We start from the raw sequence: 144,179 nt of genomic DNA, 5'->3' as shown, positions 1-144,179 counted from the left end.
GGTCACTTAATTGACCTTCAATTTGGACCATAAAATAGTAGATTTCTTTGAAAATCGATGCCGCGCTTCCAGATAATATTGCCTAAGGGAAGGATTTATAGGGTGAAAAAGATTGGTCTAAGGACAGAACCTTGTGGAACTCTATGATTAACGAAAGAGCCTGAGGTAGAGTCATTGTTAACAGCAGCAAAGTGGTATCTGTCTGATAAGTATGATTTGAACCATTATTTGTTCCCAATTTCACGGCTTAAACCTTATAAAAGAATATTTTGATCAGTGGTGTCAAAAGTGGCACTAAGATCCAACAGAACAAGTATTTGGGTTGGGGTTAGCCATTAGAATGTGGTTGGTAACTTTTACCAGTGCTGCTTCTGTACTATGATGTACTCTAAAATCTGACTGAAACACTTCAACTAGTCATTCCTATACAGATGTTCACATAATTGGCTTGCAACTACTTTTTCAAGAATTTTGTAAATGAAACGGAGGTTAGATATTGTATGGGTCTATAATTAGCCACAACATCTGGATCAAGATTAGTCTTTTGAGGAGAGGTTTAATAACAGCAATCTTGAAAGGCTGTGGTACATAACCTGGAGATAAATTCATACTGATCAGATCGCGAATGTAGATATTAATTAATGGAAAAACATCTTTTAATAGCCTGGTAGGTATTGGGTTGAAAAGACAAGTTGATGGTTTAGATGATGAGACTGTTCATCTAGTATTTTTTAATAATACTTTGCAATGTAGCCACTGGAACTTGAAAACATTTAGCTATGGCCTTATAGCTCTTTCCTGACTTGTGAGTAGCCTCAATGCATAGCCGCAGGTCCTCAGTGAGTTCATTTGTATTGGTCAGTTTATTAAGGCAGTTGTTCCCAATGAATCAGGGTGATTAGGATGCTTTAGAATAGCTTGGGCTCTTTGGAATGGTAGAAAACCTTAGATTTTCCCATAGACGGTAGCAGTGTGATGGTTATGACTTTTCTACTTTTTGTTGAAATAAAAATAAAGGCTGACAATTTTTTTTTTCCACAATGATGCCTCTCATACATTGTTTTATTATCTTTTGGGGTTAGCCTGTTTCTTTTCTAATCAGAAAAAAACCTTTCAAAACTTTAGGTTTACAACAGCATAGATTTCAACATGGTCCAGGTGGAGACTGATATCAGACAACACAGGCCACATAGAGGCAGAACAGTGGCATGGTGGTTAGAACAAAATAAGAAGGTTGTGGGTTCAGTTCCCGGCCTGGGGTCTTTCTGTGTGGAGTTTGCATGTTCTCCCTGTGCCTGTGTGGGTTTCCTCTGGGTACTCCAGTTTCCTCCCACTGTCCAAAGACATCATGTTTGGGTTAATTGGTGACTCAAAATTGTCCATAGGTCTGAGTGTGAGTGTGAGTGGTTGTTGGTCTCTGTCTGTCTCTGTGTGTTGGCGCTGTGATGGACTGGCTACCTGTTCAGGATGTACCCTGCCATCGCCCAGTGTGAGCTGGGATTGGCTTGTAAACGGATTAAGTGGTAGAAGATGAGTGAGACCACACTCATCTTCCTCATGAGATGAGCTTGAAAAGCCCACTGGCACTATCAGAGAAGAGGGAGAGTTCTGTATCCAAAGAGCACGGGGTGGAGACGGACCTGCACATGAACAGCAGCTGTCCAAAGAAGGACAGAGTCTGACCTATGCCAAATCTTAGTATAAATGACCAATATCAGCTACAGACTTTGGAGACATGTTGATGATAGGTTTAATATTTATCTGGGAATTATGGCCATAATAATGTTTAAAAATTAAATGAAATTAATATTGGTCTTTGAATGATTCTTACTTTTGCGTGTAGTATGTTTTGCCCCCAAAGAACCGGGGTTGTAATTTTGGCTCTGCTCAAATATGTGAAGGCTGCTGTGGATGAAGTGGACAGACAGAGAGGAAGCTGCGTTGTTGCCATCTGCTGATGGATAGTGACATTACCACAGTTACACATTGTTGATACCTTTGGCTCCTTCCTCCAGGACATGGACAAAATCCACCACATCAACCTGACAAAGCAAGAAAAGAGAAAAGATGCGCTGAAGATTCAGTCAGTACTTTTCCATACAACAGCCCTGATATGTGCTAAATAATCTCCTCAATCCCCTCACAGTACATACGAAGCCACGGAGCTCCTTAGGGGTCAAGTGGAGAATTTTTTTTTTTTAGCAATCTTTGCGTTCCCTGGCAATATTTCTTTCCGTTACCTCGCAATATGATTTTCCCTGGTATATCTCTCTATACTGCGTAACCATGCCGGATCATGCACGTCGCTAGACTTTTCTTACCCGGGCACATGCCCCGGTAAACATGTGCTGTGCACCGCTGTAAAATTCTCAATGAAATTTAATGAATGATTCTGTTTTTACCACTGAATAATATCCGTACCCCCGCGCTATGACTCGTCTATGCTGCATAATCACTGAATGGTGCGGACACCCATTACTGGAATATCTTATACCATACCAGGTATTTTTGCGATTACTTGTCTTTGTGTCCAATAAAATGTGCAGTGAGACGTGACGATAAAATTGGTGTCTAAGTAAGGAGGACTACACTTGGGGAGCCAAAAGGGATGATTTTCAGCACTGTATTATTGTGTGCAGACCCTGAATGTGTTATGTGTTCATATTAGAAAAACACAGGGGACTTTATTTCTGTCCTTAATTAGCAGCAGTTTTGTCTAGTCTATGTCTATGGATTTTTGAATCATTTTAGTCCAAAAAAGGTTTTGTCATGTTAGGGTTAGCACATAATATTGAACTGGGACAGATTTAAAATCGTTGTAAATGGCCATATGTTGGTGTTGTCATTTTCTCATATGCACAGAAAACCACAGTCACCCCTTTGGCTCATGACCTCCAACATACAACTGTCATCTGACAAATTGTTTTGGTTTGGAGAAATATGCATATGTTGTGTATGTACACAAATACAAAAGAAATACACAACTAAAATAAAACCAACATAACAATCATTTTGATAATAGTATACAGAAATTTGACTGTGCATTTTATATATGGTAAACTTACTTAGGGTATATATTAGTATATTCCATAATATATGCATATTCAATACAAATTTGATGATATATTTCTTGTTAGATAACATGGAAATACATTCACGTCATAAATTTTGATTAAGAGTGAAGGCTTGATTATAGTTTTAGTGTTAATTTCTTGTTTACAACTTTTCTGGTGGCTGTAATTCTCCCACTCTGTAATTTTAAGAACAAAGTATAGCTTTGGACACAAACCTTTGTTTGAAAATAAAAATTTGTGTGAAATACCGAGCTTACTGAGCTTTTGTACTTGATTTTTTTTTTTTTTTTACTCCAGAGGATTATTTTATTGCCTGCTGTATTTGGTATCTTTGGAATTTCTAGATGCATAAAATTTAAAAAATGAAATACTCTTCCCACAAAAGATATTCAGACCTACATCTGAGGTAAGCATGTGATTAACTTGTTCAAAGACAGCCATACACATTATATAAATGCATTTATAAAATTTATTTTTTATAGATATATTCATCTATACAGTTGTGTATGTATGATAGTATGTATATATTTATATAGAAATCTATGCATACTGCAATCCTTTCACAAAGGAAAACAGAACCACATTTTAGCAATGTTAACACAAGGACAGAAGCTCTGGATATTAGAGGCCAAACATTCTGGATTCAACATTAGAAGAAGAAAAGATGGCATCACAAAAATATCTGAACACCAGCAACTCAGCTGTCACCTGGACTCAGCTTATTTCTTTGAACTACAATCACATAAGTGATATTACAGTCATATTTTATGAGGAATAGTCTTACCTATACAAATTTAACTACACTCAGCCAAAGTCTGTACAGTTTTGTCGAACACAGAAAGTATATTCAAGCAGACAGGAGCTGCTGGTGACAGCAAGACAGTTTTTTTCTGCCATCCAGTGTCCAACAGCAACATCAAGAGTCTGATTTCGAAACGCTCCCCAGGACAAGTAGGGCAGCAAACAGTCATACTTCAGAAATATGTTGTTTTTTTTTTTCTTAAAGGAAAAAACAGATAAGAAAAAAAGATGTATCTTCATAGTCCAGAATCTGATTTAATTGATTCAGTGTTTTTCTATTTTTACTGATCCATGTCTAGAAACTGTGTTGCAAAGTGACAGTGACACTGATAAATTTGATTTGTCAAAATGCCCAAGTAGTTCAGAAAAATAACCTGCAACTGACAAACACAGCTTAGTCTAACTATGAACTACATGAAAAAGGTTTAAGGTAAAATACCATCTTCTTTTGCTTCCCAAAAATCTGTCAAATTAAACATTCTTTGATTTCTCTGGTCGTACAACTGGAAAGCTGAGACCTTCAGCAGCTTCATATCAACATCCCTCTCATTGTCATTAGCTGAAAGAGGACTTTACCTCAATTGTTCAGTGTCAGGTTTTTTTGTTTTTTTCCTAGGTTTATAACTACCCCACCTCTATAATAATGGCAGCACCTATCCAAATCAGTGTGTCACTGAATAATGTACACGTTACTTGACTCCTCACAATACAGGTCAAATCAAAAAAAGCAGTCACATATTGCACTATGAATGCAAAAATACCAGGCTACACTATACAGAAAAGTGCTTCTAACGTTTGTACACTTGCAAACGTACAGTATGCTACACACAAACACAGGAAACATGTACATCAATCAATGTGTCTGTATGTATGCATTACCATCACACAGGCAGTTACACCCTACAGTACAGTACAATAACATTTTGTGGTCATCCTCCCTCTTTAAATGTCAGGTTTGAGCTTTAGTTCAATTTATATTATAGACAGAACCAACAGAACCAAAAGGCCTAAGGGAGAATCATGGAGGTGTGGTTGGGTAGGAGGTGTGGTCTTGGGCTGGTAGCCCCAGGGTTTCAGTCACAGGCCTTTCCAATTTGTGTAATGGAGTCAAGTACTTGAGGAAACTTCAGGAATGGACCTTGAAAGCCAGAAGCTGCTCAGAGTGCATATTGTTGAGCGAGCGCAGGTCAGGCAGTTTGAGCAGCAGCTTGGTAAAGATGGCTGACTCATTTGGGTGGTTTTTGGTGATGAGGCTTCGCAGCGCACGGATCAGTGTTTCCTGCAGGGCCTCCACCGAGTTCACGTTCTCAATTCCAGAACGATCTGGAAGAATGGTTTTCAAAGATTAGCGTAAGACTTGTGGTGAGAATGTGGTATTTGGAGAAGAATGAAATAATAAAAAAAAAAAAAACAACAAAACAAACAAATGCTCGGTCAAAGCCGATTAAATCTTATAATAAAACATTGCAAATGTGGGATTTTTAACTCCATGGACCAACAACAAAGATAGTTAAACCCACCTGCTGAGACTAAAACCACAGCAGTGAAGAGGCTCATCTCTTCCTCACTGAGGCCCAAGTTGATGAGTTTCTCGCTGAAATCAAACATTGAATTCAGGAGGTCACTGGCTCCCATGGCCCTCAGAGCATCCACACTGTACTTCTTCCCCCCCAGAAAGGTCACAGTGCGGTCCTTAACATCAAAGAGAGAAGCAAAACGAACCACCAGCACCTACGGAGCACAAACACAGCTCTATCAGACTGTGCACATCCCCTGCTCTTTAATTCTGAGCCTTATTATCGAAACTGAGAAACCTGCATGGCACTTGGCCAGGACAATCGCAGCTTACCTCAAAGGTGCCAGCCTTCAGCAGGCTGACTTGGTCGTGCTGGGACAGATCTCGGAAGCCTGGGATCTTCTTGGCAAACTCCACCACCTCCCTGACAGCGGGGGTGAAGCTGTGCGAGAACTCCTCCCACACCTCATGACCAGATTTCTGAAGGTCCACATGAGGAGAAGTGTTCATTGGACAAACCTGAGGATGGGACAGAGGACTTTATACTGTCAGCTTAGAAGCCAAAAAAAAAAAACAAAACTCAGGGCTAGGTACATTATAGTGAATTTAGGACAAGGATGATAGCTTTCAACTGATAATATCTGAAATCATTGCTTATTATAAAGTGGCATAATTTGCTGCAATTTTTATATAAATAATGGATTAAATGACACGTGTTTTATCACCTGTAGCTAAAATTGTCTACATGTGCGATCCTACTCTGTTTTAGAGAGCTTCAGAATCTTTTTTGGTTTATTGTTTTGGTGGCTCATCAACCCTTTTACAGCCAGAGATGACAGAGCCCTGATAATGCCTCTATTCACTGAGCAATCAGCACTGAACGGCAGAAAGATTAAGCTAGAGACCAGCTTGTGAATGTTGGAGGGTTGAGCAGACGTGTTTCCATTATTACACTCAACTGCAAGTATATTCTGTTTCTGAATGAAAAAACCCAGACCGATTCCCAAAAACAGTGGCCAAACATAGGAGGGAAAGAAAAAAGAAAAAGAAATGCAGATTAAGTATTTATGACCCACGATCTAGAAATATATTTTTCTTTGAGAGACTGCTGAGCTGTAATGGTGTCTTAAAGCATTTAAAGCTTTTTTAAAAATGCATAATGCATTCATCAAAAATTAATGAAAAGCTACTATTATGTTTTCTGGGGAAATACTTCCTGAGCTACAGCGCTAACTTCATTTTAATGAACATAACTGGGTGTTAAGGGTCCCACATTTTACCCTTCTCTAGTGTTTTATCTTAGACTGATCTTGTTTAGTAACTGAAAACTATCTCAGTGTCGTTTTACTTCTCCTCTCTCAGTCTTCACTCTGGAACTCCCGTAACAACGGGTTAGTCAGCCAGTCAGATTGTTACTTTATTGTTACTTTAGATCTTTATTTTAAAGCATTTAAATTCTTAAAGTTGACTTTTATTCTCTCACCAGGTGCATCCTTTTGCCTTCTCTCCATTGGTGCCCAAAGTACACTCCGTTGGTGGGGTCCTCTGTGGCTGCAGCTCTGAAAGTGTCCGTTGTGAATCCTGGACAGTGATTTTCAGTGCCCCTGGACAGTCTGAAAGGGCAGTGGTTAGTGGTGTTCTCCTCAGGACCCTGAGGGCCCATGCTGGAGGGGGGGTCTTGTGCTGCCATGGTGACCATGTTGTTGTGGTGGTTCCAGGCATCCTGCTGCTCTTCTTTCCAATAGTTAGTGGTGTTTTGGTCAGCGCCACTTTTCAGAGGCCCATTGGTGGTGGCTGGGGCCTCACTTGTTAGGCTGCTCTGCTCCTGGTTGTACATGAAGGTCTCCTGGTGGGCCCTGGTCACAGAGCCAATTACCTCCTCTTCACCACTGTCAGATGCACTTGGTGAGGCCGAGCTGGGGCTGGTGTCCATTGTCACAGTGGGCTCAGGATCTGAGCTGGAGTCTGATTGGCTGGAGCACGGTGAAGAGGAGGGAGAGCAGGAGGGGGCGGAGCCGACATCCTCAGAGGTAGGTTCTGTGGCGCTGCCTGGCAGTGGTTTGGCAATAGGCAGCGTCTGGCTGCTGTGCAGCTGGCTGTGCAGCTGGCTGTTGTTCATCATGTTGTTCATAGCACTCTGCATCTCCAACAGCATGCGCTGTTTCTCCCTCTTAGGGATTCGGCCAAATCGCACAGCTGAAAAGTGGAGAGAGGATTCACTCATATAATCGTACAGTGATGCAGTACACAGTCACAGATAATGAAGTGAGACCAATTCCGCAGTCAGAAATCCCACCCATTAATTTACTGACCCTGTCACACTTAGGTTAGTTTGTGATACAAAAAGTATCATGTACACAACAAGGGAGGCAGCAAAGCGGCATAGTGGTTAGTCCCACAGCAAGAAGGTCGCAGAGGGTTTCCCGGGCCTGGGGCCTTTCTGTGCGAGGTTTGCATGTTCTTGTGTGGGTTTCCTTCCACTGTCCAAAGATATGTTTGTTTAGGTTAACTGGCAACTCTAAACTGTCCATAGTTCTGAGTGTGAGTGTTTGTTTGTAACTGTCTGTCTCTTTGTGTTGGTCCTGCGATGGGCTGGCAACCTGTCCAGGGTGTACCCCACCCTCACCCAATGAGATCTGGGGATTCAGTGGAATTCAGTCTTTGGAAATACTTTTGAATTATATCATTGTGATATGATACCCTGCTTTTCTCATCTTGGAGATTTGGAGTCACTTGAGTGTGTATCTGTGAATCTGTGCTTGTGAATTCATACACTGACCATCTCTGCTGTTACTTCTCTCCATTACTCTCAAAACTAGTCAGAGTTCCACATTAAATAAACACAACATAAAAAAATTATCAATCAGTACACTATCCATTAAACCTGACAAATTGAGCATAAAACAAACATTTTATGAAATAATCCTATATTGCAACAGTCGTGATAAAATGCCAAAAATACCTATTTGAAATCACAAATCATCTAAGTGACTGCAACACTAAGTCACTATCCAAGTCACTATCTAAGTCACAGATCCAGATTGACGTCTGTGTAATGGGGAGAGCCAGCTTGGTGGGAGAAAATGCCAGCGTTCTCCTCTGTTAAGACCTCATGCCTCTGACTCTGAAATGCTGTCTTGCTTTCCAACATCACACACAGTGTTAGCATATTTGGGTCAGATTAGGAAAAAAAAAAAAGGCATTTTCTAAAAGACCATATAACAGAATTCCTGTATAGAGAAAATCAATTATAGCAGATACTTACAATCTCTGGACATCCCAACCATCAGGCATTTCTTGAAGCGGCACTGCTGGCAGCGGTTCCTGTTGATCCTCATGATGGGGCAGCTCTCGTTTTTAAGGCACTTCTTGTACTGGATGTTCTGTTGGATGCTCCTCCTGAAGAAGCCCTGTGTGTTCAGAGAATAACCGTGTAGTGTGAACAAAGACATTATAGAGACAGAAGGGAGATGACAATTAGCCTATTCCTCATCTTTCAATTGTGCTAATTTTTTATGTCCAGTATCGGCTGAAATATTTGTGCTCTTACAATTTTTGGGTACTGGCAAATCTGAATAATATTTGCTAATCAACATATGAGGCTAAATTATGTCTGTGTGATGCCTGCTGCGGTGTGTTTATCACTGTACACTGATCCCCACAGTTAACTAGGCCACACAGCAACATGAAGCGTGAGGGGCCACTGATATAAATATGGGGAAAGTATACTAGTTTCAGAGTCTCTGGCTGTAGCCATGCAGATGGCTGTGCCTGCAGTGACCCACTTCAACTCCAGTCCAAAGTTACATTTTGGTGTCGCAGTGACAATCATTCTGATTGAGTATCTGCAGCATGTTTGTTGTGTGTGTGTGTGTTCGTGTGCGTCGTGTGTGTGTGTATCTGATGGTTCATAAAGCTGTCCTTACCTTGCAGCCCTCACAAGCGTGAACACCATAGTGGAAACCAGAGGCCACGTCACCACAGACCTTACACAGCAGCACCAGGCCGTTGATTTCTGATTGATGCAGAAACACGTTCTCATAGTTAGCATCATCAACTAAACATGTGCTACCACAAGTGCACTGCTGTTGAGAATGACTTAAGAAAATTTGTTCATATTAAATATAAATTCATGTTAATTAACCTACAAAACCAAGTTGGGACATGTTAATACAATCTGACCCCCCTCCCCCAATCAGTGCAGTTGCCCCCTGACGGTCATTAGATAGAATGCAGGTTTAAGGCTCTTCAGCATTGGCCTCACCTATGAGCCACAGGAGTCCACATCCAGATTTACAGAAAATCTATGGAACTGGCAAGATACAAATAACAACTGACTTCAATTTCAAATGAGAAAGCAACAATACAAAGGTGATTTGAAGGCTTTGGCTACTAACATGACAATACAGGAAGGGGCTCAGTGAGTCATGACGTCGGGTTAACAGTTCAGTTTATGCATTCAGGATAAATTTTTATTGCACACTGAAATAAACTCCGGCAGCAACAGACTCTTGGTTTGCTTAAATAATGGACCATTTGAATTCACTTTAAATTAATTTGTATAATGCCATACCATAACATACATTATCTCAAGGTCTTTAGCAGGGAAAGTACAATACTTAAAAATATTATAGAAAGAAACACAACAGTTGCCACAATGAGAAAGCAGTTGGCAACAGTGGGTAGGAAAAACTCTCTAAATTATATGGAAGTCTTTTTTCAGTAATTTCGAGTTCGCAATTTAGTTTTTTCCAGTACAGTATTTTTCCTTTGTGACCTTTTCCAGATGATGCTGCACCAGTCTTTACCGGAAAATTCCTAAAATTAGCATCCTCACAAGAGCCAACTGGTTCAAATCAATAATTTTTGAGTCAACACCAAGGTCTGATACAATTTCCAATTAAAAACACATAACAAAAAAAAAAAAAAAGAAAAAGAAAAAAAGAAAAAAATAGTGTCCTTCTTACTTGTAATGCCGCACTTTGCAGAGGAAGAGGAGCGGCCAGTCTTCTGAGTCCCTAGGAGGTTTTGGCCACCAGAAAGGAGTGCTGGTTCAGCCGTCTGGCCCGGCTGGCGGTGGCTGGGCGAGGAGCCGTGAGGTGGGGAGGATGACTGGTAGCTACCATTGGAGGAGTCGCTGTGGCAAGACTCTGGGCTGGAGGCAGAGCTGGAGGAGCTGATATAGGCTATTACACCTCCTGGCATAAAATGGATTAAAAAAAAACAACAAAACAGCCCATGATGATGGGGATTGCAGCAACACGCTTAGTTCTGAAAAAGATTGCACTGCATTTATATCATAATGGATATAATTTCAGTTTACTGTTTTGCATAAAGACATGATATTCTACACTTCCACAGCTGGATGTATCATATTCTGTGTTGTATTGCTATACTATTGTCAAATACTCACTGGAGGATCAAATGTGGTTTCAGCATTGCCTGAAAATAGTTGCACATAAATGCACAATTTCCCTCCACTAAAAACTATGACACCCAGCTATTTCAGAGGATTTAGCCATTTAAAAGCAAAAGAACACATTTCAGCTGAAATCATTTTATTTGAGGCTGATGGCTCCAAATAGGTTGCGTAAGTCATAAAGTGGAGACATGCTAACTAGATGCTGTATTTTTGGGTGTTTTAGTAAAAGAAGAAAGATAAAAGCACACCACCCTATTTATTTCCACTAAATGCTCAGCGCTTAGACAACTTCATCCTTTGACAGTTCAGTCATGCTCATGCCCACTCTTTTCCTTTCCTTGAAATTAAATGTAACTTTAACTGCAGGCAAGCTTGACATAAAGAGGGCAGCTCATTATACGACAGCAGTCCCTCAGCCAGTAGGAGCCGAGCAGACAGACTGTTGCTGCTCAGCCCCCCCCCCCCCCCCCCCCCACACACACACACACACACACACACACCCAACAGGCTGACCTGATGTCTTCTCCTGCCATTCTCAGTGATTAGGTAACAAGCATTACATAATGTCAGCTTCACAAGGGTGTGTAGTAGGTAGTCTGGCCTGTCCCTGCAGCCATTCACATACAGACAGCACAACAGATGAACCTGGGCACAAATTAGATGCAAAGATTGATTTCCTTCAATCTGACAGCCCAGGTACTGATAAAATATATGCTCTTCACATCTAGCCAGACACTGCACTTATATTTTATTATTTTGTTTTCCTAACATGTACACTACTACAAGCTCCTGATGTATCAAAGGACTTAACATATTAGTCTCTGGAACCCATGGTAATTTTTCACAGAAAATAAGGCATATCAACAAATTTTAGCCATCAGCTCTGACCTAGTTGAAGCCCTCCTGAAGCAACTATTTTATTATTTCAGTGAATAAACTAGATCTCCAACGTTCACACATGCTAAATACAAGTTCAACAAAACCCAGCAAATGATACTGCATGATATTCAAAAAACATTCTGTGTTCCAATCGCTTTCAATGCACTAGAACTTTAGGCGTAATTCTTCTACTTCTTTAAAACACGCCCCCACGTGGAGCCAAGCACGTTCTTTTCCCGGGAAAACTGGGTCACCGCGAGCTGCCTCACGTGTATTCGTGGCTGGACCCCACACCAGCTTGCCGGGGGAAATTATGCAACACCAACGTCATGGCCCCGCTTGGCCAATGAGCGACGACGCACGAGGAGCGTAAACACAGGTGCACATGGCTAGGCTGACGGGTCCATGTGAGGAAAGACGACTGCAATGCCGCTGGAACGCCAACTGCTTGGGTAATAACAGCGCACTGGCACTCCTAACCCAGTTTAATTTTAACACGCCAGCACAAACCGCGACCCTCGGACGCGTTAAAAAAATAAAATGAAAATCGTTAACATAATCAAACATGGACGTTCTCCTGATGTGTTGGTCTCTGTAGTTTGACTAAAGCTAATTTCACAAACCTCAACGCGAGATGTGGTCACAATCTCATTCGAACAAACTGGAGCCATTTTTTTCCATTCTCACGATGTTTAAAAAAACAAAAAACAAAAAAACACACACACTTACCAGCTTTGGTCGACTCCATGTCCGTAGAGTTTTGGGGGTTTTCCTCCTCCTATGCTACCTTGGTGCAGAAGCCGTTTTTCTGTTTTGAGTGTACAGCAACCGAAAAGTCGCTGAATGACTCCGGTCGAGAAACTGGGCTGAGAAGCTACAACATTTAAACGGAACGTCACGTTAAAGTCAAACTTGTTTAAGACCGTACGAAAAAAGAAAAGCTGCAGTCGTTGTGTGTCAGACGAGCTAAGATACGATGTCACCAGAGAAAAAAGAAAAAAAAATCTCTCATAAAACCAACAAGTTTTCAGGGAGCGGTTTTAAACGACAACGAAAGGAAGCAGTTTTCTGTCCTAATGGCGTTCGCTTGTTTTCACTACCGTGGCTGTGATACACCTACAAATACACCGTGCTCCATTCAAAGATAACGCGATCGGGTCGCAGCGCCAGTGATAGGGAGGACTGTCTCTTTTTTTCGCACTGACTGTTTCCAGTAGCGATCAGTGTGCAACCATGTGACCCAGTTCATGGGCTCCTCCTCCTCTCCACTGGAGTCAATGTAACCCACTGACATACTTTCACCAGTCAAAGTGAACAAAGACAGTTAGCCAGGACATACAACAACATGCAACAGTTTTATTAAAATAATCCTGTTTATCATAGTTAGCCATTAATTTCCCCCCCTTGTCCTTTTTATTTTAAGCAAGGTCAAGGTAACTCTAAAAGGACTGTTTAGAGCAGGAAATAAGGGGCTTCTTTTATTTTTGTAGTGTTTCATTGCTACCTTCCATCCATTCATCATATAAAAAATACAATTACATCAACAAGCTGCATTCACAAATGCAATCAATCTTATTAGTAATAATAAGGGCCTCATTGTCCTCAACAAAGAGTGCTTCATTCTCTTGTCATCCTAAGTGGTTGCTCATGTATTTCTAATTGTAACACAAAGCAGAACTGCTGTTAAAACTGCATTTGATTTAAACCTAATGGTTAAATAAATTTGTTAAATAAATTGTGATCTGTAACATTGAAAAGTTCAATCCATAGAATGTCTTAGTACTTGGTTTGTCCCTCACTTGCTTTAATGACAACCTGCAGTTTAGTGGCATTCGTGCCACAACTTTGCTTGAGTACTTGGCTTCTTCAGGCTTCATGTGCCCCCATAAAAGTTAAGTAGGTTTGAGGTCAGGTGACTGTGGAGGAAAGGTCTTGGTCCTCTTTGGACTTCACTTGGTTTTCACAAAGTTTTGACAAGTGTTTGGGGTCATGATCCAGCAGCAATGTGAATCCTTCACAACAATACAAACCAGAGGGCATAGTGAAGTGTGGGTTGAGTGGGAACTTCTTGGTCAGGGTGGCTTGACTTGAATATTTCCACCACAGGCTTCATTCTGAATTTGATAGACAGCATTTTTCTTTCTCCTGTTAATTTTCTTATAATTGCCCTGACCATGAGGCAGTTACTATTGCCCTCTTGCCGTGAATCTTAATTCTTGGATTCATCGGTAAATAGTAGTAGTTATATCCACAGTACCCAGCACTTAACATTGTTTTCACTGTGTTCTCTTGAAAGACCACTTCAAAAAAACCTTCTTTTGAATGGAGGGGGTCAGAACCTCCAAATTAAAGTCTTCAGCAAATTCTATGCCTGTGACGAAATCGCTCTCTTGGAACTAAGCTTGACATATCAGTTTTGAGCATTGTATACAATGATCCAGTTTCTGCAAAGTCACTTAAAGTTCCATGCATCTTTAAGTCTAGCCATGATTTTCCCAGAGAAAGCCCTCGTTTGCATAGAATAATAATATGACTTCTGACACCTTCAGCTTTATCGGATGCTATTTTTTCCACTTTCACAATGCTACTTAGAGAATAACAATCGGCTGGCAACTTGAGGCCCAGCCTTAAACACTGGCTCAAAGTAGAGTTACCGCTGATCCACCCATGTGTCATCTAAACACACGTTTCAATGGAAGGCATACAACTCAAGCAAATCCAAGCCTTTAATAGAACCTGGAAAAAGAGCAGAATTTTGTTAATTTCCTCTTCGTTTAACATGGCTTAGCTTCATCATGTATTTCTGAAGCGTCACAAATATTTTCAGATTTCTATGGAAATATTAGCAAGTTCAAATTCAGGGATTTGGTGGGTCCCTTTAAAAACTCCATAAAGAGGTGCTTTACACCTTGATGTAACTCTTTTATGACTTGGCAGTTTATGAATAAATTTGATTATATTTGATTCAATGTGGAACTTTAGGTTCCAATATGGGACTTAGATTCCCTAAGTGTAGTGCTCAAGAAAATGTAGCCCATTGAATTGCTAAAATTGCTCAACAGTACATTTTGGACCACAATGGACACAACACACAGTGGACCAGTCATCGTTACGAGGAGAATAACATAAGATGTCACCATGGATGAGCTAGCACTCTGTCCTCACAGCAAGTGGGTATGAACTGTGTGGAGTTTGCATGTTGCATGTGAGGTCCCTCTGGGTTCTCAAGTGTCCTCCTGCAGTTCAGAGCATGGGGGTTTAGCTTCATTGGTAGCTCTGACATTGTCCCTGAGTCTGGCTGGTTGTTTGTCGGCCCAATCAAAGCTGTAATTGAGTCAACTGAAATTTGAATAAGTAGCATAGATAAATATTGGACAAAGATAATAAATTGGATCAAGTGTGTCAGCTTACTTACTGAATACCAAAGATAAGCTATGTAACGTTGTTAATGTTCATTCTTTAACTGTTTAACTGTAGTATCGTTTAGGATAGAAACGGGCAGCAGGAAGACAAGGATGTCAAAGATGAGAAGTGAGGTGAGCAAATAGAGATAGAGCCCTCTGAGTTGCCATTACAGATAGGAGTTGGTGGGTGGTTTGGTGGTGGTGCTGTAATGATTCTAGATAAAGGACCCAATTTGGAATAACCCCTGCAATAGACAGACTGTACCCACGAGTCAGCCAGCAAGACTCCTGAACTAAATCCCTGGGGAGTTCAGAATGCTTAATTAAAAAATCAAGGACTCACAGCTGTCGAATTCCAAGTGAACTGGTTCAAGCTGAGGATCATCTTCACAAAACTGCAATCTTTAGCTCCTACCCATCATTTTGTGGCTCACATGACATAGTTTTAAGATCAGTGATTGGATGTTCCTAGCCAAAAATGCGTAGGTGTCATAGTTAACCTCTGCCCTGACAATGCCATGTACACAGGCTTTTTATTCCCCATTGCTGTAGATTTAGTCGAAATGCTCCAAATGTAGACCGTGTCTCTCATTCTTTACCACACTCAGCGTTTTATGACCATATTTACTTTCATTTCCATTTGAAAAACATACCAGTGTTATTTTGGAAAATACATCGAGCACACACTAAATACTAACCAATACAGGCTATACAATTGTGGATAGTTTCATTTAGTTTGAAGCCCACACTGTGTTCTTTGCAGCTCTGCCAAAAACTCTGAGCTGCACTGGAAACAATGTAAACACTTCTCCTGGTACAATTTTAAGTGTAACTAGTTTGTGAAAACATGGCTTGCTGTTTGTTCCCAGGGGAGGAACACACAAAACAAGTGGTCTTCTTTTCCCTGTGGCCTAAATTTGAAGCACAGCGCATTAAGGCAAACTAGAGATGAATATCCCCAAAAAGCTGTCTTCACTTTTATCACTTGCAGATACACAACAAAAACACAACAGGGTTAATGCATTTTTGTTATTTTGGATGAAAACAGCAATCATTACTGTACTTATGGCCTCAGTAACTGCTACTGCTGGTTTATAGTCATTTAAGTCATTGGTGCCTTCTTATATTACATACTTACTGTAATGCCTTGATATGCTTTAATATGCCTTTTAGCAGCCATATGGAGACATGCAAAAGCTGCAGCATGAACTGCATAGATGTTCCCCAATGTTAGCAGTGAGCAAATTCCGCTTTTGACTCGTGTCGTCTTGTTATGTCCTTTTATCCAGCAAATGATGAGTGCAAGATATCTATGTCAGTCCAATATTAGTAAAATTGTTGGGTAAAGATTGTATCTACCTGCTTCATACACAGTTCTGCAGTAGATCTTTTACTCGTGCTTCGACATTCTTCGGCCCATGCAACTCATTCACATTAACACAGTATCTCAGTAACACCTTTATGGAATTGAGGCAGTAAAGTAACACAGTAAAATGAGGACTTTGGGCACTCATTGGATAATTTTTCTATGAGCACAATCCATGTCCATCTTGCTTGTTCAGTGATCATCAGTTTTACCCTATTTTCCAGAGGGAGTCAAACCACCCTCAGAAACCATCAGACCACTAATTCAACCTTATTTGTTGATACAACAGGTTGCAGGGAGTGATGCAGTCAATCCCAGCTCACACTGGGTGAGGGCAGAGAACATCCTAGACAGGTCACCAGTCCATCACAGGGTCAAAACACAGAGACAGACAGAGAAGAGCAACCACTCACACTCACACTCAGACCTATGGACAATTTAGAGTCACCAATTAACCCAAACATGATGTCTTTGGACGGTGGGAGGAAAGCAGGCATGGGGAGAAGATGCAAACTCCACACAGAAAGGCCCCAGGCCCGGGAACCAAACACGTGACCTTCTTATTGTGGGGCAACAGGACAAACCACTATGTGCTGCCTGATCAGTTGTATGTGTTGGATAAACTTCACTATGACAATGTTCTGAAAAAACAGGAAGGGTAGATTTCGAACATAATTCGTCCAACTTGGGTAGCTGGAGGAAACACACAACCATGAGGCAGTTACTATAGTTTACCTCAACTCAGTCTGTGTAATCAACACTTGTTTGCAAAGATATTGGTTATAGATTAACATCAGTGATAATCAACTTGAATAGACCAACCTTGCCATCAACAAAAGGAAAACAAAATAAGTTTAGCCAGTAATATACCAGTGTTATATACCAATATACCAGTACCATGACCATGTATCACTGAAATGATCGAATTTGTTTTAGTAGTAGTAAATGCAGTAACAGGGTCAGTCAATAGGATTCACTGGCTTTTTCTTGGCCCTGTGTATTGTAGCACTATATATATATATATATATATATATATATATATATATATATATATATATATATATATATATATATATATATATTGGGTCGAGTAGGGAGAGAATGAGAGCAGGAGGAGGTTATTCCCCTACTCCCCCATTCTCTACTGTCCAAGCTACAGTAATGAAGGTCACAAAAAAATTACTCAAAAAACCCAAAACAAAACAGAAGTTTGTCTGTGTAAATTATAAAAGGAACAAGTTATGGAGGGGAAACCCCACACCTACGGCTTATCTAGTTAGTTTTGAGTCAGGAAGCAGACAAAGCCTACCGCTTACAACAAAGTGCCCTCCCCCATGTATAAGACCAAAAATAAAAGAGAAAAAAATTACAAAGTGGCCAGCTGATTATGGATGCTCTCAAAACAAACTCAGTCACTAAATAACTACCGTGTCAAAAGCACAACTAAACAAACATCAACAGCCACAAATCTAACAAAAGAGATGACCATTAGACTATAGTGTGTGTAACTAATACACAAAACATACTCCTGTTGCTTCACCTCATTGACATTAAATCCCAGGTGAGCTCCGACTCATAATGTCCCACCCTTGGGTGACCTGTAGGCCACCCCCTGAAACCTCTGTGGAGTTGAAGAAAACTGATAACATTCAGGCCAAGTGAGTCGTACAAAAACATGAGGTGGTGCAACTTTGAAATATTTATTGTTTGCATATTGTACTTAGATTTACAAATTATTTGGAACATGGTGTAGCGTGACATCCAGACATGTAACCTTTTTAGAGCCACATCAATGCTTTTCTTTGTTCGTTCATGCATTTGTATTTTTCCTTATAACTTTGTTTTTTGGGGGGCTTTTCATGCCGTCATTGAGATGGTGAGTGACAGAGATTCCAACAGGGAGCAGGGAGAGAGAGAGGGGGGAAAGGCATGCAGCATAGGTCCACATGTCAGAGTTGAACCCGAGACGCTGCATTGGCTGCACACCAACCATTCGACCATCTGTGATGCTATGACCAAGTTAACTCATTGACAATCACCACAACTTCAGCTAATTTTGTATGTCACTCGGCTCACTGTAATAGAGATAACAAAAAACACTGACATTTTCCTTATTTTATTTTTATAATTAAAACATTTACATTCAGCAGGCAGTGTACAGTTATTCATTTTGCAGTTGTTTGTTATATGAAGAATCATAGAAGATAACCAAATACACCTGCATGTGAGAGTGGCCTCGCAAACTAGTAAAGCCAGTCCAAAGGCCTAATGTCATGAGGCTTTGGAGGCATTCTTCTGCAGACTGAATTCTTCCCGGGTTAATATGACATAGAGGTCCTTCCCTCCTCTCTATTACCAAACAGCAGGCAGGAGTTGGCCAAAGGCTCACACAAAGACCCAGCACCAGACATTTCCCACAGCACTCTCAATTCCAGCTTATGTTTCCTTACAGCACTGAAACCTTGTAGGAGTAAGTGATCCCATGTGCTGTCGTCCTGTTCTCAACTTTACTTCTTTGGGATTTTAAGAGACCAGGTCAGGAGCTACTGCTGCCCCATAGACTTGTGTATGGAAATACAATAGACAGGGAGTAATGTGAGAGATGTCCGTTGTTTTCACTCCACCCTTCCGTGTTCTCAGTTGACCTGCTCAGGGAAATGTTTTAGCTAAGGACTGGAAAATGTTGTCACTATGACCCAGTTAATTAATACAACAGCAGTTAGCATGAGATAAAATTCTTTATAATGACACAAAACAACTAAAAATAGTGGCACCAAAGGCACATGCAATGAAGAAGGAGATCCAAATATATCTTTTTGGTTTTTATAACTTGTCCATTCATAGCTTTCTTTGGTTGCAGTCCTCCTGTGGGGAACTGAATTGATTGGATATTTTTCAGGAGGCCAAATGTGTGCATAGGCTCCCACAATTCACGCTGCATACCAAGATCCAAGGAGCGCAATGTTGACCTCTCTGATGAATTTGTGGCTCACATCAGACCAGTGGTATGAGGCTGATTCTAAAGCTCTGAGTGTACACAGGAGAACTGGGGGCCTTATCAACTGGGAAATGGAAGTTTGGAAAAGCCAGGATTTCTTAGCCAAACAGGGTCAGAAAGTCACTGTAACAAGAGTTAAGATGTCCTCTGCAGAAATGGTAGAACCTGTTGAATGGACAACTTGAAGTACCCTATTAATTAGGCCTTTAGTGAATGTCATAGAACAACCCCAATCAAGTGCTCTAGACAGTAATTAAAGGGCTCAGAAAAAAATTTCTTTGGTCTAAGGAGGAAAATTTAACTGTTTGGGGCAGAACTGAGAGGAAGATAGCTTCAACCAAATACAGAGGGGTGTTTCAAAACCTGAAATCAGCAACCTGTCAATACAACAATGACCTAAAGTGTACCAAAGTAATGCTGGAGTAACTCCAGACCCAAAGACACAAAATATCAGCATCCTGATGCTGTGTTGCAGGATCATTTTCAAAATAAACCTTGTGGGAATTATCATTGTCCCTATTTTGGTCAGAAATGTTCAAGCAACTCTTTTCCCGAAAAATAAAAAAGCAGATTTGAGGTAAAACTCTAAAAAACCAAAACCTGCAATAAACAATGGTGGATCAAGGTGGGCTGGGCTGGGGGTGTGGCTGAGGGCTAACAGCTTGTTTCACGCTTCTGTCCAGACTGTTTGCATTTCTTTGTCACCTGGTAGATTGTTTCTACTGGAAAATACTGTCAAAATAGTTGTCATAGGTTTGAAAGGCTACACAATGGAAATATTCATAAAGCTGAACCTTGATCCTGCTCTGGTTTGGTTGGTAAAAAATATTTGTTATTAGTTGTTAGTTATGATACACCATTATGTTATGTTACAGAGACTTTTTTTAACTGTGTAGTGCACATATGCCATCAGTAGAATGGAAGAAAGTGTTCTACAGCTGCGTAAAACATACACTTACATTTAGAAGTCATACTTATATATCATTTATGACTTCTCTCAATTCTTTCCACGGGCTTTTGAATTCAGATTTTACAGTCAACAAGCACAACCCCACTCAAGTAGATTGCTTGCTGATCCAGCCTGAAAGCAGGTTGAACTCACCATTATGAAAGGTGTTCCTTTCCTCTGCACACCGCTCTGTTCTAGCCAGCATCCCCACTGTTTTCAAAAAGGTGCACTGATTCTCCAGTCAATCACGTGCCCCAGAGTTCCCTCACTCATGAACAAGACCTGAGATACTTTAACTCCTTCACTTTTGGGCAAGGACTGCCCACTTTGCCTGGATTAGGCAATCCATTGATTTCCCACTGAGAACCATGGCCTCAAATTTAGAGATCTAAGGCTGATTTTGCCAAAAGGACTACATCATCCAAAAAAAGCTATGATGCAATCCACCAGCTACCAACCTGCAACCCCTCCTCACCACAGCTGCACCTGGAAATCCTTTCAGGTTCATTGGCCACACAAACCTCTCCACCATGACGAAGTCCATCCATCCAATCATTTAAATGTGTCTAAATATCTAAATATGTCTGTTCAAGATCGAAGGAAAAACAATTGATATTTTGATAAAAAGTTTGAATGAACTGAGTGAAAAAAAATGAAATGGAAGAAGAAACTCTGTGCATATTTCTTAAAATTAAGAAACACCAAAATTATCATGTAATTAATTTTATTTCATTACTTTTAAGTGACCATACAGTGTTGTATCCTGTGCAACTCCCACCAAAATTGTACAACTTAATTTTGGACAATGAAGAACAATAAAAATGAATATACTTGGCTAACCTTTGTGGGATTTTCTGACAATGAAAAGTGACCATCTTTGCTTTGCAGTTTAGAGAGCTGGTAAGCACCTAATTGACAATGTCGTCTGGTAAAAACCTCACACCCAACCACTTCTAAGATTACACCTTTCATTGAAGGAAGATGCTCTCACATCCCCCCTCCCATGCAGCTGAGATCACTGTTACCAGGATCAATACCACAGCACCAGGTCATGTTTTGTTTTCTGCTAAAAACTCTGAGGCAGTAGTCAGTTTCATGTTTCAGGGTACATCACTGTGATTGACATATGGCAGTCATCACTGTGTGCAATGTAGAGTTGATGGTATATTTGAACTGAAGTTTGCTAGTGGGCGGTAAATCAGTTGTGGTGGGTTTCAGTCCAAATAAGACAGGGATGTATTCGTGTGAGGAAGGTTGTTTTCTGGTGGGTGGAATTAAGTCAGTTGGACAAGTCACACACTGGTTGCACAGATTTGGCATCCCTCTATTTATGACAATTGAGGTGATTAAAATCCCTTTTATATACAACAATCACCCAATGTCAGCTGAGAGTGGCTCCAGCCTCCTGTAACCCTCGAAAGATGGTAGTGGGGCAGTTTACGCAGTTTATCACAACAATTCATTTTGCGATAAAAGGACAAAATTGGGTAGATGTGTTGGTGGATATATTTCAAACAAATCAGGATATTGGGCCATCACAAAATCGCCCCCGAGTGGCTATAGCAGACATTTGATTTATTAAAATTAATACAAAATTTCAAATGATTTATTAAAATGTGTAAATACATTAATTTATAGTTGCTACATGAATGGTTCCCTGCTCTGACCGAGCTCATAATCTGGTTCTGTCATCTGGACCGCTCTAACTATGCTTGTTGGAGCCCAGTTAATCTGTGATGTGTCTGAACTACCAGCAAGACGCCCAGATATTGCCAGAGAATTTAATGCTGGTAATTTAATCACTCAGAAGACCAACCATGCCATCTCAATAATCCCTATCAAGTTCTGGAGGGGCGATAGGTCTTACAGACAACCCTAGTGCCCTTCCGTGGTAGATGGTAGCTGGCCCTGAGATTCCAACATTGATTGAGGACTTTGAAGATGCTCACCAGCTCATTTGGAAGAGGACATAATCCTCTAATCTAATCAAATCTGGTTGTGGCTCTCCACCATGAAAAGACAGCAAGTGCACAGAAAGCATTTAAGAAAGATGTGTCCTCACTTGTCAATGTAATTGAAGAAATGGGCAAACCATTGGAAGAGGAGATTGACCTGATTGTTCTTTACAGCAAAGAGATTGCTGATCCACTGGCAGTGGAACCAATCTTCCAACACTGATACAACTACAAAAAAAACAAACAAAAAAAGAAACAATTGTTGATTATGACATCACACATGTGACTGTCTACCTTTGACAAAGTTCTATAACTGTCCAGGAGATGCTCCTTTTTCACCACAGATATTTTGACCGTTACGACAGGAAAAGCACAGCTTAATCAGGGCTTTAAGTATTCATTTCAGTTTAAACTGTTGCATGAAGTGAACTGAATTGTGATCGTCTCAGGCAGTTTTTTGCTTTACAGATTAGGTGAATTCTCTGACTTGAGAAAACCAACATCTAATCTAGACAGATGCATTGACAAGATGAGACGTAAAAATACAGCCTGTGGAAAAGTGGACTACAATCTTGGGTGGTTTTAAGGATGTTTGAAGATTTTAACCACTAAACAGCCTACATTTTAAGTTATTAACACATCAAGCATAATTCCTTGTGCAAATATACATTAATATTATCTTAGCACATGTAAATCATCTCAGATTCAGTATAGAGGGCAGCATTAGCTGCATTGTTCTTGCAATTTCTGTCTCCATAATGGCCAGACAGCAAGTGCGCAGAAAGCATTTAGGAAAGATGTGTCCTCACTTGTCAATGTAATTGAAGAAATGGGCAACCCATTTGAAGACGAGAGTGACCTGATTGCTCTTCGCAGCAAGGAGATTGCTGATCCACTGGCAGTGGAGACTGTTAAGAAAGCACAGAAGACTGGACAGTAACAGTTTGAAGCATTCACAAAGGAGTGCCTTGTGGAAAGAACAAAGGCCATTGATGACACAATCCACCGTAACTGGGTGAAATTGTTTGTTGGCTCAGCCAAAAAAATGGCAAGAAAGCAGAAGCAACAGCTAGCATTGATGAAAAGTGTTGTCGAAATGTTTGCACAACTCTACATCAGCTGTCAAACAACAGATGGAAACCTGGAGGACTTCTTTCAGCATGAGAACCAAGCATTGCCACCAGCACTCTCTGAAGGAGGAAGATTACGATTTGGGACTAAGAGCAGCCTTCTGACGTGCCTTTAAGACTTGTCTCCAGCTCAGACCAAAGCCTGTGTAGTTCTTGATGGATGATGGAGCATTGTTCAGATGATAAGACCAGGAGATGCCAAGACTTTTGATTAATATGCACAATAGGTATCCATCCCAAAAATCTCTTTGCAGCTGTGCAGTGTGTCACATGTGGACATCATTTGGCATACTTACAAAAATGATTCCCTTAAAGGCACAGCAGAAGCCAAGCGTGAAAAGTTTATTAGAAGATAATTTCTAACAATTATTAAATACTGTTTAAGCTTCCTGAGGCAATTGGGAGCTCGTCAATACCAGAAAATGGGAGGCCATTAGAGTCCACCCCACTAATGAACATCCTCAGATGAACCCACCAGGGCACTGACAAAGGGACAGGGAGAGGATCCAGCTGCTGGCAGGAGCTGTAACCAGCTGAGTGAAATTACCTGTAAAGCTGTAACTTTAAAACATGCGGCAGTAACAGTAGCAACCTATTGCTTTTCAAACAATGTTTTATTCAAATCAAATCAGATTTATTTGTATAGCACAAAGTAATAACAGTTACATCAAGGCGCTTCATATATAGAGCAGGTCTAGACCAAACTCTTTATAAAATGATTTAAAGAGACCCAACAGATCCTCGATGAGCAAGCACTTGGCAACAGTGGCATGGAAAAACCTTTAAGAGGCAGAAACCTCGAGCAGAACCAGGCTCAGAGGGGGGGCAGCCATCTGCCTCGACCGATTGGGTTGAGAGAGGGAGAGAGATGCTCAGTCCTTCCCCCAGCAGCCTAGGCCTATAACAGCATAGCTTAAGAGTAGATGGACTTTAACTTTTTTTTACTACAAGCTCTGCCTGGTTTTAAGCCTGGTCTTGAAAATTGCTAAGGAGTCCGACCCCTGGACCGATACTGGAAGTTGCTTCCATAGAAGAGAAGCATGATAACTGAAAGATCTGCCCCTAGATTTACTTGTGGAGACTCCAGCAACCCCAAGGAGACCTCCATCTAGAGTAGAGTGGCCTACTAGGACAGTAAGGAACTGAGCTCTCTGAGATATGATGGAGCTTGGCCACTAAGAGCTTTATATTGTTAACAGGATTTTAAATTCTACTCCACATTTTACCAGCAGCCAATGAAGAGCAGCGAACACGGGAGAGATGTGATCTGTTCCTAGTTCGTTAATATACATGCAGCAGTGTTGTGAATCATCTGAAGGCCTTTCAGAGATTTGTTTGGACATCCAGATAATGAGTTACAGTAGTCCAGCCTAGAAGTAAGTTACCAGAAGTAAATGCATGGACTAGTTTTTCTGCATCCTCTTGAGGATGTTTCTGATTTCCCTAACGTTTCTCAGGTGGAAGAAAGCTGCCCAACTGACTTGTTTTATGTGAGGGACAAAGGACACATCCTAGTCAAGTTACTCAAGGTTTCTTACAGTGGAGCAGGAAGCCAAAGTAATGCCATCCAGACTGATTAGATGATTAGTGTTTCTCTGAGGTGCTTAGAGCCGAGTACAATAACTTCAGTTTTGTCAGGAGAAAAAAAATAAATAAATGTTGGATCATCCAGACTTTTCACAGTATGAGATGCCAAATACACAAGAACAGCTTGTCTTCAAAAGCTAATATTTTTTACAAAGTAAACACTGACACTTGTCACCATAAAAAGGGCTGTTTATTTGTTTATTGTATAGATGTGTGACGAGCTCTAACGATAGCGGTGCAGCTGCAGGGTGTTGCGCCTCTTCCAGGCAGCACGACGTGAGCCACCAATGGTCAGGTGGAACTTGTGACCCTTGCCCAGGCCACGGCTCTTCTTTCCTGCAGATGTAAGGCCACGCATCTCTCTGTGCTTGTGCACAGCCTTTGTGATCCATTGAGTGTCGGGGTTGCGTCTGACGGCCTTGTGGAAGGGGTCAATCAGAATCACCTCAAAGAACTTGTAGGTTGAGTCCTCGCCCACCCAGTAGGAGTTCAGCACTCGCAGGGCTCCACAGTGACGGCCAGCACGTTCCTGGGAAATGGCAATATCAAAATTGTCAAATCAACTCAATAACACTGAAGGAAACAAGTTAATACGGTACCTCCTTTAAGCTGCAAATTTTATTTTAATCCTGTGGGAGCAATGTCTAGAAGTCCTGTAAAGGTTACAAACTACAGACTCATTTTTAACTACACCGTAGGTCTATGAACAAAAGGCTACATTTAACAGCAAATCCAATTTCCTGTGGAGGGAGCAGATTGTTTCTACAAAAGGAGGAAAACCCCCACATTAAATCCAAGTGAAAATGCTGACTGTGTGACCGAATTGATGAACAGACTCTTGACACAGCTCATTGGAAAGAAGCTGACGAGTTTACTATTTAATCAGTGTGGTAATTTTAACACTACATGCTGGGTTTTAAAAGTAACTATTATAAATTTTTAATTATTAATTAATGTCAGAGGCCCATGTTATCGCCAATTAGTGTCCAACACTGTTTTTGATAATTTTGCTGTGAAATGTACAGGTGGAGCAGCAGAATTTTCCAAGCTCTGACTTCTTGTCAAAATTAACAGCAAATAACTGACTGTCCAGTGAAGGATTTTTTTTTTACTTTAATTTCCCCCTCAGAGGACCACTGCCACATTTGTGAAACACCCAGGTCTGAGTGTAAAAAAAGGCAGTTTCTTGCTGTACTTTTTAGATATTCTGACAAAGCAGGAAAAAGCTGCAACATTACATCAGCTAACCCCCATCAGTGAGGAAACAATGAGAAAATACAATACCAAACTTCACTGACAACTACAAAAAAAAAAGCAAAAAAAAAAAAAAAAAAACCCAGTTGATTATGAGACCACATGTATCTGTCTACCTTTGACAAAGTTCTATAACTGTGCAGAAGATGCTCCCTTTTCACCTCAGATATTTTGACCATTACGACAGGAAAAGCACAGCTTAATCAGGGCTTTAAGGCTTCATTTCAATTTAAATTGTTGCATGAAGTGAATGGCATTGCGACCATCTAACGCAGTTTTGTTGCTTTACGGATTAGGTGAGAAGCTCTGACTTGAGAAAACCAACATCTAATCTAGACAGATGCACTGACAAAATGGGACATGCAAAAATACAGTCTGTTGAACAGCAGCTCTGTCAGAATTATTGTTTTTGCTTTTCTTTTTAACTAAAATAAATTAGATTTTTTTTTTTAATGGTCTGTATCCAGGTCTCATTATTCAGAAAATGTGATCTGTCTCTGTGGCACCCCAATTACCACTGATGTGACACTTCCAACTTTGAAAAGCCAACGAACCAGCATAAACTTAATTCCAGTTTCCAATGTCCTCTCATTAAGCGTGACATACCTCAGCAGTGGACTGCAAACTGCGGGCAAACTTGATCTGGTTAACTCCATGATGTACTGGTTTGCCATAGGTAGCACCCTTGGGCACAGGTCGTTTACGGCCTCCACGGCGCACACGGACGCGGTAAATTACATAGCCTGTTAGATTTAAGCAATACAGAAAAAAAGGATCAGTCAACCAGGAAAAGAGGACGGGGGACCAGGGGTGGGCAGGTTTTAAGTAAAGGAACAGACCATGGGCTCAGTACTCACCCTGCTTTGCCTTGTAACCCAGCCTACGGGCCTTGTCAGGTCTGGTGGGTCTAGGAGCACGGTGGAGGTTGGACAGCTGACGGTACTGCCAGCAGCGGACGCGCAGCAGGAAGCGCATCACATCAGACTGCTTCTTGCGCCATAACTCCTGCATATACCTATATGCTCCCATGTTTGCTTATCTGTGGAGAACAAATCCGTCCATTCAAAGCCCACTCATTACATAGCATGTAGCCACCATCTGAAATTCAACCTGAAATACACAGACTAACATAAGCTACAAAACAACATATGAGATAGCTCTCCATACTGCAAGTTTTCCCCTAACAAAACACAGCCTAGCTCAGGTATTAAGTTGATCAGCTGCCCTGTAATCTCCAGTAAAAGACACATGGTTCCGGACCACCGAGGCTCAGCACATAAGGACCGAAGCCTTTCCATCCATCCTTTTCTTCGGGGGGATTCTTGGTTAATGTTCCTAACCTATGTGGACCGGAGTGTCTGCTGTATATGAAGACAGCTAAAGCGGAGCAGCTCAGCAGTCCACGCGTGTTGGAAGCAAGCTCAAGATAAAATCACGCATGCTAACGTTAGCCTTGTAGCCTGACACTCTCCACTTCACCGGAAAGTTGCAGTGATTACAGCAGAAATAATAAAATGTGTCGCAATTTACATGTTCACCCACACGTGTTTTTAATGTATCTAACGGATCAAGAAACCACAGCAGCACTGCAGTGGCTTTTTACTGAGGCCGGCGGTGCCAACTACTAACGGGTCGACTGCATCTGAGCCCCGGCAAAAACAAAGCTGTTATTAGTGTTATTAATTACGTTAGTCAAAAAAGAATCAGAGCAAACAGTTCGCTAATGAGTCTCTAAACTACGCGCTGCTTCAAAACGACAGATGGGGTATATTAAGCATGATTTGAATAGATTGAGTTTAGTACTGAGACATAGAAAATCTCGCTTACATGATGGCGTACCAGCCGGAAAGAGAGAGGGTATGTACCCAGCATGCCTTATGAAAACGGCAGTGACGCATTTCCTTTGGTGTACTCATGGGAAATGTATTCTTAATGTATTTGTTTTTTTCCTTTCATATTGTCAAAAAACAAAACAAAACAAAAAACGCAATGCATTTTAGATCGAAATAATTGACTAACTATGATTGCTAGAGCCCACCAGTCACGCATGCGCACTATCAGGGTAAGTCTTGTCAGGAGTGCGAGCAGAGCAGGATGGACGCTGTAGCTGTGATGATTCATCCTTCATAAGCAGATACTTTTACATCTAATTCAGGTAAGGACCTTACCTGGACGTATCGTTATTTAATAATGAGCACCTGTGCGGACCTGGTCTGTGGTTGGTGTTAACACAACGCAACGCAGAATGAGTTGTTACGCCGAACAGGGCTAAAGAGCAAACTCCCGAATGCTCGAGCTAATGCTAGCGACGCAGTGTTATAATAAACCGTTAATGTTACCACAGAATGTTAACGATGTGGCAGCTTTGTGTTCGTGCTTTCTAGGTTCGAGATGGGAAAAGGCTGTAAAGTCGTTGTGTGTGGCCAAGCAGCAGTTGGAAAAACTGCCATTTTGGAGCAGTTGCTGTATGGAAATCACACTGTGGGTAAGAAAGGGACTCGAGGAGTAGCACAATGACACCTAAGTACGCCTCAAGCCTGGCTCAATTTAATGATGCTAACATGAAATTTCTCTCAAATGTTAGATTTTCTGCAGAAATGAAATAACGACAGGTGTAGAGGGATACATCAATCTCTATATATTTAAATTTGACATTAACTACCTAAGGTACACTGACCTGGCTACTGTTTCAGATAGTAAATCAGCGCCAGAACTGTGTGTTCTCAGTCAGAACAGTCTGTTCTCTGAATTTCTCAGTATTGTTTGTGTTTTCAAGGCTCTGAGTCCAGTGAGACGCAGGAGGATGTTTACATGGCCTCAGTGGAAACTGACCGTGGTGTGAAGGAACAGCTGAGGCTCTACGACACCAAGGGCCTCCACGAAGGACAAGATCTCCCCAAGCACTACTACTCTGTGGCTGATGGCTTTGTACTTGTCTATAGTGTTGACAGCCTGGAGTCTTTCAAGAAGGTGGATGTTCTGAAGAAGGAAATTGACAAATCCAGAGACAAAAAAGAGGTACGACAGGTTATAAGTATTTCATTAACCTTTCATAATATGTTCTGAAGGGACTGTCTTGTAGGGTTGAGTCGGATGCTCGGCTGAATAGAGTGTCTGGTGCAGATATAGCAGTTTTCACGAGTACGAGTAGAACAAGTCAATATCCATGCTGAGCTGAAGGTAAATCCATCCTGTTCTAGGGACAGAGCGCAACATGCCTTACTCCGAAAGCCACGCCCACTGGAAGGGAAAACAATCGGTGGCACAATTTAAAAAAAAAAAAAACAGGTCCAGTAGTTCGATTAGAACATGTCAGATGAGTATTTTAACCCACTAGCTGTAACGGAGAAAAAAAAAGGTGCAATGAAAAACTCACATTTGTGGGTTTTTCTCATTGTCCCTTCTGTTTGCCTTCATTTTCATGGAGAAATGATTCCACTGAATGGCCAAAGGTGACACACATCAATATTACTACCTGATGGAGTCCCCTGGTAAGATCAGCATTTAACCTAAAAGCAATTAAAAAGTTATTCTACATTGACACTACTACATCATCATTTTAAAGTAGCTTCTATAACTAAAATGTTTCAAATCTGCTCCACTTTATGGGGTAATGGGATAAAAACTTAATTCGTCACAGATGCAGCATGCAGCCCGCATCGCATTTCTCATTCTCGCTGTTTCTTCACTGGGTCAGATTTTTTGCCGGTCAGTCTTCATACCTTTGTGTAGTACAAATTAAGCTGTAAACAAAAATATATTGAGGCTTCCAGTAAATATAGCAACTTATGACCAACCCATATCAATTTCAGACTTAAAAATACAAGTTTAGTATAAACCATGCCCACTTCTGGTTTAAGTCCTGCTCCTTACGAGTACGGATACAGATAATGTAGATGGTTGAACAGATACAGATAGTGGTGTACTCGCTCATCCCTATTATCTTGTTCAGTTTAATCCTAAAGTGGATATTACAATGATATCTCAGTAGCACCTTTATGTAACTTCTCCAGTTTGGCAAAAACATTAATTAGGACTCAAGGCTGCACTGTTGATATTTTGGTGGTCAAACATCAAGCTCAGAGGGATCTCCCAAAATAAACTTTTGGCCTTGTAAATGTGACATCTCAAGAATGTAAGAAGTTCATATGAATTTCTTCATATTTGGTACAAACATTCATTAGGAATCAATGATTAATTGGTTAGATTTTGGTGTTCAAAAATCAAGGTCGGTGTAACCTCACAAAATACTTTGTAGCAATTACACTTACTTATTGATTTCACACATTTATTTTTTTTTTATTTCGGGTTTTCCTATTTGGAGTCGCCACAGCAAGTCAGTTATTCTTGAAGCCTTTCCTGTCACAACCCTCCCCATTTCTCAGGGCTTGGGACCAGCACAAGCCTACTACTGGTTTAAAATAAAATAAAAAAATAACTCCACTCCACTCCAAATTAACTCTACTGTTCTGTTCATGGAGAAGCAAATTTTATGGAGATGAATGAATGTTTTTCAACTAGCAGTGAAAAATTCCCAATTGAAAAGTGAGAACACTAAGCTTTGTTTTCTCAAAACAGGAAAGAGATTAATGTAGCCTCTTAACTCTATGAAAGGAAATGTGAACTAAATTTGGTTCACGTTTGCCTACTGTGCTCTCAGGTGACAGTTATTGTCCTGGGGAATAAGACAGACCTGCGGGAGCGTCGACAGGTAGACCAGGAGGTGGCGCAGCAGTGGGCACGAGGTGAGAAGGTAAAGCTGTGGGAGGTGACAGTCACAGAGCGCAACTCACTCATCGAACCCTTTACCCAGCTGACCAGTCGCCTCACCCAGCCTCAGAGCAAATCTTCCTTCCCTTTGCCAGGACGCAAAAGCAAGGGCACACCGTCTAATGACATGTGACACCCTCCTCACTCCTATGTTAATGACAGGCTACATCCACCTCAAATCATAATTTGAAGCAGCACTGTACCACTTAATGGCTTTCTTGATAAAAGGATAAAAAAAATATGTCTGTGTGTAGTAACAGAGATAGGTGTTTGTACAGGAGGCAGGATGGCTATAAGGTAACAATCATTAGCAGGTTACATCTTGTGTAATTCCTACTCAGTAATTTTGAAAATTACTTCTGATCCTTAGACTTGGTGACATACTGCAACTTGAAAATATCTGGTCCTCTCTCTAGTCATGACAATAAGGTTGCCAAGTTTGGGCCGGCACAGACTAACACCAACCACATCTGGCAATGCAGCTATAGCTGGAGACGTTGCACAGATGCGCTGGCACAACTGCTGCTTGTCAATAAATGACTCCAGCATCTAGTCAGTATCCCCTTTATTCGGCACAATTGTACAATCAACAGCCTTAAGTGTCCAGTTTTTACTGACATTTAAAATCTGTCACAAAGCTGAAGTTACACTTCTAGACAGAATCTACTAAATACCAAATAAATATCAAGGTATTTGACATTAAACTGCAGCATTACCTAACGAAGTGGAAACAGTTTTACGAACAGAAAGCTGCATTCCTTTTCTTTTTTTTATTTATATTTTTTTTTTAATTCAAATAGTTTTATTACGATATGCGTATTTATTCCTTTTACTTTGCTGTTTACCTAAACTAATGCTACATATATTATTTATTCAGCTTTGGGGATGGTAAGTGGTATAGGACGTTTTCAAAAATAAAAAATCTTGCAAAAAAAAAGAATGCTTGAGGAGAACCAGGTTCCAACAGTTTCCCTTTGTTTTGTTTTTTTTTTGTTGTTTTTTTTTTAAACAAAGCTTGGAAAACAAGTCCTGACTGCAGCACACTTCAACACATGGACACTAAAATAGAATTTCCAATGAATTGGGAACGAACATTCCATCTTTTACAACAAAGCAAACATCTGTGTCAAATATTGCTGCAGACACCGATGAGTCTTTCCACAGTGTGCTCAACTCTTCAGTCCTTTGTTGAATGGGAAAATGTCAGGAAAAGCACTTTATTACTGAAGGTCAGAGACAACCCCAGACATCCATGGGTTTAAACATTGTCTTTAGTCCTATGGTTGGTCACACACGTTAATACAGTGTGTGCCCATACGTAGAGTTTCTTCCTCACCTTAGCAGTAAGAACATCCCAGTGGAGGGTTACTGTATAGAAAGTGTTTTTGCATTTCTTCAGTTAGCTTTGTGCTGGGAATGCATCTTCATGACCACTAGAGACAAGTTGAAATGCAGCAGCCTTTTTAACTCCAGACACACAGGTGGATGTAAGAGTATTTTCAACCCAAAACTGTTAATTCCCAATTGATGTGAATGCAGCGTTCCTCCTCTGTCCTCTGTCAGGACTCAATTAGCCTTCTTCCATTTCATGTATTAAATATGGCTTGGCAGCAATAATGTTCATGGTACTACCTTTACTTGTAATTTGATCTCATAAGTCTGATGTTAGTAGCAAGCTAGCGTGTCGTCCAGCCAATATATTCCAACAGGGCTACTACTTATAGCTGTGTGTGAGTGTGTATGAGTGAGAGAGAGCCTTTTTAATAGTAGAGATCCGTATTGAAAGGAAATATTTATTTTTTAACTAATTTATTTTTGTCACTTTAATGAGCCACATTCCTTTTGAAAATGGTGAGAATGATGGATGATCTGTGTCAATAATGTGATCGCTGTGTTTGTTTGTGTTGATATATGGGGTGGTTTTAGTCTGTGTGTTATCTGTTTGGCATCAGCATGAGTACAACATCTGTTAAAATAGAGCTTAATTTGGAAGATTTTCAGAGATTTACTTTCCTGTTAAAACAGTGAAGTTTAGCCCTCTTTCCATAGACTATTTAAACGTGGACATAGATTCTGGGTTTGTAATGTGAAGTTAAGCTGAGTGCCTCAAACCTGCCCTTTTTTTAAAATGACAATTAGGCTCCACTGGTTTTAAATAGGTCAAATTGTATTGGAGTCTCTGGGAAAATGTTCCTCTCCCTTAATTTATTATGTCAGAAAAGTTTTTGCTGATGAGTTTATGGCCTCGGTCTCTACTTTCAAGTCTTCAATACAACATGATGCTCCTTTTTCTAAATGGTGGTCTCATTTTAGGGAAAATAGACCATAAAGCTGGATGCAAGATGGATTAGGGTGTGGCTACTATGTGATTGACTGCAGGTTGGATCCATCCCTCACTCCTCTTCAGGTTTCAATAAAGTAAGAGGGAAGCTGGACAAATTACAAACTGGAGTCTTAAAAACAGAACCTCACAAACTGATGGGTTAGGTTGAATGGTTTAATACAGTATAGCAGTAGCACTTGTGTGTATGAATACACTAAATCAGAGGTTGAGAAGAATGTAGAACCCGAGGAAAGTGCTGCTGTGACAAGAAGATAAAGCTCTGAAAATCTTTTAATGGAGCTACATTTTACCAGGTATCTATTTTAGTTTTTTTTTTTTTTTTTTTTTTTTTTTTTAATGGTGTAAGACAGGTATTTCTGCAGCTCATCACTCAGTTTCTGCTGCTTCTTTATACTGACAGCTAATCTGAATATACTGCAGATAACACACTATGAGGACCACGCACCCACACAAATAACCATGGCTATCCCTTTGATGTGTTCAAGTACTAACGTTTCATGTGCCGCTTGTAGAACAGAGGGATAGAGATTAAGACTTGCACTCTATATAATCACACTAACCCTAATTTATTCTGTGATCTGTTATCTGTCTGAAATGAAATAAAGCTTCTTCATATTCAATACTCTCAAAACTTTATTTTGTTGGTTAAAAGTGAATGTGACCTAAAAAGAAACTTAGTTTGACATGATCAAACACCATGGGATGCTTCAGTTGGTCATGTTTCATTTTGGAAGGGAGGAAACAACAGCTTTTCACCAGCACAGAACAAAAATAACAACCAGTATTGATCCACATCTAAACACGGCTACATGTGTCAAAAGGCTTTTAAAAGTCCGGAGGAGGCAGCCACTGACTGGAATTTTTTTTATGGACATAGTGGACTGGGAATCATGCTATGACACATTTCATCTAGCAGTTTAGTATAAATGTCCATCTTCAAGCTCAAACTAAAAAAGGGTGGGGGGGCACAAAATTCATTATTGCCAAATTAGATTATAGTCAGGCCAAAGATAACTTAAAAAATACAACAAACAACAAAATATCAGAAATTAAGACTTAAATTCTGAGATAAAAATTCCCCCTGACTCATCGGAGCCGCCCAACTGCTGCTCTGGTGATTATGTGGCGTAGCGTTTGGTCCACTGTTTGGCTATCCTGTCATGTTCAGGTCTGTTTGTTGTGTACTGTGTGGCGATGCTTCCAACCAGAGGGTCAGCTGTGGACAGACAGACAAACACCATTTTAATGTTGCTGCGTTTACAAGACACATGCAGGCCATGCAGTCTATTATTGGGCTGCACATGTATAGCACTTACAAAAATCAAGGCAAGGAAAGGATAAAACAACAAGCTGAAAGTAAAGAATGTGTACAAGAAAACAAAGAGAAAAAGTTAGTACTATAGCTATAAATATATAATTAATACATGTAAGATCTCAGACAAAACACAGAAAATAATCATAATCTAGAAATAAATTAACAAAACAAAAACGAGAAATATTTATTATTACACATTAAATAACACATTCATGTAGCAAGATTACATCCACACTGATTAACAGCCACCAGTGTTACTGTATACAAGACTGGACTGGATAAACCGGGGAACGCAAGTTCTGATTAGTGGGCAACCTGCTCTCCCTCCTGAACCACAGCCACACTGTTCCCAGTGATTCATGTTTTTCACAATGTTGATAATGTTTAATGTTCGACCTTTCAACAAAGAGATTTTAATAGTTTATGGAGGTTTTGTCTCAGAAGCACAGACTTTATAACACACATTGAGTTTGTTACAGTTCACTATGACTCCACCTACATATAATACATCTTTACTTCAATAGGTTTTTAGTCCTCTAAAGTTCATTTTACATTGAGTTTTGTCAGCTCATTGGCTGTTTGTCAAGAGCATTGAATAAATAAATGGATACAGGACTGAATGAAAAGATTCAGCGGTTGTTTCACATGCACACACTGAGGATGTGTCTGTGGCGTATGTGTTGCAGCTCATTTTAGCAGGTTAGAGGGGAACATCCTGCATGTGTGAGACACATCTAATGCCTCACATTCTGTCATACCTTTTTTCATGTGACTCACAGAGAACAAAGACCCACATAGACCGGCTGGTGCAATTCTGACAGCACAATATGACACAAAACTGACTCAACTACTGTCTTTGTCCGTGCTAAATTTGATTTACACGATAGACGTGGAAAAAAAAAAACAACAACAACAACAACAACAAAAAAAAATCTGGTTTTAACCATTTTATTTGCTGCACATGGAGCCGTTTGACTTATCTAGTGTGTGCGAAAATACTCTTTTAAACAAATATATTCAACACTCTTGACAAATTTGTGTGAGGTTGTGTGTTGGCTCTCACCAGGGTTGCAGTCAGTGAGCAGGGAGCAGATAGACAGGAGGACCTTGGAGATGGTGAGGGCTGGACTCCAGTTGTCCTTAAGGATGTCCAGACAGATCACCCCCTGACTGTTGATGTTACAGTGGTAGATCCTTGTGCGAAACGTCACCTGGGATGATATGACACAGGTGATATTAAAACCCTACTGTTATGAATTCTGATAGTCTTGTAATACAACAACATTTTAATGACAAAAGGTTGGTATTTACCTCAAAAGGTTAATTGCTGTCAGAGCAATAACACTTTTTGCAAAGGGAATTGTGCTGTTAATTATATGACTGCAGGGAAACACATACTAAACAAAAAGAACATTGAATAATTCCCAGATCACACATGTTCTTATGTAAATTAACTGTTTCATACTTTCATTAGTGTGTTCAGAATCACTCCAGACCTGTAGAGTGAGGAGGTTAAAGAGCAGATCAAAGGGTTACCTTTGTGCTTGAATGAAGAGAAGCGTCTAATCATTTACACATAAATATACATGTACATAATATACATAATACATACATATACATGTCAATTTGGAATTGAGTTAAGCTGTGACAAGTCCAGCTTGTTGCTAATGTCATGGCCCAGCTGCTGGAATCATTTGTTTCTCCTTCCTCTAGTGGAGAAGATGGAATTGACACCTCTTTGAAAATTATCAAAAACTGTGAGGAGTGACTTATGAGTCTCACCTTAGGTGGTTTGAAGGGATAGTCTGGTGTGAAGGCAATGTCCAGGAAAAATACTCCTCCCTCATACACAGAGCCTGGGGGGCCCAGGATGGTCGACCTCCACTCATAGATGTTGTCTCCTTTGGGACCTGCACTGTTGGCACACAGGAAACAACTTTTGACTCACTCAAATTCTACAAAACGTCTTTTGAGACCAACAAGTAAGTAACACAGCTTTACCACAGAGTGTAGAGGAACTATGACTATTTTAAATGTCTTCAGTATTTGTTAAATAAAAAAGAAAAAAAAAAAAAAAACAAGTGGGAATTAAAACACCCCCACCCTGCAACTGAACAGACCTTAACCCAATTCCCTGAATCAGCCGGAACCTTCCACCATCTGCATTCTCAAAGACCTAACTCTGTCAGTGCCAGCTTCTGGTCTCCGGTTTATGCCACTGAGACACAGTCACAGAAGCAACTTTAATCAAGCTTATCACCCCAAATTATGAAGTGATATTTTAAGTTTCAGACTTGACAATCATCCAGAAAATAAATGGGGATGCACAATCTTAACAAGAGGGTCAGGTAGTTCCTTCATGTGTTTACCAATAGACCACAATCCTTTGAGATTTCTTCAGTCTCTCAAGAAGATTTTATGTCACGGGTAATTCATTACAGCAATACAGTGAGTCATTGTAGCCACAGACTGGGGGGGGTGACAGAAAGAGGAAGTTCAACACAACTATATTTGCCTGTGGAGCTAATACTGCACAGCAACAGTGCAGTTGCTTCAACAGCAGTTTGCTTTGGTAATGCTGGAAATCTTCTCACATCATTCACTACCTATTCATTTGTTGGTCTTCACAGTCATCTACCATGTAGCCATTTCCAGGTCGCAGGGGGTGCTGGAGCCAATCCTAGCTCGCATTGTGCGAGGGAGGGTAGCCCCGGACAGGTCACCAGTCCATGACAGGGCCAACAACCACTCACACTCACACTCAGACCTATGGACAATCACCAACCTAGACATGGATGTATTTGAACTATGGAGGAAACTCGTAGGGAGTACATGCAAACTCCAAACAGAAAGGCCCAAAGGCCTGGGAGCCGAACCCACGACCTTCTTGCTGTGAGGCAAGAGAGCTAACCACTTGATTCTGGGTTTAAAGCAAAAGTTTGCAGAGTGCAGTGTGTCTGAATATATTTAGACACCAAACAGTTATCTATTATACAAGAACAATAACACTAAGAATAACAGAGATTGAGTTCCATTACTGACATGGATCCATTAGACCATGAGTTGTCAATTTATCATTTAATTTAAAACCTTTATCGTGAGTACACAGGACTGAAATAACAGCATCACTTCAGTATACATACAGATACACACAGAAGATAATGATTCAGCCTTCTGTTTTTATAAAGAGACATGGTTGTTTTTCAATATGACAATAAAATCGAATCCCACCATTGTGAAGTGCAGTGGGATGTGTTTAAGGTCAGGGTTGTCCAGCAGAGGGCAGCACATGCCTGAAACATCCAGGTACAAAGCCCATTAGCTTTCACAGGATGGTGATCAGCTCCTTCACACAACTCAAGACTGAAGCAACTAAAACTGTCCAATCATAACCTGGGGACTGGCCTATGGCCAGAACTTATTGAAGGGATAACAGGGTGTAGGTGAGAGAGTAAAGGTGACAGGGCGAGGGTCACAGAGTTAGGGTGAAAAAGTACAGAAGACCAGCAAAGTGATGGAGGGTGAGGGTGACGGAGTGAAGATGCAAGGTAGAGGGTGACAGTATAAGAGTGAAAGAGTGAGGGTCAGGGATTTGGGTAAAGGAGTAACGATGGTGACAGCAAAGATGACAGGTAGAGGGGCAACAGAGTGAGAATGGCACAGTGTAAAATGTAAAAAACACTGTTAAATGGTGACCAACGCGTTCATATTTTCTTAATAATTGTCACACACAATCTAATTTCTGCCACTCCATGATAACATAGCTGTGAGTCATCATCATAATCAAAGAGAAAAACTTGGTATGGCCATAAGGTGAATAAAAATAAAAGTGAATCCACCAGGCGACAGAGGCTGTGTAGCTACAGAACACGTGGGCTGACAAATAATTTCCACAAGCAGACAAACTGTACTTATAATAATATATGAAATGAAAAACTAAATAATGTCTTCAAAATGAATAACAGCAGCTTTAAAATGGTGAAAAACACCTCATCCTTTTTCACAAACAGACTCATGACTGCGATCAGTGTGATAAATCCATAACAGCTGATAAGTTTTAAATGGCCTCCAGCTGGAACACATCCTTGGGTTGTCATAGGCGTCTGGGGTTACATATGTTTGTTCCATTTTAAATAATACTACTGTAACCAAAATCAAAAACTTAGAAAAGGAAAAGATTTTTTTTTGTATCAAAGATACATTTTTGTTTTTTTTGTGATCTTTATCTTGTGCTCCTCAGCCCCAGTTCGAGATCCCCTGAAATATATCAATAAAATTTTAAGTTGGAATATCTGCTGATTTTTAGTTCAATAGTCCAAAAAACATTTAAATCAATCTACTTTATTATAACTCATTTGACATATGGTGTGTACACAGGTGTTGTCCACATGACAAGGAAAATATGTTTCAGATTGAGTGGAAGAGACACAGTGTGCTGCCCAGATGTGAAAATACCAAAGAAGAAAGTCCTCCCCCGCTTCCTGTTACCAAAAAACTCTGCATGTCCATTTGAGGAATGTCCTGCATTAATACTGTGAATCCATCATTGCTGTGGGGAACCCTGACCTGATGAAACCGCTATCACACATGTTATTGGTCACACCACAAACTCTGGGTCAGGACCAACAGCGAAGTCAAGAGCAGATATTGTGTCATTTGCCACAGAAACAAGCAGCCTGAGGTTTCTCTGGCCTGACAACAGAGCTGCCTAACATTCACAGACAAGCCACTGAGAGAGGCCAGTGCTTTCTCCCCAACTGCCCCAGACACACACAAAGGCCACCCAGTGCTTTGTGAGAGCCAGTTATATGCCATGCTATCACTGTGGTCATTTACTTCAATATCAGGGGGGCTCTTCTGCAACCTCTGTGTACACAAGCGCTGTAAGAAGACTGCTGGCATTTCAGCTGTTTCATTTTTTTCTAAGCCTTTAACCTTTCAGAAAGGCACACAGTGGTTTACCCAAATTGACTCCTGCAGCACAGGAGAAGAGAACAGTAGCTGAACATGTTCACTTAGCCAACACAACTTATCTGCAGCAGACAGTGTGTAACAGATTTTTCCTTAATATGCAGTTTCTCTCTCTGGAATACAAACATATAGCACGAGGAGCAAAATAGCAAAAAGACATTGTTCAAATTCATGAGGAATGGAAAGAGTTGGACTTTTTTTTTTTTTTTTTAAACCAGTGACATTTTAAAAAGTCCCATATTTTACACGTAATTAATATCTTTTTGTAAACTATAGGAAGATATAGTTGTGATATCTCTGGGGAACTTTGATACTTTTACTGTACAAATATAGAACTTGGAACTGATTTATAATTAAGGAAGACATGGGCATTCATACAAAGTAGGACCTTTAAATTCTACTCCCTTTTTGTATGAGTAAATATTTGGAAACTGTTGTTTATTTGCCCCGTGTCCATTTGTGATTAAAGTGAGCTGTGCCTTGGCATGCAGAAATACTTAAAAAAAAATAATCTGTATTTAATCCATAAAGGGGAAGCTAGTTAGCCAAGCTTGCTACCATAAGCAGTGATTCCCACTAGATGTTGCCATCCTGCACATTTGCCTCCAAGGTAATTTTCCAATAGCTACAAGATCTCCCGCTGGCTAAAACAATCCAGAAAAGCAATATTATGTCTTATGTCTACATGAAACCCAACTTTCACAACTTAGGAACAGGATCGTTCAGCCTACAAATATCTGCTTTTTACATTTTCACAAACTACTATGAATATGTAAGACAGCAAATGAAGCAAATTTAGGATCTTCTTTTCTAACTGACTATAGTGAAAGGTGTTTTTCAGAAATGACACAGATGCAGCACTAAGCTGTTGGAATTCATTTTTCCTTTCTGCCCACAGCATTTATTCATTCATTTACACCCAGTACACTGCAGTATGAACTCTGATCAATACAGGCAGCATCCTTAAAATGTTCTTTAAAGTGATTTCTTGGCTTCTTTTAGATTTAACTTTCAGTATAAAAGCCTCACAAATGATCATTAAAAGTACCTCTCTTCCTATTCTCTCTGCACATTCTGTATATTCTTATCATCCTTCTTTAAATGAATCCATCTCATGTTTCACTGTCTTTCACTCAAAAAAGACTCAAAAGTGCTCATCTGTTCATTGTGGATCTTAATATACATGATCAGTGCAGACTGGGTTTCATTTTCAATCACCACTGTCTTGCTCTGATATTGTTATGACAAGGAAAAACACTGTAATAAGCTGCCTGAGACAATATAATGACTCCACTTCACAAGAGTGCCTCGAAGATTTGGTGCAACTGAACGCCCCCCCGCCCCCCCACAGCTCAAATGGAACTTTTGCACATATCTGCACTGTCCTATGGTGATAGCATATAAAAATAAATATTGGCACAATTGGCCCAGTCCTTGCGTGGAGATTATGATTTGAAGGCCAGGTCTTGAGCTCTATATTGTACTTTGTATTGTACTTGTTTTTTTTTTTTTGTTTTTTTTTAATAAAAGGTCCCATTACACTTCACTTAATCCTTCAAATTCTGCTATTATACTTCAACTGTGTCCAAGGGCTGATGCTTTCAGATACACTGTCCCTGTCTTGGTGAAATCTCTGTTCAACTGTGCCCATTGCACCGACAGACCCTGGTGCATTGTCTGCACACAACGTGTGGTATCACCTTATTTGGTGCTGTACCAGACAAAAAAGCAGCACTTTTTTTAATCCCCTCTGCACAATACACTCACTGGAGCGGTGATACCACCTTTTCCTCTGGGAGGGGGCAGGGAAATTCAACTGGACAGATGACAACTGATGGGATGGCACCTGCAGAGCTCTCTCAAGTTCACCCTGAGGGTGGTGCTAGGGGGAAGGTCAGGGGGTCACACATCAAAATCTGAGCATGGATGTGTGTCTGAGCTTTATTTCTGGAGGCTTCAGGCTCAGTTGGGCCTAAGTAGGCCCTAACTGTGAAACTGAAATGTGTAGCTAAGCTGACACAACAAGTTTAGTGCCTGTTCCAAACAAATAATACTTTTTGATATCTTAAATCATACACATGCTTTATATTTGTGGTATTTTAATATCCTATAGTTCAAACATCTATTCATTTTCAATTGATATCGTTTAGAAATTATTTGGAACAAACTTTTGTAATTTAGTTTGGTCAATTGAGTTTAGAAAAAATTTTAAGAACAGCTACATTACAAAGGTCCAATCCTTTAATGTTATTTAATACAGATGATAAATTAATGGCAAATGAACAAGTAAGATTTTGTATTTGTATGTTCAAAGTTTTATATCTAGTATCCTGTGTTTCAAATCATAGTATATGGAAGGAATACACTTTTTTTTTTTTTTTCATTTTTGAAAAATTCACTGTTGATATTCCTTGAATTGTAAATAATCTGCAGAAATTGTACAAAACAGCACACACATTACAGCTGGTAAAAAAAAGGAAGGAATTCAATACTCAGCTCTACCTGTAGCTGATAGGATTAAAAGGAACATCTACTTCCCCTCAGTGCCCAACTAAGGTTTGTCAGCAGAAAGGGCACTTCCTTAAACTTCCATCTGAGCAGCTGCTGCAACACTAAACTCAGTGCTTGTCTCAGGGCTTTCTGAAGTAAGAGCAGTGTAAAGCCCAGCCACTTCCTCTGCAGGGAGGAGGCTTTTTTTTTTTTTTTTTAAGATATGAAGAAGCTGTTGAGGAAACCTCAGTAGTTTCAAACATGCAAGCCGGTAAGATGCTGCAAGATGTGATGTGCAGACAGTTGTTCACATCAGCAGCTAACACAGGGATCTTGTGAGCAGCTAGAATGGGTGTCACCAGACAAAACACACACACAGACACACGAACATGCACAGTCCTGGAATGTCAGGAATCTCTGACGCACACTGACATCTTAAAGAGATCTAGTGAACAGGATTTAAGGGCACGCGGGCAGTCTGAATGATAGAGAGATTATAGATGGAGATAAAGGAAGTGGGCAATAAATTAAATAGCTGGTTGAGAAGAAAAAAGAATAAAACAAAATGAAAGAAGCACAGGGCAGGAGGCAGGGGGTGAGGCAGGCCTGTGATGTCTGCAGTTCATAGACGGGAGAAAAAAGCAGGTCTGCTCAGCAATCCCTGAGCGGAGTATAATTTGATTTTGATAAATGAGAGATGAAAGACTTCTTTATAGTTTTCAGATGACAAAGTTTGCTACCACAGAAGCGCTGATGATGAAAGGAAACAAGTCGGGATTAGTCTTTCCTTCATTAGTCAGCGTCAGTTTGAGGAGTGAGGAGGCCCCTGAACCAACCTTGAGAGAAATGAGACAACTACCGACTGACTCATCGATGTGTAATCCATTAAACAGCACCTGCGAGGTGTAGCTGGCCAGCTCTATTCATACTCTAATGAGCAGATTCTGTGCTAAATGAAACAGAAAGAACCTAAATCCAGTAAAAATCCCCATTACTGCATGTCGTGCTAAATGGAGGATTTTCTGCAGCATGAGAGCTCAACAAAAAAAAGAGATGAGGCTTTTTCCTCACCCTGCTGTCGAGATAGGAAGATACATCGCTCATGGTACAGTCACACAATGTGTTTACAGCAATTTATCTCAATGGCGACGCTCCTCCTACATTCGACCAGGTGGGAATAAGGCCTCATGAATATAGTCCAGGCTAGTGCTTTAAGTATGTTCCCAGTTCAATCAGGAAGACTTGCCCCATTCATTCAGTCTCTCACACATGTGCCATCACACAAAAGCCCTGTCCTCTGATCCATCCCCTGGTTTATGGGCTATGTTCCGCTAAATTGGGCCATGATTTTAAAAGTGAACATATGTTGTATTGAAGACTGAGATGATAGACTCATTAGGAAAACTACTACTGAGCTGATAAATCAATTGAGAAGTAGGGACATTTTCCTATTGACTTCAATACCATCTGCCTTCTTTATACATCCAATGGAGTTGCACACTGATACATATATAAAAACTAAAAAGGGTCATATTTAAGGCTAACAGCATTGACTTGACTCTACACACCACGCCCACTACTGTCTATTTAAAGACCGGCCAGCAGGCCCAACACCTCTGTTTAGATATGATGACATCATGTTGGGGTCTAATGGCCAAACGCTCTCACAACCTTCCCTTTTCTTCTCTTGTTGGTAATAAAACTTTTTCCCTGATTCGGCATGATGTCTCTCCTGATTGAACTACCAGCCAAAGTTGAAATCTGGCAACACATGAGATGGAGAAATCGGCAGCAGATCATTATTTAGACATGCCCAAGCCTTTATTTGGATGTCTGCAATGAGATAATTAAAGTAAAGAAAAGCATCTCACCAATGCTATAAATGTGAGAGTTTGACTCACGTCACTAAAGCAATGACCAAACCTGACAGCAATGAGATGTTTCGTTTTATCTTACAGAGAATAAATCAAACCAAAAGACAAATATCAATGTATTTTCCTCCGCACATTCTGATTCCACCACACTGTCTGTGGCCAAGTCATTGCTGACATAAATCTCTGAAACGCCTCATACACATCCAGGTTGATTTTCAGAACCATCAGTCATTTCCCAAAGCAGCAAGCATAACTCAAACAGGAGGAAACGCAGTATTTGTTGGGGGTAGATTCATACACAGAGAGTATTTAAGGCAGTGGGCGAGTGTAGACAGCAGTGAGAGGAAAATAAACTGCCGTGTGTGTTCACTGTGCAACAGAGTGTTTGTGTGTTGAACGGTTTTTGGACAACAGGACACTGAAGCAGCTTAATAGACAAGAAAATTATTGGATTATTTGTTTTTGTGAATCAAATATTTTCTCATTTTAACAAAACAAGGCATTTGCACACTTTGCAACATTAATGCTAATACTAATTAAATAGCAGTTGCAAAACCTACTAGTAGTCTTATTTAAATTTAATAAAGTAATATTTCTCCATAGTAAAAATGATAATTCTTTTCATTAATGGTTATCTTCATTGATAACCATTAAATAATATGATATCTGACAAATCAAGCCAACTGACACAGTTCACAGCGTTGCACTTTGACCTGTCAGTGTGTTGAGCTAATGTAAGTAAACTGGTTCGCTCTGCAGATCCAAACTCTGACTCAGAGCTGTTTACCTAAACCTTAGCAAACCAAAAATTGGAGTGTTGTGTTGTCTGTTATTTACAAAGCTAGCTGGTAGCTACCAGACAGAAATCCACAGCAGGGCACTACAGTCACATTTGTGTTTCTGAACCGCAAAAAGGCACAGTCCATTTCCAATAATCAAAGTTTCAGAGTGTTTGGCTTCTGTGAAAAACCAGAGCATCATATCTGTGTGAATTAGTTATAGCCGAGTACATTTACTGGTGAATAAACCTTTCACTTCCTACAACTTCCTGACACACTATCAAAACTGCCACTCTTGCAAAAATTGATTCATTGTTCAGTTCTGCGATCATGATTAGGGCTGGCTATTTTGAAAAATTTGGGCCAATATGAAAACTTTTTTCCATAACTTTCTTTCAGAGGTACAAAGCTGGTCGACAAGAGGCCAACACATTTAAAATACTGCTGACTGCAGATTAAATAAATAAGCAAGCACACCTCACAAGACACCTGAAACCAGCTTTCAGTACTTAAAGGTCTCATATTTTACACTCTCCATGTGTTTTTGGTTCATGTTGATATCCACACTGAAGATATATTCAAGGTTTGCAGAACCAAAACCCATCTCAGTGTAGTTTTACTTTCAGCCAGGTCCTTTCTCAGGCTTCTCCATGGCGCCCTAGCAACGACAGATCAGTCAGCCAACCAAAGGAGAGGATCTGAGTCTCCTCAATAAAAATTACACATTTCAAATAAACACCGAAAAGTTGGATGGTGGTTCCAGGTGGGCTTGGGTCGCGGCTGGTGGTCGTGCCTGTTTTCTTTGTGACATCAGAGATCCAGAAGTCCTGACAGCTGGTTTTAAGGCTCAGTTTCTGTCTACAGACTGTGAGCTGGGACCTTTGATACTTTCACTGTATTAATAAAAAAACCTAGACCTTATTTCTAATTAAAGACCACATGAAAAACACTGTAAACAACAAAGGACCACTAAGTATTTAGACTTCTGTAGTACAAGACAAAGATAACTTTACTCAGGTTTGAATTCAAGCAAGTAGCAATGACAGAACCGAGTGCTTCATCTGTCATGTACTGAAAAGTCCACTAACCATTAAACAGAAGGCATATTCAGAGGACACTGATGCAAACAAGTTGTTTTGATATTCCAGCAAATACACACAACTTTCCACATCCATTAATTCCTCCCAACAGCCCAAAAGGTCCTCATTTATAGAAAAAACAAACAAACAACCAAATCAATGATGGGATACTGCACATTCATTTACCTGCAGTTTGGGGGTGGATCCAATGTAATGTCAGCCAGTTCCTTCTGAATTCTGCAGAGGCAAGTAAAAGGGTCGTATCAAACCTGGAGCTCTGATCAAATTCTGTAAATCGATATTGTAAGCCTAGCTAGAGATCTGATGGAAATGAGGTGAATGCAGCTCTTGAACAAAGTCATGTTTAAAACCTTTTTTTTTTTTTTTTTTTTTTTTTTTTAAACAAAGATGTCACAAAATCTCACAACTCTCTCATTCAACATAATCCTTTCATTTTAACAAGTCTTTTAGTACCAGAAAAAGACTGGTTTGATTTTGGTTTGACTGGTACCTACAATTCAGACAGCAATTCCTGACTGTTTTGAGCTGTGGGGGGAATGGTAAAGCCTCTCCAAGACCCTGAACATCACGCCTGTTAAGCATTTAAAAGCTAAACTGTAGCCATGAGCCTTTAAAGTCTCCACTCTGGCTGGTATATAATAAAAAAATATTGAGCAGTAGGAAACTTTTATTGTGCTGAAGGATGGGCTGATCTTAACCCTGCTGTCAAACAGCATCTACCATCCATTGGCTCACCTTTTGGCGCTAGTGGAGAGAAGCTTGGAGGTCTTGCTCATGCTGGCTTTGCTTTCTCGTTTCTTTGGGGGGGTTGCCTCCTGCTGCTGCTGCTGCTGCTGATGCTGATGAGTCGAGGATGAAGAGGAGGAAGAGCTGGTGCTGGCACGGGAATCTTCATCCGACATACCGAGTCTGGGGAATGAGCAAGGAACACAGGATTTTACAAGACTAAAAAGGTACACAATCCAGACCTTCCTTCCCCTTCAAAATTCACCTAGGGGGTGATCACAGCCGGTGAAAGATGGGCATCTGTTGCACACTCTTCTGCATGCAATACACTAATTCTTTATCACTGCCCCTTTCCATTAGAAAAGCAATTTTAGCAGCACTTTCAATGAGTTGTGCAGTTGTCTGCATACTGGACATACTGACAGACCGCTTCTAATGTTGGTGTGTTCTCAGGACACACTGTTGGCCATGAGACACCAGTTTCTACATACAGTGTGTACAGAGGCTATAGACTGAGAGCATGAACCCCACAGTGCAGCCACACACTCCACAAACACTTCCGTTACTGTCTTTACTAGGCCCGCACTAGACGTTGACCCAGATTAACTGCTTCCATCAGTCTCGATGTCCCCAGCGTGGACTGTCCGGAACCGTGGAACATGTCCCCCGTTTGAGGCTGGACCTGAGCTCAGCCACTGCTCGCAGCCGGGCATTATCTTTAGCCCTGTCGGGCCGTGACAAAGGAAATCACCCGGTGAAAGAGCTCGGCCCCCGGGCCTAGTTGGTGTGTGACACCGCGGGGCGACACGGTGAGGAGGGAGGGGAGAGCACCGGGGGACCGCCCGGAACAGACCTCAGCTCTCGGTTCAGTCGAGCTGGTCCACACGGAGGTTAGTCTGGGGCGGGTGGGGGGAGCAGAAACACCACCAATGTCGCAGTTGCAGGGAACCCCTACACAACCACAGCTCAACAATCTCAAGAGAATCAAAGTTTCCCCCAATGAAAGTCAGCGAGCAGCCTCCGCGCTGTCAGCCGCTTCGGCCGCCTCACGACCGGACGGCGGGTGGCTCGGCCGGTCATTTAAAGACTGGAGCTGGCGCTGCGGGAGCCGGACCGTCGACACGCCGCCCCGCTCCGTTCACAGGATGGACCGACTCGCACTTCACCTCTGACGGCGGCACACGCACCCCCCAACGGCCTGTACGGCCTCCGCAACATCCACAGCGCGCTCACGGTCAAACACAACGAGCTGTAATACAAACATTTAGCAGTTGATACCTTTCTTTGTGTATGTGTGTATGTATGTGTGTGTGTGTGTGTGTGTGTATATGTGTGCGCCTCCGCCGCTTGGACGCACTGGTGTGAAGCCGCCTACACTGGAAGGACACTACTATTCCGGTCATCATCTAAAAAATAAAAGCACGGGCAAACAGCGATTATGTTAAGATCAACTTGAATAAAGGGGCACAACAGCAAAACACAGGACAAGAACAACACTGTACCAGTAACTATTGAAAACAGAATTACAAAACGGTACCGTTTGAGACATAAAAAACACAAAAAAATATATTTATGTTTATTTTGAAGTGGCAAAAACAAAGAAACAAAATCGAGGACTTGAACTGTTCCTGTATTTATTTTATTCATTAGTTTTGATTGATTGAAAATGTTTTTCATAGAGAGATAGTTTTTCATATAATAGATGATAAGTAGTATATTACTATCTTATTGAATGGTGCTTCAGACAAATTCGTATTTTTTCATATTGATTATGTGTTTGTGAATCATCCACGTCCTGATGTTGTAAGATTTATTACTCGGGCTAAAATGACTGCTTCTGTATGCAGAGGGCAGTCAGCTGCTGGGTGAGTGTGTAATGACAGCGGTCGCCAGCTGGAGACCAGAGTTGAGAGTCGGGGCTTTTACTTTGTAGGGTTCAATCGTCTACCTTCCGGGATTATCGTCGTGAAATCAGAGAAATTTTACGTTACCAATGGACGCGTGCCTCTTCTCGCCGGAAGTGTTAGTCCAGTAGCAGACAGTCGTCCTGACATTGTCATCTAGATTCCTGATTATCTTTAACAGCGGGCCTCAAAGACTGTGAGCCAGATCAGGTTTAGAAAACAAAACATAAGAGCTCCACTGTCCACTCAGAACACGTTGCTGAGATCATCACTTCAAATGAAAGCTCAAAGCTCTTTACTCAGACCTTTTTCATGGGGGGGCCTTCATTCAACCTGATTTTACACTTTGTACATTTAAAGGACCTCTCACTTTGCTCTGAACTGAATAAAAACATTGACAGTAGCATTGAACGGCCATCAACCGCACAAGTTGAGAGAAAATAATGCATAAAACCAGATAAGGATTGTAAATAATCTCCCAAGAGCCCGCTGGTGAATTCAAGGCCTGCTCTTTGCTGGGAAGTAATAAAATCAGGGACTGTTAGCTATTAGCCTGAATTACTACCCAACACTAAAACAGAGTCACCAAGTGTGGAGTGACAGTTTAAAAGGCCTTTAAGCTGTTTGATCAAGTGGCCTGATGTATGAAATGTGTTGCTGGTTAAATAAACATTAAACAGCATCAGCGGTTGGTCAAAATGAAAGGACCTCAGGGTCATAAAGTGGAATTTTTAGCTATAGAAAACCTTCCTGGGCCCATTGCTGCTTTGACTGACAGAAGTTGTAGAACTGACAGGAGGGCAAGAAAGAATTTTATAGAATTTCTGAATATACAAGACAGGTTTGAGTCATCCTCATCACCTGGGGACATGGAGATCCAGGTAAAACACACATAAGGTGGGCATTTTAAACGCTCATTTTCTACTAAATATATTGACATTGGATTCATTTTAATTCAGAGTAAATAAAACAATAAAAGATTAAGCTTTTATTGAGCTGGATTAGTCTTCAGAGGGGGGCAGGTGCAAAAATTAGACAGGTATGGGGTGGGGGGTAAAATATATGGATAAAAAATAAAAGCACCATCGAATGGCAGCACAGCAGCATAGTGTTTAGCGCTGCTGCCTCATAACAATAAGGTCATGGGTTTGGGTCCCATGCCAGAGACAAATTCTCCATACTCAGTCTAAACAGTATGAATGTAGCTGCATTAACCTTTAATAAAAAGGTTAAGGAAGGTCCCCACCAATAAAAAGGTTGCGGGTATGGCTCCCGGCCTGGGGCCTTTCTGTGTGGAGTTTGCATGTTCTCCCTGTGTCTGTGTGGGTTTCCTCAGGGTACTCCAGTTTCCTCCCACCATCTTATTTAGGTTAACTGGTGACTCTAAATTGTCTGTAGCTTTGAGTGTGAGTGTGAGTAGTTGTTTGTCTCTGTGTGTTGGCCCTGTGATGGACTGGTGACCTATCCAGGGTCCTCACCTCACCTAGGGTGAGCTGGGATTGGCTCCAACAACCCCCGTGACCCAGAAAAGGATAAGTGGTAGAAGAAGAATGAACGAACGAATGAATCAAAAAACACCATTAGCCGGATGCTGTGTGGAATAATCAGTTTCTGTTGTTTGACCTCCTTGGCATTTTGCCATCAGGAATTCAGTAATAACACCATGTTTGTCTGAATTGCAGAAAACAAACAGTGTCTCCTCTCCAACATATTACACCTGCATAATACGCATCAGCATGCAGAGCAGGCGCTTCTATTCATACAGCAGTGTTGGCCTTTTCACTCCTATCGGTCACTCACCTCTTAATGCAAATGTTACATTATAGTCCTGGCATCAGACTCCCCCACAGTGTGTGAGGGAGGAGGGGAGGACAGAGGAAGGAAGATGAGCTGCCTCACCTTCTTAAAGTCTCTAACCCCGACATCGGCCCTCGCCCTGATGTGTCCACCATAATTAAGTCTGCCTCTGTTGCTCCACTTTGCTGGTTTTGCAACACAGTCGGAGGCTAAACTCCGAGCAGAGCAGTTAAAGAGGCTTTAACAACGAGTTCCAGCACACACACTGAGGTTGCACTCACTGACACAGCCCACCATGCACATAATTAAAGTATGAAATGAGGAGATGGGAGCTAAGGAGCTAAGGTCTTTGTAAGGGTCTGCACATTGTGCACACGACCTATATCGTGTTTACGCAAGATACAACAACATGCTGGCACAAACATAACAAGTGTTAATGCATGGCCAGGACTTATGTCAAACTTATGTCAGTGTGTATCAAGTTATCTTATGTTTTGTTTGATAATCCCTGGTACAAACATGCCTATAATTGTAATAACTTTTATGCACAAGTTGTTATGTAATGTCTAGTTTCCACAAGAAAACTTGAGTGAGTCAGTTGAGTGAGTTATTGTAATGGGAATAAAGCATTAAAAGTTGAGAAGTTGCTCAGATTTCATTACTTATCAGAAATTATACTAAAGTATGATGATCAACATCAGCTAATAGTTATAATCAAGCTGTGACTGCAATTCACCCATCAGACCATTGTTACTAAAACACACCATGGGGAACCTTTGTCTTTCCTTCTACAATGTAGATTTTAGTATTTCTGAACTGAGCCCCTTCTCTGGTTCACAGCATTTTCGGGCATTGCTGTGGAAGTTCTCCTATCCTGTTTCAAAACTTGAAATTATTGATAAAAATGCTAATATTTTATCTAAAAGTCTAGTCATGTCAAGCTATTTCCAAAATCTCAAGTTTAAACTCTTGTCTTGCCACAACAAATATAGAGGATGTCATTATTGTGACCTCAGTTTGACTTGAGTCAATTCCATAATTTCTGCTTTGTTCACAAAAGATCATTCCTTGTGCAAAATTGTATTTACAAAAAATCATGATTGTTAAAGGTTAGATATTTGAATTTTCTCAATGTTTTTTAAATGAAATATTGATATCCATTAGAAGCCCAGTGGTGTAGTTCAGTGGTAGAGCTTCATGCTTTGCATGAAGAGGCCCTATGCTCGAATCCCAGCCACAATGCAAACCTAGGCTTGTGCCATTCCCAGGCCCGGAGAAATAGGGTGGATCGTGACAAGGAAGGCATCTAATTAAAAAAATTTTGCCAAATCAACAATGCTAGTCACAGAGCTGACTTGCTGTTGTGACCCCAAATAAGGGAAAAGCTGAGAGAGGTGGAAAAAAAGGATATACATTAGAAGATATATGTGTGAAGTACATTTTTAAGAACCAAAAACCATTTCAGTGAAGTTTCACATCTCTGCACCTCTAATAGGTCAGTCAGCCAATCAGAAGAGAGGATCTGAGTCTCTCTTATTGGCTGACTGTTTTCAGATCCGATAAAAAATAGAGCCGATTTCAGGTAAACACTGTGGCTGAGTCAGGGGACTGCTTTGTTGTGACCTCAGTGACAGCTGGTTTTAGTGCTCAGTTTGTGAATACTGACTGAGCATTTCTCTGTGGACTGAGACCTTTGATATTTTAACTGGGTTAATACAGAACCTAAACTAGATTTATGATCAAGGACACTTTATACCACATGGAGCTTTAATGTCAGCAAGAAATTGGCTGCTGTCTTGTTGTTTGCCCAAGTTCTTATTTTGTGTTAACAAGGAAAAAAAAAAAAAACACACTTTAGGGACTATAAATGAATAAATGCTGATGTTGAATACTGGTGGATTTCATCCAAAGTCATCTAAAGTCTGTCCCTTCTCTGTCTTAACACTTAACTTGAGTGTGTTGACTCAGATCTATTTACAGTTTCAGATGAGTTTGTGTAGCAACGTCTAAATAATGATGAAATATCACAACCTTTACAAACTTCCCATACTTAGATTTGTAATATTGAATGTATTATGCTTGGGTTGTGTTCATTTTATTTAAGGCTCTGTATGTCATAATTTTGCCGCTGCATATGACATATATACTGTCATACACTGTATGACCTACACCGAAGTTTTTAACCTGAGAATTGATTTGGAATCAAATCCTGTTATCAAGAATTTAAACGGTCCTTTTATTATTGCTTTGTCTGGGAATAATTTCAATTCTAACAAGAAAAAAAAGAAAAGAAATGTCACTACGTATTTTTGCCTTTCACCATTGATTCATGCTGCTCTCTGTGGTGAGCCCCTGATGACTAATTTCCAACAGGAAGTGGTCTGACAGATGAGCCGGCAAACACACACACTGTAATCACACACTTATGTATGAAAGCAGAAGACTGAGGCTCTGTCACATTACAGCCAGTGTTTATTTGAGTATTCAATGACTATGTATTCTCACAAGGCATTAAATGTACAGCAAACTACCATTATCATCATACATGGTGATGGGCTCACGCTATGCCTGAACTCTGCTGGGAAAGAAATAATACCATGACTACTTGTCCACTGAATGAACAAACATCCTGACGCCATGCACTAATATTGACCATGAGCTGTAGAACCACTAGAAGAAAACAAAATAAAAGCACTCACTCAGCATGTTAATTTTTTACATGAAACCATAAAATGAAATGGAAATAATACACACGCTCTTTTAGATAAAGAAGATGAGGCGGCAACAATGTTATACACAATGCAATAACAATAACAACATCGACAAGAACAATAACAGTATTAAAGCTTTTCATGACCATATCAACATTCAGTGTATTGGAAAATACAATCCCAATAGACTCTTTGTATAAAAAAGAAGCTTTTCAAGTCAGCATGGAACAAGTAACAGTTCATTTCTCAGGGATGGGGGCAGGGTGGATGACGGGAGGGCGGTGGTGCTTCCATAGATTTCGGGTAAGGAGAAGTGTCATAAGTGTGTGTGTGTGTGTGTGTGTGTGTGTGTTGGGTGGGGTTGGACTGGAGAGGATTTGTGGGAGGGCGAGGAAACTGAGCTGGTCTATGTGGCGTAGCGTTTGGTCCACTGTTTGGCTATCCTGTCGTGCTCGGCTCTGTTGGTCAGGTACTGTGTGGCGATGCTTCCAACCAGGGGGTCAGCTGTAACACAAGAGACAATGAATAAGCTGTTGTCGTGGTGACCGTTGCTTTTTTTTTGTTTGTTTGTTTTGTTTTTTTAAGCTCTGACCAGTTCATCTGTGTCATCTACAATGCCACTGACATGGTGGAAGTGACGCAGGGATGTTGGTTTCCTTCAGGCCAGTTGTCTGAGTACAACTAGGATGTGAGCATGATACATGTGGATTTAAAAATAGGTACAAAACAGAAATTAAGGGTTAACTCAGCTGGGCTGAGCCCATAGTAACATAACTTCTTTGCCTAAGCTGCACTGATGCTCTTCCCTCAGCAGCTCCCATTGCTTGAGCCAACATGGACTCTAACGTTGTCTGCGGTCCATACAGCTAACGATTTGTTTCTTCCTAGAAAGCCCATTTACTTCACACCAACCTACCATTCTTTCAACATAATTCAAACTAAATATGGATTTCGTGAAGTCATGCTTTCTTTACCTGAGGGACATCCATCTGGGGACCAATCCACTGAAAGAAGATAGATTGCATTGAAGTCTATGTGAAAATGGCCCTCCTTCTCATTTAATTTATCAGCTCAGTAAATATTTCCCTAATGAGTTAATGGTCTTTAATTGTTAATGTTATTTTTGGGATTTACAACCTTATTTAGAGGGAAATAGACTACAAACCAGGGGGCAAGCTCTTGTGATTGGCAGACTCCACCACCCACCCAATAGAGTACAGAGCAGGTAAGACCCAGGAGTCACTCCTCCTGAGCTTCACCTTCTCATTCAAATGGGATTTCTTCACGTTCACACAAACCAAGGTGACAGACAAAGTACAAAGGCTTCAAACCAGCATCTCATAGACCGTCTTAAAAAAATCCATGTGAATAATATTTCATTGAACGGGATACATAGCTTGCTGACTCAAACAGCTATGTGGTGCCGTTTGACAAGCCGACCCCCAGGGCTAATTAGCATGTATGGGAATTTTCATTAGAAGTAGTGAAAACCACAGAAAAGCCACACATCAAACAAAGGGGAGTCCCACCGTTTCTGTGGAGTGACGTGAAGCTTGTATCATATAGCACAGCAGACACTTTTATCGACTGCATAGCAAAATGTACATGCTGCTGTAAATCAGAGCTTATAATGGCAGTGCTCCGGCAGCAACTCTGAACAGTCCTGTCCACTGATATGCTTCACATGTCCGGTCAGCCAACAAGACACCATTATGAATTCCCATGGACTCTATATTGATCGTGCCACTGCTCAGTTTGTTGTGCCGTGGGTCATTTTCTCAGCGAGGTGACAGAGAGAGAAACATAAATCCCTGGCCCTCTCTCTCGTCCACTCTACTTCGCTTCAATTTGTCTCCTGCGGGGCGCGGCCTGCTGATGGAGCAGTGCGATAAGCTTGGCTGAGCAAGCAGCACAAACGACCTCTCGGCATAGCTCCCTGCTTGGGTTTCAATGATGGGAGGTTTTTACAGGCTAATACCTATACGTGAGGTTCGATGAATGGATCCACACGTCATGGCAAGGGGGCCTGGAGCCGAGAGCATCTGACTTGTTATTACAACTCAGTGAAGAAGGTGCTTTGAGCAAAGTCCTGAAGGTACTGTTCCTCAGAGAAAAACTTGAATTTCAACAGGGTCTGGAGCCCCAATCCTGATTACTTTCAACAACTAAATCACCACTGCTTATGCATTTCAACGCCATTAATTTGTCTAGAAGATGCCATGTGATTATTATGCTGCTCTTCTTTAATTAAGTTCATCCAACTGTAGCAGAAACTCTGGAAATCGCTAGAAAATCAGTAAAAGAAAATATATGTTGGACAAGGCAGTATATATGTGGTTTTAAAAACCAAATCCCAAGTAAGCGTTGTTTTAAATCTCCTCCGTGCTCTGAATACAGACTCTCTGGATTTAGACCTTTGGCAGTTGTATTAAAATAGAACCTTAGACCAGATTTGTAATCAAAACCACATGGAGGTCTACCTTTAGACTGGATGTACATGTTCCTGAAGAACAGGCAGGATCTACACCAGGACCAACTAACCTGCAGGGTTTTTATCTCACATATTCTGATATTATTACCTTCCTGTAAGCCATTGTGAGATGGGTTTGACAAACACCCCTGAAGCTACTGAGAAGGGAAAAAAGCAAACACCTTTATAATATATATAAACCAAATTGGAGCACACATCAACCGGATATACGAGTTCACCTAGACAGCAGCAGCATTCACTGAGGAGGAATCCCTTTGGTTTTGGTAAAAAAAAATAAAAAAAAAATAAATACAATGACATTTAGGATGTTCCACATAGACTGAGACAGGAACAGCAAGGCAAGACATGCGACATGAGCCCTGGGAGGCACCTCAGACATATATGCAGTACAGGCCAAAAGTTTGGACACACTTTCCTATTCATTTGAATGAGAAGGTGTGTCCAAACTTCTGGCCTGTACTGTATCCTGTAACATTGCACATGGCTTGGTCCCTATGACCACCAAGACGCACCCAATGGTCTCTCCAATCTGCAGAGGAGGTGCTGGACAAGGATATTTCACGGTAATTCACATCAAAGAAGCACATTCTTCATTTTAGGGTTTAAAAACACAAGTGTGGAGAAGCATAAGAAGCCGACTGATTGTGATGAGGCAAGAGGCACAAAGAGGGATAGAAAGTGTGTGGCTAACAAGAAAAAGGGGCAATGGGAGAGGCTGGGGGGCTGATCAAGTCTTTTTTCTGTCATGCTTTAAAGGACTTGACTCAGATCATTTCAGCAACATCTGAAAATATTAGAGGAGGAGGAAGAGGAGGGAGAGGAAGAGGTAAAGCTATTCTTATTTTTGCCCAGAGAAAGGCTGCCCACTGCTACATCTATCCCATTGAAACCCCCTGCAGAGAGGACACCAGCTCTCAGAAGTCCTCACAGTCCTCATATTGGTAGCTGCAGAGGACGAACCAGGGTTTACTTGTCAGGAATAATTCACAAAATTAGCCTTTTCCTAACCCTTTCATATGTATTTTTACTTGTAAAGTTTTATAAATGTCTCCAAGTCTCCACATATTGAGGATCAGCATTGCCTCAGGTAATTATATGTGTCACTCAAACCCTCTGTTCACTGTAAAATGGAATAGTAGCTCATAAAACAACAATAAACTGACACCAAAGGGGTGGTCGAATTCTCCATCATTAGTTCTGCTCATTCTTTTGAGCAGTAATGATGAAAAATCAGCTCTGCAGCCTCCAATGCTCGAAATATCTTTTCTATGTCTCTCTTATTCTGTCAACACAATAAACTCAAATCATCTTATCCTCACTCTGAGATCAGAAAATACAAGATGGATCCCAGAGACTCTGGATATGCAAACAGCTGTCAGCTAGGCCTAAGAATGAGAGACTGATTAGCTGTGAGCTCACCCACGTCCACTATCAAAGATGGAGAGTGAGAATCTCATGTGGGTTTGAGTGGTTTCATTAAAACTCTTCAATGTAGCACCTTATTAATAGAGTAACAAGAGTCCTGACGCATACACCATACTTATTAAGAAAAAGAAGTAAAGAGGGCTCAGTGGGTGAACAGAAAAAATCTGCAAGAAGAATCAAAATATACAAAATGGACAAATCACAACATCCAGTCAGGACTTTCACAGTAAAACAAGAGTGTAAACTGGAAGTAAACTGTGATCATTCATAGACTTTCTCTATGCCACCTGTCAATGCATCCTGGGCCAGAATGACGGCCTGCTACTCACCTGACACTTAGTGTAATTAGACTTAGAGTTAATTAGAATTAACTAGACAAAAAGATCTTTATATCTCAAATGGGTAATGTCTTACTTCACATTGACAATGGACTCAAAAGTCTCTAGCTAAAAGCAACAACATGCACAAAGTTATTCGCATAGAGTGTGGAAATAAGATCCAATCAGACATTTGAACCATGGAAATGCCATGTGTAAACAGGGCTGACACAATCTGAAATCCAAGGTGTAGTGGGAGGGAGCCAAAGCTTTCCAAAAACCATCAGCCACATTCATGCTAAGCAGTGTGAAAGTCTTCAGGGTCTCATTTTTCATGTCCACACAACTGCTGCAATACGGCAAATACTTCTTTTCACCAAGGCAACAGAAGCATATAACACATAGTTTTAGCTCACTTTTAGATTTCTTATTTTTCAATGAATTAAGACCACATCAATTCTGACAAACCTGGGTTGTCCTTGTTGAAAGGGATAGAACCAGCAGTGCTTCACTCATTGCAAGAATACTGTCCAGCCTCAGAAGAAACTCCAGCTACTGTGCAACTGAGAGCACAACTTAAGCCTGGCAATCTTCCCTATATATTATCCACACATAGTGGACATAGACATAGTGGTCTGTCAACCTGTCACAGATACAACTGGACTGAGATATGACAAGGAGGAATTGTGTGTGTCATTGTGTGTTGGCTCTCACCAGGGTTGCAGTCAGTGAGCAGGGAGCAGATAGACAGGAGGACCTTGGAGATGGTGAGGGCTGGACTCCAGTTGTCCTTAAGGATGTCCAGACAGATCACCCCCTGACTGTTGATGTTACAGTGGTAGATCCTTGTGCGAAACGTCACCTGGGATGATATGACAGAAAGGTTAGATTAAAATAGATAGATAGATAGATGGATGTACTTTATTGATCCAAAACTGGGAAATTCTCATGTTACAGCAGCAAGACACACTGTACATCAGGATAATTATAGTAAAAAAATATATACAATATAAACAATATAATATAAACTATAAACAGACAATAACTATACAAACTATAAAAATACAATGACAATGACATAAGGAGCAATAATTACAGTTCTTTTGTTTTTATATATCAGAGAGATGTGTCAGACAGTAACAGTCTGTTGGAGAAGAAGCTTTGCTGTCTGTCCAGTGTGTGGTTGAGAGAAAACAGAGGATATTCTGATTCTGATAGTCTAGTAACATAAGAACAATTTAATGACAAAACGTCGGTATTTCCCTCAAAAGGTTAACTGCTGTCTGACCAATAACACTTTTTGTAAAGCAGAATTTTGCATTTGATTATAGTCCTGCAAAGAAACAGGAAATAAGAGAAAGCGAGGCAGTCATATGCAGCAACGACTCAACTGCCCTACATACACCCACAAGGCATTGGAGTTGCCCCAGGTGGGCTGAATAAACCTTTGAGATGATGTTGAGATTCCTAGCTTTGCATCCGCACCTATGAGTGCACACACAATCACACAGGAACACAAGAGACTGGCTGAATGCATTCAGCGCCTCCAAACTGCATTTTTTTTATCTGCTATTGTCATGCACAACAATTTAATGCCTCCATGACTTGAGCATACCAATCCATAATATTTTTTGAGTTGTGTATGTGTGATCATTTATACATTTTCATGTCTGTTATGAGATGACTGCAGTTTCATTCTGTTTCGCACTCTTTTAAAAGCGAGAACAGGAAATGAACTCAGGACATTGTCCTCACATTGACAATTAACATACTGTATTCAACAAAGCTGCAGACACTCAATTCATTTTAATATATGTAAATAATGTAAGTGTACTCTAGCTTCATACTGTCAGATTAGTTGATACAGGCTCATCTACATGTATGGAAATAAAACAAATGAGGACATATAAACAAGCTTTCTGACAAGACTGATGACTTTGGTGACTGGCTGGGTCACTTCTTACACCTTTGCTGAAAGAGGCTAGTGGTGGCATGCCAATGCATACCAGCCTAGCAGCCATGAAACAGATTACTGGTCAAATTTTGGTGGTTTCATTGATAGGCTGTAATCTATTACAGATGATACTAATTGATTATGATGCTGGCTTTATGTAACTGAAGCACCAATCCTACATCTCCCCTCAGTAGTTTCATCCTTCAGTCTCTGTACCTCAACAGTTCCCTTTCTGATTTGCATTTCTATGTATGAGTCCACAGAAAACACAGCTGTCATAGGAAAAAACTATAAATTCAATATGAATTTATAACAAAACAGCTCAGCAATCCAGACACTGGTTTTAGTAACTATATTTTGTTATGAAGTTATGAAGATTTTGTAAATACGTTCTGAGTTTCTCAGACAAAATTGTTTAAAGGACCCATAGATTCTTAAGGAAGACCCCCTTGTGGTCTTTGATTAAAAATTTTGAGGTTCTATATTAATACAGTGAAAGTATCAAAGGTCTCAGTCCACAGAGAAATGCTCACAGTCTGTATTCAGAAACTGAGCCTTAAAACCAGCTGTGAGGATTTCTGGAACTTTCTGAAGTTACAACAAAGCATTCACCTCCCTCAGCCCCACCACAAACTGGGTTCAGGGTATGGCTTACTTGGTTTCTCCTGTTTTTACATGAGGAGATACCTGATTCTTTAAACCACAAACATATCATCTTATGGATACGAAAACTTCAAATAAAACCCTAGAAAGTGATACTATTGAGGGGAAAACAAGGAGAAAACTGAAAACTGTAGAATATAGAACCTTTAATTCTGAGCTGAGCATGTATGTGCACATGGCTGGTGATGGCACTAAAGAAGAGGTTAATAGATCATTTAAGTCATGAGGAATCATCTTCTCAGCACCATGAATATTAATCTCTTCTGGGGAACTGCCGGATGAAGTCTGCAGGAAATTTCTCTATAACGGCATTCAAGCATATCATGTTTTACATTTTAATCTGAATGGGAATATTGGAGAGAAAGTTCAACATTACATTGCTTAATGACCGCATTAACCTTAAAACAGATTTAGGAAGTGTTTATAACTATGTATCTACTTGAAACTCACTATTGCATCTATTACCTGTATACACAAACACACATGCAGGTCACACAGAAAAACTCCAAAACAAAACGGAAATTTTGGTTTGTTTTAAAGACCGAGTGTTACAATACTTTCACAGTAATATTAGAGAACCTAAATGTGCTTTATAATATAAATACATTTATAAACCTTTGTCAGTCTTTTACAGCAGATTACGCTGGTCACTACAGTGGAAGAAGATTACTGCAGCTACTTCTCTCATCATGTCAGAGACAAATTCTCCATACTCAGTCTATACAGTATAGATGTGGCTGCATTAACCTTTAAAAAGATTAAGGAAGGTGCCCACCAATAAAAAGGTTGCAGATTTGGTTCCTGGCCTGGGGCCTTTTGCATGTTCTCTCCATGCCTGCACGGGTTTCGCCTGGGTACTCCAACACACAGAGACAGACCGGTCTCTGTGTGTTGGCCCTACGATGGACTGGTGACCTGTCTAGGGTTTAACCCGCCCTTGCCCAATATGAGCTGGGATTGGCTCCAGCAACCCCCTGGCCCAGAAACAGATAAGCAGTAGAAGATGAAGGAATTAATGAATTAATGTAACTCTAAAGCCCAGCTGATACAATAGAAAATCCTGCACAGAATCTGTAACACCACCAACAAGCTTCAATCTATTGGCCTCAGCCAAAACAACACATGCTCCCTGTGACCCAGAGACGGATAAGTGGTAGAAGATAAATGACTGATTGAAGATTAAGGAAGGAAGTAAGGAAGGAGTGAATTATGAATGAATGAATGGATGGATAGATTGCCAAAATTGAACAAAATAGAGAGCAAAAATATTTGCAGGAAGATATAAAAGGTATAAAAAGGACAAAATTGTTGGTACCCTTCCGTTGAAGAAAGAAATACCCACAATGGTCACTGAAATAACTTGAAACTGACAAAAGTAATAATAAATAAAAATGTATTCAAAATTAACTAATAAAAATCAGACATTGCTTAAAAAAAATAATAATGAAACTGGACAAAAATTATGGTACCTATTGAAAAGACTGAAAATAATTTGGCCTTAGTGACATGTTAAACTAAGACCTGGCCTGTAATCAGCATCACAGCCAGTCTGCCTATTTAAAGGGTGAAAAGTAGTGACTGTGCTGTTTGGTATCATGGTGTGCACCACACTGTACATGGACCAGAGAAAGTTAAGGAGAGAGTTGTAAGAGGATATGAGAAAGAAAATTATAGACAAGCATGTTACAGGTAAACGCTATAAGACCATCTCCAAGTAGCTTGATGTTCCTGTGACTACAGCTACACATACACACACATAAGTTTCAGGTGCATGGGACTGTAGCCAACCTACAGACAACCTACTGTAGCCAACAAATTGAGGAGACGGATGATCCAAATGGTAACCAAAGAACCTAGAACATCTTCAAAAGAGATTACAGGTGAATGCCAAGGTCAAGGTATAGTTTGCCAAAATGCATATTGCCTTCTGGGAGAATGTCCTTCTGACAGATAAGACAAAACTAGAGCTTTTTGGAAGGTCACATCAACACTATGTTCGCAGACGCAAAAATGAAGCATGCAAAGAATAGAACATTGCACCTGCTGTGAAACATGGAGGATCCTCGTTTATGTTCGGGGGTTCCTTTGCTGCATCTGGCACAGGGTGTCTTGAATCTGTGCAGTGTACAATGAAATGTCAAGACTATCAAGTATTTTGGAGCGAAATGTGCTGCCCAGTGTCAGAAAGCTTAGTCTCAGTCGCAGGTCATGGGATTCTCCTACAGGGTAATAGCCCAAAACGCACAGATACTTCTACTATTTTTGCCAGTTTCAAGTTATTTAAGTAACCATTGTAGGTTTTTCCTTCTAAACAAAAGGGTACCAACATGTTTGTCCGCATCTGTATATATATATATGTATGTCTGTGTGTGTAATCGCTTTTTAAAGGTAGATGTGCAATAATAATGATACAAATAAAGATGGATGTATATAAAACAGTAAAAACATGGCAACAGTTAAGATAAATAATTAAATAAACAAACAAACAAAACAAAAAACATCACACCCTTGATATACAATTAGGAAAATATGTTAACATTTACCTATTGACAGGTAGGTACCACATCTACATGCTACATCAGAGGGAAAACAGACCCAGTAAGTAGTGTGGCCACGATGAGCAGTTGCTCATACCAGATCAAGTAAACTTGTAACAACATCACTGATTAAGAGTGCACTTGATTGCTCATTAAATCTCAATTTTTCAGTGTTTGTTATGCAAAACATTTTGTCAACAGGTACCATTGTAATAGATTAAGAAAGTGCTTTTTGTAGATGTTCATGGAGGTAAAACTAAATCTGCTCGATCTACAAAAATCCACTTTTCCATCTAAAACAAAGAAACCTTTTTAACCTTGAGAAAAATACTTTAAATTAAATTACAACTGAATTAAAATTGAAGCAAAATTCCAGTTAGTCCCATATTACGCATTATATTATGCATTATCAACAAGGTCACTGAATTGTAACATTGCTCTACAATACAAATAGATGTTGAGGCTATCTCAAGATAACTGGTACACATATTTTTCAACTCTTATCTCACAGATTATCTTGTCACATCAGGTGAGCTGAGTAAACGACTTCCAGCGACTAATATAAAGCATGCTCTTCTATTATTACCTGTTCGTAGCATATGTCCACATGTATTAGTCAGTTTATGCAAAAGAAATGAGAAGCTATTCAACTGATTCATAGTTTCAAGGCAGGGTGTCATCATGGCAACATTTAAATGAGACAGAATGGAAAGGTTTAATGGAGAGAATGTGTTGCATAGCTGAATGTAAGTCTAAGCCTGACTTTATGACTCTTTGTGGCACGTTAAACAGCCTATTTCACAAGGGTGAAAACGAGAATGATATCATGCAGAGGGAGATAAAGTGTGGAGCAGAATTTAGTTCAAAGCCTTGTGGAAATAAAGGGAGATCCAGCAGGATAAAGGTAGTTAGTGTCTAATCTCTCAGCCTGTCACTGGATAGCTCTGCTGAATGGGTCCTGGAACAGGGCAGATTTTGGACAGAAAATACAAATACCGATAAAAAGTCCTTGCTCTGTTCAACCTCTATCTGTGCGAATCAGTGTTTGCCTTACTGGGCTTTATCATCCTAACATTAGTGAGTGAACCAGTGTAGCAAGCAGCTGCAGTTCTCAGATTGGTGGCTGTGAGCTGGCGAGCAGCTGGATGGCACAGCTCATAGCCAGACTGGAAAAACAAGGCAGCAGGAGGCCAGGAGTTTAGATGAGCTCTGTTTCCCCCTAAGCGTAGACTGTCAGGAAGTAGGCAGTTTCTGCGGGCCAAGAGGGAATGAGTAGATGATTGTTTCTCTTTGGGAGTCATGTTTCACACCAGATTGCAGATCAAAAACCCAATGCTGTAACAAAACTCTCGATAAATTCAACTTGTTGTAAAAAATGTTCATTGTTTTTCCAGCATAATGTGGTCAAATCTATATTAAAGAATCCAATCCAAGGTAAGAAATTACGCCTAATTTGTACAATTTTAGTTCTCATTTTCAGACCCCACTTTGGTATTTGAAAATGTTGAAAATTATGTGACAAAGTAAACCCAACTTCACTCAGTGTGTGAGTGTTGTCAGAAACACAAGTGTCACAAGTGAATGTGTGAGAAGCTGAGAGAGCGATCACTGACATCAATCAAAAGAGTAATTGGCTACACAAGCAGACCACATTGCACACTAACCACTTCATGAGAAAGCATGCAAAATATATACAGCCTGATATGTTCTTAAACTGTATCCTTCTACCAGCCAGTCAAGTTTTAGGAAATATGGTTACAACCTTTTTTTTCCTGTATTATAGCTTTGAAGAATGAATCAGAAGTGTTTTTTGAATGATTGATTGATCTAATTATTATTTCACAGTGACCTGAAGCCAAAGTTGGCTTCTGATTCAGGTCACTGTGGTAAAGACTAAACCGGACTAGTATGAGTGCTATCAGGTGCACCACCAATCGGTCTAGTTTTTCATTTTGTACATTGTAGATTTGTTGGTCCCCAAAACGGCAATGGTAGACCCATCCCTACTGAGAAACATATACAAATGCAACACTTATTACAGTATGAGGTCCTTAAATTTTGGTTTACAACTGTTCCCTTTGTTCCCTTTGTTTCTGTCACTTTGTTGTATTTCCAGCACAAGTTTCTCTTTCTTGCCATTTTAAATCACTAACCCTGAACCAGAAAAATGCTGAAAATTTCACTGGAAAATAACTTGCACTCAACTGCCAAAGAGGTAAAAGTCCTCCGCTCCAAAGTCACATCCAAATATCCCCTTGATAAAACGATCTTAAAAATTGATGGCTGGATTTCTGTTAAATGATTGTGAATGTTCCTGCCTCAGCCCCACAACCCCCAGACTTGAAATTCTGAGATTTCTGGTGATTATCTCACAGTGTCACCCTCAGGATAAGCTCTGCATACGAAGTATCGCAGGCAAATTCTGCACTGTTGTTGCTGTCTACTCAGTGATTCTCTTTCACTTCTCCACCGTGACCCAAAACCAGCCTCCCAGGTTCCTCCCAGGACACATGTGGCAGACACCCGAAAATATCACCATCTTCACTTTTTTCTTTCTTGTTTTACTTTCACAACATCCATCTCTAAATAGCTGAGGTTAGCTGGTGAGAATTTCTACACTTAAAACCAAAACCCAGGCAAAATTAGAACAGCTCAAACTGAATGAGGTGGTAACCACTGTCAGTCTTTATACTGTGTAAATTCTGACACACACTTGCATCAGCAGGACACACACACACCCACAAACCCACAACCTCACTGGAGGGAAGCCAAATGCTAAAGCATGCGAGCAACATGAATATTAGAAAGGAACACAATAACAAGAATGAGATAAAGCACAAAGCTTTATGACTCCCAAATTTCTGTTCACATTTATTTCTCAGCTCTGTCCATCGGTCATATTCTGGGGCTCTAGCTGGAACTTATGGTGGTCTGAATAAGGAAAATCAATGCAGGCTAACAATAATGCATCCTACTTAAAAGTATGTGTACATATTTAATTTTTATCCACACAATAAAGATGAATTGCTGTCACACAAAATAGAACAAAGTGGATGCTTAAAGCACAGCCATCTGTCTTAGAAAATTACTATAGCTTTTTTAATCAAAGTATTCAAATTTGTGTGGTGGGAAAGAGGTTAGGGCTTGCACCATTTGGGCAGTGAGCCCTGGGAAGAAGCTCCCAGGGTCAACTGTTAATTCTTTTAGCTTCAGACGTTTATTATTTTGTTCTAGGTTTGCATTCATCAGGTGAACTGTTTCTATAGAAACCAATGGACTTTGGTCTGAATGTCACAGAAGAAACACTTGGTTTTGGTCTCTCTGTGGCATTTATTGACATTAACACAAATGTAACAGAATCTTAGCCGCATAGCTGCAATGCTGAACTCACCTTGGGTGGTTTGAAGGGATAGTCTGGTGTGAAGGCAATGTCCAGGAAAAATACTCCTCCCTCATACACAGAGCCTGGGGGGCCCAGGATGGTCGACCTCCACTCATAGATGTTGTCTCCTTTAGGACCAGCACTGCAGGAAAGACAGTGAGAAACTGAATTTACCAGGAAGGCATTTAAACTTCTAGCATTCAGACTACGAAACACATGCCAAGCGATGATTACGCACACACACAAATACTTTCTACTGGAATTAGGCTAGATGCCCCTGTCGGTTTCTTGTATTACTTTTATACTCATCATTTATACACAGACACAAAAAGCCAGGAATACAGTGAGAGAGAGAGCAGGAGAGTAAGTAAATGAAAGCATGTGCCAGGCACATAAATGCAAGATGAGAGTGTGAGTTGAGTTGTTCATGTGAAACAGCAGCGTGTTGTTAAGCACTGGGGCACTGCAGACCTATTTCTTGTCAGCGTGTGTTTGGACACAGAGAGGAATTATGGGAGTGAGCTGGGGGAAAGGATGCCAACATGTTCTCCTGGATGGATAAAAATAGCCTAGAGAGTGATAGTGTGCTGTGGCTGACAGGGGACAACAGAGCCAATAAATCCCTCTGCTTGGTGTGACTCAGTTGAAAAATCTATGTTTCTATGTCAAACTGCTTTTCAACACCAGTAGCTGTAGAGCAGCTCTGTCTGATTTGGTTAAACCACACTACAATGTAATTATGGGTCTTTTAATATCATTGCCCATCAGCACTGCCCCCAAATACTTCAACAGAACTGACAGAAACCAGAACTTGACCTACAGCTTTACATCAGTTATAGTAATTCATAAACAGACGATGGCTGAAAATATGTAATCTGGCATCTTCCATCATCACAGTACTGGGACTAAATAACAAATTTGATTCAGTGATGCAGCAGGTCAGTGAATAGTTTGCTTTTAAGTGAAAATTTGTGTTCCAGAGGGTCGCATTCTTGCTCTCGAAATCAAGTTACTTTCGATATAAGGAGTCAGGAAAACATGTTCCTCTGTTTTATTTTAGAGTTGCATTTTCTTAGTGGAATGCTTTCACGCAAATTGATGGTCAATCGTCAAACTGGGGGTGGATGAGACTGATCGCAAGGCTCAAAGTTGTATTTCAGTTTAATACGTCAAAGATCGCAGTAAGTGTGAGTTAGGGCTGTTAGTATGTTAGAAGGTTGATTTTTTTTAACGATAAACACTCCTGCTCTAGTTTAATGTTGATTAAATTGAAATATTAATTATTGCTTCTGATACCTAAAATTTTGAAGACTAATAAGGGTTAAAGGGGTGTTTCACAGCCCATCCAATTTCTAGCCACAGCCAGAACTCAGAATTATGCGACCTGATTTCTTAGTAAATGGCTACTCTCACTCCTCATATTGAAGCAATACTGGGTCACAGCTTCCTTTCAACAAAGTTATGGACTACATTTCATAATACCTTAGTAAACTTCTTGATGTTTAGAATAATCGATGCTTTCTGTCATTCAAAGTCAAGTCCAACTAAGTTTTGGTACACCTTTTTATTAGTTCTATCATAACTTTTAAAGGTGTTCCACAGACTTTCCTACATATATATATATATATATATTTTTTAAATTTCCTTTATTCTGCTTAATATGACCTATGTGAACAACCTCACATGTCAATTGTGTTACATGAACCCAGTTAATTTTAATGAACATGAGCAATACAGCGCAACCCTTGGTAGATGAGAGCCAGTATTTGCGAGGATCAGCTTTGAGAAACCCATTATTAGTCAGAACCTATTGGAGGGGAGATGCTTCAAATCATCCTCTGAGCCTCTCAAGGTTGGCCAACAGCTGATTTTCCTGTCGGCTGAGTTCCCACAGTTAACTCTGCAGCATCTGGAAATGTTCAGGGCTCTGCCAGTACCCCCTCCTTTTCCTTTCCTGTAGCCTGTTATAACCTTCTCTATCAGCAGGCGGAGACGGCTCAATATTTTTACCACCTGCTTTGTCCTGTCAGAATGATGAAGGACGCAGACCTTCAAGATTCACCTCGGGGTATGCTCTCTAATTTATCCAAGGTAAGCTAGTTGTCTTTATTTACAGTTGCTGGGAGTTGTATTTTAGAATCTGGGATGTGTGCTTTAAAGCACTGAAATTCATACAGGTGAAAAAGTGTCTAATAATGAAGGCTCAATGATAATGATCAACTTTGGCTATTTCCCTTGATTTCAATTGCTACACAGTAAGCCATTATGGATCATGGAACTCTAATGAATCATATTGAATAAAAAAAAAAAATCTGTCAAATTAATCAATCTAAATGTAATGTAACTGACTGGCTTCATTGAACAAATCTCAAAGTTCATATATGAACTTGATTTGAGCAAATTTGAACCAGGGATCACCTGTAAGCCATTTTCAGTCCAAAGCAGAGCACATTAAGATGGGCTGTTAGCTGTGTTGTCCCAACTCTACATACTGCTTCACACAAGAAGCAATGGTTTTGCTATTTCGTGAATCAGATAACTGGGAATCAAATGGGCTAGTTAGCTTGAGGAGCCCTGAGTTCACCTTCATAATTTGGAAAGTATTCACAAGTAAAAATGTGTAGCATCATCTTAGAGATTTGATTAAATTAAGAAATTCATCCAAGCTGCAGAGAACTGAATTCTTCTTAAGTAAAAACATTCTTTAAATATGCACATAAATACATACAGGCCCTTAACAATAAAATTATGTGCAACTAAAAAAGTGATAGCTCATCATAGCTGAAATTTTGACAGGCTGAGCTCATTTAATTAGGGGATTAAAATGTACCTCTTCCTCATCTAATATAAATTAAGTTTTACTCAAGCTTTGCTATGCATTTTGGCCTTTCATCCAGAAGCAAACTGCAGGATATAGGAAAGTGAAAATAGATATTTAGGAGCACTTCCTACATTAAGATATTAAAGTGACATATTGTGTTGGTGTGGTATGTTATTGACCGCATGTTATTGCATTTTCTTATGGACAGAAAATGTTTAAGAAGAAAACCTTTAAGGACAGCATGTTGTTCTCTAGCAATGGAATCCTTAAAATTCAACTTCTGAACTACTGTGCATTGTTTAAATTAACAATAAAAGTCAGGACTGGATGGGGACTCATCACACAGACAATCACATCAGATTTTGCTTCAAATTTAAAAGCCTTAGTTAAAAGAAAGAAATAACCACAAGGCACACCAGGAGTTGGATGGACTACACAATTCATATTCAGACTGCAGAAATATTACAGCCTTTTAAGAGAATTTGTATGATATTATACTTAGAGGAATCCATATATTAACTGCTTATGGATGCATATTTTTATTTGAACGCTCTTCCAGGAACCTTTAGAAATATTATTCCACTTATGAAATTTAATATGATATTATTGTACCTCACGATTGACTGCTGTGCCATCCAACAACTTTAAAATGCTTAGATGAACTAAGCCTACCTTCTTTCTACTCATTTGCAGAAATATTTTTGCAAGACTGTTAGGCCAGCCCTAGAAACCTGAATGTTCAAGACTGATTGATGGATGATTTTACCCCACTGGATGACCACTGTTGGCATTTCAAAATGGTAAAACTCCAGCTAAAATTGCTGCATGGCTTTTCTACAGGAAGCTAGAGTTATGCACAAAACATTACTGTCTTGGAGTTCTTCCTATGGTCACTACTTTTTCAAGTTGAAATGGAGCAATCTGTTTCTATTATGTCATCATGTAGGAATTTGCAGGCAGTGTTGCCAACTTTTTGCCTTTGGGTTAGGATGCACTAATGCTTTCAGATGCTTTTAGTAACCAGATCTAGTGATCTTCTGCACAAATCTTAATTACATCCTTAATGGGTTTAGTTTTAATTTCTTCCATTGACTGACAGCAGAAACTGAACAACCTGTCAAACGAATCAGTTTTATTAGGATTTTGTCTGTATTAAAATGCTGGACACATGAGCACAGAGAGTAGAAGAGAAGATAGCACACAAAGAAATGCAACTGGCCAATACAAGGTGGAAATATAAGGCAATGGCACATGAATACACTAATTAATGTTAATTCTTTGCCTTTTTGCAGGCTTAATATTATTTCCATTAAAAGCCTTTGTGCACAGTGGTTCCCACATCTTCTGTTTTGCACAATAAGCAGACACACTGTAGATGCAGACTAGGTTTTGACCTAGTCAAGGAACTTTCAGTGGTGGACACTGAGGTTTGAAACTGCTGTGTCATCCAGGGCCACAGGGAAGAGTACAGCTAACAAAGACACTCAGTGTAGCTCTGCAGTCTTGCTTCAGTACGGAAATGCTGAATGTGACTAATGTTTGAGCTGAGTGGGCGTTTGTCAGTTGTGGCTGAGATAGTAGCCATAATCTCCCGTGACAGCTTGTTAGAAAATCTTACTGAAACAGCAGAAGTCACCTGGGGCCGTGAATATGTCAGATTACCTCTTGAAGCCTTAATTTAGAAAGGAAACTGTAGTTAGCTCTTTGCTCTTTTCCATTGCCCTGCTGCACGTTCAGTCACACAGAGACACATTCACTCAAATAGCCATGCAATACAACCACAGCCTTGTACTGCTGCAGCAGCAGCAGCTGGGGGCTTAATGTCCCACTCAAGGGCACCTAGATAGCAGTTGTCTGGGGTGCAGAGAGTGGACCTCCTTCATTTTTATTTGCAGCCACTTTTCCAGCCTTTTCAGTAATTTGACAAAATGATTGTAAGTTCAAAAGGCTGGCTTTCCATGGTTTATGATCATACCAAATTCCAGCAATATGTAGTAGCACTGACTACTTTCAAACTTGTGAAAATCATTGCACTGTTTTGGGATATTTGACAAAATGTGCAGGTAGACCTTGACTACCTGCTGATTCTATGCATACGAGGGAAAAGGTGTACTTAGAAATTTTATTCTTCAGGCGAGAAATGTGAGAAATGTGCTGTATTCTGTAACATACCTTAAAACCAGCTGTCAGGACTTTGTCATGTCACAGCAAAGCACTCACCACCTTCAGTAACTTTGCTCACTCAGGAAACAATCAGCCAGCCAATCAATCATCTGATTTGACCTGTTGTTACTAGATCTCCAGAGACAAGCTTGACAGTGGAGATGCAAAACAATGAGTTAAGTATTTTGGATGGCTATCAACACTTTGGATAAAATACTAGAAAATGGCCTAATACAGGACCTAAACGAACAAATGGTTTAACATAACTACAATTTTCATGTATTTATAAATACAACAGGGAAAACCTTAGATACTAAGATAGAAAGTGCTTTCTAACAAGGTCTAGGTCTAAATTCTGTTGGATAGAGATCTGGGTGCAAATGTTTAAAAATCTGTGTATATTTTGGTGTAGAAATCTGACAACCAGAAAACATCCGTGTGCAGTCTTTTCGTCGGACTTATAAAACCCCATGCACTTCTTTTCCCTCTTGTTTTTCCCCCCATTCATCTGAATCACCCTCACATGCACAAGCCTTCAGACCAAGCCCGCAATCTAGTGTAAATGGCTTCCATTATATATGGCAATTTAGTTTTGAGGAGCAATGGCAGAATCGTTTGAGAAGCAACTGAAAACAAATGAGCCCAATTTTTCCGACTATAAGCAAGAAACAATGGTTGATTGATTTGAGATAAGTAAAAGGCACGTTATATGGAAGCCTGAGCTCTGGGATCTCATTAGCCAGTTATCATCATAGGCCAAAAAAAAAAATAAAAATCAGTTCGGTTTCTGAAAAGCCATTCTCATCCACATTGTGCAATGTCTTCCTGCAAAGCCAAAGCATCTATTGTATAATTTGGCACACCCATTACATACTGCATCGTTAATATAGTGGCATTTTAACAAGATGTTAGTCGGTCATAATTCTTTGCTAAGCACATCGAATAATAATCTTTGTTTATGACAATAATGTATGTATTGATATATTTATGTAAAACTCATGATTATATTATTTTTCATTGTGAAAAACATTTAGTGAAAATTGAATGAAATTCATTCCAACCAAAAAAAAGCTTATCCAGTCATGCATCCCTATGTAATAAGTTTCTTTGAACCAGTGCTTCTAAATTATTTTCTGTTACGTCCCCCCTAGGAAGAAGAAATTATCCACTGTCTGTGGATTTATACGCATACAGAACCACATCGAAGGTGACATATATCCTCTTTTTGTATGCATCGTTTATACCTTTGGTCCCTGGTGACAGCCACGGCTCATGGTAGCATATGATTGGCATCGTTTAAACACTCATCAGACCATCAGTGATCTCTCACACCCTGTGGATACCTAGAACATTGTCACCCTGGAGGAGAGCTCTCCCATCTAGACAGTTATGTGTCATTATAGAATAAATGTGACCATGCAGACCAAATTTCTATTGATTTACGGCGACCCTGGTGTGATGTAGCCAGCACTGTTTCAGCATTGCTGAACAGTCCACCTGCACTCATTAAAAGATTGGGATTTGAGCTGAAGTGGAAGCTGTTTCAGTGGAAAATTACATTTAATTTCAAGTCATTTCAATGGCTGATTTTGATACCAAAGACTACACCTCAAATAAAAGACATATCTACCATGATTGCTGGATCCTAATCCAAACCTTTCCGGGGTTGCTCTGGTAGCTGATCAGTTAGAGCACATATGAGCATGTAGAGGCCTGAGCAGGAGGCTGTACCTATCAATAAAGGCATACAATAGATCATAAAAAAAAATATTTTCTGTGTGTAGGTTTCCTGTAGTAAAGAAGTGTGAGTAAAGAGAAAGCAAGTGAGACAAGAAGGGAATAGAAACCAAAAAGCAAGGCTTACACCCATAGCCTATATCCATAGAGTGAGACTAACTGGACCCAAACCATACCAGCAAAGTATCCCTTCCATATGATAAAGACACCAGATCCATCCCACTGCAGGGTTCAAGAATTCAGGCCTGTTGCCTACATGGTGAACAATGACTGATGAATTTGTATTGCTTAATGCAGTCCACCTTTTAAGAGCAGCTGAAGTTCCTGATTAATCCAATAAGTGCTATTGCGTAATAGCAAAATATATGGTACAGGCCAAATGTTTGGACACACTTTTGTGTTCATTTGAATGAGAAAGTGTGTCCAAACTTTTGGCCTGTCCTGTACCTTCTGCAGCATATTAAGTGAAATTAATTCAGTTAAAATATTGCTGAGTGTATTTTTCTTTTTGGTTTCTCCAAGCTCCTCAAGGGAATATGAGGCTCTTTACCTGCTAAGTGCTCCCCATTGTTAACCAGCGAGCCTTCAGTTTGGAGAGGTCAGGTTCTCCAAACTTGTGGCAAACTATGACAAGTTTTAATCCAAAGCTATTGCAACACAAGCAGCAGATGCCAACTCAACTGCTCTCAGGCAACCACCAAATGCAGTACCCCACTACCCCGCCAAAATGCCACAGCAAATCTGCCTAATAGTTCTGGGGCCTTTACTCAAATTGGTAAAGCTCTGTTTTATGCTGTGAACAAATCTGAATGATTTATGTGTTTTTTTTCTTTCCTTTTTAAACACATATCAAAACCAAAATGATAAAAAAAAAAAGGAAAAAAAAAAAAGAATCATTGGAATGTGTGAAAACTGACTCTTTCTACAGTTGTTGTGAAAACAAAACTCCAGTTACCATCTACATTTGGGATTATGCTTTTTTGGAAGTGGGGAAATAAAAGAATTTTTTAGCGCTTTAGAAATATGCTAATGCAGAAACTTAGCACTAGCTATTAGCCTTGCTCCTCCTTTAAAACCTCTTACAATGGAGCTCCAATATACGTATGTACAAGGTCCATATCCTTTCCCCATATGCACAAAACCTAAAATTAATCACTAATTGTGATCCACACACACAGACACACACAACAGCTGTTCGCATGCTGTATTTCCATAAAGGCCTACATCTCATCATCCAAAGCTGTGAAAATAGCTAGTGTCGAATTTTAACTCAAGGCAGCAGTCTCCTCAGTACATACGCTGACTTCTGCGTTCAGAGTGACGACATTTATCACTTTGCCCTGTGGATATATCAATAACTGTGTTGACTAATCAATTCAGCAAATGAGGCTAAATGACAGACAGGAATCCTGACTGCCCATCTTACAAGTAACACATATTAACAATTTAAACCTGAAGGGGTGGGGGGTCTGTAGATGCAAACGGCAAATGAAATCGCTCCCTTAATTATGTTGGCATTTTTTTAATGTTGTAGTTAGTGATAAGATAATTATCTGCTCAAGATAAAGTGCAGGTCTGTTTGTGGCACGTTAACATGCCCAAACCTTTCCATCGAGAGCTACATCCTCTCAAGTCCGGCCTTAGCAACACTGTCGTTGTCCTCTTTTCCAGTGCTGAAGGATGGTATTGATGAAGATGGTCTTGACTGTCCACAAAGTGCCAGGCTACAAAACTCAGAGGTACTGTTCAACCTGTCCAAATTTCTTTCTCACCTGTTGGAAGAACAGAAAGCAGACATCGAGGCACTAATCCAGGCTCATCCAGTCCTCTTTGGTGATGTTCCTACCTGCACCGCCGTGTTGGAGCATGACATTGTTGGAAATGCATTGCATATCAAACAACATGCCTATCGTGTCCATATCAAAAAAGAAAGTTGATGAGGAAGGAGGTAACATATCCCCCTGATAATGGTCTAGCCAAACCAAGCTGTAGTCCCTGGCCCTCGGTTTATTTATATTTGTCCCGTGAGATCATCCCAAATATGTATTAGAGCTGGCCTGCCAGGATATAGCGCATACACTGCTTATACAACAAATCCCAGACTGCTAAGCGCCGCCTCCTTTTCTGTTGACGATTGTCAGCATCCATTCTACCAGGCACCTCGGACAAACTTATCTCACCCGCCATGTTCCCGCACCAGAGTCTGTGGGTGCTGCACAGTTTCCATCTTTCCTCCCCGACACACTGCCCCAACTGCGTGCCCAAGTTGCTCAAATGCTCTCTATGTACGGCAGCACATGTCTATGTGAACAACTGTTCTCTTTGATGAAGATGAAAGAGTCATCTCACTGGATGTACATCTTCAGCTCAGAGCCTAACCCTAGACATTGATGCATTTGCATTTAAGAGATGTCAGGTATCTGGCTCGAACCAATGTGTATCAGAGTAAATCAGAGCAAACTGAGCTTGAATGAATGTCGTCTTGATGCACTTTTTCTACTCCAAGGCACGGACTGTTCATAGTTGAAAGATTGCATTTTCATTGAAGGGAATTATTATTTTTGGCTGTTTTGTTGTTGGCCTGTTAAAGATTTACATTAAATGGGAACTTGAAAGGCTACAGATGGAGAGAGACATACGAAACGAATATGACTGATATGTGTTTTATTTCAAATTTAATTTCTTATGTGTTAGTAATAAGCTTTGGTTGTTCCAGATTCAATGTTTACGCGAAAATAAAGTTGTTTCCATATGAAAAGGTTCAACGTTACATATCTGTAGAAAAGGGAAGAGATGCACAATTGCAGTCCACTTTGTCCCAGTTTTTAATTTTGGCCCATTGTGAATTTGAGTTTGACACCCCTGATCTAAAGCAAAGCCAATGCAGTCACAGCATCTGATTCTTTCTCACTGCCCCTTATTGAAGACTGCCAACTTGACCTCCTTAAAGTTCCCCCTCACAGAGAGAGCCTTGGAAATCTCAACATTTGTTATGCCTAAAAATGGGTGTGTATATATATGTGTGTGTAAAAAAAATTTTTGTTTTTTTTGAAGTGGTTCACAATATTCAAGAATGGCATTTGGCAAGGAAAACGCTCCTGCCAGTTTCCAGTGACTCATGTGCACTGTGCTGCAAGATGTGCAAAAGTGCAACGCATATCTCAATGATCTTGTTAACTTTCCCTCCATTTGGTTTGAGCCAGTTGCTGCAGACCGTTTTCCACCGAGTTGAGGCAGTTATGTTGACCCTCAACATAGCAAAATGTGAATTCCATAAGGCTGTAGTCACTTACCTTGGTAAGGAGGTGAAATGAGGATGTGCGCCCCATGGATGCCAAGGTAACTGCCCTTATTGAGTTTCCTGTCCCTGCTACCAGGCGTGAGTTGCATTGATTCCTTGCCAAGGACAGGATACTACAGATGCATCTGCCAAAACTTTTCACAACTTGTGGCTCCCCTAACCGGTTTGTTAGGCCAGTTCTTCTGTGTTTGCAGCTCAAGATTCTCCAGATTCAACTTTTCAAGGTAAAGGTGGATGGCAATGTCACTGGAGTCAAAAATGCCCTCCTTCAGGATGACGAAAAAGGAGACTGTCATCCAGTTTGTTTCTTCTCACGAAAATGTAAACATCAGATGAAATACTCCACTATTGAGAAGGAAACTCTGGCCATGTTCGTAGTTTGAGGTCTAAATTGGCACCACCTAGGTACCCGTGGATGTATTCACTGATAACAACCCTCTGGTCTTCCTGTCCCGTATGTATAACAGCAATCTAATGAAGTGGGCACTCATCACTCAGCTATCACTCACCTATCTACCTGATTCTTTCTTTGCCTTTACACTGTCACTGCAATTTTACATTTTAAGTTATTTATACATTATTCTTTTGCACCAAACCTATTATATATATTATTATTACATACAAGAATCTCACATCGTCCCACAACTGTCCCAGCTTCACGTAATAGCAGTATTTCACTTTCAGTCAAGTCATTTCAATTTATACAGCATAAATTTGCCAAAAACAGTCAGTTACAAGTTACAATCAGTTTAACATACATCATCATTGTGCTTTGTGTAGTTTATTTTATGGTTGCTGAAACAAATCAGTGTTTTTCCATTGTTGAGTCAAATCAGTAAACAAGAACTTACAAAGAATCTTGTGTGCATCAGACAAATTTAACAGGGCTCTCATTGTGTCTGGTTACAGTCTGTTTGACTTCTCTGACAACTCAACATCCAGCCCAATATCCCACTGTTATTATTGTACAAGCACCTCAGCTATGTTTCTCCACTCAAGGGCACTGCGCAAATGTCACTGACTCACCGGGGAGTGCACAAAGAAGCTACACCACACAAATCTGTTATAAACAGGTAAATAAAGAAATGTTGCTCACACAGGGAAAGGCCAATGGGAGAAACGTCTCAGTAACAGGTATGAGAGAATTCAAACATTACTCACAGGATATTAATGGAGTCCTATATTTGAACTGTCTGTTCATGTGAACTCAACACTTTAAAAATAATACATTTATGTAAACAATTTCAAATAAACGACAAGCAAAAATTGTTTCAATGAAGGGGGGGGGGGGGATCATCATATGCTGGTCGGACAACATTCAAAAAGAGACAGGAAATATTATTCTATAATCCCAGTGAGATTAAAAGAGGTTCTGCTCGATAACCTCTATCAGATAAACTGTTTTACCCTCCAACATTGATCTGATTAGATTGTGATTACTTTGCTCACCCTAACAAGCTGGCCAGAGGTGATTCATGTAGACAGACTGATAACCAGGTATGATGAGATTTAAAAGGGCAAGCCAGCAGGACGTTGTTGGAGCGAAGCTCCTGTTTGCTGCAGAAAAGAAAAGTACCAAAGACGGAGGACAGTGAAGAATTAAACCAGACCACTAGCATTACCTTCTACCAATACTTTAGTCCAGATTACAAACTAACTGGGATAAAACCCGATGGCAGTTCATACAGCTGTATGCTGACTCAAATATATTCCCACAATCCAGTTCAAGGGCCTTCAGTGCAAAACATACTGTAACTATCCACTTCTTCCTTAGTACATAGACTCGTTGTCATGTGAATTTCTAGGGTTTAACAAATTCATCAGAGGGTTTTTATTAAGACAGGTTCTTAAAAGTATTCAATAGTAAATATTAAGTGATATTTATTTATTTTTTCCTTTTTCAATATTCACAAACTGACAACCAGCTATTTCCTCTTTAGGCAGAAAAGTGCCATCCAAATGGGCACTGATATCCCTTTTCATACACTTTATTGTCACTGCTACTCAGAAGAGTACAGTTCATCAGGGAGACACAGTGACGCAGCCAATAGAGGATTATGAGAGGGCACAGGGCACCTGATTGTACAGTATAATACAAATGAACAGGTGTTCTCTTTCTTTAGAATATGAAACACTCAAGCCCCCATGATTTTCCTAATTGGTTTATGAGCTACTGTTCTAAAGAATCCAGATTTGGCTGACAACTTCTTGGTTTTTTTAAACCAGTAGAAATCATATTTGGAGGCGAGGGTTGAGCTGTACTCTATACTGATTGCATGGTACAGTCTGTCAATCACACTGTGGCCACGCCTTAATGTAAACTTTGCTTTATGGTCTATTTTCAAGTCTAGACTTGAAACTAAAGACTGAGACCATCAAGTCATTATGAAAATGCTTACTGAGCTAATAAATTTAGTTAAATTACAAAGAGGTCACATTGTATGTGACCACTGGCAATTCCACTGGCTGGACAAAGAGGTCACATACAATGTGATCTCTTTGTCCAGCCAGTGGAATCGCCTCCTGATGGCCACTAGATAGAATACAGGTTCAAGGGTCTTCACCATTGCCTTAGCTTTGCAGACCCAGAGTCTGTGTTGATTTTAATAAACAGACTGAGGTAAAGAACCAGATCTTTTCTGATCTGTAACTAAAAAGGTTAATCTGGACATATTGGATATTGCTTTTAAAATACTGTTTTTAAATAAAAATATAATACGGTGGATAAGGCCCAAATCTCATTCATCAAATGTTAACAGGTTGCAGGTAGAGACTAACAACCACCAACTATTAAAACCAGGCATTATTAAGGCATATATCCCAGGAGACCGAAGCTTGCTATCAGGATTTCAAAGTGTGGTTTGCCAACGCAGCATCATCATGTCCGCTTCTTAAGGGTACGGTCAGGGTCTCAGAGAGAAATTTTGCTGTAAAAAGGCCCCAGATAAAAATTCATTGAATTCTTAGTTGCTTCATGTTGCTTCATCTAGAGAGACTGTGTTGACTCGTGCAGACCTCTGTTCACTTGGTTCAGCAATTGACAGGATCACTATGCGGAGAGATGACAAGAACAGGCCAGCGGGCTGATGGGAAAAAAGTCAGTCCCAGTGTTACTGCAACATTTGAATCAGCGCTAAACCAATTGCACTTCCTTGTCGCCTTGAACATGTTGCCTAGCAACATTACATCCCTGCAGTAACTGCGTGCATGTGTGTGTTTGTGTGCATTTTGTGCTGCAAGAGGATTTTCCATGGAAACAACAACAGTGCAAGCAGACACAACAGTGCAGCTCAACTCACCTGGAAAGTGGCTGATGGATAAAATGTAAAGGCCAATAAATTAAATGTTCTAACACATTTATCTTTGTTTATGGCTCATAATCTCCAAATGGGTACTTCAGGGATGAATAATCAACTATTAAATTAGCTCATAAGATAACCAAGAAGGAATCAACACACAGATTGCTTCCTAAATGTTAGTGACAGCTTATGGGGAGGCAACAAATCTAATCCACTCTGTGTACTACCTGCCTGCTTGTTCTAATGATGCCTCAAATATGAAGTGAGATTTGCATTAATATATAGCACAGTTTGAAATAAATTAGGCTGTTCAGGCTTTGTGCCTGATTTGCTTTGATGGTGAGCACTGACAGTGCAGTCGTGGGAGAAGCTAATCAGCCCCAAATTATTAACCTTATGTCTTATCTCTATAATACCGTCCTAGCACCTGGCGTCCGCATATGTGGACATCACATTTTGGGTCATCTAGACCACAATACTACATTTTTCTCTACAAGGACCTGGTGTCCACATAAGAGGCCAATATACTTCTACTTAGTGGTGGCAGAAGATTATACATAACAGGTTTGATTCAAGATGGTCAACAATACACTCGGAATTTCAGATGGCAACTCCCGATCCAAACTTTTAAAAATTCAATCAAATTTCATGGCTGATTCTTGTTCAGTTATGTATAAAAGTGTTCCAATGTTTGTCATGGAAGTCAAATTTTACAAAAGTTAGTCACTGTAACGATTTACCATGCTGCTAATACAAATGTTTACTGTGATCGGTTCTTCACATCTATCCAAGGTGTGGAACGCATGATGAAGAAGCAGATGCGCAACATAGTTCGTGCATGCGATGTTTGTTGTTGTTGTTCGAATGTTTTTTACTTTGTTACAGACTTTGTCTTCCTGCACTTGTAAGCAGCACTTCAAATGAACCATATTGCTCAAAGGGGCACAATTCTTGTTTCTCATTTAGTTTTTGCACTCAGGAAAAATGCTGCTGTGTGCAGGCACCAAATAAATAGTTTTGCACATCATTACTCAATTGTGAATTTATTGTGTTCTATCGAAATTTAAAATGAATGTCATATGTTGACAGTCATTTTTCTTAGAAACTATATAATGTAAAAAGATAATTCTTTGTTTTGTTTTTTTCCCCACACTCATCAGGTCCCAATCAGCCCAAACAGCAAGGAGAAATTAAAAATGAATGTCATGCAAGAGTTAGGGTCTTAGGAGAATACACACTGATGGCCCGATGGCTCTTTACACACAGGGTCCAGTTTGATTATTGCACACATGAAGTTGCACAACACCAGAAAACATTGTTATGGATGTTAAGGATTTACTTGCAAAACTTTTTCTCTGGGATCACCTTTCCATTTAAGCCAATTAGATCTGAGACACCCTTTCAAAGTTTAATATAATGTAAGTATGGCTCACAAACAACTCAAGTGGCAACCATCAGTGATGTCACCCATTGGGATTTGAGCTGGTTTTTTACAACCTGTGGAGTTGCCCCCTAATGGTCATTGGATAGAATGTAGATTTAAGGCTCTTTACTTGACAGATTGAGAACCTACATCCACTACGTTGGATCTTTTATGTCATTGACAACATAGTTTTCAAGTGCTGCTCCTCTTGATCAGTTCATCAGCTATGGTCTGAATTACAGTAAATCACACTACATTTTATTACTCAAACATGGACCGCAGAAACATCTCAGATGGTAAATGACAAGATCAGCCAATAATTCATTAGGATTGAAAACCTGCTAGTCCTGTCATGAAAATATAAACTTGGGTTACTTGGGTAAACCTTATAAATTCATGACATTCTGTTTTAAAGAATTATATCTAGGTGAGGACTTACTGTTGCTTCTTCAATAACTATACTGGCTAGTATATGCGTCCCATGCAACCGTTTACTCTGAATCCAAGGTGATAATTTCGGCAAATGAGTCTTTTTTTCCCTTCACGTTCCAGCCACTAAACTGCCAAATGTGTTTATGATAACCTTTACTGTTGCTGCAACTGTTAATCGTTGCAATTATGGAGCAGAAGTGGTAATTCATTAACCTTCCTCTAGCATTTGCAAAACTGCAGATAACAAAAAAGCTTAGAGGACAGAAATAAGAAAACAGAGAACAGAGGAAAAGCCTTCAAAAAGGGAATAGTTAGGTGTGACAATGTTTTTCTTGGTGAACATCCAATAAAAGTTGTGAGAAAACCTTTTTAAAGCAAATATTTATTTGTAGGATATGGCCCATCTTACATGTAGAATTTTCTTTTTCACAATTTTTTCTCCAATAGAGCAATAAAAGTGATCAAATATGAAGATTCAACTGGAATATAATCTGAACTCATGTCTGACAGTGCATGCCAACTGTATGAGGTCACTGTAGCCAGAGATGAAAAGAGGAAACTTGATTCTCACTTGTGTGTTTTTCCTTGAACTTCCTGTAAAAGTGAGACATTTGGTGCAGATGCAGAAAGAATTTTCATTATCTCTGAAAAGAAAAATATGTCTAGCCGTCTCAGACAGAAGTATATGTGCTGCCTTTATTTAGAATTCATCAAATTTGCTTACTTAATATAGGGCGTTAAGGTTACTACATAAAGGGATCTTTCTGTAATCATCGAGGTGGACATGAACTCTCTGCAGGAATCAACACCCAAACAAAACAAAATTTTGTGGAAACAGTTGCAGTTGTGCAAAATGTGTAATTGTATGAGCAGATATAAGCCAAAATTTTAGCTGAATGATCATTCCACCTTCAGTTCACAGAGAAATACTCGCATCCAGAAACTGAGCAGTGTGTTTTGAAACCTTGTGATGTCACAAGAAAGCAGTGGCTCTCAAACTTTTTTGGTCATTCCCCACTTTGAACAAGTGGGGATTTTCAAGCCCCAACAAAAATCTTGACAAATGACATTTCATTTTATAAAACATCAACACCAGGTTCAAAAAGAAAATAAGAGTGCAGTTGTGATATCATAACTGATATCTTGAATCAAAAAAAAAAAAAAAAAGTACAATAATCAAATAATGATATAGTCTTTCATTTGCAATCTGTGCAAAAAACGAAAACAAGAGAACTTTCCCTGTATTAGTGGCTGCAATGTGCCTGTGTTGCACTGCACATCCTCTCAAAATGGGGTTACAGGCATGAAATTGCCACTCTCAAGTCATGCTCAATGTTGAGCTGAGATCTGTATTTCGTTTTCAGAGAAGCAACAGTCTGTCTTGCGTGTGTGTGTGTGTGTGTGTGTGTGTGTCTGTGATGGTGCTGGCTCTTTTGTGGTCCGCGTCACAAATTTATCCATGTTGTTCACGGCTACCTGCTACCTTGTTGTCCCGCTGCAATTATCATCCCAACGTCAATCATTGTTTTCGCACTTTAGTCCCAGGTTACATTTTTCTCCCGGTCTCCTAATGCTCATTAATCATTTTAGCCATTAATTATTACTTTGTTTGTGTGTGGGTGTTTTGTTTAGAGTGAATTATCTTTATTGTCAATAAAGAAAAGCATTTACAGTAAGATAGGCATGAAATTGAAAATTTCCTCCTGTTCGTCGCGCCACACCTGAGGGAATGTGAAACTACACTGAGGTGTTTTTTGGTTCTTAAAAACAGAAATATATCTAGTCTATATCAACACTTCAGATATAACACTGGAGAAGAGTGAAATATGGGAACTTTAATGATTTGACATCCCTCTTTAACAATTCAGGAACAATAGATAAATTAGATAAATTAGTTTTTCCTGAATCAGAATTGTCAAACCCTTTAATGCCGTGCTCAACCATTTGGTTGAGCACAATTTGGTATTTGTATATTTTAATGCATTTACCATCAAGTGTTTCCATTTGGTAGGGGTCTATATTAAAAACTTTTTAAAATAGTTTATTTTGTTGTTATTATCGGCTCAAAGAAATTATTTTCCCATTGCTCATTTCTTAGTGAGGACATTAAAGGTTTAAGCACACTCTGCTCATTAACTACGAATTGAAACATCAAAAGAAGTCTGACTTCTCAATCCTGATGACATACTGCAGAACCTTTTGCCTTGTGTAAATGTTTTCCACGGAATCTGATTCTAATGAAGTTTGAGGAAAGATCATCCAGGGAGTTTCAGGTCATTCCTCACGGGTTCTGGTTTTCAAAAAATAAAATCAGTTCAGTGCCAGTTTGATGTTTCTTTCTCAGAAAAACACTCTTATCTAAAACACCACGTTCATCTTTTATAAAATTTCTGAAGTCAAAGTTCTGTCATCCTTATCAAAAAAAGGCCATAAAATTCAACACTGGAGAGAGGATGTTGATTTGCGGCTCTGTGTGTCTGCAGCCAGCAGTCAGTGCGTGCACACACATCTTATTAAAAGGTTACGAAATCCAGCAGCGTCATCACACCAGTTAAGATTTGTGGAGTGGTTAAGCTTCTGTTCTGGGTTAATACTGCAATGCCTTTCAAGCTTCATCCCACAAGCAAGAAACACTTTCACAGAAAATGCTGAAGGTAAGAGCTCATACACTTTAAATAATTTTTGTGAAGCTGAAGAATGACAGGAAACTGACTCAACATGCACACAACTAGTTCTTTAAAGATACAGAATTTCTACATCTCTAAATCAGGAGACAGGTAACACAGGCAGTGTGGTTTCCCTAATCTGTTAGCATGGGACTGCAATGAAAACCAAAACGTTCTGCAGCCACCATGTACACGCATCCAATTCGTCTGTGTTACACTGTAATATACACCCATTACTAATGAGCTTTTCCTACTCTACAATCCCCTTCCCTGACAGCTAACTGTGCTCCAGATGTGTCTCTAATACACATTTTGGATGGCGAAATACCCAACCCTGTTATATTGCTACAAACAACATTTCAAATGAAAACCTGAGAGGGTGCCCCTGTCAGGGCTTTATGATCTCATTAGGTCTTAACATGAAGGTGATGCTTTGTGAACCTGATGAACTATAAATTTCTCCTCAGTTTTCCCTGTAATTCTTGTTAAAGTTGGCAAGCCCACACCGCATGACACTGCACAGTTGCCCTGTATCTTATATTTCTTCCATTCTTGAGGCAATAGCATGGTTGACATGGCTCAACAACATGTAATTATAATGCATCCAACACCAAATGAGTTCCCAATGTTAGTCTGATCAGATCAGAAGCCCATCTAGTCTACAACCATCTCAAAAGACCACATCGGTTACTCACTGTTACCTGAATTAAGTCCAAGTCACTGATATTTGCACTCAGAGTGAACTCTGGGTCTGCACCATTTACTTGAACTCAGCCAATCAGCCCTATGTCCCATCTCCCCTTCCATCTTCTGTCAAATATTGTGATCTGTCAACACAAATTCCTGCAAACAAGACTATCTAAGTCCACAATGTACTGGTCTGTGGTTCCCTGATGGAATCACAGCTCTGCAATGCTCTCAGAGCAGTGACATCTCACTCTGTTTTCAACAAAACCTGATTATATCTGACTAGAACCTATTATGCACTTTGTTCCATTCTGTAATTTCCAGCACATTTAGTAAATGCAGTACTTAATGCTGACACCAAGGTCTATATATCTCTTTGGATGAGCGTGTCTGCCAAATGAATAAATGTGAAATATGACCTTGGAGAATCAATGCTTATCCTTCAGTATTGTGGGAAATCTTCTTGAAACTTCCGATGTGTGCTGTTATAATCTACCTGACAGCTTATTAAAGTGATTGATCACTAGTACATCTAGGAGACACAGTGAGCCACTCAAAATATTGACACTGTTGAAGTGAGAGGGAGGAACCTAACATCATCTATACTGGTTGAAGCACCCAGCCTCACAGGTAACTGGTCTGGGTGGGATATTTGCCCGGTTGGTTTGGCTCATTTTGGATGTAGTGAAAGCTGTCAATCAAGCTGTCCTGAGGCAATCCTGATATTACTGTGTGAGAACAGATCTGTCATTTTAGTAATACAGTACAAGTAAAACTGTTACATTTATTGGCAACATGCTTCACCAAGTGATACCAATGTACGATCATTTGGCAACACATGATACTCATCAGGTGGTCCAGTTTAAACCAAGAGTAAGCTCTTAAAGCTGCTGAACTTTTGTAAGTGGAAAAAAAGAGGAATGCACTTAAAATGTCAGGCAAGCTATACAAGTGCTACAAATTATTAAAATTTCCAAGAAGCTGTCTGATTTGTTTGTGTGTAGCCAAGGCATCATAAATGTTAATTGCTATGGATATTTGGTGACAGCAGGTAAAATGTCAGTATAAGTTGTAAAGTAGTTGAACCATCAGGTAGGAGGGAAAAAAGTTCCAATGTCACTGGAAGCTTAGCTGGTGAAAGCAGTCATCAGTTCAAGTCTGAGCTCTGAGCAGCTGAAATACCAGCTGAAGCGGAAGCAGGTGAGAAATGATGGGTGATGGTTGAAGATATCTGAAGTGCAAAGTGGTGAAAAGAGTTGACATCCTAGTGAAAGTGCAAGCAACAATGGCACTTTACAGTTTCTTTACATTTACTTACTTAATAAAAAAAGAAAAAAACAAACCTCAAACATTGAGCTTTTGTTGGCAATAACAAAACCCTTAAGATTTCATTGCCAGTCGTGTGACTGTAGTAGACACAGGTATTATTGACTATGGCACAACAAACACCCCATAGCTGAAAATGCAAGCTTTAAACTGTTGATCTGGACAGAGACATATTTCTCTCCTTTCTAGCATGATACTGTTACACCAGAAACACTGTGGCTACACAGAGCTTGGGGATGGCCAAGTGAGCTGCAGTTCTGAAACACATTTTCAAAAAGAGCCCCTCACTGATTGAAGGGTCTCAAGAGGAGACTCAGACATTTATGGGAGCAGCAATCCAGAGACAGCAGCTAGCTGCACAAACTTCCTCCACTGTGTGTCTTCATGTGATGACACTGCTACTTGCAGTTTGAAAAGGAAATGTGCTTTTATAACCCACATTAACAAAAGCAATTGTACTGCTAATTTTGGTGAAAAAAGGTGTATTAAAGAGATGTTTACTTTTGGAATGTTTTTAGAGAAATATGACTCGGAATAGAATGTTTTCGTTTCCCATTGGAGGGAATGACATCTGCGATGATCTGATTTGTGTTATACAGATACTTTTACACCTCTCAAAATAACATAAAAAGATCCATTCTTTACAGAACTGAGTGCAGCTCAATACAGCTTGGTCTTGCACTGCACTCACTCTCCCACTCTGCCACATAGAGGCACACAAGAAATACGCAAACACATAGACCCTGCCATCATGACCTTGAGTGTACTTTTAGTGTCACAGTCAAGTAGACCCACCATCACATCACCCATTGGTTTGAAGCTTCTAGTTTGTAATTTGGCTGCACTAAGAACATTTTTAAAGCGCTAATAAAATAAGCATTAAATGGGGGCATTTTACCATAGACTACATCAAACTTTTTTTTTTTTACATTGCCCTCTGATGGACATTAGATAGAGTACAGGTTCAAGGCTCTTGAGCACTGGCTTCACTTCACAGACCCTCAATCTAGGACTTTATACTGCCCTCTGATTTCATGTCTCACCCCTCACTTCTAATATACTTTTGATGCCTTTTAAGCACCACTTAAAGCAAAGTGAACCCATTATTATCTGTAGAAGATGAAGTCCTAAATGAGGTTAAATAATGTTTCAATAATATATCAGTATTCCTCCCTCTGGCCTTTCAACAATACGTGGCTCTGCCATTATGTCGTCCTCAAGAGAGGCACACACTCACCAAGGTCACAGAGACTTGCCAACTCAGCGCACTACTGAGACTCAATGTCATCAGCTACTTGTTAGGCCTCTCATTATCATATGCAGAGCTGATGGCAGGCTACTCTCAGAAATGAAAACATCCTCTGCAGGGAGAAAATGAAAACTGTCAATTTGCTGGGGAACAAAAAAAGGTGAGTTGTCTGTGTGAGAATAAAAACAGTACTGCTGCAACACCATTGGGGCTTTTTTGAAAAAAAAAAAAAAAAGGGGGGGGGGGGGGGTGGTGGTGGTGGTTGGGAGGGTTGTATGAAAGGAATCACAGGGTGACATCCCAGTCCCTCTGAATAAAACAATACCTCAGTGCCCTCCACATAGTCATCATGGCAACATTGATTAGGCTGCTCACTGAACATCGATTATATGTCACTCTTCTATTGAGATGTACTTCCATACACTGCAATCACTCACATGGCAAATCATTCAGTCTACCTACAAGTCACCCTATGCTTTGTCCTCCTCATCTCTCCTACCGTCTTGTACATACACATGTACACACATTTGCATGTTTGGGCACGTAATCTTTAACACTGCCGGCTGCTCTGGTCTCTGTTCCCTCACAGGCCACTTCAAAACTTACTATGCAGGAGGCTCAGTTCACAGCTGTTGTAAATGTGAGTAACCACGACAGCCCATTCTCCATACCAGTGGCAGATGCATCAATGATGCATAATCACTAAAACCACAAAATTCATTGAAGTGAAGATGCTTTAAAAAAAAAAAAAGGACACTAAATTTGACATAAAATAAAAACTGAGGACTTCAAATAGCTACAGTCATTATCATTACCAGCTTCACATTGAGTGTCTTTATCCAATTATGGTTAATTACAAGAGAGGAAATTAAGCTTGTGAATGTGGGCAAAGTTTCTCAATTAAAAGCAAATCGTCCAAAGCACACACCTCAGACCAACAGAATGTGTATACATAATTCAACCATTGATTGTTTACATTGTTTTAGTCATGAAGCCATGACATCTGGCCCCAGGGTTTTAAATCAGATAACAGGACACTTATAGCAGATATTATTATTAGGATAGTTTCAGCTACAAGGCAGTCAATCACAGCCTGGAGAAAACACATGCCAATATGATAAACAGATCTGTGATACAACAAACAGCAAAGGCAAAAATAGAACACAGTTCATTGGTAGAATATTCACTGACAATAAATTTATTTCCCAGAATATCTGATTCACCAGCATAATATGCATGTATTGTGACAACAGCATTAACTTTTTTTCAGCGGGTCAACCCATCAGCAATGGAAAAGGACGCAGTCACTATTCACGCAGGTAAATGACTCATCATCATGAGTCCACACCAGGATTTATTGGCTGTAGTTCTGTAAATATCACCTGTCTGAACCTGGTAATTTTCACACTTTTTCCTACTCTAAGGTTACTCAGATCACTGTAAACAGACCATTCACCTGTCCTGCCTGGTACCTTTATACTGCTACACTGGGCAAAAGAGTGTGCTGCAGCCCTGAAATTTTAATATTATCCATTCAGTTTTATAGGAGCATAATGCGGAGGGAATGAGATGGGACTGTTTCATTCGTTAGCAACAAATGGCTCACTCAGTTAAAAAGGGGTCAGTCAGCTTAAAAAAAAAAAAAGTTGCACATTTTAGTGGAAAGGTGGTATACAGGTCTGTTACAGAACTTTTAGCCCTGCAATTACAGGTAGGGAAATATTGTGGTCTGGTTTAATGTAGAAAAAGGGTTAATGACATGCTTTAAACCTTGGCCAAAGAAGGGCTGCATGATTAAGGCCAAAATGATAATCATGATTACTTTCATCAATATTGAGCTCACCATTAATTATCACGATGACTTGTTAAATGCACATAAATGTCATATACAGTAGGCTCATTATAATGAGCACATCCATATGGTACTACATTCCTGCTAATGTACAAATATGTGCATCAAAATAAAATAGCTCTTCTTATTCAACAAAATTCAATGCTTTTCCTTAAAGAATAAATTAAAATCAACAAAATAAAGAAAACTGCATATAACCTGTTCTTGTTTTGTATCAATTTCCTTGAACCCAAAATGCTTCCATACAATGGATGACGAGCCAATTCTCAGTACAAGCCCCTCGACCTTGGCCTCTTCTGCATTAGACAGGTTTATCGCCTCCTGACCAGCGACTCCTATCTGCTGTAGAGATTTCCCCACGTTCACTGATACTCTGTCCTCGTGACTGTTGACTAGTAATACATCTAGAAAGTAAGTTTCGCTGTGGTGGAGGGAACAGCTCCAATTGGCTTATGGAGGCTTATGGATCAGACAGTGGTTTAGGGAGCGCCAGAGGTTTAAAGAGAGAGCGTTTTCTCTATCACTCTGAGGAGCACTAGATTGGCTTTGGGGGAAAAAAGCCTACGATACAGAGCGTTGTATGAACAGAATGACACACTTTAAATAACACTCGATCACACAAATTTGATCGTGGGAAGCCAAAATCGTGATTAAAATTCGATTAATTGTGCTGCCCAAGGCCAAAGTACCTTTGTCACCAAAGTCCTGACGTACCATATCCCAAAATGTACCATGCCACAGATTGTGTTTCTCATCCCAAGATAAGTTTAGGAGCCATATTCATTTTGTATTGTGTCATGCAATTTTGCTCCATGCCACTAGGGGGCTGTATGTATTGTGTGGCTCAACTGACCTCGGGGCAGCCCAGGTAGGCCTTTTTTTTACCTAGGGAAACCCAAACACAGGTGTTGCTGAGTGGGGACGCAAACAGTTTTTCGACTGTGCCTATGTGCCATTGCGGTTTATTGTGGTGAGCATTTCAGGTTTGTTATTTTCGTTATATTTATGATAAGTTAAAGTTATTGCCACTGTAATGTTATATGAATCGTGAAAAAATAAATCTGCGAGATAATTGTAACTTCATTGAACACTCCGTTTACCATGTTCAAGCGCACTGGGCGCATGTCTAAACTTTGTTTAGGACTTGGTCAGTACAATTAGTGCTTCTAAATATTTATAAGCAGGGTTGTTTCATAGAGGCATTCAACTCTGAGCAACAGCAGGAAAGATGAAGCTCACTCTCCATCCCCTCAGACTGTGAGCAGTACACTTGATTTTTTCATAGACTGGTGATGGAAAAGCAGAAAACCAGATATGGGGATTTTACTGTGACCACAAGCTGTGGTTGCAATCACGGTAACCTCTTTGGGTCCATTTTGTGGTAATATAATTTCATGACATCAATAACAAATAAGTGCCATTTTGTATTTAATGATTTGAAGTAATCTATTAATTACTAAGGAAACCAAGTAATTTAAAGGTCCCATATTATGCTTTTATCCTGCTTTATCTTAAGTATTGAAAACCACCTCAGTGTTGTGTACACTCTCGGGTGTTTCTCGAGCTCTACTAACAGCATATATATATATATATAAAAAGGGATTAAGGTGTTCCAGAGGTACACTTTGAAATATGCCGTACAAGGAATCAAACACCCAACCTTTGATTAATGGACAACCTGTTCTGCCTTATAAGATTTATAAGGCTGCCAGCAAATGTATTATTAATAAAGCACACCTCAGAAATAAAGAAAAAATGTCAACGTCCCATTTAAATTAATTTGTTACTTTCGTAACAGCTGCTGTAAACTCTATGACATCACAAGGTGTCAGAATAGAGAATAAGTATACTCAGCCAACCTACACACGTTTTTGTTATTGATTAGAGCACTGTCACATTGAGAGCCATGTCCTGTTTTCACTTTAATTTTAATTAAGTGAGGAATTATACTTGAGTATCAAAAACCCTTAATGTGTATGGACTTTTAATTGCTTTATAAAGTAGAATGAGTGGGAACTTCATCTTTGTAGTGTGTGAGGAGGGCTACTGATCCCCAGAGCACTGCAGAGACTTGAGAAAAGTGTGAAGTCCAGCCAACCATGATTTATACTGAAGCATTAGTTCTTCTTAAAACAGCATAATGTTTTTATCCCCCTCTTGAACGGCCTTAAAACTAAAATGGGAGACATCCCCATTAAGGACCAGGGCTTGAAGGTGAAAGCTGTTGAAAGCAGACCACAAATGGGCACATTAGGGATTCAACAACCAGCGCAGCCACATCAGCTGGAAAAACCAACTGAGGCGTGCACAGAGACAATTAACCAGAGATTTACTGTACTGAAGATGATCCTGCAAGGTATAGGGAATTTGCCACGTCCCCCTGTGCCACCTCCAATGAGACATGCTCTCTGATTAATGGTAGCTGAGGGCCATGCCAATGCAGTGACTGGTACGAGAATAGCAAAGGAAGACGCATGAATGACTCCCACAGGCTCCATAGCAATGCATCTGGCATGCAGGTGACCTATAGTCGGCTCACAGCAGTACAACTACCTTGAAACTCCAACTATCTTTGCACTGAGCTGTTAATTAATCTTATCAAGGGCAGACACATTGGTGGCAAGGACAGCCGATGCATTAAAATGAATGAAGATACTATTTGGTGCTTGATTATACAAGCTGCAGATACCTTTCAGACAGGCAGTGGAAAGGGATCAGAACTACCTGACAAGCAAAGAGAAGGCATGATTTAAAATATAATCCACCAGTGATAAGTAAAGAGGAAAAAATACACCATTCCCACGCCTGCCATGGCATTGTCTGCTGACTGAAACAAACCATGGTCTGATTTGAAGGTGGCTGTGAAGAGTGTGCTACATCAGAGTGTGTAGGTGCAGCCTGGCGCTCGCTGCACTATTGATTCAGCAGCACTGCAGTTTAGAAAAGCACTGGCTGGATATGAGAAATAGAAAATAAACAGAACGGGATTTGTGGGAGCTCCACGGGAGCACAGCAGCAGACCAACAACCAGTTACTGAATACCAATTCATCATGAAAGTCCTAAACCTGTAACTTGTAGATTTTTTATGATGAAATGGGACCAATGCAGATTGCCTATTGACTAATTTGCTCTGAATTCCACAGAAAACAACATCTGACAGTGTGTTTGTAAACTGTATGTCTTGTAATTTGTCAAAACGTTAAGTATTAAAGATGTGTGTTTGGATTGTCATAAAAAGGGAATCTGACTGTCCAGGCAATGAAAAGTGAAATCACTTGAAAAATTCTGCTTTGGGCCAAGTGGCTGCAATATTTCAACAGGAACCCTGGTTTTCAAATGAATCGTGAAAGTCTGTAACTGTTATTTTTTTGGCAGGGAAGCAACGTAGTTGCCTAAAGGAACTGTGGGTTCCAGGGGTTTTAGAACTTGAACTGTAGTACACCCAATTTACTCCTAATATTAACATGCCTTCTATGTTTGCATGGGGGAAATGGATGTTAACTGCTTTCTAAATCTAGAATTCACTGTTATCCACATTTGGAGCTGGGGGGAATTGCAGTCTGTACAGTTTTAAAAAAATACAAAGGTCAGACTCAATATGAAAATCAGTCTGTGACACCCTAATTTGCATGTTGAGACTTGATCACACTGGAGACGGAACAATAAACTAGTAACAGGGAATGAAATGCTAGTGATGAGACATTAGTTACAAGGTATGGATGTTCATACCAGATGGAAATGGAGCCTTAGTAGTTTTTAAGAAGGTGTTAAATGAAGGCTGCGATATTGCGAAGGTCAGAGCATTGTTCTCTCAGTCTCAGTGGCTCATCTGATACAGCATGGAGCATTAAGGCTTAATCCTAACAGCAGTGGTCCCAGTTCAAGTCCGATGGCCCTTCACATGTCATGCTCAACCTCTATCGTAGGAACATTGCTCGCTTACTCTCTCTCATTTTCTCACTCACTCACTCTCACTCACACAGTTGACTAATCTAAGCAAACAGTTTATTGATGTGAACATTTGTGATTCTTTGCAGATTGCAAATCAAGAGTGTTCATTCATACAAAGTACCTTTCAGAGAATAAATTAGTTCAACTTTATTCAATTCAAAAACACAAAAAAAGCAGCAATGAGAACACAGTTAAAACACCAGATCAAAACAAATAGCCCCTCAGCATCATATCAGAAGCACACCACTTAAAAACATTTGTAATTTCCTAAATGAACAGTAATTTAAGATTAGTAATTTCAGATTGAAATCGACCACCGACCAGTCTTGCTGAAAATATCATGAATAGTTAAAGAAATAAACAGACACCATAGACATAGCTGAAATGATACTTCGAGTGGCGTTAGTTATTTGATTACAAAAAATCATTGAGGAAAACTCCTCTGCCTGAAGGTCTCTTAATTCATTTTGAAACAAGCGTCAACTTCTTTACACTTTTTTCACTCACATTATTTTTAGTTTGAGACAACATATTTATGTCACTCACAGCGCAAGGGATGCAAGGAGCTGGTGGTGAAAATGAAACAAGAGACCATTGGCATATAAAAGTGAGAGCAGGCTGCAAAATGGAAACGACTGAGAGCAATAATGGTAGGAGGAAGAAGAAAGAACAGTCAGAGGAAAATAAGGGTCAACAGCGCAGGTCAAGCCTTGGTTTTGAGCATGTTGATATGCTCACCTTTCTACATTGCAAACATATGCTCATTTAAAGACTAACTCACACCCATGTTGAAAGAGAGATACATTTGAAGAGGTGTAGCTTATTCTGATGAATACATTGGCTTGAAGCACTCAAAACAAAAGTGTGTAAAACTATGTATGCATGGACTCTTGTTCCAACTTCCTGTCCATTTGTTTTTGCCTCCTAAATGCCACAACACATCAAGCTCAGGCATAACACAGGGTAAAGCCCCATGTTATGCCTGAGCTGTGAATCTTGACACTTGAAGTACTGAAAGTTAACTCTCACAATTTAAAAGGTGGCATTTAAGTTTTATTATTGTTATTATTTACTTTAATGTATGCCTTGGTTGTAATACTTTTAAAACAATATTTAATCTCAGTGAACATTATCTTCTCCCAGAGCTGTAAATATTTAAACTTGTAGTTCTGAAGGTGAATTTGCACAACTTAAAAGGCAGTGGTTGTGTTTTTTAAATTATTATTTATTTATTTATTATCTGCTTGAAAAAAAAACTAATTTCATTTCAGGCAGACAGACAATGACCAACAACTATTTACTTTTGATAGTAAACATTGTATGCATTGCATGTCAAGCAATAAAAAAAAATGTTGATTTTTCTGAAAAATAAAAGGCAATTAGTTGTTCATTTTAGAGACCTTTCAAATGGTCTCTTGTATATTTACTATTCTTTAATAAAACAAATTTACATTTTAACCAATAATTCAATTGATTCATAGTTTTTTCAATAGAATGCTCGATTACTAAAATATTCAATGGCTGCAGCCCTATATAGATAGATGTGGAGGTTAGAAGGAACAAGGGCCACTTTAGGCTATGTCCACATAGCTGTGTTTTCAATTTAAAACTAAAACCAAAATTTTCTCCATCCAGACTAACGCCTGAAAATGCAGGCCACATAACCAGTTAGGTACACCAGATATGGATGAGTATGTCAAAGACAACAAGGTCAGAACTAGAAAAATTCCTACAAAAATTTTGAAAGTGCCTTGGGGGCTGTTTCCCAGGGAGGGAACGCTGTGTCTGTCCCAGAGTAATGTAGGAGCAAAGTGGACAACATTGACTATAGCTCTCTTTGTCTGTGTGTGTGTGTGTGTGTGTGTGTTCTTGTATGCCTTTCAAATTGTCTGCGTCTCTGAATATCTGCGTGTGTATTCATTTCTTATGTTGTATGTCTGTCTTTGTGTAGGTTTGTATATGTAAGTGTGTGATGAATGTCGTTGTGTATGTGTGTGTCTGTGTGCGCGTGTCAAATTATGTCTGCCCTTTTTTGTTTGTGTACACACAAATATGTATTTGTGTGTATGCCTGCATATGTCTGTGCCACTTGTTCAACTGCTTTCATACCAGAGTACACACACACGGTTCCTAAGCGCAGAGGCAGACAGCCCCCCCCCCCCCCCCAAAAAAAGCTGATTTTTTTGGCTCACCGAAGCCCTCAAACTGGGGCGTCTTCTGACAAAATGGTAATGCCTATCAGAGAACTGACCAGATGGTGATCGCTACAACCATTTTGGTGTTTCTAGAATCTAAAATGTGGATAAGAGAGCGACGTAAGAAACAAGGGAGTTTAGCCATTCTGTATTGGAGGAAATGGGTAAAATAGATGGTGGACATGTCTTTCAGATCAAATTCTGTTTGACTCACTGTTAAAGTAGCCACACTGTCAGAAACAGGACAAAAATCTCTACTTCTTTGGAAAAAAATGTGTGGCTAAATCAAACTATGTGCCTGTTAGGAAGTCTGTTTCCCAGTCGCCAGTCAACACAAATGAATAGTGGTTAGTGAAAATAAATGCATCTAGGACCTGAAAAGTAGATGTGAGGCATGAATAAGTGCCCTTTTTCCTGAAACAAAAGAAAAGACTAGTCAGCAACACTTAAGTCTAGTAGGCTTTCATGAGGCCACATGTTTCTGTAGCAGTATCAGCCTCAGGTATGCATGGAGACCACTGCCTGAGCCAGTGAAGCCTCACCTTATCTTCCTCTTCTAACAACGGGCTGGTTAAGCTGTAAAAACTCAGGCAGATAAGGAGACGCCCTGGACTGTTTCTGTCTGTCTGCTGTGTTGTTTTATCTCTGTGGTGACAGAGAAGACAAAACTCAGCAGCTCCTCATCATACCCAAAGAACTGATATTCGATTACTTACATTAAAGTTCTCAACATGGCAGCTCAGGTTGGACATGGGGTGGTGCAGAAGTTTCAATATCCTGGAAAAAAGCTCAATTTGTCTGGAATGAGTATTTGTCTGAGCTGCAGTATCCTGCTTTTTGAATGAATTTTCCTAAAAACACTAACAAAATATGTCAAATTTGAGAGAAAGCAAATGCTGTAAGGTTATTGGTTGGTCCAGGTTGGTGGGGTAGAAGCGGAAGGCAGTAACATCACAAAGGCCCTGAAGTCCTGACAGCAGCTTTTAGGGTTTAGTTTTTAATACAGATTTTTAGCATTTCTCTGTAGACTGAGACCTTTAATACTTTCAACAGATTCAAATAGAACTTACACCTGATTTATAATCAAAGACCATGTAGACATGGTACGTTAAATAACAACCTTGAAGTATTCAGACTTCTGCAGTACAAGACAAAGATAACTTTACTCAGGTTTGAAGTCAAGCAAGTGGCAATGGCAAAAAGTCTGAATAGAAGGCATATTCGGAGGACACTGATGCAAACAAGTTGTTTTGATATTCCAGCAAACACACACAGCTTTCCACATCCATTAATTCCTCACAACAGCCCGAAATGTCCTAATTTATAGAAAAACAAACAAACAAAACAACCAAATCAGTGATGGGATGCTGCACATTCATTTACCTACAGTTTGGGGGTGAATCCAGTGTAACATTAGCTTGTTTCTTTGAGACCTTTGATACTTTCACTAGATTAATATGGAACGTAGACCTGATTCAGACCACATTTACGTTTACATGATATCACACAACTTATTTAAAGTTGCATTTACGCCAGTGCCTTCAGTCTCATAACAGTCCACAATCTATTGATCATTACTGGAGTTTTAACACTCTTGCAGAAGAGCTTCCATAAAAGTGACATGGTGGAACCAGCTAATAAGATACAAAATTGAAAAATCTGAACATAGAGTACAATATAATGGAGCAGTATTAAGTCAAATACAGTTTTGTTTAATTTGATTTTGCACATGCCTATGCAAAATACCTATGTTAAAAATGATAATTTTTATGGTGTGTTGATACAATTTTGAATCAAAGGTTGCAAAAGGAGAATGAAGTAATTTTGTTTAATGTTGCGTGCCCAGAAAATCGTGGGACTCTAACTAAAGAGGACAGATTCCTCTAATCAGGAAGGAAGAAATTCTGGCAGTAACACTCCTTTCAGCATGTGTTAATCAGCTGCTGAAGATTCACAAATATATTTCCTCTTATTTGAATAACATTTGCTAAAAACTACAGCGATCAGCTGCTTTTGCAAATTAAACCATCTTGAAAAAGAGGAAGCTGTTTTTAAAGTACAAAGTATGTTTGGCAGTAACAGGACTATGGACACAATCTGAAATCATGACTTAATGACTTATTTTGTGAAGTTACAGTAACTTTGACCATTGACGATCAGTTTATCCCATAAACTGTACAAGATTATACATTTTCTGGGTCTGAACAGCGAAGCCAATGCTGAAGAGCCTTTCCAGGTTAGATTCTATCTAATGATCACCAGGGGGAGTTGTTACTGGTTGTGAAAAGAAGTCTGTACTGAAGCCTATGGGAAAATGGTCTTATTTCTCCCTTGATTACTTGTGTTGGGGGAACAGAATTGGAGCCAGTGACAGCGACAGACTGAATAAAGTCATCAGAAAAGCTGGTTCTGTTATTGGCTGCAAACAAGACAATGAAATGTGTGGTGGAGAGGAGGACCCAAACTGTTAACCATCATGGATAATCCTGATCACCCTCTCCACCACACACTGGACAGACAGCAGAGCTCCTTCTCCAACAGACTATTACAGCTCCGCTGTTGTAGGGACAGATACAGGAAATCATTCCTGCCACGTGCTATTACACTATACAATAACTCATCTGTCTGACAGAGAAAAATTGCATCTCTCTGATATATAAAAACAAAACAACCATAATTAACGCACCTTATGTTATTGTCATTGTATTTTTAGTTTGTATAGTTATTGTCTATTTATAGTTTTTATTATATCATTTATATCGTAAATATTTTTCTACTTTTTAATATTTTTTATTATTTTAAGCCTTATGTTCAGCGTGTCTTGCTGCTTTGACATTAGAATTTCCCAGTTTGGGATCAATAAAGTACATCCATCTATCTACTTCAGTGAGCATTGGCTCATACATCAGCTGACACTGATGTCCCTCAAAGCACTGTTGTGGCCATCACCATATCATACAAGTCACTTTTGCTAATGTAGTCTCCATAATCTATGTTATTCTTCAAGGCCCTTGAACATTACTGTGTTTGATCAGTCATGGGCCTCATTTCAGAAGACCAAATATGAAATCTGAGGAAAACATTGTGCTCTCTCTAGGTGATCCACTACTTCTTAAGAGTGTTCAAAGATGAGAAGAACTGTATTATCTTCAGTTATGATTGTTTGACATGGCAGATCTTGTTGCTCTGATAATGTAAAAGACTAAAACACACTCAGCTCTCCTTGTGTCTCTCATGTACTTCATTAAACTTGCTGAAAGTCCACCGTTTTGCTATATTTCATAAAAATCACCACCATAGCTTTCATAGCAATGTGGATGCTATCGATACAACACAGGAAGAGGAACTAACACAGCTGCATTCTGACTGAACTGATGAGGGTCTATGGTGTGCATCTTGACCTTTCATTCAGCAGAACAGGATATTTTACTATGTATTTCATCAATTAGTCTCATAAATCAAGGTTATGGCTTTAATGGTGTTAGCATTTCGAATATTTTGATTGTGTGCCATATTCAACTGCTCCTGTATATTTACTCTGCCCTCTTCCATTTAATCCCTTCTGTTTGCAGATTGCTCCAGTTGACTAAGCCTGTCACTGCAGTGCTGTGTGTGTGAATGAGGCTTTTACATCATGTGTCTGTGTTGGATGAATGATTAGCCTCTCATTAGATATGCTGCTCTCATCTGTAAAGGAAGGACTGCAGTATACTCCTACAGTGTTGCTCTCTGCATGCACATAATTTAAAGAGACATTTGCCCTTAATCGTGATTGTACCACTTCCTCTCCTGTACTTCAGGAAACTTCATTCATGTCAAATAAGCAATAATTTGAAGACACTTGTTCATGTTCACTCCAGCCAACGTTCTGGGCAAGGGGTGGTAGGGTACAGCCTGGACAGGTCATCAGTCCATCACAGGGCCAACACACAAAGACAAACAAAAGATGAACAACCACTCACACTTGCCTTCAGACCTACGGACAATTTAGATTCACCAATTAAACTAGACATGCATGTCTTTGGATGGTGGGAGGAAACCGACAGACACACGGGGAGAACATGCAAACTCCACAAAGGATGGACCCAGGCTGGGAACTGAACCCGCAACCTTCTTATTGTGGGGGCGACAGCACTAACCACGATGCCGCTGTGCTGTCCCATTGAAACCTCATGTTTTTCTGTTTAGCATAAAGACTGTATATGAACGCAGATGTAGAACCTGGCTTCTGGTCTCAGTCTCAGCCTCAGTTTCAAGTCTTCAATAGAGCATTATGTTCCTTTTTAAAATGATTGTTCTGGGGGTCACTGTGATTGACAGACTGTAACACCCAATCAGGATAGAGTACAAAGCAGGTCAGACCCAGTCATTGCACTTCCTCAATTCCACCTTCTCCAATAGTTTTTTTTCCTGATCACAAAAAAATTAGGACCAACAAATTACAGATTGGAGGCTTAAAAAGGGCAGCTTCCAAGCAGATGGGTGATCCCTGTGGGCATTCCAAATGTAATGGAATTCAAAGATAATGAGTGAAAAGCTCACAAAATGGAAGATAATGAGAAAGATGGACAGTAGGCAGGATGTAATCTCCTATTTCCATGTGTGAGAGTTGGTAACGTGTGATAATGAAGACAGAAGTGAATCTGTGAATTTAAGAGAGGATTTTTCAAGCCTGATTGACCCAGGATCCTGTCCATGTTGCACATAACACTGTGCAAATCTGAAATGATTTGCTTGTTTTTAGTCACAATTCCTGCAGCTTGTTGCAATGTTTCAAAGAACAAAACACAGGCCCTAAGCATCTGCTTACAGTAGTAAATGTTCAATTGAGCAGATGACGACATTATGCCTTAATAGCTGGAATGAGCCTTTTGTGAACTGACATGAATTTCATTCTGAACCATAACTAAACTACACTAAATCAGATTGTTTCATTCAGGCCTTCTTCACAAAACACTGCTCTCTGTCCTCCCCCAGTTCCTCAGATTCAGTAGGATCATTCGTCCTTGGGGTCAATATGACCACTGTTTTTTTAGTAAGCTCAAGTATTACAGTATTATTACAGTAAAAATTGATACCCAAGTTTATGTATCCCTGTAAAACCTACCGATCTACCAAAAAAAAAAAAAAAAAAAAAGAAGAAGCACAATTGTGTTTATGGGTTTATGTAATTTATTATTTTAGGGTATTTTAATCAACTCTGGTCACACGTAGCCCCAATTTAAGTGGCTGAAGCCCACTTGGCCCATCCATCCTGTATCCCAGTGAGTTAGACTCTCATTAGCCGTGTTTCTCCAGCATCACTTTATAACACGAACATGACAAACGTGTCTGGAGAGACATGGTGGCTGGAATTGTGAGACTGGAAGAAAATATTGTCAAAGACTTTATTACTTCACCTTTTGACTTGTTGAGTCAGGATAAAATGAATGATCTATAGCTGCCTCAAGTATTTGGAAGAAGTCGTTCAAAAGAACAATTTGTACAAAAAAAGAAGACTACACATACTATTTCAACTGGTGTGAACCACTTCACCAGCACTTCATCTCTTCCATTGCTAACTGCCTGAGTTATTTATAGCTGGAAACATTGAAGGCAAGTAATTAAGATTTGAAACTATGTAGATTAAATAAACAGATTGATGGATAAGGATTTGTTAAAACACTATTAAACTCAAACACTGCTGCGAAGATGAGAGGGATGGCCAACGTTGGCATCATTGAGATGAACATCATCTATATCATTTGTTGTCATTATAAAACAAATTATAAAACAAAATATGCCATTGTTTGATAAATCCACAAATCAAACTTTTTTTAACTGGAGGGTTAATAACTATGACTAACATGTGTAAATGGTATTTAAGAAGAACACAATATTCTGTATCTTTCATCAGACCTTCACAGCAGAACAAGCTGTATCAGATGTCTCTTGCCTTTGGGCTCCTACTTACTTTATGGAAAATCTTAATAGGTCTCTGTGACAGCGTCTGGCAAAAATTTGTTAACCCCTGCCCAACAAGTGATTATGAACATGTCTTTTGAAAATTATGGATAGTACTCTGCTGGTTCAGTCTTTCACCATATTTTGGAATCTGCTGCAGGGATTTATTGCCATTAAGCAACAATAGCTGTGAGGTCCAAACTGATCAGATCTGGATCTTGGGTGACATTCCAGTTTATCAAAAAGCTTAATGATTACTTAATGTGTTAATGCCAACTGTCCACCAACCATGATGTCACCTGTTGGTTTAAGAGCTACTGTTTTGAAGCCTCAAGCCTGCCCATCAGCCATCTCGGTTTTTGAAACCATGAGTAACCATATTTGGAGGAGAGTAGGAGCTGAGGAGGATTGAAGGTTTGGATCTGACCTGCACTGTACTCACACTCTAGCCACAGAACATATAAATCCCCTGCTTTGTAGTCAATTAAAAAAAAAATTAACAAGGGACCAAGATCACAAACACATTAGGGGGAAAAAAAAGTATGAAGTGTGAAGTAGGGACATTTTCCCATAGACTTGATCACAATCTGACTTGTTTTGCAACCAGTGGAGTCAGCCCCTGATTGGCATTCAGAAAAAAAAAAAAATTAAGACTCTTCAGCACGGACTTCACTTTTCAGACCGAGAGTCTACATCCATGTTAATATACAAGCTATGCTTCATGCATATGATCACTGACAGGTTGAAACAGGAGAGGACTAATCCCAGTACTGGGTGAAGTTGCTGAACCCATTTATTTGACAAGACATTACATTAATAGGTTGCCACAGTTTGCCTTCAGAAAAAAAACATAAGAAACAGTCAATCTGTCTTTCTTTGACAGGCTGACAGCAGCTATCAAGTGAAGCATGCCAGTTCAACGGTGTGGATTCCAAGTCAGCAGTTAGTGCTAACCACAGGACTGATCAGCTTTCTAACCTTACACAGCGGAAGGTTATGCAAAGGCTGAGTGTTGCTGACTATAACACTGGAGATATCTCCAGAGCTGTGGGCTTTAGCTCAAATGAGAAATCCTCCTCTGTCCACAAGTCAGAAACATTCTCATAATACCAAGTCTGATGTGTGCATCACACACTGATAGAGATCTGTGGCAATAAAGCAGAGTAATGCAGCTTTCTGGTTTCATCACTTCAGATTGTTATCATTAAACAGTCAAACTAGGAACAGCATATTATCAGCAGTAAAAACCACAAGCTCACCAGTGCACATTCATCACCAGCAGCTCAACCAACTGTGTCTGACCTTACCTAACTGGTTAGAGTGAAGCTTCTCTGAGCACTTTACACCTTTATTGCACAGGACAGTGTAAAGAGACAGGAAATGGGGGGATGGAGAGAGGGGAATGGAATGCAGTAAGGAGTCTAGCCAGACAGGGTCAAATTGGGGACGGGACATGGCTGCCTTTACCTTGTACACCTATATGTAGGGTTTAAAATTAGCACCCGCCACTTGCCAAATGCAGGTAGAAATATGTTTTGGTGGACAAAATAATTAGGCTTACTCACCATTGGCAGGCTGATAAAATATGCCACTAATAAATGATTACTGTTGTACACAATAAAAGACACAAAGACGACAACTGTTGATAGCGTTTTAAATTTCGAATTGGTCCCTGGCTGTCCACTGTCACTCTACAATTGAAAACGTAACACTGTGTTATCTGTGTACATTCAGTCAGAGATCAACCTGAGCAACAAAAGTAATTAGCAAGTATGTAGTGAAATATTGCCAGTGTACAGCAGCCAGCCAAAAGGAGAAAAAAAGAGGAAAGGAGGAAAATATGCCTACAGCTGCTACTATGCCCAAGAGAAAATTCAACAAAATGTGGCGGTTCACAGAAACGGGGGTGAGGAGAGTGTGGCTCATTTACAACAGCAGTGCAAACACGATGACCTGCAGATTTGTCATAAGTAATCCACACATCGTATGTTTGTTGTTGGCATCACTATCATGAAAGTAGAGTTGATCAAAGCCCATGAAAAATCCAACGCCCATGTCAATGCAATTAGGATTTCCAGGGCAGGACAGCACAGCAAATTTGCTGTTTAGTTCTTTGCTTTGAAGGTTTTGTGCCACTGCCACATGATAGTATGTCACATGAAATCATTTAACATTTAAATTGTCAGGAACAGGTGAGATTATAGTTGATTGCATTTAAGCCATCAGAGAATGTATATGAATGCACTTACGTTCGCTTGTTGTGTGCACATTGTGGTTTACACATACTGATGCATGTGTGTGTATGACATGAGAATTAAAATAAAAATTACATTTCTGCTAACAGTTTCAGAAAACAGTCATTAATATAGCTCCCTACTAAAAATCAATTGATCGGCGGATTAATTTTCCAACTATTTTACTAAACTCATGTTGTAAAAAATTTAGTGGCTAGTAAAAACATATTCTGGACGGTAAATATGCACACCTTACCCCCCATTGGCAGGTAGGTCAAAAAACAAAATTTTATACCCTGCCCATATGGTATGTGCCCTAAGCATTCATTGGGTTGCCATAGGCTGAATAACTTTTACCATTTGTTTTGCTGTTAAGATTGCATTTACACTAGACATGAGACAATATGAGAATTTAACATCAGGATTATCCTGGAGAAAAGTAATCACAATTCACAATATCATTACACTAAAATATATATATTAATATCTTAACATTAACATTCTAAAATGGTTCTAAAACATTGGTAAGAAGCAAATATTTTTCTTGTATGACAGATACAACATATATTTGCAATTCTTTATTTCCAAGCTGTTCTTTCATTTAAAGGAATTATACCTTATTAAAATACTAAATCTAACTATTTATGTGTCAGAGTCAAACAAAACCACTGAACACATCTGCAGACTTTGTCAAACTTTGGTCAGCGAATTAGACAACATTTTCAAATCACTTATGAGGTTATTTACATTTATGATGGAAGTTCACAACAAGCAACTAATATTTAATATGCAATGAAATTATATATACTTCTGTCATTAGTTCAGACTGCATTGCCCTTCTTGTTATCGTTTTAATATGAGGAAATACAATTTTTTGGGAGGACCAAAAAATTAGTAGAACCAGCTCCACAGTGTGGAGGTACCCAACATTTCTCTCTATGATGCTGCATTTGTAAAATTGACACAAGAAACTGACTTTCATCATCATCGCTTGGGCTGCTTTGACAGTTGCATATTTTACGTTGACAGCTCACTCATTAATAAATAAATAAATAAATATATATATATATATATATAATGAAGTTTATAAACAAGTATGCTGGGCAGGATGGCGTCATAGTGCTGTGGCCTCACAGCAAGAAGGTTGTGGGTTCGAGTTCCAGGCCTGGGGCCTTTCTGTGTCCCTGTGCCTGCGTGGGTTCCCTCCTGTTAATCCTCCCACAGTCCAAAGACATGCATGTCTAAATTTGCCCGGAGCATTGGCAGGGATCGGAACCCGGAAACGGATAAGCACTAGAAAAAGAGTGAGTGAGCAACTAGAAATAGATCCAGTCAACTTTCAAATAAACCATATTATAGTCACCAGCACTGCCCTGGGAGCGAGGCAGATAGGCGGTGCAGCAGTTTGACAGACAGAGGTTGTGAACTGTGTGAGAAACCAAATAACAAAAAAAAACTTTGCTGTTTCTAACCTTCTGAGTGATCAATTTGCATACCACGTCTCTCTTTGAGCTAAAGAGTATTTGTCTTTAACTGAAGTTTTTTATTGTTTTGAAATTTGATTGTAAAACCATGAATTTAGCAGCAACTTGGAAGTAACTGCTGGTTAACATTAACTCTCAATTAACTGCTTTACAATTAATATTTTCTACTCACTCTGACAACAGAGACACAAAAACATGAAAATGAGAGCAGCTTTACTGGAATTCATCTATTATTTAAACACTGTATATGCGAGCAGAGAGCATGAGAGGAGCAAACAGATAAAGAGCTGAAACCTGATGAGAATAGGCTGAATCTAAATAGACCACCAAGACGTGTGTGATAATTAGCACCAGTTTTCGACTGCATTCTCAGTTTCACAGACCAGGAGTTTGAACTGGTCTTTTTAGTCGGAGCTGGGAGTTGCTGGCTAAACAGCAGGTGTGCACCCGGGGCAGCTGTTTCACTGCTGGATGTTTCCTAATTACAGACCAGACCTCCTCCCATTTACCTGACAGGACAAAATTACAACCACAGTAGCTTACTGGGATGCTGCAGACCTGAAGTACAGGCCAGACCATTACAAATGCACACATGCATTTCATCAGCTCTGTGAAATATCTCACAAAGCATCTTGAAAATTATTGATAGTCTTCCTCGATTCCTAATTTAGTAATGCAAAAGATGCATCAGCCCCCCTTTTTTGCTCTACAATCTATAAAACTATGCCTTTATTTAAACATATTGAAATCAGCTAGACCTCCTTCAGTTATGAGTGTTATAAAGAAAGACTCATTAGCTTTAATCATTAAAAGACTGAAGTGTTTCTCAGGCATCCCTCAGCCTGGGTACAATCCAGGCTGAGGGATGAGGTCTAGGTTCTATATTAATCTAGTGAAAGTATCATAAGTATCACTCCACAGAGAAATGCTCACAGTCAGTATTCAGAAACTGAGACCTAAAACCACCTGTTAGGACTTTTGGAATATTGTGATGTGACAACAACGCACTGACTGGCCTCAGCTATGCTCCCAACTGCCGAGACCAATTACACATGGGGTTAATTGGAGAGAGAGAGAGAGAGACTGAGTGTCCGTCTCTCTGTCCGTCTCTCTGTCCGTCTCTCTGTCCGTCTCTCTGTCCGTCTCTCTGTCCGTCTCTTTCACATCTCTCTCTGACATTTCCATGGTGCTATAACACTAACATTATCTTAATTTCTTTTTTTTTTTTCTGCAAAACCTAAATGATATGAGTCATGTTATGATTTCTCTATGGATATCATTCAGCCCTTTGTTGGCACAATATTATTACTTTATGTTGACCTTTTAAATTTTAAAGGCCCATTAACAACCAAGGTAGCTATATATGCCATAATCAGCAAACAGAAGTTGTTGTTCTTGCAGTGTGACATTGTTGGGCACTTTGTTGGCTTTTGGATTTATCATCTCTGTAGTAAAAGGTCCATTTATTGTGCTTGGGTTTATTACGGCTGGGAAAGAGCTGAGAGGCAGCATTACTTTATAGTCAATAACATCTTTGACTCATTTCTCCCCTGTCAATCACTGTGAAACAACTCTGGGCAGATTGTGACAATTGTAATTCATCCTATACACTTGACTTGAAATCTGTCTCGTGGCAGTGTTAGAAACCTTCAATGATAGAAATGTAGGACTATGATGTATTACAGCTGCTGAGTGTCTGACACTTCATGCAAAGTGTTTGAGAAGAGGCCCTGCATGGTTCACCAACAAAATCCATTTCCTGACACACTGACACCAAATGTGCGGTCTTCATCTTAAACAAAAACCGAGCAGCTATGCAGACGACATGAATCAGAGTTAAACTACTTCCTGTTGTCCAGTTAAGGCAAGACAAGGACCAGCGAAAACCTGCAATACATTCCCATGTGTTGCTCTGTACCGATGTGACTTTTGGACACATTTTTGTAATAATTCAGTTTGTTTTGTCAAATCAAGAAGGGTTAATGGTAATGGCACAAAAAACAACTATCAGCAGCCAAAGTTTACAAAGACAGCTATTCATCGTCATTGCTTTCATTGTGATTCCTCAAAATAACAGTAAAGACCATTCTTCTGAAAACCATACATAGCCACTGTTTATATAATGTCTACAGGAATGTGAACTTTAACATGGCTTCTCTTCTGTTGCATCACTTGACTGATTCTTTACATTGCATGGGTGTATTCCCATCTGTCTGGTTGGCCATAGAAAATAATGTAGTCATTTCTTACACATGGGGTAGGATTATCCTTTGAGGGAACCTTGGGGCTAAAATGTTCTGTTGCTTCAGTTGCTGTTATTTTATATGGCAGATATGATATAAGGGTTGTCAAGCTGATTGTTAGCACTGTCGCCTAACAGCAACAAAGCCCTGGGGCCTTTCTGTATAGAGTTTGCATGCTCTCCCTTGTCCTGCACGAGTTCACTCTAAGAGTTCTAGCCTCCTCCCACAGTTCCACTAAATTGAGTGTAGGTGTGCATGGTTGTTTGTCTCTATGTGATGACCCTGTGATGGAATGGCAACTTGTCAAGGCTGAACCCCACACTCAGTCAATGACTAGCTAGAATTGGCTCCAGCCCCATCACAACACTGCAGGGATAAGTGTTCTGGATAATAAAAGGATAGATATATTTATCTATATGGAAAGTCAATACACACTGTATGTCCTTCTGTTATATTCGTTCCTGTTATCGGCCAAAATGATTAATCAACTGATTCAGACACAGTAAATATATGAATGATTTGTATAACCTACATGAAAATGAACATTAGCTGCAGTGCTATGTCACTGCATTTAATTGTATTTCAATATTACATTTATCTCTGAAAAAGGATAAAAATACTTACAGACCACACTAGGCAGAACACTAATTACATTTTTTAAGAGCACTGCACCTACACAGTAAGGATGCACACTTAGAGACAAATTAATAAAAGAGAATATTATTTACAAAAATAGAATATTGTTTAAATTTTTATGAAGAAGATGAACCTACATTCAGGTTTTAGAAGACTGGTTTTATGTAATGCAGAGGGTGAATACACGAGTCTGGTCGCATTGTAACACTGATGAGTGCATCTCTTTGTTTTTATCTATGAATAATATCATGAAGTTTGGTAAATATTAGCTAACACCCACATACAACAACAATCCTGCTGAACTCCAGTCAATGGTTAATTGAATGAAATGAGCAAAACACACATTTGCATCAGCCCAGATGACATACACATTACTCAGACTTTGTTTCCTGCCACTTTTGGACAGCTGAATGAAAATGTATAATCACCAGGGCCAAGCTGAGTTCAGTGTCTATCATCTACCCTCAAGAGATCAAGGCAGCAGTTTACAGCAGATGCGTTCGAGTCAGTTGAATGTAAAGGCTGATAGTCATCACTGAATTAAAATTTCTTTCATTCTAGCCATGGATGCTCTCTTCTGCCTTATTACTTTGACTCTTTAGATGCTATCGATATTCAGTGGGAGGTCATTCATTTGGAACACCTGAAGTCTTACTGGGATTAAAAAGGAGAGCGAGCAAGCAAGCAAAGCAAGCAAGCAAGAACGATAGAGAGAGAGCATGGCCAATTCCCCATAGGTATCCACAGATTGTTTCCCCTCAGCTGATCGGGGAGTCTTATCAAAATGCTGCCAGGACTATCATGAAAGAATATGGTAATCAATGCACATTCACACACGCGTACACACAGAGCTAATAAAGTGTTGTGGGGTCAATTAATTACTCTATGGCAGTATGACAGAGATGATTTAAAAGAATGATGAAAAATATTTCCTCATATGGCCCCAAAATTCCACAAAGTCCCTTTAAAATGAAGCCAAATTAAAACAAGGCATGCTATCCTAGTACAAGTTAAAGGTATTTTTCCCCCATTCCCTACAGAGATTATGGAATCATTCCTCCCATTGAGGACGGAGGGTGCACAAATAAGCCTGAGAGGATGTTAGCTGGAGCTGTGATCATGAGCTGTGCTTTTATTCTAGTGGGACAAAAAAATAAAGAGTTGAAGTCTGTGGTGTAATGAGCTGCATCACAGCAGCTGTTCTAAGCCCCTCACATCTGATGTTGTTCCACAAACACAGCCAATAAAACAAGTCAGATCAATCAGTAGGTAAAGAAAGGACCAGGGGACATAGATCCCTTTGTTCATGCAGACACTGTGTGTGAGGAGGTACAGTACCATTTGAGGGAATTTATCTCAGCAAAAAGTTTTTAATGCTTACAATGTGCAATTGAGCTTTGGCCATTCACACAAAAGGGGCAAACTGAATTGTTGTGGTGAAATGTGCAGACGAAATCAAACACCTGGGATGTGACAGCTTTGTAAAGAGAATGGGGAGGGGCAGGTACTCCAGGGTGCATTGTGAATACAGAAATTGACATTTCAAGTACTGCCTTGCCTCTAGTGGCTTGGAGATCCAAACCCCACCCCCTGGGTCATAATTTTTCACTGATAACTGAGGGCTCCAAACACACAGCAAGCCCACAGCTGGTTTGAATCCATTTCTAATTAGGGCTTCTTTCAGTGTTGACATCCTTCAAAGAAAAATACAAAAAAAAAAAGGGGGCATTTTTCTATACAAGCATCTGCACATGAAACATCTTTGAGCCCCTTCTCCTGCTTGGCTCTTTGTGAAACGATATAATGGCTTGCTTCAGCTAGATTAGCCTTGTGTTTGAGATCGGAGGGCCATCAAACAACCTGCAGGTGCAGGGGGTGAGGAGAATCTCTGACTGAGGGACAATTCCTTCACAAAAACGGTTTCTCATCTGCATTTACTCTTCAAGAAAAGTAGAAAATTAATTCACGGAGGATTCACCTGTTTGTAAATAGCTGTTTGATAATGCAAAAGTTTAAAAGGTCAAATGGTTTTTATAACACTAGTTTTGGATTGAGCTGATAATCATTTAGGAGTCATCAGTCCCTTTCCTGTGCTGGAAATCACACTAAATGATTAAAATTATTCCAATATCACTGGAATAATTTTGATGTTGGGTAACATCAAGCAAGAGCTAAACTGACAGGCTGTCATGACTAGAACTGATGTCAAAAATGTAAAAATTGTTTTTCAAACCAGCGGCATAGTGGTTAATCAGGCCTTTCTGTGCCAAGTTTGCATGTGCTCCCTGTGCCTGCTTGGGTTTCCTCCAGGTACTCTAGTTTCTTTCCACAGTTCAAAGACATGTATGTTTAGGTTAATTGGCAATTCCAAATTCCCTTTAGGTTTGAGTTAAGTATGAATAGTTGTTCATCTTTTTCTTCTGTGTATGTTGGCCCTGCAATGGAATGGCGACCTGCCCATAGCGTATCCCACCCTCACCCAATGTGAGCTGGGATTGGCTCCAGCACCCCCACCTCCCAGTCGACCTGGAAACAGATAAGCAGTAGAAGTAGAAGAAGTTTTTTCAAAGTGGTCCATGAAATGTTATTTCCTGGTACCTTAAGTTCTTCATAGTCTCCATGACGAAGCTAAAACTCCCACAGATAAAGACCGTTAATAAAATATTTTAGTTCCGTGGCTGTAAAGTGAACAGCCTGAAACCTGCATTCTATCTTGACCATCAGGGGCAAAAATGTAAAATGGAAGAGAAATTATGTAATCCATCTTCTACCATTCGTTTCCGAGTCGCAGGGGGTGCTGGAGCCACTAACAGCCAACGTTCCGGGAGAAGGCACGGCACACCATGAACAGGTCGCCAGTCCATTACAGAGACAAAACACAAAGACAAACAACCACTCACACTCGCAATGAGCCCTATGGACAATTTAGAGTCACCAAATAACCCAAAAATTATTTCTTTGGACAGTGGGAGGAAACTGGCATATCCGGAAGAAACCCATGTAGGCACACTGAGCCCACAACCTTCTTATTGTACGGCGAGAGTGTTAACCACACTTGCCCTGATGCCCAACGCTGAGGTGACTGCATTTCTGTGTCCTGTAGACACACAAAAGACAATCAGTCCAGAATTTCCATAAGTCACCATTCATAACAGAAGTTCCACACTTTGTGTCACATGCATGCAAGCACAGCTACAGACTGAGGATGGTTACATCTGCCCTCTGGTCTGGATATGCACGTTGTTATAAAAATGAAAGCATTGCACATCCAAACAAAAATATATTAGTGGTTTTATGAACTAACAACCAGTGGTGACATCACAAGTCTTGACAGCTTTCAGGCTTGATTTCCGAAGACCAGCTGCAAGTATTTTTCTGTGGACTAACACTTTTAATAGGTTTACTGGATTAGTATAGAACCTAATTTGTGGTTGATTTACACATGGAGGTCTACGTTGAGACTGTATTGGGCTTTTAAAATTATCCACCCCACAAAAAAAGGACACTAGATGAAAAACACTGATTCTCTTAGGTCTGAGGTATCAGAATTTGTATTGGAAGGAAAAATTCTGGGTTGGGTAAAATGTGTCAAGTAACCAAACCGAGCTGCTCTGCCCACATGCCTGAGAGCATGTATGCATCACTAAGTTTCCCCACTTTCTCAGCCCTGCAGGAAATGTCCGCACTTCATATCACTTACTGCTCACCCTGTCCACAGTTTAAAACCTGCTCAATCAAGCCTCCACCTTTCCCCCTCCCGCGATCACTGCACAAAAGTCATCAGTTCAAGAAGAATAGCAAATGCTGACTCAACAGAAACCCTAACAATGGAAGCTCTTACTCAAGTACTGATTGGCAGGAGCACCTCTGCCTCTTGCCACACTCAGGGGCAAAATAAACTTTGCAAACCAGTCAAGCCACAACAGAATGCCTTTCTACCCTCAGGGCATGTGAGCTATCATGGCACTGTTGCTACAGCGATCCTAATGGTAAACACTTCTAATCAGCTCAATTGCATAGATATTTATTTCACGTTTTTCTTTTTAGGACTGCTAACAGGGCTAATTCATTATGCTCCCACCAGAACAAACAGGGGTGCAAATATAGCATAATAATCCATCTGTGTTATTCATGGGACTCACTGAGCCCACACAAAACATTTACACAGCCACATACACACACGCACGCGCCTCATGTGTCTGAGTAAATAGACCTTTAAAATGAAAATAAATAAATAAATAGAATAAATAAAATAAAAAGTGCACACAAGTGCAGGCTCCTACCTGCAGTTTGGAGGCGGGTCCAAGGTTATCTCTGCCAGTTCCTTCTGGATTCTGAAAGGAGAGGAAGATCTGTGTTACAATCACACTCTTCAACACACACACACACACACACACACACACACAAATCCTGACTGTAAAATCAATCTGTAAGTGTACACAGTGAACCCCTCATTGATTTTATAATGAGCTCCAGAGCACTGTGATTGAACACAGAAATAAGTCCTATCACAAGATCAACATGGGTATGCACTGATAAATATTTGCCATTTTGTAACCCCATGGGCATAAAAATCAAAAGGCCATATGGGATAAAAAGAAATTGTGTCTGATACATCTGGGTAAATCAATTTGTTGCTGATCATGGTTTTGTCTCAGCCCTCATGCTTTAAAGAAGGTATTAGGAGCTTTTTCCTCAGCACATGAAAAAGGTTCAATGATAGTTAAGGCAAAAGATTTCGACCTGGTTAAGTATTCATTATATTACTATACCATTGATATGTATGCAAGGATTTCGTATCAAGGTGTTGTACTTCACTATCACCTAATCAGTTTTAAACACTGCCGGTATTCTCTCCTATGCAGAGAGGACATCCATATCTGCCTTGTTTCCTGTTTAAGTGAAGGGGAGTGAGTTGCTGCCTAAAGTGAACCGAAGGGCAAACAGGTGGGGTAGCAAGTAAAGCCAAGTCTGCTAGCATACACTCATTAGCTATGTTTACATGGACACAAGTAAACGGATTAAAAACCTGACAAGAATAAAAATGCTTCATGTAAACATGATCACACTTGTTTGAATCAAAATTTCTTTGCGACAGAGATGGGTGGGTTATGCCAATTGTTAATCCGATTGCCATGCATGTAAATGCTTATTCTGAAGTTTGGGTAGAAATTATTTTAACTGCGCATGTCTGTAACGTCTGCCATACGTCGACGCAATGTATTTCCACCTTTACTACAGTGAGTGGAAGAAACTGCGTTAAATCGGTCTGTATCAGATTATTATTATCATCATTATTATGGACACCAGCAGAAACAAAAGTAAGGCCTGAAGAACATGGTACAGATCCATTTCAAAATGAGACAAGAAGCAGTGTTTGTTTGCATTTGAAGTAGCATCTTCTTCTACAACTGCTTCCTACATGTCAGACATTTCTGACAATAGAATATAATTTATTCCAAACGTGAGATGCATTTAAACATACGCCATGATCTGACCCATTTTTTAGGGGACCATGTAAACGGTAAAGCTCTAATCCGAGTAGTAGTAGATAGTCAGATTGAAGAAATTTTGCGCATGTAAACATAGCTAGTGTCACTCAAAAAGGCCACCCGCTCAATTCTACAGCACTTTAAACCTTTATCAAATCTAAAAGGTGATTTCAGCTCCATGCAGTTGCCATGAAGAAAGAAATTACCCAGAGACAAAAACTGATTATTGTACCAGGCTCACTCACTGATGGAGCCAGACTCTAGTGACCATTCACGGAAATGCAGTCACCTCAGTGTTAGCTTCATTTTTCAGCCTTGGGGGTTGCTGCTTGGGTATGATGAAAGACTTGGAATAGAAACTAAATGGACCATAACATGAGACTGTTTCTGCAGATGCTGTTTCTCAGATCTCAAGAATGGACTTTAAAAGGTTAGATTTTGAATATGTTGTCTACTTCAATATTAGAAGAGCATTCGCTTATGGAGAGCTACTAGCAGAAATTGCCACCCATTCCAGAGGCTAATATTCAACTAAAAACTTAAAAGCTGTTACTCCACACCAAAAATGTTTACGTAGTTTTAAGTTTCAAATATTTTTTAATACATTATAAATTATCAAGGCCGGTGAACTCATTTTGCAGGACAAAGATTCCACCTGCCTGAAAAATAAGTGTCTGCAAACGGCATATTCATGAGCCACACAAGCATCACCAAGGTTTGACAATATTTTGATGTAGAAAATGAAAAAAAAAAAAAAAAAGGTTGTAAAATCAACTGGCGTATATGGCTGTCATAATCATGTAATTTTAGTTGATGATTAACTCCCATAAAAATAATTGTGATTAACAATTTAATTATGTTTTTCTGCTCATATTATGCCACTATTATAGTACAAGCCTAAATATATTCAATAATAAAACACACACCTACAACCAAATCTATGATGCTCATCAAAATGGGGTCATCAACAATGTTGGGAGTAATGCTTTACAAATGTAATTAATTACTGTAATGCATTGCTTTTTGCTGTAACACAGTAATGTAAGCCATCACAAAAAAAAAAAAGAGTTGATGATGTTTTACTCTGTACAAATGTCAGTAATGCGCAATAGAATGCATTTTGACCCAGATTGAAGTGATGGGTTTTTTTTCTATACAAAAATCACCAAAATCACAGCGAAATCAGCAGAAGTCTGTGCAAAATGTTTCACTTCCCTTCAAATCTTTTATACAAAACAGAAGAGATGAGTGCAGCTGCAGCAGATGCAACGTTGGACAGTACGTTTGCGAGATGGGCATATGCCATCTTTCATTTCGTCAGAAATAAGGGCATGAGGAATATTGTAGTGAAATGCACTTTGTGTGCAACACCTAAAGATCTGTCCACTTCCCGAAATGAAACCCTTTATTTTAAATTACTGTGGCCATTATGTTGTTATCATATTATACAGTTTTTAGCCTCAAGTCTAGCTCAATCAGATACCACATCACCTTCCACTGGATGTGTAATGAGCTAATTGAGCATAATGAACTACATTTAGAATGCCAAATCAATATTTCCAGTTAGTGGTGGGAGTAACTTAAAAGTAATGCAAAAGTAGTGTAATGCCATACATTTCAAATACAGTATATTATAATATAATGAATTACTTCGAAATGACAGTAACAAGTAAGCAAATAATGCATTACAGTTTTGAAGTAACTTGCCCAACACTGGTCATCAAATAGTCTAGCAATGTAGCACCTGCAGATAAACAGTTTGTGGAGCTAAATGTGCCATTAAACCATAGCAAAAGAAAGGGGGTACAACGAGAAGATGTTAAAAGCGCACCAGTCAAACCTCAAATGGTGGAAATTGTAATATGGAAAATTTAGATTTCTGTTAGTTCCATCCAGCTGTTTTTATACAGAAGAATGGAAATTATTGTAACGATTAAGCAAATTGATTGCAGTCAGCTCAAATGATTGCGATCAGGCGACTATGTAATAACTGTGACAAGCCTACTGGCCTTCAACCGGGAAAATGCATTACTGCATTCAGCACAGGCATGTGGACATTGACCTGCAACATGCAAGAGCAGCGGGTGCCAGCATTGCTACATTATCCACACTCTACAGACCAATATGACATTGCACTTGATCACCATGGTGCCATTTAAATTATGCTCAATCTTGTTTTGAGTGTTTTCTTTTTTACATTTTAAATTGGTAATTTTAATTCAAATTTTATTTGGAAAATTGCTGCGATACCAGAGTCTGGCTTGGTTGAGGGAGTCAAATTTGCTATTGGAAGAGAAGGAGAGGAAAGGCAAGACAGTTTTAACAGCTACATTTCTTTTGCTTTTTCAAAATTACAGAGTGATTTTCTTCAGCTTCCCATCCATCCAACTACCTTCTACCGCTTTTCCGTTTCCGGGTCGTAGGGGTGCTGGAGTCAATCCCAGCCAATAAGGTACACCCTGGACAGATCACCAAGCCATCACAGGGCAAACACACAAAGACAAACAGACTAACAACCACTCATGCAACTATCAATTTTAGAGTCACCAGTTAACCTAGACATGCATGTTGTTGGACGATGGGAGGAAACTGGAGTACACATGTGGGGGGGGAACATGCAAACTGTGCACAGAAAGGACACAGGCCCAGGAACCGAACCCACAACCTTCTTATTGTGGGGTGGCAGTGCTAACCACTACACTGCTGTGCTGCCCTGCTTCAGCTTTCTCCAGAGAATATTTAGATTTTACATTTTGAGCTTGACTTACTCTAAATTTAAACTTTATTTCTCGGGAGAATTACTAACCTAACCAACAGACAACAGCAGACATTTTCCAACAGGCTCTGTGTTTTAAGTTCTTCATGTGAAAAAATGCCACAAATAGAATATTTAGGGAAATAGTTGGACACAAGCTTCAGTTATTGGGTAAATGCTTGTGCCAAAGGTCTGTATTACCAAGACAAGTGGCATGTATCAAAGTTTTATTGCTTTGCTCAGCTACTCCTTCGACTAACAGGCGGTTTGATTGGAGTACAAATGCTTTTTTATGGGTCACTAGGTATAGTGTGTAAAAAATGTACATCAGACAACCATAAAATTATGACCACCTCCTAACATTGTGCAAGCCCCCCTTTTGCTGCCTAAACATCTTTCACCCACCGAGGCTTGGTCTCCACCAGACCACTGAAGGTGAGCTGTGGTATCTGGCTGCAAGATGTTAAGTCCTTGAAGTTCCATGGGGGAGCTTCTATGGATTGGCTCAAATCTCAAATATGCATCAATTTCTTCAGCAGTTTGAGCAGCTGTAGTTCTTTTGGACCAGACCACACAATCCAGCTTTCACGCCCTATGACCATCAACAATCCTTGACCCTGACCCTTGACCCCTGACCCTGTCTCTGCCCTGGTTTTCCTTGCTTTGTCAACTTCTGGTAGATCTTGAGCTCTGCAGACCAGGAACATCCCACAGAGTTGCAGTGTTGGAGATGCTCTGACTCAGTTATACACATCACAGTTGGTTCTTGTCAAAGTCTCTTACAATTTAACACTTGACCATTTTCTTGCTGCTACACGAGTAAATGTTAATTTTCTGCCTAATATATCCCACCTACTGACAGCTGCCATGGTGACCAGATGCTGTGGTTGATCAGCGAACAGCAGAAAAAGACTATTGCATGATTTTCTTTTCCTTCTCTCCCAATTCCTGTCTTTCTGAACTATATTATCATGCAATAAAAATGAGAATAGACAACTCCCTTGTGCAAGCTTAATGGTGAATGTAAAAATATATAGATCTGAAGTATCTTGTGTCATACAAGTCACTGTAGAAACAAAAAGTCAATTATCACACTTCATGTTCAAGGAACTCTTGGGTTGAGTGGATATCAAAGGCTCATGATACATAAAAAGGTGAAAGAACCAGAGGGGCAATGACTCCTCATGATTCACTTGGGGAAAGAGAAGGGAAGAAAGAAATATATTTGCAAAGGAGCCTGTAATTCAATCTCCACAGTTATGGAGTTGTTCTCAGCTTGACTGCTTGCTGTGTAATTTTATCTGCAGTATTTCCTGAGGCGGCACGTTTTGACAGCCGGAGCTAGGGACCTGTTAGGAAGAATGCTGCAATGAACAAGGCCGCGGGAATCCAAAAGGAAATGCATTCATAATACTCTCCGTTCCTCATGCGCCTGTATGGCTTCTTTAACCAAAAACTTTCTTTCTCTAATGCTCCATGGGTCATTGCATTTAATAATCCCCCGAGACACTGAAAGCACTAAACTAGTACATTCTGCAAGCCTAGACAAATAAGTCAATATCATCTGAGCAAAGCTTTTATAATGGAAAGCCGGTGTTCTCCTGGGGTTGACGGTTTTGAGGCAGGGTCCAGGGGCATTTAATGCTTGAGTTTTACCAAACCATAGCTGTTGGTTACAGCGTGTTACCTGTGGTTCCCTTGTCTTCATCACTCAGAAACCAGTCAGCCAATTAGAGCAGCAGCTTTCAGAGAGACACTAATCACTGTTTTTGCTAGTGCTCCAAAAAGAGGCATGATACACAAAATTGTATGAAGATGGTTTTTGATATGTCAAAGTGTCGAACAAGGTTTCTTGCCAGGAGAGGACGATGGTGGTGGCAGCAATGATTGTTTGCCAGGAGGAAAAAATAAGCCCTTGAAGTAGAAGTAATTCTTATTCACTCATTCTAGCATGTCTGTTTGTCTTATACCCATTTACCTTTACAGCAGCTGAAATTTTGCCCTTCAAAAATCTTGGTATCACCATCAACATGATGCAACTTGGCCAGTCCACTGTTCAATCAGACAACAGCATCTCCTTGTGACATCAAGCACCAGCCTGCCACAGGACGGTTCAGAGCCGAATCAGCACTCTGACATCGGGGAACAAGGGGGAAACACCAGGGGTGTTTGTCTGGCATTGGTTTGCAGTGCAGTCTTCATGGTTGAATTGTGTTTTATGATGACAGTGCACATCATGTTCCAGCAGCCCTTAAGACCTGAATGTCTATGTGCAGGGTTGAAGTCAATATTTTAATGGTAAAAGCCCAACAGAGCAGTGATGTATGCTAACCCAGAGTACATCCAACTTATCCTTGAGCACATTCTCTAAACAAGTCATCTTTCGTGATCACACACACGCACGCACGCACGCACGCACGCACGCACACACACACACACGCACACACACACACACACACACACACACACACACACACACTTCACTGCTGACTTAGGAAGTACCAAGACTTTCTTTCACTCTCATCGTTGTGTAGGATGCCTTGAGTGCACATGAAGCGATATTTCTATGTCCAAGAGAAGACTGAGACTAAAACATTTGGACTTAATAGTGAATCCTTTGCTGTTATTTGACTATTTCTGCTCTGGATTGAAGGGAAAGAAGGCAAATAAATAGCATGTGAACTTGCTCCTTAGGCCTTGGTAGATAAGGTTTGTTGCACATTTGTTGCACAATAACCATTTTCATTATGGATTATCTCTTGGCTATCTGTTCAATAAAACAGCAACAAACAACAACAAAACTCTTTAGTTAATGAGGTATCAGGAAATTGGAATCTCTTAAATAAATTTTCAGAATACAGACTGTCATCCTCAAACTTTTCCGACCAACAGTCAGAAAAGTAAAAGGTATTCAAGCTAAAATTATATAAAAGATAAAGCAGAAGGTTCTGTTTTCACTGCCAGAGAATATCTGGAAAAATGTAAAAGCAACAGGTACTTTGCTCCAATGACAGTACAAAAGAAAAAATAATTGGCAGATGAACAAAGGAGCAGAGAATGCAGAGTGAAAGGGGATCAGCGCAGCACATATACCTCTTGGCACTGGTGGAAAGCTTGGCAGCGGTCTTGCTGGAGATTTTTGCCTCCTTCTTTTTGGGCTGAGTCTGGTCACGCTGCTCAGCCCCTGACTGCTCTGGAGGAGCTGTCTCCCTCTGCTCAGCATCTGAGCTTCCCCCACTGGTGTTGGGGCTGTCGTCCGGCCTCGGCTGCACCTCACTGGACATGCTGACACTGCAAACACACAAGCAGCGCTGAGCATGTGTGATGTGTATGCAAAAAATTAAGCCTTACAGCTTAAACAGTATCTCATCATATTTTTCAGGTTTCAAAGAACTAATAATGTCAATGTAGCCAAAGATATTCAGTTAACACTAATAGAAAACAAAGTAATAAAACTGTAGTGTTGGACAAGCAAGACCTGAGAATGTGTGGCATTTATGCTTAAAGATTGATTTCAACAGTCGATAATCAAGGGGTTCTCTCCTGCCCTTCTGCCCCTCATTTCCTGTCATCTCCACTGTCCACTCTCTAATAAAAGCTTTTAATAGTGCACATTACCTGTTTACCAATATGTGATAAAAGACAAAGATCAACAGAGAAAATAGTCAATCGATTAAGACTGATTCAAATTAATGGAGGATGAAAACAGTTATTAGCTGCAGCTCCACTACTGTGAGTCCTGCACTGAAAGGACTTTCCTTAGTGCTCTTGTAGAGCCAATTTTGAAGTTACATGTGTAAAAAGTAATACAGACAACAGCTCTTCTGCCACTCAGCCTCAATTTAGTTTAGCATCTGCTGGGCACAAGCCTTGAATCACAAAAGTAAACAACTACAAGGTCATGCTCACCAAATCCATTCCCCCATGGCTCTAAATATACATGCGTTCATTTGAGTGTGAATCTCAAGGTGAAAGCCTCTATTTACAATCTCAGGTCTGGCATGAAGATGGTATGACCAGGATGAACACAAGCGAGGGCACTTTCTTTGTACTGCTCATCTTAAATTAATGTCAAATTGGGCAGAGGTAATAACAGATCGTTCAAATAAGCATGACAGCTGCTTTGGCATGCTGAACTTGGCCTTTTGACATTTGTCAAACCACCACTGCACACACAGGCTATCTGAAGCAATTAAATGCTTTTGGTGGTGAGCTGATATGGGGGATAACTGGGGGATTACATGGTTTAGGATAACACACAGGCATCATTTGAGAGGTTAGGTCATCCACATTCTCGAGCGAATTGAGATCCTGTCTGGGGTAAGCTGTTAATATTATGTGACAAATGATGCGTTTCCAGTTGTCAGGTGAAGATGAACATATGAGAACATATCACCTAAGCAGAAGTGGATCAGATGTGGCCTTTTCCCATTTGGGGTTAAAACCGCGCCCCCCTTAAAAAAACAAAAAAAACAATTGTGTGTTACTGAGCTCACCGAGAAAATAACACCCCTAAGGAGAAGCCGCAGTCCATGCAAAAACATGTTCCAATTCCATTCAAACACCGGCCACCGAGCTCAACGCTGCCTTACTTTAAGGCACAAGCGTGGGAACATTTGCCTCACTTTAAAACCACTTGTAAATTCAAGTACTTTGAAAATACAACTTCTGTCCGTGGTTAAGCTCATGGGTGAGAACAGGGGAGGCTCAGCGACTACCTGGGGAGCTCTTGGTTGCCGTTGAGCTGGACTGCTCGGTGGGTTGAGTAGATGCCGAATTAAAGGGGGGCTACTGGTGATGCTCGGTGCTCCTTTAAAGCACTGTTGGAAAATCTTTACACGGTTAGAGACCATAGTCCATTTCAAATTGATGCTATTTTGAAGCGAGTTCGTTTTGCGGAGGGGGCGTTCTCTCCAGCCCGTGAAAAACGGAAAAGACAGGCCCGGGCGGGCAGACTGTGCCCCCCCCCGCGGACACTTATCGACCCGGTCCCGATGGCTTCATGTAATACGAGTTAACATGAAGACAGCCTCGGTGTGAGACATTTTCATCGCACACACCAAGCTCTCAATGATACGTGAGAAATCTGCTCCAGCACAAAAGACAGAATGCCCCCCACCCCCTCTCCCTCTCCCTCTCCCTCTCTCGCTCGCTCTCTCTCTCGTGTGCGTCTCTGTCCCTCTCTTCTTCTTGTTCTTCTGCATGTCTCTCCCCAACCATCCCTACTGCCACCACCGCCGCCGCCGCCGCCTCCTTCTCCTCCTCTCAGTAGGAGACAATGCAATAAAGCTCTACCCCGTCGGGAGCCTTGGGGGTTCGGTGGCCGGCTTTAAAGCGGGGAGCCGTCTGACTCACCTTTGTATGCGGGCTGGCGGCACGGCGGCAGGAGGAAGGTGTTGTAATGTCCGCGGTGTTGTTTCCGTGCTCCGTTAACCCCAGTCTGTCCGCCGCGCACAGTCCGTCGCCTTCACCCACAAGCTCGAGAATGTGTCGAGGCGAGAGAGTTAGCCTGACTTACGGAAAGACACCACATCCGGTCCAGGTGGGCAAAATAAAAGCCCGAGTGACCGCGAAGTTACGCTTTAGTTTGAGATGGGAGCCGATTTTATTTGCTGTATAGTTAAGAAATTCAAATAACATATGTGTAAGGGTATTGTCATGTTAGTTAAAGCCTGGTCAGTTTACAATCAAATCAAATTACATTTATTTATATAGTGCCACACCCTACAATTTCTAATGAGTGCAAAAGTCTAATCTAAAATGCCATGCATACCCAGTTGTCGAGTGGCACATCCTGATCTGGCAGTTAAGAGGAAGAGAAGATAGACATGCCATTTTATGTGATCACCATTACCAAAATGCTTGTGTCCCCCTTCATTTTAAGGTCTTATTGGATGCATGTGTGTGTGTGTGTGTGTGTGTGTGTGTGTGTGTGTGTGTGTTTGCCAACCAATGCAAAGCCAGCGCCATTTGCCCTTGTTAATTCTTATTGCAGGGTGTTTCTGCAAGGATTGTTTGATCGTGCTGATACTGTGTCCAGTTTGGAGGTGTTCGTGACAACAATTACAGCTGACTATGATGAATAGGGCCTATAACAGCTAACAGCCATACAATGATCAAGCCCCTTTGCAAAGGGTCCACAGGACAGACCAGGTTCTGATTGTTTTCAGGAGAGTGGGACCTGTGATGCTGGGTGGTCTCACAGGATCTGGTGTTTATCAAGGCTGGATTGGTATGCACATTGCTGGTGATGTTTTTGTTCAGAGCAACCTCTGTCCACATCAGTTAGCTAGGACATTGTGATGAAGCACCATCCTTTCACCTCTATTTGATGCCTTCATACAGAAGAAGACAGGCCTCTTCACACTTTGCACACTATGTGAGCTCTGCTGTAAAATGGGCCACTCCTGAGATGACAAAGTCCAATTTGCTGTTTGTTAACATTAGGGTCAAGGGGGCATATCTGCTCTGAGCTTCTCTCCTTCTTATTTAATTAGTTTCAGTTCAGATTTAACTAATTTTAAGAGAAAAAGTAATGCATAAGATTTTAACTTAAAAGTTGCATATTTGGGTGACACACAAATTCTTACCACAAAACAGAACATTATCATATAACCTGTTATCCATTCATTTTTTTCCACTTATCCGTTTCCGGGTTGCGGGAGGATCACACAGAGACCAGCAACCACTCATACCTACGGACAATTGAGAGTCACCAACTAACCCAAGCACGATGTCTTTGGACGGTGGGAGGAAACCCACGCAGGCACAGGGAGAACATGCAAACTCCACACAGAAAGGCCCCACGCCGGGACCCGAACCTGCGACCCTCTTATTGTAGGGCAACAGCGCTAACCGCTGTGCAGATATTCTGGCCCGATGGCTTGTTACTGACCATTACAATTGTAATATCTGCAAGTATTTTATTTTCAGGCCGATAATTGACACTTCCGGTCTTTTCTTTCTTACCGAAACTTGACCAATCAGACCACCGATGCGCGCGCTCCCACGCGAGTGCACGCCTCACTGCGTGCTGTCTGAACCGCAATGGCAGACTTTGATGACAGAGTGGACTACAAAGGAAGCACAAAGAGAATAATAACACGTTGGCTGCCAATAAAACTTGCTTGAGTGTATGTACTACGGCTTCAGGCTACATTTGAACGACTTTGAGCCAGGAACAGAGTGTCTTTAACTGACCTGGATTAGATATTCACACCACCATTCCGTTCATCAAAAACACTAGTTAGCGCTTGTTAATATATTTAAAATGAACAGTGAACACTTAAAAGCCATAAAGACAAGTTGTGATTATCTATAATCAATAGTTTTAAGATACAAATTGTGTAATTTTTTGGATTGTTTTTCGTGTAGCTGAATTATTTGACATTTTAGAAATCCCATCATTTGTTCTTAGTCTGGTCACCAACGCGGAACTCTTTGCTGTGGCCCTTGTTTCCCTACTCAGTCTACAGTGACGGACGCTAGCTCCTCGACATGCGCCATTGAAATCAAACTTACCGCAGGCGGCGGTGGGGGAAACGGTTTCTTTCATTATTTCGTAGGACTAACCAGCAGCGCTGTCTTCTATTTGGCAAAAGTTTGTCTCGTTTATTAAACAATGGAGACGATATTAGAGCAACAGCGTCGCTACCACGAAGAGAAAGAGCGCCTAATGGACGCTAAAACAAAAGAAATGCTACACAAGAAGTCCACGGTAAGATGACTGCTTTACGGTAGCATTAGCACAATTGCTAACCAAGCAACAGAAAACAAGAAATGTCTTGAGACCTAACTAATGTTGTAATTTGGACCTTGTTTCGTTTTCTTTTAGCTGCGAGACCAGATTAACTCCGACCACCGAACACGAGCAATGTTGGATGTAAGAACAGCTTTTGCTTTGTGTCTAACAGTATCTAGCTAATGCTAGCATCAACTCTGATCTGCATAGGTTATCGTTTCTCTGTTAATATAAACAAGCCATTCCTTCAGTGAGAAGACAGTCCCACTGTAACTGATCAAAACGCACCTTTAAACGTAAAATCTCACACTATGCTGGCAATGACCTCACTGAAAGCGTTACAGGTAGTGTAGTTTGAACCTGAGTGGCATAACTGGCACGCAGCTGACCCACCATTCAGCTATGTTCAAACGTATTGGTCCACTGAATTTAGTTCACATTAACAACCGGCTAAAAACAATTATTTTTGTTGGTGATTTTTAGTTCAGGGTATAAATTTGTTTTTTGCAAATGATCAGTGTACTGCTTTTAAATGATGGTTGAAGAGAAGGTGCTCAGAAGACTTTGATGAAACATCTATAATGGGGATTAAAGCAGGTCCTATTACAGTTAGTCATATGATATGTGTAGTTTCGCATGAGCACAATGATGGCCTGACAGTATTCTTATCATTGACAGAGGTATATGGAAGTGAGTGCAAATCTCAGAGATTCCTATGATGACAAAGATGGGTAAGTATGTGATTCGGCTGTTTCAGCTGAAAATGTTCTACTCGCTTTCACTTCAGATTTGTGGTAAAGGACCCTTTCCAAATTGCAGATGTTATTTTGAGTTATTAAAATACCCTGCCTGTTATTATTGTGGATTGTTTTAATTTAAATAGTCACATAACCTGTTGGACTGTTCCTTGTGGACAGAATGAGGAAAGACGAACTTGCCGCCATCTCAGGGCCAAATGAGTTTGCAGAGTTCTACAACAGATTGAAACAGATAAAGGAATTTCATAGAAAGCATCCAAATGAGGTAAATAACCTGTCAGTTTTCAAATGATATATTTTACAATCCCTTTTGAAGAAGAATATTAACAATGCCTTTTGTATTTCTTATAGATTTCCATTCCAATGTCTGCAGAGTTTGAAGAGCTGATGAAAGCCAGAGACAATCCCAGCGAGGAGGCTCAGAGTAAGTTAAGTTTAAATTGAATTCAATTTAGTAGCTTCTCTCACAGAGTATCACTAACCTAGCAAATCTATCTGCTGCATGTTGTGGATAATGACAGAGAAAAAGTTTGTGATGTTGTAAATAAATTAATACAGTAATACATAAAAATTATAATGAAATTAATTAATATTTGTCTTAATTCGTAAAAATTGCACCAAGGTCTAAACAGTTTGGGTAGTACTGTAGAACTCTAGCATAATGTTGTCGTCTGGATGAACAAAAACTGAAACTGTTGGAAACAACAATAATTGGATTGGGTCTTATCAGACTACCAGTGGTGAAGAAAACATGGAACTCGAATCTCTAACTGTAACTAAATTACTTGCTGTGAGAAACTCTGTTACACAAACTGTAGATGATAATGATATAATTTCATCGCATGAAATTATGTGGGGCCAAGCAGAGTTCACAAAATGTATTGGTCAATATTTTTCCCAGAATTAAAATTCTGTAACCAAAATATAAATAGAAAATCTAAAACCATAACATGTAATATTTTCTATAGTCTGTAGTGTTACATTTTACTTTTTTTTTTTTTTAATATAGGGAATTGAAGTCCAGTGATTTCAATATAGCACTTGGATGTATATATATTTTTTATTATATTGACACAATTCTTATCTTGTTTTAGTCAAAAGTAATAATGTTCATACCAAAAAGGAAAATCACCATGAAAAGCCCATTTCAATGATATTTACATTAAAAATACAAGCTGACTATAAAAAAGAAAAAAGTGTTCTCCTGTTCAAGCTACATGCTTAGCAAACTGGGTGTGTGAGGTAAGTTGTAATAGATACTATAATGAAATATGTGTGGGTTCACAGACTTGGTGGAGTTCACTGATGAGGAAGGCTATGGCCGTTACCTTGATCTCCATGACTGCTACCTGAAGTATATCAACCTGAAAGGAGCTGAGGTCAGGCTCACTCTGCTCTGTAGAATTCATTCTTCACCTTCTGACTTAACCTTGATGTCCTCAACAAATCTCCACCTGATCTCTTCCTCCAGAAACCTGAGTACATCACTTACTTGTCCTCATTTGACCAGTTGTTCGACATCCCCAAGGACAGGAAAAATGCTGAGTACAAGAGGTAAGCACATGATATGTGAAATAAAAAAGTATCCGCCAGTCAGTGTGTTAAAATGTTGGTGCACTCCCCTGGGTAGGGGGCAAGCAACAACCCAAGGGAATTTCAAGCATCTTAGGGTTTGGTTCAACAAAACAGCAGGAGATTGACAAACCCTCTGGCTGGCATTAGCAGTAATATGGACTAGTTGGGGAGAAGATGCTCTCGACTTGCCAGTCAGTGTTTGTTCCAACCCCCAGCTATGGTCATGATCTTGAGGACAGGAGTGAAAGAAGGAGATGGTAGTTATAAGTGGCTATAATAGGTTTTCTCGTCAAAGTGAAGAACTTGAACATCTGGAGAATATTCACACTAAAAGGAGTCAGTTTAGGTGGTTTGAACATCTGGTAAGGTTGCCTTTCAGGTGCTTTACTCTGACGCTTTCTGCACATGTCCACCTGTGCAGAGACCTTTGGGTAGAGTCACAGCTCACCGGAGGGACTACCTATCCTATTTACCCCAGGGGCATTGTTGTATCCCCTAGGAGGAGCTGGAAAGCTTTGCTAGACAGAGGGAGGTCTGGACTTTGCTGCTTTGCCTCTTGGCAAAGTGAGCTGCAATGAATTAGCTTAAGAAGATGAAAGGGTTTAATATATAGCTCCTGTTCAGTAGGAAATGGATTAGGTGTGGATTTGTGTAACACCAACATGTGTGTGTGTGCATCTGCGTGCAGGTATTTGGAGATGCTGCTGGAGTACCTGCAGGACTACACAGACCGAGTCAAACCTCTGCTGGACCAGAACGAGCTCTATGGCAAAGTGCTGACAGAGTTTGAGAAAAAGTGGGAAAACGGGACTTTTCCAGGGTGGCCTGTAAGTTCTCCTCATGCTGTCTATACATGTCATCTCCCCTTTATTGTGATCATTCAGCCTCCTTGACCTAATGCTTGTGTCTTAATCTGGGTGTTTGGACACAGAAAGAGACGAGCAGTGCTCTAACGCATGCTGGAGCTCACCTGGACCTATCTGCCTTTTCTTCCTGGGAGGTAAAAAAAACAAAAGAAAACAAATTCATGTGTTGATTGAAGGTTTATCTTCGAATATTAACAGTAACTTATTCACACTTCTGCTTATGCTTTACAGGAGTTGGCCTCACTGGGTCTGGACAGACTGAAGTCTGCTCTCATGGCATTGGGACTGAAGTGTGGAGGGTGGGCTTGCTTTTAAAGCAGGAATGAGAGTCCTGTGTCTTCCTTCCTCAGTGTTTAACTTTCCAGTGGATCAGGGGAAAAGAGGCAACTAACTAACAAGCTAGCTCCGTTTGGCCTCTTTATGACTTTTTCTCTCAGTAGCATAACCTTGATCCTGATCTATTGTCCTGGAAGAAGCTCTTCTCCTCCCATTTTACCTAAAATGGCTTCCTGTACAGACACGATCAGTTCATGTTTTTTGCTTATTAACTTGCCTCTGTTATCCCTTACAGTAACAGTTGATGCACTGGTCCATATACGTCTGCACATGACACTGTTTTATCTTTCTTGAATGATGAAAGCAATGAAGGAAGGTTTTCCTTGCCACTGTGGCCAAGTGCTTGCTCATCGGGGGATCTGTTGGGTCTCTTTAAATAATTTTATAAAGAGTTTGGTCTAGACCTGCTCTATATGTAAAGTGCCTTGATGTAACTTTGTTATGATTTGGTGCTATACGAATAGATTTGATTTGATCTTAAAAGCAGATGTTAACCTGCCATATATTATGGCTGTATATACATACATACCCCTATAAGGAATAGGGGTATGTATGACCTTTTTTGCAGTCAGCTGCACGCATTGAGGGATTACTGTTTGAAAGTCCCTCGGGCTGTTAGCAAATTATAACATAGCTATCACTTTGCATCATTGTCATCATGTTGTATAGAGAACATGCTAACTACTAACTTGTGTAGTCTAACTTGGCTGATGTATGTGTAGGACTTTGGAGGAGAGAGCGCAAAGACTCTTCAGCACTAAAGGAAAATCCCTGGAATCACTGGATCCTTCACTGTTTGCCAAGAATCCCAAAGCCAAAGGCCCTAAAAAGTAAGTGGCTGTAAAAACTGACACTAACTCACTACGCGTTATAAAACTCATAACTATTTTCATTCATTACTTTGATCCAGAGACACAGAACGTAACAAGGAAATCGGCTTCCTGGAAGCTCAAGTGTATGAATATGTTGAGATCCTGGGGGTGAGTCAAGCATCTCCAGGTGGACTTTATTCAAAAAACAGGTCAGAGACAACATGGTGAGGATGGTGTCACCAAAGCTGACACTCTTTGTCGGTGGTTCCAGGAGCAGAGGCAGCTGACACATGAGAACGTGCAGAGGAAGCAGGCCAGGACTGGAGAGGAGCGTGAGGAAGAGGAGGAAGAGCAGCTCAGCGAGAGTGAGAGTGAAGATGAAGACAATGAAATCATCTACAACCCCAAGAACCTGCCACTAGGCTGGGACGGCAAGGTAAAGACAAAATGTTTAAAATGTTGTGTACAAATTAACACGTATCCAAAATAAAAATGATAAAACCCCGAAAGTGACTGATGTTATATTGGAGAGATTTGGCTTTAGTTTGTTTCAAAGTATAGGCATTCCAGCTCAATGTCACAGTGTAGTTGATAGGATCAAATGAAATGCGGCAGTTGCTCCAAGGGGGCCCTTTACAGCTTTTAGAAACAAGAGGTAGGATGACCCATCTTAAGAGAACAGGAACCTAATAATGTCCCAATAATGTCATAGAGATAAAGATAGAAGATAAAATGAGATAGTCTTTCATTTGTGTGACAGTGGGAAAAGTGGATATGAAAATAATTTGTGATAATAAAATAATATGTACAGTTGGTGTGTTCTTGCATGTGATGAGGTGTCAATGCTCTTCAGTATAATGTAATTGAGAGGCTGCACATTCATCACAGAAAAGCTGCTTGAAAAACCAGGACACAGAATTTGAAAGACACGGACATTTATCATGTGCTTGACTCCAGATCTGTCTGAATCCAGTTTCAGTCCTCTTGCTGTATCACTTTACATAGATCTTTACATAAATGTCTTTAAAACCAAATCCTCTTGTGGGTTGGAATGTTTTAACCGTATATTTAAACAGACTCTGTAAACACCTTGATCCTGCTTTGCTGTGCTGATACATTCTGATCAGTTTTTAACTCACTTGTTTAATTCCCACCAGCCAATCCCATACTGGCTCTATAAACTTCATGGACTGAACATCAACTACAACTGCGAGATCTGTGGAAACTACACCTACCGAGGACCCAAGGCCTTCCAGAGACACTTTGCGGTATGATGTTTTTATCATAGGCTCAATCGGTCAGGCTTTCCATATAGACATGAGGGATGAGGAGTGACAAGCAGTCTGCCTGCCATGGGCAGTTTCTCTTATGTGCTAACGTTGATGTCCTTTTGATATTCTCCACAGCTCTAGGAAATGAGGAGATAGGTTTAAGAACACACATCAGGAAAAAAATCAGGATACACACAGTATACAAACAATGGAAACATTAACGGCAGCAGAAACTTCCATAGAATAATTGGCCAATGGCAAAAAAAAATCCTGTTACTTATACACCAGGAGGTGGCCAAGATTTGCAAAACATTAAAAAAACATCAGATGAACTGTGCTCAGGTGCTTAGGGTTGATGGTGCTTTGTTTGGGATCCAAAATCATTCTCAGCTAGTGACTATGAAGAAGAGGTGGAGCCTGGACCAGCTTGAAATGTGTTAATTTATCAGTAGCATCCCTACTGCACCACTATAGTGTGTCACATAAAATTGAGTTGCTTTATACATTTTTAAGTAGTTCTCACAGACTATTTATAAAAGTGGACATAGGCCTGGGTCTGTAAAGTGTAGACAGAGGTAGTCTCAAGCCCAAAACCTAGCTGATTGATGGCAGTTGGTGCTGGTGAAGAGCTGCTCACTTAAACCATGTGATTAGATCAGGATCAGATTTTATGAAACGGCTTAAGCAATATAAGCAGGTGCTTCATGTTGAAGTCTGGCACGTAATTTTTGTTTTGCTGTGTTAAGGAATGGAGGCACGCTCACGGAATGCGCTGTCTTGGAATCCCCAATACGGCCCACTTCGCCAACGTGACTCAGATCGAAGACGCTGTCTCTTGTAAGTTTGTCCGATCCCATATATCTTGTTTTGAAAGACTTGGAGCTTGTTTTAATGACTTGTTTTTCGTTTTAGTGTGGGCTAAGCTGAAGTCCCAGAAGGCCTTAGAGCGGTGGCAGCCTGACACAGAGGTGAGTCCACTTTATTGGAATCAGCTGGAAAAATTAAACTTCTCAACGACAAAGAGCACGGTTTACTCCAGGGCTTGTGTATGTTTTTTTAGGAAGAGTACGAGGACTCAAGTGGGAACGTGGTCAACAAGAAGACGTATGAGGATCTGAAGAGACAAGGCTTGTTGTAAAGATGCAAAGAGAATGGAAAGGTGTAACTTCAGAGTCCTGCTCTTTTTTTTTTTATCTTAATTTGTTAGTAGAGATGTTTTACTCGATGTTCCATTCTCCATTCCTCCCTTTGATAACTTTGTAATGTGGTGAACATTGACTCATAATAAACGCAGTACCTTTGACTGCTTGCTTTTCTCTTGAATATGGGCTTATTATCAGACTGTTCTTCAGCATTTCTGCACAAATTGGAGTAAGTCTGATTTATCTGTGCCACTCACATTCTAGTTCAGAGCTGATTTTACTGTGGCATTAACTGCTTCAGGAATACATTAAAATGTATCGAGTCATATTTGCAATAAATGTGTATTATTGTCTTATGCACAAAATTTATTCAGAAAGCGACTTGACCCCTTCAATGTTTTACAACTGTATGCTAAAGTAGATTTTTTCCTTATTAATAAAAATTTAATTACCACATTTTAATTTGATGCACTGTGCCCAATAATGCACCATTAGGTTTACATATGCTCATGTGTGTATTATCTGGTGTGGTCTGAAGTTGATGTGCTGTGAAAATTATCTGGTGTGACGACAAGAGCTTAACTGTGATGTTCAGCTGACAGAGAGCATCTCCAACATTGCAGTGTGGGATGATCCTGCTCTGCAGAGGTCATGACCTACCAGAAGTGGTTCAGGGAAGGAGGAACATGTGAACCAAGGACTGAACATTTTGTCTTGATGACCAGAATCAGAAGCTTTATGATTTCAGGTTTTTCTTCCATTCTTGTTTGTACATTATGATCTCAGTAACACCATGAAGTAACTTAGTTCAAACATTCATCCGAAATCAGTGGTGAGATTAGACTTTGGTGGGCTGGAGGCCAAAACCCATAGTACAAGGTTCATGTGGCCTCACAATTCATGGTTTTGGTTATAAACACCAAATGGTTTGAAGAGTTTTCATCAAATTTCCACCATAACTCACAAATTCATACACTAATCATGGCAAAACTCTTAATTTAAATGTTTGTGCGAGTAAAACTAAGTACTTACTTTGTATATCCAAATTGTCAAGTATCTGTGTCATACTGTTGATCACGATGCACTGCAGCTGTGATAACTGGCTCAGTGCCTGCTCCCACAACAGCTTTGCGGCTGGGGTTAATATTCAATTTGTTTTCTGGTGAAAAAACAGCTAAATGAATTGTATGACCCTTCCTGACTCTGATTTTGCCTGTTTCTGTGGCATAACTAATTGATCACTTCTCATTTGCAAGCATAGACTTCTCACAATGAGGAGACTTTTTCCTGCCTGGTGAGACTCAACAATAACATAGTCAACAATAATGGCTGTAATTTGTTGTAAACAGTCTGCACATGAACAATATTAGATATTTTTGATGTTAGACAGGCACAGATCTGTCATGTCTTACTCTAGCAGAGCATTAAAAAGGGAAATGGAACTCGGGTTACATTCCCTCAAAAGTCAATATATAAATGTCTTCATTCATTCCATGATCATAGAACACTTTCTGTTAAGATAATGATTCTCAACCTTTTTCAGTCATTCCCCCCTTTGGATGAGGAGGAATTTTCAAACCCCACCTCCCCCCACCACCCTAACAAAATGATAATGAAATTCACGATGCTTAAATGTTCTAATTAAAAAACATCAAGTAACATTACTAACTTTTGTGAATCTTGTTATAAATATACTCATTGTGACTTTTGCGACTCAATAGCCCACACTAACCTGCAGCCCTTCCGTGTGACATTTTTCTCCAAGTGTCCTATTGAATTTTCTTTTCCTTTAGACACATGTAGGCTATTAATGATTACAGAGATGGCTGGTGGAGACATCAGAGAGGAGGGCAGGACTGCCTTCCTGCATCACAGCATCTTCTAGCTTGAGGTTGGTAAGTGTTGACCAAAGGACGAGGACGTCTGGGCCGCTACAGCAGAGAAATCCGCCCCAACGTGCACAGGGCACACAAACAATCAGCAACAGGGTTGGACTTCCTGGCTACATGCTGAATATCCATCGTGAACTCAGGGGTGGCACTGTCACCTTGTCCAGTCACCTTGGATATGGTGAAAGTCGGTGGTTTATGATCCCCATAAACTGTGAAGGAGCAACCCTCCAGCAAGAAGCAGAAATTACAGGTTGCCAGGTACAGTGCCAGCAATTCCTGGTCAAAAATGCTGTGCTTGTGCTCACTATTGTGCAGTTTGTGGCTAAGAAAAACAAGTGTTCAACCAATGCACCCACAGCTACATCAGACGCATTGGTTGTTAAAGCTAGGTGCACTTAGCTCCGTGAAAGGCCTGGATTCATTCATGAGTCCAGTCGACAGGCCTTCTTCAGCTGCAAGGCTTCGTAAAGTGGCTGTAGGAGGTGGGCAGTGCAAGGGAGGAAGGGGTTATAAAAATTTAACATGCCCAAGAATTCCTGCAATGCCTTAACAGAAACTGAGCGGGGAAATTCCGCCACCAGTTGCACTGTAGAAGGTAGACCGCATCTTGATGCAAAATGCAGTGACCCAAGAAGTCAATCACCGGCAGTCCAAACTGACACTTGTCCAGGTTGACTATCAGACAGTGCAAACCTGTTTCAGGTGCGCCAGGTGCTCCTCAGCTGACGGACTGGCCACTAATACGTCATTGAGATAATCAAACATGAAAGCAAGGTCATGCAACACCATGTCCATCAGCCTCTGAAAGGTTTGTGCTTCCTACTTTAAGCCAAAAGGCATGCGCATGAACTCAAAAACCCCAAATGGGGTGAACACTGCGGTCTTGGGCACGTTCTCTGCGCACACAGGAACCTGATGATAGCTGTACACCAGGTCCACCTTAGTGGAAATAGTGGTATCTGCGAGGTAAATGGAAAAGTCCTGGATGTGTGGTATGGGACAGCAGTCATTTGCAGTGACGCTGTTCAGGTGGCAAGAGTCACCACAACCCATCTGCCTTGGGAACCATGTGAAGGCCATGTGAAGACCCACGGGCTGTTGGAATGCGTCACTATACCCAGACACTCCATGGTGGCGAACTCCTCCTTAGATGTAGTAATTTGAAAACTGGCCGTCCCAGAGTGGGAATGAAATGTTCTACACCATGTCTAATAACCGCGGTGGAAAAGGCAGGCATAGTCAGTAAAAATCTGTCAACAAGCATACCATTAGCACACAGAAAATCTGTAATAGGAATTACAGATTGACTTACATTACCTCTGACATTACAGAGTCCACCAGAAGACGTCTTGCTGATATTGATTTCTTAATGAAGAGCAGCGCACTATGTCCACTAGTCTCTCCACAGTTGCTACTGAGCACTGGCCCAGAGTTTGCCAGTGCCTCAACCGTGTATGGAGGGATGCAGCATCTCATCTTACTGCCGAACCACTGATGGAAGAAACAGAGGCTCTCTCCTGCGCCATCTCCGGACAGTCACTCCAGCCACCACGGCTGTGTTCGCATGAACCATCATCAGCTGCAAAGACTCCGATGCCACACACATATGGGTGGCCAGATGTGGCCACTGAAAATCATGGGGTGGCACAGCAAAACCAAAAGCCATAGTGAAATTCAGGATAAATATAACATATAACATTAGTGCCAGAATTTATCATGTCAAAAAGAAAGTTAAATAGCATATATCATGAGCTAATGTTTGCTAAGTAACAGAATTTATCATGTTAAAAAGAAAATAGTATGTGGCTCCAGCTAACGTTAGCTAAGTAATTAGATTTATCATGTCAAAGAGCTCGTTAAATAGCAAATAGCTCCAGCTAATGTTAGCACAGTAATAAAATTTGGCACTTAAAAACAGACATTAAAGTTTACTGAATCTACACACTTTCCACTCATTTAGAAGTTTAGACTTGCTCACTCACTGATAGTTCTCTTTCTTCACTCCCGACCCGCAACTGGCGTTTCTTGATTGATGATATTAACGTTACTGTACTGAGCTGCTGCTTTCTGTAAACCTCTTGCTATCTGTGACTGCAGGTAAGAGCACTTTGCTGACTGCATTTTTTGAATGCCACTGACTAGTAGCCAGCAGAACCCGATCTGCCTCCTCAGCCCAACCTCGGCGGTCTCCAGCAGCCAGACACGAGGAGTAAGCCAAAGCCACATGCAGAGGAGACGCAAGCTGGCAAAGGAAAGCGTGCAGTCAAAGGAACCCACCTTCGTCCAAGCCTAGCAGCGATGGTATATTGTCCATGAGATCTGGATAGTATCTGGAGTCATCCATGGTGATTCCACGCAGGTAGAACAGCACCTCAAAGCAAGGCAAGGCAAGGCAAGTTTATTTATAGAGCACAATTTGTACCCAGGTGTTTTACAGCATGGATTAGTCTCTACAAATCTGTTTAGACACGATTCCTTTGATTCTGGCAATGTTTTTTAGATGACAAAAAGCTGCTGATGTTATTGATTTAATGTGGCTGTTAAAGTTCAGGTATAAAATTGCCCCTAGATATCTAACCTGATTGTTAGGATTTAGAGAGAGAGTCTTGAGGTGACTGATAACTCTTTTTCTTTGTTTCTTGTGGGCCACAGACAATTACTTCAGTTTTGTCTGAGTTTAACTGGAGAAAATTGTTTTGTATCCACACACTGATCTGTTCGATGAGTGCAGTGTATCTATAGGCCCATGTTCACCTAGATCTGAGTGTCATCTGCACAGTTGTGGTAGGACACATTATGACTGCATGTTAGCTGGCCTAATGGAAGCATGTAAACAAAAGGTGTCTCAGAATTGACCCCTGGGGAACCCCACATGTCATAGCCATTTGGTCTGAGACACAGTAGCCAATTTCAACAAAGTACTTCCTGTCCTTGAGATGGGACTTAAACCAGTTTAGAGCAGTACCAGAGATTCCCACCCAGTTTTCTAACCTCTGTAGTAATGGTCAACTATGTCAAAGGCAGCACTCAGGTCGAGCAGAACTAAGACTGAGATTTTGCCTGCGTCTGTGTTCAGGCGGATATCATTAGTCACCTCGAGCAGACCCGACTCAGTGCTATGGTGGGGCCTAAAGCCTGATTGGAAAGTATCAAAAACACTATTGGACAGGAGAAAGTCAGTAAATTGTTGGTGTTTTCCAGGACTTTGCCTAAGAATGGTAGGTTTGATATGGCCGATAGTTGCTCAGTTCTGTGGCATCAAGACTGCTCTTCTTTAGAAGAGGCTTGATGACAGCTATTTTTAAGGCCTTTGGAAATGTTCCAGTCTTAAATGAGATGTTGACTAGTTGGGCAAGTTTTGGCAACAGACTACTCATCAAAGACTTTAGAAATCTATCAGGGTAGCACCTTGATGGACTGCAGATGATCTCTGTTTTGTCAGTGACAGGTGTGAAATGTGTCAGTTCTAAGTGTATGTAGTGTGTAGGGTAGCTTTTTGTGTTGGAGAAGTTATTGCCTTTTTAATTCCTTTAACTTTGTCGTTAAAGAATATTGCAAACTCACACTTATATGTAGATATTAGGTCTAAGGGCAGTGAAACTGGAGGGTTTGTTTGTCAGTGGCAAACAGGGCATGAGAGTTGTTACTGCAGTTTGTGATGATTTTTGAAAAATAACTCTCCTTCGTTCTACGTAAGGTCTGGTTGAACACCCATTGCTTTTCTTTATAAATCTCGTAATGAATCTGAAGCTTTGACTTGTGTCATTTCCATCTGGCTCTCCAGCATTCCTTTTTCTGTGCCCTGATCGAGTCTTCTTTACTCCATGGCTCCTTTTGCCTACTTTCAACCATTCTAACCTTGACAGGAGCAATGACATCCAACACATTTAAAACACTTGCTGTAAAAGAGTTCAACAGATCAGCATTAAAATGTGGGGTATTTTCAAACCTATCATTTCCATAAACTGTGTCCCTGTGCTGTCGTTTATGATACTTCCTTGAACAACTGTAGACCTAGCTATCTGTTTGGGTATAACAGACAAGTCGAAGAAAACAACAAAAAAAAAAGATCAGATAAACGTCAACGTCAACAACGTTCACATTATAGAGATAGAAACGCACCTCAACATGCTGGAACCACAAAGCCGGGTCACTCTGCCAGAACTCTGGGAGGTTCACAGCCTCTGTGAGAACAGCTGGCTGTGAAAGATGGGGCGACCCGGCTGAACTGGAATAACACTCTTCTTCTGCTCCAAACATGTTCAATTTTGGATCAGCAATGTAGCAGGATGAGGAAAAACACGGGAGATGAAGATGAGTTTGAACTTGATTCCTCAGCTCCAAATCTGAAAGAGGAACGACCTTGGTGTCATCAGTGATGTCCACAGTTAAACCATTGTGATTTTTATATTTTTATATTTCTAGATGAAAAAACAAAATAAATTTGATCAATTAAACATCTTAAATGAGATAGACTACAGTCCCTGAATGGATTCTGGTTCAGTAATCGCTCTGTGTAGTCAGGACCTATAAGAGTGTTGTGGTCATGGAATGGCAAATAGGAATGACTTGTGTGTTATGTGGATTTAAAATTTAAAGTTTTAAGGTTTATCTGAAATCAATGTTCCATGGCCAAACATAACACCCAATGTTATGTTGTAAAATGTATGTTAATGTTGTAAAATGTTAATTTTACTTGAAAATCAATGTTGCATGACCCAACTTAGCACTTAATGTGACAAATGTTTACTCAATGTGGTCATTGTAGTCTTTCATTTGTAGAAAAAATATTTTCTTTGTTTTTCAGGCTGCAATGCTGAAGGGGAAAGTAACTGTAAAAAATGTCCTCAGGTTACCAGAATTTGGGTGTTGCATGGCCAGACTTTGCAACTAATGTTGAATGGGGGAGGCATGGCAGCATAGTGGTTAGTGCTGTTGCCCCACAATAAGGTTGTGGGTTTGATTCCCAGGCCTGGGGCCTTTCTGTGTCCTCCCCATGCCTGCGTGGTTTCCTCCAGGTACTCTGGTTTCCTCCCACCATCCAAAGATGGTGGAGTGAGGAAACCGTCTAAATTGTCCATAGGTCTGTGTGAGTGTTTGTTGGTCTCTGTCTGTTCTGTGTGTTGGCCCTGTGTTGGACTGTTGACATGTCCAGGGTGACCCCGTCCTCACCCAGTGTAATGTCGGATTGACTCCAGCAACCCCAGCGACCCGGAAACGGATAAGCGGCTGAAGATGAATGAATGAATAATAACTTGACAATAGACAATATTAGTAGCTAACGTTGTTAGAAACATTCATTTTACTAGCAACTGTGTAAAGCTCAATGACGTTACTGTTTTAAGATATAATTTTATTGAATTTGGGCATATTCAGGGGTTGCATGCAGCTGTAATTTCTATGTATTCTACCTGAAACTTCCAAGGTTTAGATTATGTAATAGATAATACCAAAGATATAATAGATCAGAGTACACCACGCAGCTCTTGTTTCATGGAGTAATAGCAATCTCTCAGGGTTCAGACAACATAGATCTGAGCAATGTTTTGTTTCCTTTTGTAGAATGAGGCATGTTTTTCCCCATAGTGCAATGAGCCATCATCTCTGCTTTTGACTATTAAGATGCCCTGACGTCTAATGCTGCTCATCCCAGCTTAAAACAGCTTGATGTTCTGGCTGCAAAATGAGTTTCAGTAAATCAGAAGTAATGCCACTAGGCAGTCTGAAACAAATACCTAAAACTCCATATCCCTTTCCTTTTAAATGGTCACCAGAAGGCTTTGTCTATTTGGAAATACGTATACCATATATACGTATGCCATTAGAGAATTAGAGGGCAGATCTCAATTCACCTCTGTCTTTACTCCAATATGCAATAACCCGGATTCCCCTCCTGGAGTGATGGGTCATAACTTTTGGATTTGGGCAAATAAAGGAATATCCACTTTACATTTAGAGTAAACACAAAAACTTGTGCAACAAAAAATGGACTAAACTCAGTGATTAACAACAGATTAACAAACTTTGCCTTGCCTATGTGCCCTACAGACAATATCTAACTAAGCCAGTGAGCAGTGATAGCTAACATGTCTTTGGGGTCATCAGGTGGGAACCTCCTTACACCGGTGTTTCATCTAGTTAGGCTCGCGACACCTCCAGGAGGCTAAACAGTGATCACTGGCGTCCCAGGGTCACCCCCCTAATGCCAGCCATCACCACTCCTCACACAGAGACAACTATCTCAAACAGCACTACTGCCAACTATTCTGACGTCTCACCAACTGCACCAGTGAAAGCGGGGTAAAGTGTTTTTCATCGTCACCTGCCTGGTCTCCGGCTCCTGCATTTGGGTCCTCACCCTACAACGCACTTCACCACTTCACCTGGCGTGACAATACCATCATTGTGACAGACTAACCTTACAACCTGACAAGATGTGCTTTAGAGTTGCAGTACCTGAACACAACGAACATAGCGGGTCTCCATTTACCCAGAGTTTTAGGTTCTGGGGAGTTGGCAATACATCATATGTTGCCCCTATCAAAAATCTAACACTACTTTCCTCCATACTCCACAGCTCTTTCCAACTAATCTTTTTCTTCTCTACACCTTCCCAGTTCAACCACTGTCCCTGCTTAGCCTGAGCCACTGCCCTTGCATTCCTTAATATTCCCTCCTGTCTACAAACCTGCTCCACAACTAGCTTCCTCTTTTCTTTGGGACCTGCTCTACTCCACACCGATTTTCCTGGGCCAAGCCCCAAACCTCCCCGGCCTATCTGCACATTACCCACAATCTCTGTATGCCTAAGATTGTCGTTCGCTTCCTGCACTGCCATTCTTGGATTCCATTTTCTCCCCTTGGTTGGGTTTGGAATCACCTTACTAACTACCACATCTTTACTCCCAGATAACAGGAGCTCTGTCCTAACCTTAGTACAATTAAACTCCTCTGCTAGACTACATACTGGGAGCTGAAGTATGCCTTTGCCACAGTGCTTAAACATCTCGGAAAACCGAGCCACTTCCTAATGTAAGGCCACATCGACCAGGGAAATAATCCAAACTGCAAAAACCGCAGCTTCAACTTTCCTTGAAGTCCTGATTTATCTATTCTCTAGAATAGAAGCTCTAATAATCACCTCAATTGCCATTGTGAATGCTAATGGAGAAATTGTGCACCCTGCCATAATACCTATTTCTACTACGACTCCCGGCACTCTAAAATAGTCAAACGCCTCCAAAATAAGGCTATGTGGCACTGACCCAAATGCATTTGCTCAATCCAAGAATATCACATCCAAGTCTCTTTTCTCACTCTTGGCTGCCTGAATCGGATGCCAAATCATGCTAGTGTGCTTTAAACACCCTGGGAAACCTGGTATTCCTGCCTTCTGAACTGAAGTATCTATTAAGCTATTCCTTTCTAAATAACTAGCTAGTCTCTGTGCAACTAAACTAAAGAAAATCTTCCCCTCTACATTCAGGAGAGAGATCATACGGAACTGATTTAGGTCTGAAGACTCCTTCTCCTTTGGAATAAGAACACCTCCTGAACTCCGCCATGCTCTGGGAATAGACTGTTTGTTCCAAACTGTTCTTAATTGCCTCCACAAGAACTTTAGGATATCAGGTGCGCTTTTATAAACCCAGTAGGGGACTCCATTTGGCCCTGGGGCCAAAGAAGCCTTCGCACACCTCACTACCTTACATAAACTATTGGAAGGTTCTACCATGATGTCCTTTAGCCAATTGAAAAGGAAATATGACATTAGATAACCTAATTTCTTTCATTATCTGCAAGTAAGAAATGTCATCACAAAGGATACCATAATCCTTCAGTGTCAAAGTTATTTCACATTTAGAAAGGCAGCTCTTTATACAGAAATCTGGTATATTAGCTTATTCTATAATATCCTTAAGGAATACAGAACCACAAACACCTATTTTCTGAAAGCTTTATGGGAAAAATAACTCAATGTTAATATAACAGATGATAGCTGAAGTCACGCTTGGAAGAGTGCAAAAACGCTGAGTGTTTGTAGTGAGAGCATTGCAACTGAAGCTCCTACACAGGGCCCATAGTTCTCCTTCTCAATGTTATAAATTCAACCCTAATGCATCTCCAATGTGCCCCAAGTGTAAAATAGAAAATTGCAGTTTTGCACACTGCTTGTGGTATTGTAGAAAAATTCTGCAGTTTCTTTCGGGAGGTCATTTGGCAGGAAATTAATAACATTCTATCTACTAATAGAGATAATGAGCCCTTATATCTGCTACTTGGCATATCTGATTTGTCCGTCACTGACAAATTTAAAAATAAAAAAACATGCAACACTCACTTTCTGCGCTCGAAAGTGTATTCACTTAAATTGGATAATGGATAAAGTTCCATCCAAGGTTCAATGACAAAGTGTTACACTTGAATATGTTGCTTTGGACTATCTGATGTTTAAACTACACAGCAAAGATGATGCTTTTCATAAACATGGGGACTCTTTTTTTCATATATTGGTATGATATGAAGGTTCATATCATAGCTGAGAATGCTCTGCCTAGTAAATGATGCCCTACTCTTTCACTGATATGTTTTGATTCTCTGTGATCGTGTGAATGTACCATGTAGGGCAGCATTCACCTGGTCTATTTTATTTTGCTTGCTCATTTTATCTCTATAGGATGATTCCTGAATCTCTCGCCTGTATAAATATAAATTAGAATTTTAATTGTGTTGTGTTTTTGTCACATGCTTCTGTTTTATCCCTTGAAAATGTATATATTTATTTATATATTATATATTATATATTTATATATATATATATATATAAAACAGCTTGATGGTGTAGTCTGGTTGTCACAAGAAACAAAAAAACCAAATGATATTATTTGTGATGACAGATGACACCTGAAGGAGCTAACTGTTGGCCTAGACTGAAAGTATTTAAAATACAATACCCACAAAGTCTTTTGAGAACAATGATTTTAAGCTCTCCTTTCTGTGCTGCTTGATAAAAAAGATTTAGCTCATCTGCCTGCATCAGCAATTCTTTAGAGACCTTGCAACTCAACAGAATAACATATCTTTTATATTGTGCAGACGTGTTTGTACAGGTTCAATGATGAAACTAGGTAAGCTAATGTCATTTAAGGAAAGCATTTTGACCATTTTATTTTAAACAAACGATGACTGTAGGTTAAACAATATCTAGTACAGTTTCTTAGAATTGTTCCATAGTTGTAACTTCCTTATGACGCTGAGTTGTGTCACTCAGCTTTTATGCTTGCTACATGCACCGTGGTAATCCTGATTATGTAAATGCAGTAGGTTTCAGACAAAGGGTTCCTTTGAGCTTAAACAGAAATGAGGATGTGCTTAGCTCTCAGCCAAATGACTTTTCATCCAGCTGTCTCTATTTCAGTGAAGTCAGCAGTCAAGCTGGCAGCTGGATGCTGCAGACACAGCAATGCTCAGCTAACACGCCAGCAATGACAGTACAGCACATTGATGTTTTGCAGGTATAATGTTCTAAGTTTTTCATCAGTTTAGTTTAGCATGCTTCAGTAAAAAGAAGAACTTTTAAAAGGAGGGACTCGGGCAGCTTGGACATACTGTTAAGCCCATTTCCTCAGAGCAAGATAGTTGTGGGGTGGATTCACGGGCCTGGGGCCTTTCTGTGTGGAGTTTGCACATTCTCCCTGTGCCTGCATGGGTTTCCTCCAGGTATTCTGGTTGGTTCCAATTGTCCAAAGACATCATATTTGGGTTAACTGGTGACTCTAAATTGTCTGTAGGTCTGAGTGTGAGTGTGAGTGGTTGTTGGTCTCCGTCTGTCTCTGTGAGTTGGCCCTGTGATCGACTGGTGACCTGTCCAGGGTGTACCCTCACCTCACCAGTGTGAGCTGGGACTGGCTCCAGTACCCCCCATGAGCCATAAATGTATAAGTGGCAGAAGATGAATGAATAAATGTATGACTCACATACACACATATGTTGCATGGACATGCTATCAGACCAATAATTCACTATAGCTACACATAGACAATTGCTGTTTGCTGTTTTAGTACTGTATAAACTCTTCCCAGTTCCCAGTGGATCTTTAACAAATCAAATACTAAGGAAAACCAAAATATGGTCTCAGTCTTCCAAAACCTGTATGAATTTAGACATGTGGTCTCATGTAGTCTTAGTTCTTTACATTAATCGGGGCCTGCAGATGGTGCTGCTTTGCCATGATTTCCTGCTAGAAGCTTGTGGTTTATGTCATAGATGCTTATTCAAAGAAACTTTGCAGTTCAACTCTTTCATGTACAGTGAGGTAGTGAATGAATGTAGAGGAATACTAAAAAAATTATCAGGTCTTGATATCATCTACCTGCTGGTATTGGACTTGCAGATACTGTTCATCACATAACTATTCAACTCATTGTTTAACACTTAAGTTATTCACTTAATTCATAGAGAAGCTTGTTATAGTTGATATTTTATTATTGTTCATGCTCTGAGACAGTGACAGCACTTACATGAATCCAAATAGAAATGAAACTATAAGTGACTTTTCATCATAAATATCACTCATTCATACATTTGCATACCTTTCAATTGGTAAAAAAGCCATGAACAGCTCTGAAGAGGGGGAAGTTGCGGTGGCCTCTGGAGACATTGCCAAGGGTCCCTTTTTGCACTGTGTCCAGCTATACAGTCTGCCTTTTATTTCCTGCACCAAATGTGGCTTTGCCACGGCACTAGAAACAATGGCAATGATGACCATATCTGGCTCACATGTTCAGAAAGAGCCTTGAAAATGCTTTTCTCAGTATTGACATGAGAGCTCACACATCGCCAGAGTCAAGGGGAGCACGCTTATTTATTGTTAGCTCTTTGAAGTCAATAAAGTGGCAGATCTCTTGGTTAGGGACAAGTGGCTGAGGTGATTTTCAGGATCCAGGCTAAGAAGGGAAGATGGGAACAAACAGGGTAACTGAATAATCAACGCAAAGCTGACTTTAGAATCCTTGCGTTCAGAATGTGGATGAACAGCATGGCAACGAGTAAATTGAGGCTGGGGTTATATTGGGTATGCTATTTAAAAGTATCTTTGGGACCAGGTGAGTGGAGTCAGCTTTATGAGATAGGAGTTGCAAATGCAGGGAAGTCCTGCAAAATGGAAAATTGCTGAATACGAGCTGGGAGACCAGGAATGCAGAACTTCTTGAAACATAAAAAAAAAAGTTTCATGACATATTTTTTTTCTTATCATCAGAACAACTTGTAGTCTGATAATATTGCCTGCCTTATAAATGTGTCATCATATTTACTTATTTTAGCTTTAATATGGCAATTACAGTAAGTCGCTCATTTATTGCAGAAACAAACATTAAAGTACTTGTTACTTGTTTAGAATACCTGATTTTAAGTGCTTTTGTAATAAAGATTATAAACATTATTATTAGGGCAGCACAGTGGCATAGTGGTTGGCATTGTTGCCCCACAATAAGAAGGTTGCAGATCCGGTTTCTGGCCTGGGTCTTTTATGTGTGGAGTTTGCATGTTCTCCTTGTGCCTCCGTGTACTCCAATTTTCCTTGTTTAGCTGTGATTGGGAAAACTCTCCTCCAGTTGACGAGGTTGTGTCTTTGTCCTCATTTGGCGAGTTGACATTGCTTTGTACCCAGTTTGTAAAACTAAATCATGTTACATGTAACTTTGTAGCTGACTAAAAGTATGTGTTTTTAGATTCATGGATTCTGTATATTTCTGGTGTAGGAGTCAAATATTGGGTTTTTGCTCTAGTCCTCCTTGCACTAGAGGGCGCTGAGCAATGTAGATATCTAAAAAGGCTCTAAAAGCCTCAGGTAAAGGGAGCACAGGCGTTGCTATCAGGACGAGAAATCAGTTTTGCATTGTTCGTGTCTATTTAATTTCTATTATTATTTTTTTTGTTAACAGGTAAAAGAACTGAATGAAGAGAGGTTCATACACACTTGTACTTGGTCATAAGTGTTTACTAGACTT

At 40.2% G+C, this 144,179-nt stretch overlaps 6 protein-coding genes across 11 annotated transcripts; 2 read left to right on the top strand and 4 right to left on the bottom strand.

Annotated features, from left to right (window-relative positions):
- Positions 1-4,487: 4,487 nt before the first annotated feature.
- On the bottom strand, positions 4,488-12,897 carry nr1d2b (nuclear receptor subfamily 1, group D, member 2b). The gene is made up of 8 exons (XM_029513725.1): positions 12,422-12,897; positions 10,359-10,589; positions 9,318-9,406; positions 8,657-8,801; positions 6,875-7,587; positions 5,725-5,910; positions 5,396-5,606; positions 4,488-5,198 (listed from the first exon to the last, which is right to left on the bottom strand). Exons 1-8 carry the CDS (start codon positions 12,438-12,440, stop codon positions 5,002-5,004), a joined length of 1,791 nt encoding a protein of 596 aa, XP_029369585.1. The 5' UTR covers positions 12,441-12,897; the 3' UTR covers positions 4,488-5,001.
- Positions 12,898-25,252: 12,355 nt separating this feature from the next.
- Positions 25,253-27,410, bottom strand: rpl15 (ribosomal protein L15). Its single transcript, XM_029513761.1, has 3 exons — positions 27,193-27,410; positions 26,942-27,078; positions 25,253-25,610 (listed from the first exon to the last, which is right to left on the bottom strand). The coding sequence occupies exons 1-3, from the start codon at positions 27,362-27,364 to the stop codon at positions 25,305-25,307; spliced, it is 615 nt and encodes a 204-aa protein (XP_029369621.1). The 5' UTR covers positions 27,365-27,410; the 3' UTR covers positions 25,253-25,304.
- Positions 27,411-28,306: 896 nt separating this feature from the next.
- nkiras1 (NFKB inhibitor interacting Ras-like 1) lies at positions 28,307-34,059 on the top strand. 3 transcript variants are annotated; one of them, XM_029513477.1, is made up of 4 exons: positions 28,307-28,490; positions 28,720-28,820; positions 29,112-29,353; positions 30,996-34,059. In XM_029513477.1, the coding sequence occupies exons 2-4, from the start codon at positions 28,727-28,729 to the stop codon at positions 31,236-31,238; spliced, it is 579 nt and encodes a 192-aa protein (XP_029369337.1). In that variant the 5' UTR covers positions 28,307-28,490; positions 28,720-28,726; the 3' UTR covers positions 31,239-34,059. The 3 variants fall into 3 exon arrangements, with proteins under 3 accessions (XP_029369337.1, XP_029369338.1, XP_029369339.1); XM_029513478.1 differs by having other exon boundaries at positions 28,699-28,820; XM_029513479.1 differs by having other exon boundaries at positions 28,307-28,820; positions 29,112-29,182; positions 30,993-34,059.
- On the bottom strand, positions 33,750-48,068 carry ube2e1 (ubiquitin-conjugating enzyme E2E 1). Of its 3 annotated transcripts, none has more exons than XM_029513474.1 (6): positions 47,983-48,068; positions 46,714-46,887; positions 46,144-46,194; positions 36,547-36,679; positions 35,828-35,975; positions 33,750-34,665 (listed from the first exon to the last, which is right to left on the bottom strand). In XM_029513474.1, the coding sequence occupies exons 2-6, from the start codon at positions 46,878-46,880 to the stop codon at positions 34,568-34,570; spliced, it is 597 nt and encodes a 198-aa protein (XP_029369334.1). In that variant the 5' UTR covers positions 46,881-46,887; positions 47,983-48,068; the 3' UTR covers positions 33,750-34,567. The 3 variants fall into 3 exon arrangements, with proteins under 3 accessions (XP_029369334.1, XP_029369333.1, XP_029369336.1); XM_029513473.1 differs by having other exon boundaries at positions 47,892-47,989; XM_029513476.1 differs by lacking the exon at positions 47,983-48,068 and adding an exon at positions 46,970-47,976.
- A 4,791-nt stretch (positions 48,069-52,859) lies between these two features.
- On the bottom strand, positions 52,860-121,265 carry LOC115050871 (ubiquitin-conjugating enzyme E2 E2-like). Its single transcript, XM_029513991.1, has 6 exons — positions 121,131-121,265; positions 118,869-119,066; positions 111,812-111,862; positions 65,895-66,027; positions 58,064-58,211; positions 52,860-53,620 (listed from the first exon to the last, which is right to left on the bottom strand). The coding sequence occupies exons 2-6, from the start codon at positions 119,057-119,059 to the stop codon at positions 53,523-53,525; spliced, it is 621 nt and encodes a 206-aa protein (XP_029369851.1). The 5' UTR covers positions 119,060-119,066; positions 121,131-121,265; the 3' UTR covers positions 52,860-53,522.
- A 1,998-nt stretch (positions 121,266-123,263) lies between these two features.
- sf3a3 (splicing factor 3a, subunit 3) lies at positions 123,264-130,449 on the top strand. Of its 2 annotated transcripts, XM_029513874.1 has the most exons (17): positions 123,264-123,492; positions 123,610-123,657; positions 124,195-124,247; positions 124,434-124,539; positions 124,626-124,698; positions 125,562-125,653; positions 125,746-125,828; positions 126,538-126,676; positions 126,781-126,849; positions 126,947-127,014; positions 127,774-127,881; positions 127,962-128,031; positions 128,135-128,299; positions 129,021-129,131; positions 129,881-129,971; positions 130,047-130,102; positions 130,195-130,449. In XM_029513874.1, the coding sequence occupies exons 1-17, from the start codon at positions 123,397-123,399 to the stop codon at positions 130,270-130,272; spliced, it is 1,506 nt and encodes a 501-aa protein (XP_029369734.1). In that variant the 5' UTR covers positions 123,264-123,396; the 3' UTR covers positions 130,273-130,449. The 2 variants fall into 2 exon arrangements, with proteins under 2 accessions (XP_029369734.1, XP_029369735.1); XM_029513875.1 differs by lacking the exons at positions 124,195-124,247; positions 124,434-124,539.
- The last annotated feature ends 13,730 nt before the right edge of the window (positions 130,450-144,179 follow it).

Source organism: Echeneis naucrates, chromosome 11 (assembly GCF_900963305.1).
Source record: "Echeneis naucrates chromosome 11, fEcheNa1.1, whole genome shotgun sequence".
NCBI classification, from domain to species: Eukaryota; Metazoa; Chordata; class Actinopteri; order Carangiformes; family Echeneidae; genus Echeneis; species Echeneis naucrates.
Note: the sequence above shows the minus strand (reverse complement) of the source record. Positions and strands in the feature narration are given on the sequence as shown.

Excerpts from the sequence above, each read along its gene's own strand:
- nr1d2b (XM_029513725.1), bottom strand. Across the intron at positions 9,407-10,358 it reads TGCAAAGTGCGGCATTACAA|AAATCAACGGCCTGGTGCTG; the intron begins GTAAGAAGGACA and ends TGCATCAATCAG. Across the intron at positions 8,802-9,317 it reads ACGCTTGTGAGGGCTGCAAG|GGCTTCTTCAGGAGGAGCAT; the intron begins GTAAGGACAGCT and ends CTGAACACACAG.
- rpl15 (XM_029513761.1), bottom strand. The coding sequence starts at position 27,364 with ATGGGAGCATATAGGTATATGCAGGAGTTATGGCGCAAGAAGCAGTCT. Across the intron at positions 27,079-27,192 it reads GGGTTACAAGGCAAAGCAGG|GCTATGTAATTTACCGCGTC; the intron begins GTGAGTACTGAG and ends TAAATCTAACAG. Across the intron at positions 25,611-26,941 it reads GTTTGCAGTCCACTGCTGAG|GAACGTGCTGGCCGTCACTG; the intron begins GTATGTCACGCT and ends GCCATTTCCCAG.
- nkiras1 (XM_029513477.1), top strand. The coding sequence starts at position 28,727 with ATGGGAAAAGGCTGTAAAGTCGTTGTGTGTGGCCAAGCAGCAGTTGGA. Across the intron at positions 28,821-29,111 it reads GTATGGAAATCACACTGTGG|GCTCTGAGTCCAGTGAGACG; the intron begins GTAAGAAAGGGA and ends TGTGTTTTCAAG. Across the intron at positions 29,354-30,995 it reads AATCCAGAGACAAAAAAGAG|GTGACAGTTATTGTCCTGGG; the intron begins GTACGACAGGTT and ends CTGTGCTCTCAG.
- ube2e1 (XM_029513473.1), bottom strand. The coding sequence starts at position 47,968 with ATGTTTGTATTACAGCTCGTTGTGTTTGACCGTGAGCGCGCTGTGGAT. Across the intron at positions 46,888-47,891 it reads GCCGTACAGGCCGTTGGGGG|ACTCGGTATGTCGGATGAAG; the intron begins GTGCGTGTGCCG and ends CTCATTCCCCAG. Across the intron at positions 35,976-36,546 it reads ATCCCTTCAAACCACCTAAG|GTGACGTTTCGCACAAGGAT; the intron begins GTGAGACTCATA and ends ATATCATCCCAG.
- LOC115050871 (XM_029513991.1), bottom strand. The coding sequence starts at position 119,059 with ATGTCCAGTGAGGTGCAGCCGAGGCCGGACGACAGCCCCAACACCAGT. Across the intron at positions 111,863-118,868 it reads CTTTCCACCAGTGCCAAGAG|AATCCAGAAGGAACTGGCAG; the intron begins GTATATGTGCTG and ends CTCTCCTTTCAG. Across the intron at positions 53,621-58,063 it reads GCTCACTGACTGCAACCCTG|CTGACCCCCTGGTTGGAAGC; the intron begins GTGAGAGCCAAC and ends CTTGTGTTACAG.
- sf3a3 (XM_029513874.1), top strand. The coding sequence starts at position 123,397 with ATGGAGACGATATTAGAGCAACAGCGTCGCTACCACGAAGAGAAAGAG. Across the intron at positions 125,829-126,537 it reads AAAAATGCTGAGTACAAGAG|GTATTTGGAGATGCTGCTGG; the intron begins GTAAGCACATGA and ends ATCTGCGTGCAG. Across the intron at positions 128,032-128,134 it reads AATATGTTGAGATCCTGGGG|GAGCAGAGGCAGCTGACACA; the intron begins GTGAGTCAAGCA and ends CGGTGGTTCCAG.